Below are 144179 nucleotides of genomic sequence, written 5' to 3'. Positions count from 1 at the left end.
TTTTTCAAAATTTTGAATCTTTTTTTGTTTATAGCGCAAAACGTAAAAAACACAGAAGTGACCAAATACCACCAAAAAAAAGCTCTATTTGTGTGAAAAAAAGGCATAAATTTAAATGGGGTGCAGCACTGCACGACCGCGCAATTACCAGTTGAAATAGTGCAGTGCCGAACAGCAAAAAATGGCCTGGTCATGAATGGGGGTACATTTTAAGGAGGGCGAGGGGTTAACCACTTCCAGTCCGGACACTCCACCCCCCCCCCCCCATCCTTCCAGCCCAGGCCAATTTTCAGCTTTCAGCGCTATCACACTTTGAATGACAATTGCGCGGTCATGCAACACTGTACCCATATGAATTTTTTAGCATTTTTTTGAGACAGATAAAGCTTTATTTTGGTGGTATTTATTCACCACTGGGATTTTAATTTTTTTTTGCTATATAAATGAAAAAGTCCCAAAATTTTGAAAAAAAAGTGTTTTTCCTATAAAAATGTGCAAATAAATGATATTCCATCATAAATCTTGGCCAAAATGTATTCAGTTATCTTTTTAGTAAAAATAAAATAACCCAAATTAGTTTATAACCAAAAATTATAATTTTTAAAAAACATTTTTTACATTTTTATTTTATTTTTTATATTGTTATTTATGTGTTGTTGTTTTTTTTACATACTGTCACCCTAGCAGTACAGTCACCATGGTGACACTGTACTACTTGTGGGGGGTGATGAAGATTTTTTTTTTTTTACACTGATTGCTTTTACACCCATAAAGGCTGTAATATCAATCATTTCTCCTTCTCTCTGGCTGCATTGTTGCAGCCATTGAGAAATGCCATGAGAGCTGTGATTGGTCACGGCTTGTCACATGGTACAAGGCTGTTGTGAATGGCCCTGTACCATGTGATCTCTGTGATCATTCCTAGATTTCACACGTAGTAAGCAATGATGTCAGAAGTAACATCTTGCTTACTACTCTGCATGTGATCACTGATTGGCCAATCAGTGATCACATGATCGGAACCTCGCACAGAGGTCCCGTATGACGATCGGTGTTCCACTGTGTCCGGATCACGGTGCTGTGCGCTCCCAGGGAGCGCGCACAGCTTGAAAATGCGGGTGCCATTTATGAACGGCGACCCACCCCTGCACTGCCACCTTCCTGCCGTTTATAAACAGTGGCTGGACGGGAAGGGGTTAATAAAAGTGGGCTACCAAGCCCTGAAATATAGTTCCTGACTGATGTGAACTCACTTGTAAATGCATCTACCATGGAACTATACATCCCCCATGTCACATATATACATACATATATATATATATACACAGGGGCGTCCCTAGGCAGGTGTGGGGGGTACCGGGTGATACCTACCGCACGGGGTGACACCGGACCCGCTCCACGAAAAGGTAAGTTGTAAAGCAAGCCAATGATCCGCACAGGATGGATTAGATCTGCGGATTGAGCATAATGGATCAGAGTCCGATCCATTACCCTCCCCAATCCACAGATCTGATCCATTCTACAGGGATCATCAGATGGCTTTACAACTTACCTTTTCGTGGAGCGGATCCGGTGTCACCCCGTATAGGTTGAATGCCAATGATCCCCGCAGGATGGATTGGATCTGTGGATTGCGGAGGATAATGGACCGGACTCTGATCCTTTATGCTCAATCCGCAGATCCGATCCATTCTGCGGGGATCATTGGCTTGCTTTACAACTTACCTTTTCGTGGAGCGGGTCCGGTGTCACCCCGTATAGGTTGAATGCCAATGATCCTCACAGGATGGATGGGATCTGTGGATTGCAGAGGATAATGGATCGGACTCTGATCCATTATGCTCAATCCACAGATCCGATCCCCTCTGCGGGGATCATTGGCTTGCTTTACAACTTACCTTTTCGTGGAGCCGGTCCGGTGTCACCCCGTATAGGTTGAATGCCGATGATCCCCGCAGGATGGATGGGATCTGTGGATTGAGGAGGATAATGGATCGGACTCTGATCCATTATGATCAGTCCGCAGATCCGATCCATTCTGCGGGGATTGTCGGAGGGGGTGTCACCAAGTGTTACCACACCAACCCTAGGGAAGCCCCTGTGTGTATATATATATTTTTTCACTGAATTTAATGTAACCACCTTTGTACATGTAATTTGTATATAATGAAAATGTCCTGTATGCCTGCAATTTTATTGTCCTACTCTGGGGAGCGATGTGTCCATGTCATGGTCCTCCCAGTTATTCCAGCAGAGGGACTCCAGCAGTCCTGAGATTGGCTTTAATTCTGGAGGTCCATTGTGAGTCGGAGCGGGGCTGTGTAGATCTGGATGGTGGATTGCTGGTTGTTATCCACAAGCTCAGCTGCACAGCCCACCTGAACTACTGTATATGTGACCATCACTGCCTGTGTGGTCTGATGTTAGTAGGTGTGCATTCCTTGCATGTGGTGCCATAACATTGAACCATTGTGTTGTGGACGGGTCACATTGTGCAAGGTGTGAGACCTGTGAGGAATGGCTCAATGTGCACCATGTTGGTAAAGGGAAGGGAGCCCTGTAGGACATTCTAACAAGTCAGACCAGGTCTCTTGATGCTTTTATGGATACTATGAGGAATGTCCTTTCTATCCTGTTTTGCAGAATGGATGAATACTGTATCTAGGTTTATTGGGACAACATAACCACTTGCCATCCAGAATAGTAATGACATCACATACAGGTTGGTATCAGATTTACTTTTCCTACATTGAACCCCCAAACATCAAAGATTTTCTGAACTATTCAGAAAAAAAATGAACCTTCATGAATTTTAGTGCACACAGTCACAAAATAATACAAATGTTTTGGTAAAATGTAAAAGATAATATTGCATCTAGTAGATAGATACCAAACATGTCAAGACTTAGAACTGTGCATTCCTGTAAAATGGCGACAAACTACAGTGCTTACAATTATTCATAGGCAACATTTTAATCTTGGTGATTCTATATAGGAAGCTGGTATACATAGCACAGGAACAGTGTTACGGCTGTCTTCCTTAGAAAACATTGCAGTAAAATGACCAAACACAGCAGGAGCGCGGCCGTATGATGATGATGTCATCACTCCGGGGTCCTTACCTGAAATTAGGTTTTTACACGTGTACTGATGTCTATGTATTACTTACGGGGGCAATACAGCTTTTATGGAGGCAATATATCTGAGTTCATTGGGATACAGTGTACATTGTTTGTGAGAGCTTTTCTCTGGCTTTTAAATATTTTGGGGCATTTGAATTAATATATTCCACAATGAAAGTTATCTTTTCTCTTGAGCCAACCTTGCTGATGTAGAAAGGATCTGGTGTGTGGAGCAGCAGGAGAAGCCAACGCTTACACATGGAGAGGAGACTGTTACACCTGGGATCACAGTGGCCCAGTTAGTAGGCAAAAGGTGAACAACATCCTTTGTGAACGTTCAGACAGTGACAGGTACTCTTTATGAAGAGTGTAGGGATCTATTGTAGCCCTGATCCCTCCTCTGCCCTCCGAAGCATCTGATCAAACACAGATCAGTAACTGGAAATGACAAAATCCTCATAGCTTTCGGCATCATTCATCAGAGAGGAGAAGGATAGATGGATATTCTTCCTTCTCCTAGTTGGGAATCATGCCAAGGACGTTGGTGCTTCAGAGAAGGAATACTAACCACTGAGCCACTGTGCTGCCCACCACTAAGCCACAAGGAGCTGCTGCACAACTGCCATAGCCCTTCCCAGCAATCAGAATTGTGCCGGTACCGATAGCATGTATGTTTTTAGTAGTGGGTTAATATAAAATGATACATGTTAGTATATGTAAAGGGTTATATCAGAATAAAAGCTATACATGTTCATACAATATTACTGTGAAAATGAAGACAAACCTTTTATTTTGTTGAGTTATACAGAGAGAACAAAGATTGTAAAGAGAGACTTACAACTCACAAAAGTCAAAGCGTGGAGGTGCACCAGGCAAACCATAACTATTAAGTTTACTCGAATATAGGGTGTTATGGTGAGCAGGCATTAATCCTCCGATAATGACATCTCCCTCCTGGTAATATTCATACTCAAACAATGGCTTTAACATATCAAGTCTACAAGGAGATATTGAGCTCCGGGTCACTACAACTCCATAGAATGCGATGTGAAGGACAAGGATCAGCAGGTAACAGACACAGAGGAGTGGAGAACATCTCATGGCACACAGCAGATCCTCTCAGTCACCGGCAGATCTGCCCAGGAGGAGACACAATCACCAGAACTTTATACACATCGACTGAGACCGATTTACACTACAGAACAAAGAATGGAAGAATAGAAACATCGACTGAGACCGATTTACACTACAGAACCAAGAATGGAAAAATAGAAACATCGACTGAGACCGATTTACTCTACAGAACCAAGAATGGAAGAATAGAAACATCGACTGAGACCGATTTACACTACAGAACCAAGAATGGAAAAATAGAAACATCGACTGAGACCGATTTACACTACAGAACCAAGAACGGAAGAATAGAAACATCGACTGAGACCGATTTACACTACAGAACAAAGAACGGAAGAATAGTATCTTAATAATATCCTAATAATATCAATAGGCAACACTTTAAAAGCCTTTACAGGTCATGAATTTATATTTACACAGGAAGTCTAATGCTAGAATTACTGCCCTTGATCTAATGTTCCTGGTGATACCTCACATGAATGGTGCAATCTCTGTTTACATACCAACATGGGACCAACGCTTGCGTTCGCCTTTTAGCACGAGCATGGGAAGGGGGGAGGGGCAGGGTGATTTTTTTTTTTTTTTACACTGTCCCTTTCTTGCAGCCATTCTGGTCTCTAATCAGCTCTATGGTCAGCCAGGAGAACTGTTGGCTGCATTCTCGGATTGCCCTGTAGAACAGAAGAGCCCAAGAAAACTGTGGAAGGTGGCAGGAGGAGGGGGAGTCCCTTCCTTGTAAAAACAATCCAGCAGCTAATTGGCCACTAGAATTGCTTTTACATGAAAGCCGACCGCCAGCTGAAACAAACAATACCAGGATGATGCCTGTTGCTGCAAGCATCATTCCAATATAACCAATCAAAGTCCAGCGTTGTACCAGTACATTGCTGGTCCATGTTGGGCATATACAGTATGTGTGTGTGTATATATGTATATATGTATGTATGTATATATATATATATAGCCATGGAGCTGGTATGTCCCCCCATCCTATGGGTTTGCTGCCTGCCACCCCCCATCCCTCATCAGCCCCTCACTCTTCTGTCCTGTCCATGCTGGGACTTCTAGTCCTTATTGTCCTTAATACAGTCACCCCCCAGTGGCCCCTCACCCTTCTGTTGCTGGCAATCTGGCCCCCTGCCAAGGGAGCATCCTGCTTCCCTGGCCGAGCACCAGAAAGTCGGCCCCCCTGCTGTGGGAATCCAAATACAGGCTCCCTCCTGTCACCCCCCCCCTCCCTGTCCCCTCGTGCACATATTCCTGCACTCCAAGACCGACAGAGACAAAGGCTGCATTCCCTGTGCAGGTCTGGAGATGCGGGGGCGGGGCCCATTGCCATGGTAACCAATGCTAAGTCTCGGGTTACCACGGCAACGCGCCCGGCTCTGTACTTAAGACAGAGCATGGTGCCGGTCAGGTGTGTTCTCCTGCCTGCTGTTAGTGAGAGAGGTCTGAGCTCTGTGCCAGCCTCCTCATTGCTCCAATCCCTCTCCTCTCTTCTGACTGGCTCCCCTGCCTGCCAGTCTGCTGCTGGATCCCTCCCCTGTGTGGGGTTAACTCTCTTCTGCCTGGAGCTCCTCACTGTGGATGAACCCTCTGCTGCCTGTGAGCCTGCTGCCTGGATCTCTCCCCTGTACAGACTTAACCCTTTGTTGCCGTGAGCCTGTGTGGACTTAACCCTTTGTTGCCTGTGAGCCTGTGCAGACCTAACCCTTTGTTGCCTGTGAGCCTGGCGGACTTAACTTTTTGTTGCCTGTGAGCCTAGTGGACTTAACCCTTTGTTGCCCGTGAGCCTGGCAGACTGAACCCTTCACTGCCTGGAGCTGCCTTTGTGGACTGTAACCATCCGTGTCCTGCTCCCTGCATCCAGTTAGTGGACTAACCCCCGTGCCTCCCGAAAGACTTAGCCCAATCCTCCCCAGGAACCCCAATTCTCACAAAACCTCCACCCCACTGTCCTACTGAACCCTGTGGACTATCGACCCCCTGTTGTTCCATATTGCCTTCCAGAGAACTTTACTGTGTTGCTGTGTCTGGTGTTGATCTGTGGACTAACTGATCTATTGTCTGTATCTGGAAAACCTCCCCAATAAACGCCCGCACGCCAGGTTCTGTGCAATCTGTTTCTGTGTGCTCTCTCTCTGCGCTCCTGGTATTTGAAAACTGGTTGGCAGCAGCAGGACGAAAGCACTCGAGATGAGAGTCAGTATACGATGGAATCTGAGGCCCCAGAATATCGACACTGGACAGCAACCAGCTTACAAGAAAATGCCAGAGTTTTGGGCCTACAAGGGACTTAACAAAGATCAGCTGGTCCAGATGCTGGAGGAAGTCAGCCAACAGCGATGGGAAGAGTCTCTGCGCTCCTGGTACTTGACACACATACATATATAAACAGTGAAGGCAATAGTTATTTGATCTCATGCTGATGTTAAATGTTTTCCCACTCAAGAAGAAATGATCAGTCTAAAAATTGAATGTTCGGTGTAACACTGAGAGACAGAATAGCAACAACAAATTCAAAAGAAATGCGTCTAACAAATGATGCACTGATTTGCATGTTCATGAGGGAAATAAGTATTCAATCCTTTTCACAAAACATGACTTAGTACTTGGTGGCAAATTCCATATTGGCAATCACAGAGGTCAGACGTTTCCTGTAGTTGGCCCCCAGGTTTGCATACATCTCAGGAGGGATTTTGGCCCACTCCTCTTGACAGATCCTCTCCAAGTCATTAAGGTTTGGTGGCAACTCGAACTTTCAGCTCCCTCCACAGATTTTCAATCGGATTAAGGTCTGAAGACTGGCTAAGCCAATCCAGGACCTTAATGTGCTTCTTTTTGAGCCACTCCTTTGCTGCCTTGGCCGTGTGTTTTGGGTCATTGTCATGCTAGAACACCCATCCACAACTCATTTTCAATGCCCTGGCTGAGGGAAGAAGGTTCTCACCAAAGATTTGATGGTACATTGCCCCGTCCATCGTCCCTTTGATGCGGTGCAGTTGTCCTGTCCCCTTAGCAGAAAAACACCCCCAAAGCAGAATGTTTCCACCACCATGTTTGACAGTTGGGATGGTGTTCTTGGGGTCATAGGAAGCATTCCTCCTCCTTCAAACACGGCGAGTTGAGTTGATGTCAAAGAGCTCGATTTCGGTCTCCTCTGACCACAACACTTTCAACCAGTCCTCCTCTGTATCATTCAGATGTTCAGTGGCAGACTTCAGATGGGCCTGGACATGTGCTTTCTTGAGCAGAGGGACCTTGCGGGCACTGCAGGATTTCAGTCCTTGTCGGCGTAGTGTGTTACCAATTGTTTTCTTGGTGACTGTGGTCCCATCTGCCTGGAGATCATTGACAAGATCCTCACGTGTAGTTCTGGGATGATTCCTCACTGTTCTCATGATCATTGACACTCCACGAGGGGAGATCTTGCATGGTGCACCAGACCTAGGGAGACTGACACTTGTTTTGTGTTTCTTCCATTTGTGAATGATTGCACCAACTGTTGTCACCTTCTCACCAAGCTTCTTGGCCATAGTTTGGTAGCCCAGTCCAGCCTTGTGTAGGTCTACAATCTTGTCCCTGACATCCTTGGACAGCTCTTTGGTCTTTGCCATGGTGGAGAGTTTGGAATCTGATTGTTTGATTGCTCCTGTGGACAGGTGTCTTTTATACAGGTAACAAAATTAGATTAGCAGCACTCCCTTTTAAGAGACTGCTTCTAATCTCAGCTTGTTACCTGTATGAAAAACACCTGATTGCCAGAAATCCTGCTGAATGATAGGGGATCCAATCCTTCTTTCCCTCATGAACATGCAGATCAGTCATCATTTGTTAGACGCATTTCTGCTGAATTTGTTGTTGTATTCTGTCTCTCAGTGTTACAATACACCGAACATTCGATTTTTAGATCGATAATTTCTTTGTGAGTGGGCAAACATTCAACATCAGCAGGGGATCAAATAATTCCCTTTAGTGTGTGTATGTACGTATGTGTGTGTATATGTATGTATGTATATATTATATATATATATATACAGCAGAGAACAAGGGCATATGATGAATCGGGTCTGTGGACCAATATGACCTCAATTCATTCTTTTCTGCAATGTTGAGGGTTAGGCCCAAAAAAGTTTTAAATTCAGAAACCATGATAGGTTTCCATGCAAATTGTCTGGCAAGAACTGAATTTGGGTGGGTGGCGATGTATTGTTGTCCGTATAAATTGCTTTGGCCCACAACCAATTGGTACAAATCAGCAGAAGGAGCTAAACGCTAGTGCTTACAGCGAATGGGGCCAATGCTGCTAGCACTGCATTTTTGGGGACACTATACAAAGCATGCACTAGTATAGTTCTGCTCATGTTCATTATATTGATCCATACAAACACTCTACTAGTAATGGTGGTAATCAGTGACCTATAGCGTGAGTGCAATAGTGTGCAATACTAGCTGACACTGCCTGGGTGGGGCGCTAACTGACCCTGATGCTATCTGATGTCGCCAGTGGCAGTGATCAGTGAAAAATTCTATATACTGACACTGTAACAATGGCACTGGCTGGGTGACGGGGCGATCAAAGGGTTAATGGGGCGATCAAAGAGTTACTAGAGGTGACCAAAGGGTTAAATGTGCTAATCTATCGTGTACACGTAAAGTGTAGCACTTTTACTTGGTGCCATGTTCTCTCTTCTCTCCCTGGACCAACTAGGGGGTCAATGGGGGGGGGGGTCAGGCACGATGTAAGATTATGTCACTGCTCACCCACAAAGTGAGGGTAAGCAGTCGGCAAGTAGTTATAAAAAAAGACCCTTACATTTTTTTTTTTAATTCTCAATATAGTATTTTTTAATTTATTTTTAAAACTTTTTTTATTATTTTTTAAATACTTACCATAGTAACATTGTACTACTCTGGGGGGTGATCAAGGATATTTTTTTTTTTACACTTTGCTTTTAGGAGAAATAAATATAATTTATCCTGCAATGCAAAGCTTGCTTTCATGAACCGAACTCATTCATGAACTGTCATGACAGCTTAAGATAGTGATCTGCGATTTGGCTGGAGCTGGTCACAAGGTAGAGGGTCATGTGATTGCCCCCATGTATCATGTGACAGCTGTGGGCCAATCACAGTTCACTAGGAAGAGAAGCAGAGCTATTATGAATCAGACCATCTTTGCTAACATTGTGATCACATAGCGATCACATGATCACCGAGTCTCATTTACCGGGATCTTATGATGATTATTATTATACAGGATTTATGGCGCCAACAGTTTGCTCAGCGCTTTACAATATAACGGGAGACAATACAGCAACAATACAAGAGGGATAGGAGGGCCCTGATCCTGGGAGCTTACAATCTAGGAGGGAGGGGTTAGTGGTAAAAAAGGTAGTAACTGTGGGGGATGGACTGGTAGGAGGAGTAGAAGATTCCATTATTAGCTGAGGGCAGGATAGGCTTCCCTGGAGAGAGAGAGGTTTTCAGAGATCGCCTAAAGGTGAGCAAAGTAGGCGATAGTCTGATAAATTGGGGTAGAGAGTTCCAGAGGATGGGGAGGCTCTGGAGAAGTCCTGGAAATGAGCATGGGAGGAGGAGACAAGGGAGCTAGAGAGCAGGAGGTCGTGCAAGGAGCGAAGAGTATGGTTTGGGTGATATTTGGAGACAAGATTGGTGATGTAATTTGGGGCAGAGTTATAAATGACTTTACTGTATATGTTATTGTTAATGTTTTGAATTTTATTCATTGGGCAATGAGAAGCCAGCTGAGGGATTGGCAGAGAGGGATGGAGGACACTGAGTGGAAGCCAGTGGAGGGATTGGCAGAGAGGGGCGGAGAACACTGAGTGGAAGTCAGTGGAGGGATTGGCAGAGAGGGATAGAGGACACTGAGTGGAGGCCAGTGGAGGGATTGGCAGAGAGGGGTGGAGGACACTGAGTGGAGGTCAGTGGAGGGATTGGCAGAGAGGAATGGAGGACACTGAATGGAAGCCAGTGGAGGGATTGGCAGAGAGGGGCGGAGGACACTGAGTGGAGGTCAGGGGAGGGATTGGCAGAGAAGAGTGGAGGACACTGAATGGAAGCCAGTGGAAGGATTGGCAGAAAAGGGCAGAGGACACTGAGTGGAGGTCAGTGGAGGGATTGGCAGAGAGGGGTGGAGGACACTGAGTGGAGGCCAGTGGAGGGATTGGCAGAGAGGGGTGGAGGACACTGAGTGGAGGTCAGTGGAGGGATTGGCAGAGAGGGGTGGCAGATACAGAACAGTTAGTATGGTGGATGGGTCTGGCAGCAGCATTCATGTTAGACTGAAGAGGGGATAGCCTGTGATGAGGTCGGCCAATGAGGAGGGAGTTGCAATAGTCAAGGTAAGAGATAACCAGGGAGTGAATAAGTTGCTTAGTGGTTTCCGAGGTTAGGATCGGGCGTATCTTGGAGATGTTGTGGAGGTTAGAGATGTTGCGGAGGTGAAGTCTACAAGATTTGGACATTCATTCCGCTGTGTCCGCCGGACACAGCAGTCATGGGTGGGAAGTGCAGCGTGCCTGCTCGAGCACGCAGCGCCCCCCTGTGTTAGTACAGCCAGAGCAGTGTACCAGTTTGTGGCTTTTCTTGTGGCTGCCGCCCATCGGCAGTCCATTGCAGGCGGACGGGAAGCAGTTAATGAATATAGGAAACATTTAATTTTGGTAGACAAGGAAATAGATGAAGTTAGCACCAAGCTTCTACCTTTTAAGTCTTTTCCCCAATTTGCTTCACAAGAAAAGCTTCATCAGTTCATGAAAGACCTCGGTAGCCAAAGAGCCAAAATTCTGGTAGAACATACAAATGGAGTCTGAAAAATAGGAGTGGTCGGGGACAAAACCAAGACATTTGGCGAAATAATGCCAATAGAGGTTCTTTATCATCTTTTCCCTCTTCTGTATCTTCCTCTTCACAGGTTGCTGTTAACCCCTCCCCCTCCAGAGGATTTCCCCCCTTCCTGACCAGGCCATTTTTTTGCATTATGGCGCTGTGTTAATTTAACTGACGACAATTGCGCAGTCATGCAACGCTGCACCCAAATTAAATTTATGTCCTTTTTACCCCACTAATAGAGCTTTATTTCGGTGGTATCTGATCACCTGTGCGGTTTTTATTTTTTGCGCTATAAAAAAAAAGAGTGACAATTTTGAGAAAAAAACAATTTTTTTGACTTTTTGCTATTAAACATGTCCAGTAAAGAGAATTAAAAAATTAAATTTAGGCCAAAATGTATTCTGCTCCATGTCTTTGCTAAAAAAAATCCCAATACATGTAAATTAATTGGTTTACGTGAAAGTTATAGCGTCTACAAATGGCGGCATATACAGTCAGGTCCATAAATATCAGGACATGGACACAATTCTAACATTTTTGCCTCTATACACCACCACAATGGATTTATAATGAAACAAACAAGATGTGCTTTAACTGCAGACTGTTAGCTTTAATTTGAGGGTATTTACATCCAAATCAGGTGAACGGTGTAGGAATTACAACAGTTTGCGTATGTGCCTCCCACTTGTTAAGGGACCAAAAGTAATGGGACAGAATAATAATCATAAATCAAACTTTCACTGTTTAATACTTGGTTGCAAATCCTTTGCAGTCAGTTACAGCCTGAAGTCTGGAATGCATAGACATCACCAGACGTTGGGTTTCATCCCTGGTGATGCTCTGCCAGGCCTCTACTTCAACTGTCTTCAGTTCCTGCTTGTTCTTGGGGCATTTTCCCTTCAGTTTTGTCTTCAGCAAGTGAAATGCTCAATCAGATTCAGGTCAGGTGATTGACTTGGCCATTTCATAACATTCCACTTCTTTCCCTTAAAAAACTCTTTGGTTGCTTTTGCAGTCTGCTTTGGGTCATTGTCCATCTGCACTGTGAAGCGTCCAATGAGTTCTGAAGCATTTGGCTGAATATGAGCCGATAATATTCCCGAAACACTTCACAATTCATCCGGCTGCTTCTGTCAGCAGTCACATCATCAATAAATACAGGAGAAGCAGTTCCATTGGCAGCCATACATGCCCACGCCATGACACTACCACCACCATGCTTCACTGATGAGGTGGTATGGACGGATCATGAGCAGTTCCTTCTCCATCCTCTTCTCTTCCCATCACTCTGGTACAAGTTGATGTCGGTCTCATCTGTCCATAGGATGTTGTTCCAGAACTGTGAAGGCTTTTTTACATGTCATTTGGCAAACTCTAATCCGGCCTTCCTGTTTTTGAGGCTCACCAATGGTTTCCATCTTGTGGTGAACCCTCTGTATTCACTCTGGTGAAGTCTTCTCTTGATTGGTGACTTTGACACACATACACCTACCTCCTGGAGAGTGTTCTTGATCTGGCCAACTGTTGTGAAGGGTGTTTTCTTCACCAGGGAAAGAATTCTTCGGTCATCCACCACAGTTGTTTTCCGTGGTCTTCCGGGTCTTTTGGTGTTGCTGAGCTCACCGGTGCGTTCCTTCTTTTTAAGAATGTTCCAAACAGTTGTTTTGGCCACGCCCAATGTTTTTGCTATCTCTCTGATGGGTTTGTTTTGTTTTTTCAGCCTAATGATGGCTTCACTGATAGTGACAGCTCTTTGGATCTCATCTTGGGAGTTGAAAGCAACAGATTCCAAATGCAAATAGCACACTTGAAATGAACTCTGGACCTATTATCTGCTCATTGTAATTGGGATAATGAGGGAATAACACACACCTGGCCATGGAACAGCTGAGAAGCCAATTGTCCCATTACTTTTGGTCCCTTAACAAGTGGGAGGTACATATGCAAACTGTTGCAATTCCTACACCGTTCACCTGATTTGGATGTAAATACCCTCAAATTAAAGCTGACAGTCTGCAGTTAAAGCACATCTTGTTTGTTTCATTTCAAATCCATTGTGGTGGTGTATAGAGCCAAAAATGTTAGAATTATATCGATGTCCCAATATTTATGGACCTGACTGCTTATATATATTTTTTAATTTTTACTAGTAACTATTTACTAGATACTAGATCAGCGTCATATAGCACGACTGCGGAACTGCGGCGGGCATTCTGACACTGGGGGGAAGAACTGACTAGCTGCCACTGACATCCCCAGTGACACCAATTCAGTGATCAGTGCTAATAAAAATCCCTGGCACTGTACTAATGGCACTGGGCAGGAAGGGGTTAACATGTGGGGTGATCAAAGGGTTAACTGTGTGCTGTTTTACATCATGTTCTGTGTTTGTGCTTCACTGTAACCACACTGCTTTGCATGGCTGTCCTGTGCACAGCCATGCAAAGAAGTGTGCAGGAGCTGAAATGGAGAACTGTTTTGTTTACTAACTGTTCCAAACCCCCCCCCCCCCCCCCGTTGGAGATCCTCTGAAATCACTCGGTGCTGGCGAATAATCTTTTGCCAAGATGCAGTGATTGATGGCCATGAATTGCGGCGTTGGTATGTCATGCGCTTCCCCTATCTGGAAATGGAAAATTGCGTATATAAACCTGATTTTGTCCACAGCTGCTGCCTTGTAGCAGCATTTCTGCTATGGGGCGGAGCTAAAGCGGTTTAGCACCAGGGTTCAAGTAAACTTCACCGACATTTGCACAATAATGGGCTGGATACTCACCTTAATATAACACACTATTCATAATACTTCTTCATTTCATGCTGAGATAATCGATCTTTTGGGTCTTCTGTCACTCAGAGTACAGGTAACACTGTTCAACAGGTAAAAAGTTTTGGGCATAAAATTAGCTAATCTTACATAATTTTGGGGTGCTGAAAACGAATATGACCCTAAAAAATGTTGATTGGCTCTAGTTTCCATGATACATTCACCCATCTAATGACGTAAGCCATTCAAAATTATGATGCAACTTCAGCTGCATATTGCGCAATTGATACTGGTGACCAATAGAAAATTGCATGTATACTGAGATGATGCAATATTAGCCTTTAATTGCATCACTTCACTGCATAAAAGCTGCAGTATCTGTAGCTGATTGGAGTTCCACAGCGTCTTTACATTTCGTTTTATGCTTATATAGGCTACTCAGTAATGCCTCCAACTTGTGTGAATAAAGCAGATAATTTCTGCTATATCTGCGGTGAAATAACTTTTATCTCACAAAAAAGGAGGATAACAGGAATGATTAAGAAAGCCTACAACTTGTATTTTGGCTGCAAGATAGGAGACCAGGACAAGAGCTGGGCACCACATGTATGCTGCAATTCTTGTGGGACGGCACTGGAGCAATGGTTGAATGGAAAAAAGGCATCTATGCCTTTCGCTGTGCCAATGATTTGGAGAGAGCCAACAGATCGTGTTAGTAATTGTTACTTTTGTATGGTGCCTCCAATTGTAAAAGGGCTAAATAAGAAGAAAAAGTTATCTGTGCACTATCCAAATATTCCATCGGCAATACGTCCAGTTCCTCATGGAGAGGGGCTACCAATTCCTAAAGCACCAGAATCCTTCGTGGTTGAGTCAAGTGAGGAAGAACCTGAAGCGTGTAGTCACGTGCAGTTGTAAGAGATAGCCCTTTCCTCGAATACAAGAGAAAAGCCAAGAGAAGCAAAACCGACACAAACTGAAGACAAAACTAGTGAGAATCCTAAGTATTAAAATGATTCAACTTAGCTTATGGCTATAATTTTTCTTGGTAATCCTATGCAATATATTATGCCATTTAGGCTGTTATGTAGTCATATCACTTGCTTTATATTTGTGGAAAGACATCTATCTATATAATTATTGTGCATTATGTAGTCATTACGCCTATAGTAGAAAACTTTCCGTTTACAGAAAAACTAGAGCCAATTGACAAATTTCATTGTTATATTTGAACTCAGAATGTGAATGTGCTGACATCACACAAATATGCGGCTTCACAGACCTGGGATTTTTTCCTGCGGGGCCACATATTTGCGTACATGTCTTTTGTGCTGGGAGCGCATGGCGTAACTGAGAGCCCTGGGTCCCGTTCTAACAATCATGACTCCTGATTCCGGGTCACATGATCTCTCTGATAGACTCTGATTGGCTATCACAACGATCAGTCACTGTGCACCCTGGCCCCCCTAGTTTTTTTCTCTTCCTATGAATGGAGAAGAGAGATACATTGTATCATTATGTACATCCCATTATACATTGTATCATTATATACATTCTATTATACATTGTATCATTATATACATCCTATTATACATTGTATCATTATATACATTCCATTATACATTGTATCATTATATACATCCTATTATACATTTTATCATTATATACATTCTATTATACATTGTATCATTATATACATTCTATTATACATTGTATCATTATATACATTCCATCATACATTGTATCATTATATACATTCCAATATACATTGTATCATTAAATACATGCTATTATACATTGTATTATTATATACTTCATATTATACATTGTATCATTATATACATCCTATTATACATTGTATCATTATATACATCCTATTATACACTGTATCATTATATACACCATATTATACATTGTATCATTATATACATTCTATTATACATTGTATTATTATATACATTCCATCATACATTGTATCATTATATACATTCCAATATACATTGTATCATTATATACATGCTATTATACATTGTATTATTATATACTTCATATTATACATTGTATCATTATATACATCCTATTATACATTGTATCATTATATACATCCTATTATACACTGTATCATTATATACATCACATTATACATTGTATCGTTATATACATCCTATTATACATTGTATCATTATACACATCATATTATACATTGTATCATTATATACATTCTATTATACATTGTATCATTATATACATTCTATTATACATTGTATCATTATATACATTCCATTATACATCGTATCATTATATACATTCCATTATACATTGTATCATTATATACATCCTATTATACATTGTATCATTATATACATTATATTATACATTGGATCATTATATACATCCTATTATACATTGGATCATTATATACATCCTATTATACATTGGATCATTATATACATCCTATTATACATTGTATCATTATATACATTCTATTATACATTGTATCAGCATATACATCATATTATACATTGTATCAATATATACATTCTATTATACATTGTATCATTATATACATCCTATTATACATTGTATCATTATATACATTCCAATATACATTGTATCATTATATACTTCATATTATACATTGTATCATTATATACATCCTATTATACATTGTATCATTATATACATCCTATTATACACTGTATCATTATATACATCATATTATACATTTTATCATTATATACATTCTATTATACATTGTATTATTATATACATTCCATCATACATTGTATAATTATATACATTCCAATATACATTGTATCATTATATACATGCTATTATACATTGTATTATTATATACTTCATATTATACATTGTATCATTATATACATCCTATTATACATTGTATCATTATATACATCCTATTATACACTGTATCATTATATACATCACATTATACATTGTATCGTTATATACATCCTATTATACATTGTATCATTATACACATCATATTATACATTGTATCATTATATACATTCTATTATACATTGTATCATTATATACATTCTATTATACATTGTATCATTATATACATTCCATTATACATTGTATCATTATATACATTCCATTATACATTGTATCATTATATACATCCTATTATACAGTGTATCATTATATACATTCCATTATACATTGTATCATTATATACATTATATTATACATTGTATCATTATATACATTATATTATACATTGGATCATTATATACATCCTATTATACATTGGATCATTATATACATCCTATTATACATTGGATCATTATATACATCCTATTATACATTGTATCATTATATACATTCTATTATACATTGTATCACCATATACATCATATTATACATTGTATCATTATATACATTCTATTATACATTGTATCATTATATACATCCTATTATACATTGTATCATTATATACATTCCATCATACATTGTATCATTATATACATTATATTATACATTGTATCATTATATACATTATATTATACATTGGATCATTATATACATCCTATTATACATTGGATCATTATATACATCCTATTATACATTGGATCATTATATACATCCTATTATCCATTGTATCATTATATACATTCTATTATACATTGTATCAGCATATACATCATATTATACATTGGATCATTATATACATTCTATTATACATTGTATCATTATATACATCCTATTATACATTGTATCATTATATACATCCTATTATACATTGTATCGTTATATACATCCTATTATACACTGTATCATTATATACATCACATTATACATTGTATCGTTATATACATCCTATTATACATTGTATCATTATACACATCATATTATACATTGTATCATTATATACATACCATCATACATTGTATCATTATATACATTTTATTATACATTGTATCTCTCTAACTCCTGTCATAGAGAGAAAAAAAAGTTTGTAAAAAAAAAGATAAATATTAAAAAATTAAAGAAAAAAATAAAGAAAAAATACCAAGATCAAGGTTTGATCTAGTTCAGTGCCAGGATTGTTGTTTGGCTCAAAGGTCGAGGTCAAAGGTCAGGATTTAAAAAAAATTGGTATCAGTGTCCGTGTCAGTGTGTTTTAGGTAAAAAAAAAAAAAAAGACAAAAACAAAATGGCACTATTGTTTCTGGGCTGTACTCCGGGTACAAACAACAAATAGAATACACATATATGGTATGTAGCTGGAGAATTTTATTTTGGGTTGTTCTTTGGTGGGAGGTTATGGCAGTAAAATGATTTTTTTTTTTACTATTTTGGGCCAGATTTCCTTTGATAATAAAAAAAAATCAGGAGATATCCATTACCATTTACCACTAAATGAAAGCTCAATTTGTCCTGAAAAAAAATGCAGTATAATTCACCCGGATGTACAAAGTAGCTGTGATGATATGTACAAATTTACTAACACAGGTCAACGTTGCAAAATTGTGCTTAGGCATTTAGATTTGTTTTCCCCTTAGACGTGAAGGGGTGATAATACAAGGGCTCGCTCTTCACATGGAATGGATTCTACTCCTTCTGTACCGAACTCCACAGAAACTTTTACATCCCAGCTACAACAATTAGCCGGCAGTGGTGTGGTCGGCAGAAAGGAGTAATGACTCCATTTACAATTATGAAAACAGAGAAGGAATTGGCCAATCAGTGATCACATGATCGGGACCTCGCACAGAGATCCCGTACAACAATCTGTGTTCCTCTGTGTCTGGAGGGCACCGCGGGCACTGGATCGCGCTGCAGCGCACTCCCAGGGAGCGCGCACAATCAGGGGGCGGGGAGGCCGTTTATAAATGTACGTCTACTTATCTTTCCCACATGATCAGTCCTCTTGGTTTTATTTGATTTTTTTTATCTAAAATGTTGACTTTTTATTCTGGTTGTTTGTATTCCCCAATTGAATGCATGTTTGTGTATCACTAATTGCACTGCCTGTCGTTGTTTTCTGTAGGGGATAACCATGATCCTTGTGTGTTGTCTACTTCCTCATTTTTGTGGTTTTTTTCTTCCCCATCAGTGAGGATCTTAAGGTTTTCCTCCTTCTTGGCTCATTGGCTGTGATTGCCAGCAGTGGGGGCACTCCTGCTGCCATCTCAGCCAATGAGGGGGGCTCAGGTAAGTATTAGGAGGGCTGGGAGGACTGCTGCATACAGAATGCATGACGGTAAAACACCTTCTCCCTTTACAACCACTTTAATTCTATGAATCATTTATACTTCAATTCCTGAGAGTAGGTGTGTAAATTGTGGCAGGCTGGTAGGGGTCCCAGTACATTCCTTTTCCCAAGGGCCCATGATGCTATTATGATGGTCCTGTCTGCACATACAATACCATAATGTTGTCAGATGTCCAGATACATTCAGTTCTGACTTTATAAACGGTCTCCCTGCCCCCTGTTTGTACGCGCTCGTTGGGAGCACGCAGCACTGCGACCCGGAGCCTGGTGTGTCCTCTGGATCATTGTACGGGAGCTCTGTGTGAGATCCCGAGCATGTGATCACTGATTGGCCAATCAGTGATCACAGGAACAGTAGTAAGCAAGATGTCACTTCCTGACATAATTGCTTACTACTAGTGAAATCTGTGAATGATCACAGAGATCACATGGCACAGGGCTATTCACAACAGCCTTGTACCATGTGACAAGCTGTGATCAATCACAGCTCTCACAGTATTTCTCAATGGCTGCAGGAATGCAGCCAGAGAGAAGGAGAAATTATTGCTTTTACAGCCTTTATGGGTGTAAAAGCAATTCGTGTGTAGTAAAAAAAAAAAAAAAAAATGTTCATCACCCGCCACAAGTATTAGTGTCACTATAGTGACCCTGTACTGCTAGGGTGACAGTATGTTAAAAAAAAAAAAAAACATTAATAATATATTTAAAAAAAACAAAAATGTATCTAAAAAGATAACTGAATAAATGTTGGCCAAGATTTATGAAGAAAGAATATTTATTTGCAAAATTTTATAAGAAAAACACTTTTTTTCAAAATGTTTGGACGTTTTCATTTATATAGCAAAAAAAAAATCCCATTGGTGAATAAATACCACCAAAATAAAGCTTTTTCTGTCTCAAAAAATGTTAAAAAATTAATATGGGTACAGTGTTGCATGACCGCGCAATTGTCGTTCAAAGTGTGATAGCGCTGAAAGCTGAAAATTGGCCTGGACAGGAAGGGGGATGAAAGTGTCCGGACAGGAAGGGGGATGAAAGTGTCCGGACAGGAAGGGGGGGAAAGTATCTGGACAGGAAGGGAGGGAAAGTGTCCGGACAGGAAGGGGGTGAAAGTGTCCGGACTGGAAGGGGGATGAAAGTGTCCGGACTGGAAGGGGGATGAAAGTGTCCGGACTGGAAGGGGGGTGAAAGTGTCCGGACTGGAAGGGGGGTGAAAGTGTCCGGACTGGAAGGGGGGTGAAAGTGTCCGGACTGGAAGGGGGGTGAAAGTGTCCGGACTGGAAGGGGGATGAAAGTGTCCGGACTGGAAGGGGGATGAAAGTGTCCGGACTGGAAGGGGGATGAAAGTGTCCAGATTAAAAGCAACTACGTAAAGGAGACGTAAACAAATGCCACAACTTGTTTTCTTACAGCTCCTAAATGTTAATTTAATATTCTGGGTTTTAGATCCAAAAACCAGAAGAGAACTCTAAGAACCTACAAAGGGATGTGGTGGGATTGAGCAGCCTGGATTGCTGCCTCATCCAAGCCATTAAAACTGCAAAGTGGTGGGACCCACCCAGTGGAATTTGTGGATAACTATCATCACTGAATCATTTCCCCAAATTACAATCTTCTGCCTTCCTGAAATATTCAAATTTAAATTTTTCGGATCTGTACTTTTTCTAGAAAAGTAAAGCTACAGAAATTACACCTAGAATGTAGAATAAATTCCACCTAGAATGTAGAGAAATTCCATCTAGAATGTGCAGACATTCCACCTAGAATATACAGATATTCCACCTAGAATATACAGATATTCCACCTAGAATATACAGATATTCCACCTAGAATGGACAGAAATTCTACCTAGAATATACAGATATTCCACCTAGAATGGACAGATATTCCACCTAGAATGGACAGAAATTCCATCTAGAATCTACAGACCTTCCACCTAGAATGTACAGAAATTCCATCCAGAATGTGCAGACATTCCACCTAGAATGTACAGAAATTCCATCTAGAATCTACAGACTTTCCACCTAGAATGGACAGAAATTCCACCTAGAATGGACAGAAATTCCACCTAGAATGGACAGAAATTCCATCTAGAATGGACAGAAACTCCATCTAGAATCTACAGACCTTCCACCTAGAATGGACAGAAATTCCACCTAGAATGGACAGAAATGCCACCTAGAATGGACAGATATTCCATTTAGAATGTACAGAAATTCCACCAAGCATGTACAGACATGCCACCTAGAATGTACAGAAATTCCATCCAGAATGTGCAGACATTCCACCTAGAATGTACAGACATGCCACCTAGAATGTAGAGACGTTCCACGTAGAATGTACAGAAATGCCACCTAGAATGTAGAGACGTTCCACGTAGAATGTACAGAAATGCCACCTAGAATGTAGAGAATGAATCTACAGACTTTCCACCTAGAATGGACAGAAATTCCACCTAGAATGGACAGAAATTCCATCTAGAATGGACAGAAACTCCATCTAGAATCTACAGACCTTCCACCTAGAATGGACAGAAATTCCACCTAGAATGGACAGAAATGCCACCTAGAATGGACAGATATTCCATTTAGAATGTACAGAAATTCCACCAAGCATGTACAGACATGCCACCTAGAATGTACAGAAATTCCATCCAGAATGTGCAGACATTCCACCTAGAATGTACAGACATGCCACCTAGAATGTAGAGACGTTCCACGTAGAATGTACAGAAATGCCACCTAGAATGTAGAGACGTTCCACGTAGAATGTACAGAAATGCCACCTAGAATGTAGAGAGCCATCTATTGAACACATCATGTTACATACATAATATACTGAAGGGATCACTTACCTGTGTATACCGATACAGGCTAAGTAGCTGGGCCATCACATGACTTGTATGGAAAGCACCATCACCAATAAAACCGGCCACTTCTCCAAGTCCCTTACAGTAATAGTTGGGAGCTTCATTCTCTCCAGACAATATCTTCATGACATATCTCAAAGTTTTCATTACATCATTACAAGTACTAAATATAAGATAGCCCAGGGGGTGACATTGTGCAGAAGATCGGGGTTCTGGGTAATCCACATTACAGCCAAGTCCATTGTCACCATGCTTTTGTACTCTGCAGTAAACATTGACTTTTGTGGGAAAAAAATAGCAAATGAAAAAAAATTAATATAGCATATACAATTGCCACGTATGTCATATTGTAATCGAATGTTATATAAGATCACCTTTCCTTTTCAATGTGTAAGTCCCCCTGTGCCTGTTAGGGGTACAGGGTGATCTGTCCTAATATTGGGGTGGGGGGTTGTTGATTGTTTAATGCCATGTGGTTGTATCCCATTGTTCTAGTGTGCTTGGGAGCAAACTATTATGGGATGTATGTGTTTATGTATATTGGCTTGGTGGGGGGTGTCTCCAGCAGCCCTCCCTTCTGATGGGACTGTTTGTTGGTGTGTCTCTTGTTGCTAAGTGTATATTGCCCGGACCCCGCATTCACTATATCCGGTCTCCCAGGACCCCGCATTCACTATATCTGGTCTCCCCGAACCTCGCATTCACTATAACCGGTCTTCCTGGACCCTGCATTCACTATATCTGGTCTCCCAGGACCCCGCATTCACTATATCAGGTCTCCCCAGACCCTGCATTAACTATATCCGGTCTTCCTGGACCCTGCATTCACTATATCCGCTCCCCGGACCCTGCATTCACTATATCCGGTCTCCCCTGACCTGCATTCATTATATCGGCTCTCTACGGATCCTGCATTCACTATATCTGCTCTCCCTGCACCCTGCAATAGAATTATCTGTATACTTGGTAAGTTTCCAGTTTCTTCTTCTTCTTCCGAAAGGAACATAGAAAGTGTCATTTCTTGCACCATGAGGAATCTGAGGCCACCTTGGGTATGAATCCAAGCATCTGGCTAAGCACCAATCTATCTGGAAAGAAATAGAGGAAGGGTTCTTTAAACCCTAAGTCTGCCAGCTCTGATACCCTTCTGGCTGATTGCCAGAAACATTGCCTTAAGAGAGAGATGCCACAGCGAGGCAGGATGACTAAAGGGGTCAGGGAAAAGGAAATCTAATAACAGGGGCAAGACCCATTTTGAGAATATGAAAGATCTAGGTGGATTTAGGTGGATTCTGCTTGAAGAAACCCATTTGAAGAAACTCCAGCATGTGGCACATTCTCCGAGAGACTGGTGAAAAATTGTGCTTGCATGCAAACTTCCATATTCTATTTGTGCTGTCCATCTTGGCCTTAATCAGGTTATCTGTGACCATGTCAAAGCTTGTCATATTGATTAGCTTTTGCCTCTCAAGACCCAAGCCATCAGTTTGAGTCTCTCCATAGTCGAAATTTGGATGGGTCTTTCTGTCAGCAGGTCCGGCAGAAGGTGTGCTCAGTGAGAGCAGAAGCGGATACCAGGGTCTGCTTGGCTAATCCAGAATTACTGCCAGGACAGTCAACTTCTCCTGATGCACTTTGTGTAGAAGGTTGAGGCTTACTGGGATCGGAGGAAAGGCCCCACCACTGCTCTGACCTCCACTTCCACCCCACCCTTCATTCCTCATACTGAAGCCCCCCCAACACTTCACACCTTTGACCTTACTACCATCGAGGAAGTCTCCAAGATCCTCTCTGATGCCCGCCTCTCCACCTGCCCCCTCGACCCTATCCCCTCACAACTCCTACGATCCCCCTCCGTCCTACACTCCCTCACCCACATCTTTAATCTCTCCCTCTCTTTCGGCACTTTCCCCTCCCCTCTGAAAGATGCACACATCACCCCCATACTTAAAAAGCCCTCCCTGGACCCCAATGACCCAAACAACCTCAGACCCATCTCCCTGCTCCCATTTACATCCAAACTCCTCGAGTGCCTAGTCTACACCGGACTATGCTCTCACCTCAATGACAACAACCTCCTCGACCCCCTACAGTCTGGCTTCCGTCCCCTACACTCCACCGAAACTGCCTTACTCAAACTCTCCAACGATCTGCTAACCGCCAAAGCTAAAGGCCACTATTCAGTGCTCCTACTCCTTGACCCCTCTGCGGCCTGCGACACAGTCGACCACCCCCTCCTCCTCAAAAAACTACACTCCCTTGGCCTCAGAGATTCTGCTCTCTCCTGGCTCTCATCCTACCTGTCACAACGCTCTTTCAGCGTTACCTATAATGCTACCACCTCCCCCTCCCTCAAGGCTCCGTCCTCGGGCCCCTTCTCTTCTCCATCTACACCTCCTCCCTTGGCCAACTCATACACTCTCATGGCTTCAACTACCACCTCTATGCCGACGACACACAAATCTATCTCTCAACCCCCCACCTCACCCCCTTGGTCTCCGCCCGAATCACACACCTACTGAGCGACATATCAGACTGGATGTCGCTCCACTTCCTTAAACTGAACCTCTCCAAGACCGAGTTTCTTGTCTTCCCTCCAGCCCGGACACCACCCCCCATTGACTTCTCCATCATGTCCAACAACACCACCATCAAACCCGCCCCGCAGGCCAGAGTACTTGGTGTTATTCTGGACTCCAACCTATCCTTCCAGCCCCAAGTCCAATCTTTAACAAGCTCGTGCAGACTCCACCTTCGCAACATCGCCAAAATCCGCGCATTCCTAACCCCAGAAACCACTAAACAGCTCATCCACACCCTCATCATATCACGACTCGACTACTGCAACTCCCTCCTCACTGGCCTGCCTCGCCACTGGCTATCCCCGCTTCAGTCAATCCTGAATATGGCAGCCAGACTCATTCACCTTTCCAACCGCTCCGTCTCCGCCACCCCCCTCTGCCAATCCCTCCACTGGCCTCCAATCAGTGTCCTCCACCCCCCCTCTGCAAATCCCTCCACTGGCCTCCATTCAGTGTCCTCCACCCCCCTCTGCCAATCCCTCCACTGGCTTCCGATTGCGCAACGGATCAAATTCAAAATCCTAACACTGATGTACAAAGCCGTCCACCATACTGCCCCGAACTACATCACTGACCTAATATCCAAGTACCACCCAACACACTCCGCTCCTCATAAGACCTCCTTCTTTCTAGTTCCCTGGTCTCCTCCTCCCATGCCCGCCTCCAGGACTTCTCCAGGGTGTCACCCATCCTCTGGAACTCCCTGCCCCAACCCATCAGATTATCACCTACTCTCCTCTCCTTTAGGCGCACCCTGAAAACCCATCTCTTCAGGGAAGCCTACCCCACCCCCTGCTAACTTGCCGATCTCCTCCACTCTTCCTACCACTCCATCCCCCACAGCTATCTCCTCCTGTGCCACCATCCCCTCCCTCCTAGATTGTAAGCTCGAAAGAGCAGGGCCCTGGATCCCCTCATGTTTTGCATTGTATTATTATTCTGTCACATGTTCTGTCCCCCTTTGTAATGTACAGCGGTGAGCGAACTATCGGCGCTTTATAAATACTGTATAATAATAATAATAATGTTGTGTATCCACCCCTATCACTTATGGCTGACTGAAAGTTTGGTGTTTTCTGGGGAAGCAAGCAGTTCCACCTCTGGGAGAAAGGCCCATGCCACCATATCCTGAAAGACTTGCAGTAATAGTGCCCATTCATTATTGTCCCAGTTCACTCGGGAAAGGTAGTCCACCTTGATATTTATCTGGCCAAGCACATACACTGCTGTTAGCAGTTGTAAGTTGGATTGGGCCCATTCCATAATTGGTGCAACCTTCCTCATAAGAGAAGCACTGTGGGTGTCCTCTTGCCTGTGGATATAGGTCACCACTCTTGTGTTGTCTTGCTTTATAAGAACAGCTGCACCCTAAATCTGAATTCTGAAAGCCAGGAGGGCCTAGAAAGCTACCATCAATTCCAGTGTGTTGGAAACCATATTGGAAGCATTGAACAGCCAATGCTCCTGGGTCCAAATGTCCTTGCATAGGGCTTCCAAAGCTCCTTTTCTGGCATCCGATTGGACTACCAATACTGTGTTGTGAGTAAAGAGTGGTAACATTCCATTCTCTCAATAACCAGTCCAAACCTTTCCTCATCTGGGATGTGATCTGCATTCTTTTTTTTATATTTTATTTTATTTTTTAATTCCATAAAGTTTTATTGAAACATTAAAGGTATACATGCGCATAACAACATCATTGAATATACGGTGACAAATGCTGAATATGAGTCTAGAAAAAAGAGACGACTAGGTTATATTAAAGAGTCATCAAAGAAAGGCTAAGAAATGTTGTACCTCACAGTCATAAAGGAATAACAGTACTTATCATCCATAAATGTTTGAAAATAAAAGTTGGTTCATGGGATTACATTTCTCATAGCTTTGATTGAGGAAAAAGATATTTTCCAATCAGTAGAAGCAAGCGCTTATAGCCCTATTAACAGCCACAGCAGGAACGATGCCCCCAAGGACCAGCAGGGACCACGTCCAGCATATGGATTGCTGCTAGATGGATAGCCAGCCCATTGACCAGCTAGGAGGGAAGACACCATGGCCCTGATTTACTATTGGGCGTGGGCGCATATTCATGGGCGAACGCCCAATTTTAATGGGCGACCGTCTATTTTTACCCCGCAACGAGATTTACTATTGAGCAGCGCCCATAAGCAGATGCCCAATCGAATTCACAAAAAGACACACGCCCGGAATCAGACTCGCAAAGCAGACTTGCGAAGAAGCACGTCTAACACCATGAAAAATCACTGCAGAGACGTTCACTTAGAAATTTGCTTTGCCAAATATCAGGACTTCACTTTAAACAATATCTGCTATTTCCAAAAAAATTAAGAATGTGTTAAAAATCGTTTTTTTCAAGGAAATCGACACAGTGAAAATCTAGGCGCCCGTGCAGTGTCTTTAGCCGATATAAATGCGCATGTGCAGAACACATTTTAGGTGTCTGCCATGGGCGTTTGCTTTTTAGCCACTGCCCAATAGTAAATCTCAGTGTGGATTCCTCTGACAGCCGGCACTCGGTCACGTCTCCTGTGTGTGGAGTCCTCTGACAGCCGGCACTCGGTTGCATCTCCTGTGTGTGGAGTCCTCTGACAGCCGGCACTCGGTCACGTCTCCTGTGTGTGGAGTCCTCTGACAGCCGGCACTCGGTCACGTCTCCTGTGTGTGGATTCCTCTGACAGCCGGCACTCGGTCACATCTCCTGTATGTGGAGTCCTCTGACAGTCGGCACTCGGTCACGTCTCCTGTGTGTGGAGTCCTCTGACAGCCGGCACTCGGTCACGTCTCCTGTGTGTGGAGTCCTCTGACAGCTGGCACTCGGTTGCATCTCCTGTGTGTGGAGTCCTCTGACAGCCGGCACTCGGTCACGTCTCCTGTGTGTGGAGTCCTCTGACAGCCGGCACTCGGTCACGTCTCCTGTGTGTGGATTCCTCTGACAGCCGGAACTCGGTCACATCTCCTGTATGTGGAGTCCTCTGACAGCCGGCACTCGGTCACGTCTCCTGTGTGTGGAGTCCTCTGACAGCCGGCACTCGGTCGCGTCTCCTGTGTGTGGAGTCCTCTGACAGCCAGCACTCGGTCGCGTCTCCTGTGTGTGGAGTCCTCTGACAGCTGGCACTCGGTCGCGTCTCCTGTGTGTGGATTTCTCTGACATCCGCCACTCGGTCGCGTCTCCTGTGTGTGGATTCTTCTGACAGCCGGCACTCGGTGGCGTCTCCTGTGTGTGGATTCCTCTGACAGCCGGCACTCGGTGGCGTCTCCTGTGTGTGGAGTCCTCTGACAGCCGGCACTCGGTGGCGTCTCCTGTGTGTGGAGTCCTCTGACAGCCGGCACTCGGTGGCGTCTCCTGTGTGTGGATTCCTCTGACAGCCGGCACTCGGTCGCGTCTCCTGTGTTAAACAAACAGCACTCGGCATATCTTCATGTATTGTAATTTGATTTCCTTAGTTCTAGTGATTCTATTTTTGTTTCTTATCCTTTATAATTATTTCTGTAATGATTTTACTTATTTCGAAGGTCTAGATAATATTTATTTTGACAGCTGAATGTAAAAATAAAGGTCCGCAATAAAAAAAAACAAAAAAAAAACAGCATGGGTCCCCCCTCTCATCCTTACCAAGCCCTTCAGGTCTGGTATGGATATTAAGGGGGAACTCCACGCTGAAATTAAAAAAAAAAAACAGCGTGGATCACCCTCAATATCCATACCAGACCCTTATCCGAGCATGCAACCCGGCAGGTCAGGAAAGGGGGGGGGGACAAGCGAGCGCCCCCCCCTCCTGAACCATACCAGGCCACAAGCCCTCAATATGGGGGGGGTGCTTTGGGGCAGGGGGGCTCCCCCCCCCAAAGCACCTTGTCCCCATGTCGATGAGGACAAGGGCCTCTTCCCCACAACCCTGGCCAGTGGTTGTGGGGGTCTGCGGGCGGGGGGCTTATCAGAATCTGGAAGCCCCCTTTAACAAGGGGGCTACCTGATCCCGGCCCCCCTACGTGAATGAGTCTGCGGTACATGGTCCCGCGACTCATTCACAAAAAAACAAAGTGTGGTGTAAAAAAAACACAGTACAGGGTCTTTGACAAGTCCTTTATTAAAACAATGTCCCCCGAAGTAGATCCAACGTCAATCACGATGGCGGCGGGGACCCGAAAAAAGAAAAAAAAAAAAGTTCCGCTCCCGTCGGAGGCTTCCAGCCTTGTATAGAAAAGGCTAGCTGACATTTCTTATATAGGTTTGGGGCGGGGCCAGCCGGGGACATCATCCGAGTGACCCGCCCCATGTCACATGCTTGCTGTTCCTGGCTGGCCCCGCCCCATACCTATATAAGAAATGTCAGACTGTCTCCTGCATTCAGCTAGTTAGCCTCAGTGGAGAGACAGGGTGACATTTCTCAAATAGGTAAGGGGCGGGGATGATGTCCCCGGCTGCCCCGCCCCATACCTATATAAGAAATGTCAGCTAGCCTTTTCTTCACAAGGCTGGAACGGAACTTTTTTTTTTTTTTCTTTTTTCGGGTCCCCGCCGCCACCGTGATTGACGTTGGATCTACTTCGGGGGACATTGCTCTAATAAAGGACTTGTCAAAGACCCTGTACTGTGGTTTTTTTTTACACCACACTTTTTTTTTTGGTGAATGAGTGGCGGGACCCTGTACCGCAGACTCATTCACGTGGGGGGGGGCAGGATATGGGGGCCCCCTTGTTAAAGGGGGCTTCCAGATTCTGATAAGCCCCCCGCCTGCAGACCCCCACAACCACCGGCCAGGGTTGTGGGGAAGAGGCCCTTGTCCTCATCGACATGGGGACAAGGTGCTTTGGGGGGAGGGGGAGCCCCCCCTGCCCCAAAGCACCCCCCCATGTTGAGGGCATGTGGCCTGGTATGTTTCAGGAGGCGGGGCGCTCGCTCGTCCCCCCCCCCTTTCCTGACCTGCCAGGCTGCATGCTCGGATAAGGGTCTGGTATGGATATTGAGGGGGACCCACGCTGTTGTTTTTTTAAAAAATTTCAGCGTGGAGTTCCCCCTTAATATCCATAGCAGACCCGAAGGGCTTGGTATGGATGGGAGGGGGGACCCCACGCAGTTTTTTTTATTATTTATTTAATTCACGGAAATAATTTAAAATTCAGCTGTCAGTGGGAAACCCCGATGACAGCTGAAACATTCCTTCTGTCCCTGCAGAGAGCTCCGCTATTATATTTGACATTAAAAAGTATAGAGACTGCAACATTGTATCTGTTTGTATCCATTTCGGATACAGATGTTTTTATTCGGATACATATAGATACAATGTTGCAACCTTTATACTTTTTAATGTCAAATATAATAGCGCAGCTCTCTGCAGGGACAGAAGTAATTACTTTGCTATTATATTTGCTGGCCATAGACGGGGCGAAAATCTGACAATTTTTTTACCATTGGTGGTAACGTCGGCCCATTGAACAACCGATTTTTAGTTTTTTTTTTTTTTTTTTAAAACGATCAGTTTTCGCCCCATCTATGGCCTGCATTTTTCTTTTTCTTATTCTTTTTTTTTATTCTTCTTTTTCATTTTCTTCTTCTTTTTCTTGCAGGTCATGGCTCATGTGCAGATTTTTTTATCTGTTAAAAGATCAGCCAATTTGCCGATCATTGCAGCTAAAATCGGCCGATCTGCAAAATCGGCCGATTTTTAGCCAAATTTACCAATTAAAAAAAGTTGCAAAATCCCCAAAAATGGCTGACCAATTAACCCACTAACGGCCCGAAAATCAGCCGATTTTTTTTTCGGATGATTTTAGACCCATCTAAAGCAGGCCATAGATGGGTCTAAAATCGGCCGATTTTTCTGCCGAAAAAAAAATCGAACAATTTTCTGGCCGTTAGTGGGTTAATTGGTCAGCCGTTTTTTGGGATTTTGGCACATTTTTTTTATCAGTAAATTTGGAAAAAAAAATTTCCAACTTTACTGATAAACAAAATATGCTAAAATCCCAAAAAATGGCCGACCAATTATCCCACTAACGGAAGAGGCCCTTGTCCCCATTAACATGGGGACAAGGTGCTTTGGGGGGGAGCCCCCCTGCCCCAAAGCACCCCCCCATGTTGAGGGCATGTGGCCTGGTATGGTTCAGGAGGGGGTTGCTCGCTCGTCCCCCTCCCTTTCCTGACCTGCCGGGCTGCATGCTCGGATAAGGGTCTGGTATGGATTTTGGGGGGATCCCCAAGCTGTTTTTTATTTAATTTCGGCGTGGAGTTACCCCTTAATATCCATACCAGACCCGAAGGGCTTGGTGTGGATGGGAGAGGGGACCTCATGCCGTTTTTTATTTATTATGGTGCTGGTTTTTAAATGTAATTCTTCCTCTTTTTTTTTTCTTCACTATAGCTCTGAAATTCACCTGTCACTTCCCCCAGCTAAAAGAGAAAGTTTTCTTGGAATTTATATCCCTAAAGGAAACAATGTTTACTTTGAGTTTATTTAAAGATACAAAGTTTTCTGTAACTTCGGGGAAAGTGACTTCTAAGCTTGTGAACTATAGTGAAGAAAAAAAAAAGGCTGGCATTTGCATTTGAAAATCGGCGCCGACATACACTTTGTATTGCGAAAAAAATTATTAACAATTGTGTAAACCGAGGCGTTATTTTCAATGGATTTTCATTCGTAAACCAAAAATTACGTTAACCGAGGCGTTGGTACACCGAGGTACGCCTGTATTAGTATTGCAATCCTTTGTATTGGGATACATAGAACCAACATACATCTGAATTGGCAACATAGCACAACATTTGTGTCGCATTGGAGATATCTGGCTAGTTACACTGACCTTGCCCAGGGACCTAGGATTGATTCACACCACAGAAATACAGGCTGGGTTAGTGTTCAACAGCTCCGTGGATTAGTGGTTAGCACTACTGTCTCACAACGCTAGGGTTGTTGGTTTGAATCCCAACCACAGCAATGAATTTGCATGATCTCTGTGTGACTACCCTAACATACATGTGCTGGTGGCAGCATCTTTGCTTTCTGTTTAAATGATCGCTAGAATGTGAATTAGAATGAGGCCTTGTCTGTTCAAACACCTTTAAAGTAGCACCTTATGTGAATGTCAAACCACGGGATGAGATAAGGGCCTGGACCAATGATTGATTGGATAATGCTGGTTTGCACTCCAAATCCTTTGGGAAAGTTTGTTAAACCATGAGAAGAGTGAGCGAAAGAGATGGATTAAAAAAAAAAAAAAATAATGGCATGGAGTCCCGTCCCCCCGCCAAATCCATAACAGACCCTTATCTGAGCATGCAGATACCACATGCCTTCTAGGATTTATTTCCTTTGTTGAATTGCCTGCTTGGTTCACACTAGATGTGATTTAAAATTGTGCTTTTTGTTGGCAATTTCATCGTGTTTTCTGTAGATTTACCAATGAGCTATTGCGTTTTCAATTGTGTTTTGCATTGCGATTTCTATTGTAGTCTATATGTGAAATCGCTACAAAATGCTGAAAAAGTTAGACGAGAACTACTTTTGAAATTGTGCTGCAGCAAATCGCTTAAGACACTCACATCCACATTCATTAGATCGGATATCAGGTACAATTTCAATTCCCAAATCGCACCTGAAATCGTGCACCCTGGATGCGACTTGTCATGCTATTAGAGCAGTCACATGGGTGCGTTTCTGACACTGATTTCTAAAGTAGTACATGTACTACTTTTGTGACGATTTGCATAGATATCTGTGTCAGATGTCTTGCAAATCGCAAGGAAATCAGCATCTTCACTGTACGTCGCACAATTTCTAAATCGGCTTTGATGTGACCGCAGTGTAAGGCCTTTTTATGTTTGATTTCCTGAGTGTTTTTCCGATTTATGGGAAATGTCGCATACTAGCAAAAGTGAATTGACATTTTCAGTATTGCATGCGAGATGTGGTCATGTGACTGCCCTAAATCATGCGATAATCTGGAGTGAATTGTGCCCATAGGGCCAAGCAATATTGCCAATAGGGTTCCCTTTCACATTCCTGTTCAATGTTCTGTTGTATGCTGCACAGGTACACGTCACTGCGGCTTTCTTTCTGACTCTGATTTGTGGGGCCTGTATACCAAGGGTTAACGCAGGTGGGAAGAGGATTCATCAGGTGCAAACACTTTCTCTGACTAAATGAATGACTGTGGTGGGTGTGGCCTACCTTATATAAGGAGATGCAGTTGGGGCTGATTTTTGCCTTCTACAGGAACATTATTTCTGCAAGTCCTTGTCTGTGGTGGTTTGGGAAGGAAGAGATATTGTGGTGAATCGCCCCCAGGCCACACTCACGCTGTGTTTTGATGTGGGCTGTAAATGTTTTGCATGTTCTTCCATCTAAGGTGTGTTTGTGTGTTATTGTACAATAATTGTGTTTATTATCTTTGCATTGTAATCCTAACACATGTCCATTGCTCTGCTCTTCCAAGTTTGCTTTATTTAGACTGAAATGCAGTTTTCAGACAAACATGGTGAGAAATGTATGTGTGGGGGATTTGGGGAGGGGGAAGTGTTTTATATTTTGGCATGTATGTATTTTTATATTGATATTTCGATCTGCAGCTTCTGTGAATAAGCCCAAGTGATATTAACCGTTTGTTTCCTGCTGTAACCTGTGAAAGCACAGTTCATTATAAGTATAATCTTTTAGATTGTAAGCTCTTATGAGCAGGACCATTCTATTTTAGCAACATCAATCCTGCTTTTTTTTTTTTTTTTCCCCCACACCAAGATATTGAATGTAGCTTTTTGTTGCTGTCCAAATAAATGTGGAATGTGTATTTGATCAATAAACATTTGTACTATGTATTTTTTGGGGGGATTATTTCATGTTCTAGTTGAATGTAGCACAGTGGCTAAATGGTTAGCACTTCCACCTGGTAGTATTGGGGTTGTTGGTTCGAATCCCAGCCATGGCACCTCCTGCCTGGAGCTTGCATGTTCTCCCTGTGCCTGTTTCCTCCGGGTACTCCGGTTTCCTCCCACACTCCAAAGACATGCTGGTAGGTTAATTGGATCCTGTCAAAATTGGCCCTAGTATATGTATGAATGTAAGTTAGGGCTCTTACTACTCCCCTTGAGGGTTAGGGACTGATGTGAATTTACCACATCTATATGTAAAGTGCTGCGTAAATTGACAGCGTTATATAAGTATCTGAAATGTACTAGCAGCCCTAACACTTATTTTTGCTAACTATATAATATGCCCAAATCTTCCTTGTTAGAGCGCACATGTGCAAGTATGTCCAAAATAACAAACCAAAAGCCCCCTATTGCATGACAAGACCATGTTATGTACCAATGAATAGGTCGTGTTCAATGTGCAGCTAGCTATTCCTTTTTCTACAATCCTCTTAACAGTAATAAATTGTCCCCCAATTTATGTTGACTTTGGGCCTTTACTGGCAAATATATATTCGCCAATGTCATATACACACAGTATAGCTGCAAGCATACATTCACCAATGTCATATACACAGTATAGCTGAAAGCATACATTCACCAATGTCATATACACAGTATAGCTGAAAGCATACATTCACCAATGTCATATACACAGTATAGCTGCAAGCATACATTCACCAATGTCATATAAACAGTATAGCTGCAAACATACATTCACCAATGTCATATACACAGTATAGCTGCAAGCATACATTCACCAATGCCAAATCTACAATAGAACTGCAAACATATTTGCGAATGTCATATACACAATGACGCCGCATGTAAAATTGCTATGGTGCAAAAATAAACGCCAAGGCGGCTGTTGGAGGAGGTGCTAGAGCAGCTGTCATACCGGAAATACGTCATGACTAGAGATGAGCGAATCGAAGTAGGCGAAGTGGAATTCGAGTCGAATATTGGAAAATTTTCGATTCGCGCCGAATCCGAAAAATAGCCTACTTCGGACGCGCAAATCGAAATTTTTCCTAAAATGGCGGCGGACATGTGCGGCGACGGAGCGGGGATGTCTGGGAAGGCTCGCAGACAAGGCGCGCTGACCCATAATGCATTCCTTAATGACATGTGATCGCATTAGCCAATCAGCAGCCAGGCAGCCAGCACTGTGTAATGGTCGAGCTATAAATAGCGGCCATTTTAGAATTCTTCATTTGCCTCCAGTCATTCAAGAGAGGCAGACCGCTCTGTATTAGGGACAGAGTTAGGGCCACAGAAACGTTACTTGGGGACAGAGAAACGTTACTTAGGGACAGAGAAGCATTACTCAGGGACACAGAATTGTTAATGAGGGCCACAGAATCGTTACTTAGGGCCAAAGAAACGCTGATTAGGGCCACAGAATTGTTACTCAGGGACAGACACAGAATTGTTACTGAGTGCCAGAGAATTGTTACTTAGGGCCACAGAAACGTTAGTTAGGGCCACAGAATTGTTACTCAGGGACAGACACAGAATTGTTACTGAGGGCCACAGAACTGTTACTTAGGGCCACAGAAACATTAGTTAGGGCCACAGAATTGTTACTCAGGGACAGACAGAATTGTTACTGAGTGCTAGAGAATTGTTACTTAGGGCCACAGAAACGTTAGTTAGGGCCACAGAATTGTTACTCAGGGACAGACACAGAATTGTTACTTAGGGCCACAGAACTGTTACTTAGGGCCACAGAAACGTTTCTCAGGGACACAGAATTGTTACTGAGGGCCACAGAACTGTTACTTAGGGCCACAGAAACGTTAGGGCCACAGAATTGTTACTCGGACAGACACAGAATTGTTACTGAGGGCCACAGAATTGTTACTGAGGGCCACAGAACCGTTATTTAGGGCCACAGAATTGTTACTCAGGGACACAGAATTGTTACTGAGGGCCACAGAACCGTTGCTTAGGGCCACAGAATTGTTACTCAGGGACAGACACAGTAATTGTTACTCAGGGACACAGAATTGTTACTGAGGGCCACAGAACCGTTACTTAGGGCCACAGAATTGTTACTCAGGGACACAGAATTGTTACTGAGGGCCACAGAACCGTTACTTAGGGCCACAGAATTGTTACTCAGGGACACAGAATTGTTACTTAGGGCCACAGAAACGTTAGTTAGGGCCACAGAATTGTTACTCAGGGACAGACACAGAATTGTTACTGAGGGCCACAGAATTGTTACTTAGGGCCACAGAAACGTTACTCAGGGCCACAGAATTGTTACTCGGACAGACACAGAATTGTTACTGAGGGCCACAGAATTGCTACTGAGGGCCACAGAACCGTTACTTAGGGCCACAGAATTGTTACTCAGGGACAGACACAGAATTGTTACTGAGGGCCACAGAATTGTTACTGAGGGCCACAGAACCGTTACTTAGGGCCACAGAATTGTTACTCAGGGACACAGAATTGTTACTGAGGGCCACAGAACCGTTACTTAGGGCCACAGAATTGTTACTCAGGGACACAGAATTGTTACTTAGGGCCACAGAAACGTTACTCAGGGACACAGAATTGTTACTGAGGGCCACAGAACTGTTACTTAGGGCCACAGAAACGTTAGTTAGGGACACAGAATTGTTACTCAGGGACAGACACAGAATTGTTACTGAGGGCCACAGAATTGTTACTTAGGGCCACAGAAATGTTACTCAGGGACACAGAATTGTTACTGAGGGCCACAGAACCGTTACTTAGGGCCACAGAATTGTTACTCAGGGACAGACACAGAATTGTTACTCAGGGACACAGAATTGTTACTGAGGGCCACAGAACCGTTACTTAGGGCCACAGAAACGTTACTCAGGGACACAGAATTGTTACTGAGGGCCACAGAACCGTTACTTAGGGCCACAGAATTGTTACTTAGGGACAGACACAGAATTGTTACTGAGGGACACAGAATTGTTACTGAGGGCCACAGAACCGTTACTTAAGGCCACAGAAACGTTAATCAGGGACACAGAATTGTTACTGAGGGCCACAGAACCGTTATTTAGGTCCACATAGACGTTATTCAGGGACACAGAATTGTTACTGAGGGCCACAGAACTGTTACTTAGGGCCACAGAAACGTTAGTTAGGGCCACAGAATTGTTACTCAGGGACAGACACAGAATTGTTACTGAGGGACACAGAATTGTTACTGAGGGACACAGAACTGTTACTTAGGGCCACATAATTGTTACTCAAGGACACAGAATTGTTACTGAGGGCCACAGAACCGTTAATTAGGGCCACAGAATTGTTACTCAGGGACACAGAATTGTTACTGAAGGCAACAGAACCGTTACTTAGGGCCACAGAATTGTTACTCAGGGACAGACACAGAATTGTTACTGAGGGCCACAGAATTGTTACTGAGGGACACAGAATTGTTACTGAGGGCCACAGAACCGTTACTTAGGGCCACAGAATTGTTACTCAGGGACAGACACAGAATTGTTACTTAGGGCCACAGAATTGTTACTTAGGGCCACAGAAACGTTACTCAGGGACACAGAATTGTTACTCAGGGACAGACACAGAATTGTTACTCAGGGACAGACACAGAATTGTTACTGAGGGCCACAGAATTGTTACTTAGGGCCACAGAAACGTTACTCAGGGACACAGAATTGTTACTCAGGGACAGACACAGAATTGTTACTGAGGGACACAGAATTGTTACTGAGGGCCACAGAACCGTTACTTAGGGCCACAGAAACGTTACTCAGGGACACAGAATTGTTACTCAGGGACAGACACAGAATTGTTACTCAGGGACAGACACAGAATTGTTACTGAGGGCCACAGAATTGTTACTTAGGGCCACAGAAACGTTACTCAGGGACACAGAATTGTTACTCAGGGACAGACACAGAATTGTTACTCAGGGACAGACACAGAATTGTTACTGAGGGCCACAGAACCGTTACTTAGGGCCACAGAAACGTTACTCAGGGACAGACACAGAATTGTTACTCAGGGACAGACACAGAATTGTTACTGAGGGACACAGAATTGTTACTGAAGGACACAGAATTGTTACTCAGGAACAAAGAATTGTTACTGAGGGCCACAGAACCGTTACTCAGGGCCACAGAATTGTTACTCAGGGACAGACACAGAATTGTTACTCAGGGACACAGAATTGTTACTGAGGGCCACAGAACCTTTTCTTAGGGCCACAGAAACGTTACTCAGGGACAGACACAGAATTCTTACTCAGGGACAGACACAGAATTGTTACTCAGGGACACAGAATTGTTACTGAGGGACACAGAATTGTTACTGAGGGCCACAGAATTGTTACTCAGGGACACAGAATTGTTACTGAGGGACACAGAATTGTTACTGAGGGACACAGAATTGTTACTCAGGGACAGACACAGAATTGTTACTGAGGGCCACAGAACTGTTACTTAGGGCCACAGAACTGTTACTTAGGGCCACAGAAACGTTACTCAGGGACACAGAATTGTTACTCAGGGACACAGAATCGTTTAATTAAAGAGTATGTCAGACAACATGCAGAGGAGTGGCAGAGGAGGCAATGTTTTAGGAGCGAGCAGACGTGGCAGCAGAGGAAGGGGTCGAGGCAGCACTATTCGCAGCCAGAGGCTAGTGCTCCCGGTGTCATCCAGTACAGTGAGGAAGAGCTAACAGAGGGCGGTCAGGAACATCCGCCTCTTCAGCAGCCAGGCGAAGAAGTAGTGGCGAGGAGAGTGGCTCGGTAGCCGGTGTAGAGACAGGTCTGTCTCCTGACCCACACGCAGCCGAGGGGGCTAGTAGTGAGGCGGAGACCCTAATTGATGATGATGAGGCTGATCGCACTTGGCAGCCTCGTCGTCATCAGGCTATTGCTTCCGCATCATCAGGAGAAGAGGGTGGCAGCTTGGCAGCGAGCAAAACAGTCGGTGGGTTGTCTCCATCGCCACACTCTGCCATGTGCCACTTTCAGGTCTCCTCACACACTGCTGGTGTGTTGAATTTTTTGACATAGGGTGCTGGCAGATTACGGGCCTCCCATAGCTGCTGCCAGGCCCCTAATCTGCCATGGGCCCCTATATACCGCCTCCTCATGCTGCTGCCAAGTACAGAGTCTGTCATGGGTCCCTGTACGGCCTCCCATTGCTGCTGTCTCCATCGCCACACTCTGCCATGTGCCACTTTCAGGTCTCCTCACACACTGCTGGTGTGTTGAATTTTTTGACATAGGGTGCTGGCAGATTACGGGCCTCCCATAGCTGCTGCCAGGCCCCTAATCTGCCATGGGCCCCTATACCGCCTCCTCATGCTGCTGCCAGGTCCAGGCGAACGTAGTCACACAGGGGAGGAACTTCTCAGTGTAATGAACAGAGAAATCGACAGATGGCTGTCTCCGCGCAAACTGAAAATCGGAACCATGTTGACCGACAACGGAAAGAACATGGTGTCTGCTCTGCGTCAAGTAAGGTTGTGCCATGCGCCATGCATGGCTCACGTGTTCAATCTGGTTGTCAAGCGGTTCCTAAAATCCACCATCCCACTGCAAGACATCCTTAAAATGTCACGTAAACTTTTCTTGCATTTCAGCCATTCCTACACCGCAAAGCACACCCTCCTTGAGCTGCAGCGGCAGAAAGGAATTGCACAGCATCGCCTGATCTGCGATGTTGCAACAAGGTGGAATTCAACCCTACACATGTTAGACCACCTTTACGAAGAGCGAAAGGCCATCACCGATTTCCTGATGTTACAAGCGGATAAAGGTACTCCCCTGTGTAACTTCGATGTCAGCCATTGGCAGCTCATGCGTGACACCTGCCGCTTGCTCAGGCCCTTTGAGGAGGCCACGCTATTCGTGAGTCGGCAGGACTATGGGATGAACGACGTCATTCCTCTGTTGCACGTCCTGGAACAAATGCTATTAACAATGGCTGGTCAGGGTGCGGTAGACGTGGCGCACAGATCTCAACGCCACATGACCCCTGTGGGGGCAGGACAGGAAGAAGAGGAGGAGGTAGAGGAGGACATTTGTGCTCAGGAATTATTGAGTGAAATGGGTGGTTTATCCACTCAGCGGACAGGAGTGGAGGAGCAGGAGCATCTGGTAGAGGAGGAGACAGAGGACCCAGACGCACCGTGGCAGTATGCTGTGGAGATGGAGGCAGGGAGTTTCTCGCATTCCTTGGCACAAATGGCCCATAGCATGCTCGGTTGCTTGCGTAGCGATAGCCGAATAATAACCATCAGACAGAGGGATGACTTTTGGCTGTCCACCTTGTTGGACCCTCGCTACCGTTCAAAAATGGTGGCCTTTTTCACACCTGCTGAGAGGGAGGCCAAAATAACGTACTATAAAAACCACCTATGTAGTCAGTTGGTCTCTGCCTTTCTGCGCCAATGTCCATCCTCAGACACTGTGGGCCCTGTGCGCTCGCGTTCCGCTGCCATGGCAGCAGGGGAGGGGTGGGGTGGTAGGAGCAGTGGCAGCTCCACCAGCAGCAGCTGCCTCAGTCTGCAGTCGATGATGAGTAGCTTTCTTCACCAGCGCAGTGAGGAAACTACTAACCAGCCGCAGCAGCAGCAGCATCAGGTGGACCTGGAGCAGGAGCTCAAACAGCAGGCTTGGGCCTACTTGGACAGCACCCTGCCAACCGAGGTAGACAATCCCCTTGACTACTGGGCAACGAAACTTGACCTTTGGCCCCAACTAGCTGAATTTGCCCTTGAAAGGCTGTCATGCCCGGCCAGTAGCGTGGCATCGGAGCGCGTTTTTAGTGCGGCAGGAGGTATTGTAACTCCGCGGAGGACACGACTGTCCACCCAAAGTGTGGAGAGACTGACGTTTGTGAAAATGAATCAGGCGTGGATTAGTCTGGATTTCAAACCACCAGTTCCTGACACAACTGACTAAATCCGCCATGAATCATGCCCCAAACATGTGCCACTTTCAGGTCTCCTCACACTGCTGGTGTGTTGAATTGTTTGACATAGGGTGCTGGCAGATTACGGGCCTCCTATAGCTGCTGCCAGGCCCCTAATCTGCCATAGGCCCCTATATACCGCCTCCTCATGCTGCTGCCAGGTCCAGAGTATCTCATGGGTCCCTGTACGGCCTCCCATTGCTGCTGTCTCCATCGCCACACTCTGCCATGTGCCACTTTCAGGTCTCCTCACACACTGCTGGTGTGTTGAATTTTTTGACATAGGGTGCTGGCAGATTACGGGCCTCCCATAGCTGCTGCCAGGCCCCTAATCTGCCATAGGCCCCTATATACCGCCTCCTCATGCTGCTGCCAAGTCCAGAGTCTGTCATGGGTCCCTGTACGGCCTCCCATTGCTGCTGTCTCCATCGCCACAATCTGCCATGTGCCACTTTCAGGTCTCTTCACACTGCTGGTGTGTTGAATTTTTTGACATAGGGTGCTGGCAGATTACGGGCCTCCTATAGCTGCTGCCAGGCCCCTAATCTGCCATAGGCCCCTATATACCGCCTCCTCATGCTGCTGCCAGGTCCAGAGTCTGTCATGGGTCCCTGTACGGCCTCCCATTGCTGCTGTCTCCATCGCCACACTCTGCCATGTGCCACTTTCAGGTCTCCTCACACACTGCTGGTGTGTTGAATTTTTTGACATAGGGTGCTGGCAGATTACGGGCCTCCCATAGCTGCTGCCAGGCCCCTAATCTGCCATGGGCCCCTATATACCGCCTCCTCATGCTGCTGCCAAGTCCAGAGTCTGTCATGGGTCCCTGTACGGCCTCCCATTGCTGCTGTCTCCATCGCCACACTCTGCCATGTGCCACTTTCAGGTCTCCTCACACTGCTGGTGTGTTGAATTTTTTGACATAGGGTGCTGGCAGATTACGGGCCTCCTATAGCTGCTGCCAGGCCCCTAATCTGCCATGGGCCCCTGCACCGCCTCCTCATGCTGCTGCCAGGTCCACAGTGTCTGATGCCATGTGCCACTTTCAGGTCTCCTCACACTGCTGGTGTGTTGAATTTTTTGACATAGGGTGCTGGCAGATTACGGGCCTCCCATAGCTGCTGCCAGGCCCCTAATCTGCCATAGGCCCCTATATACCGCCTCCTCATGCTGCTGCCAGGTCCAGAGTCTGTCATGGGTCCCTATACGGCCTCCCATTGCTGCTGTCTCCATCGCCACACTCTGCCATGTGCCACTTTCAGGTCTCCTCACACTGCTGGTGTGTTGAATTTTTTGACATAGGGTGCTGGCAGATTACGGGCCTCCTATAGCTGCTGCCAGGCCCCTAATCTGCCATAGGCCCCTATATACCGCCTCCTCATGCTGCTGCCAAGTCCAGAGTCTGTCATGGGTCCCTGTACGGCCTCCCATTGCTGCTGTCTCCATCGCCACACTCTGCCATGTGCCACTTTCAGGTCTCCTCACACTGCTGGTGTGTTGAATTTTTTGACATAGGGTGCTGGCAGATTACGGGCCTCCTATAGCTGCTGCCAGGCCCCTAATCTGCCATAGGCCCCTATATACCGCCTCCTCATGCTGCTGCCAGGTCCAGAGTCTGTCATGGGTCCCTGTACGGCCTCCCATTGCTGCTGTCTCCATCGCCACACTCTGCCATGTGCCACTTTCAGGTCTCCTCACACACTGCTGGTGTTATTGAATTTTTTGACATAGGGTGCTGGCAGATTACGGGCCTCCTATAGCTGCTGCCAGGCCCCTAATCTGCCATAGGCCCCTATATACCGCCTCCTCATGCTGCTGCCAGGTCCAGAGTCTGTCATGGGTCCCTGTACGGCCTCCCATTGCTGCTGTCTCCATCGCCACACTCTGCCATGTGCCACTTTCAGGTCTCCTCACACACTGCTGGTGTGTTGAATTTTTTGACATAGGGTGCTGGCAGAATACGGGCCTCCCATAGCTGCTGCCAGGCCCCTAATCTGCCATAGGCCCCTATATACCGCCTCCTCATGCTGCTGCCAAGTCCAGAGTCTGTCATGGGTCCCTGTACGGCCTCCCATTGCTGCTGTCTCCATCGCCACACTCTGCCATGTGCCACTTTCAGGTCTCCTCACACTGCTGGTGTGTTGAATTTTTTGACATAGGGTGCTGGCAAATTACGGGCCTCCCATAGCTGCTGCCAGGCCCCTAATCTGCCATGGGCCCCTATATACCGCCTCCTCATGCTGCTGCCAAGTCCAGAGTCTGTCATGGGTCCCTGTACGGCCTCCCATTGCTGCTGTCTCCATCGCCACACTCTGCCATGTGCCACTTTCAGGTCTCCTCACACTGCTGGTGTGTTGAATTTTTTGACATAGGGTGCTGGCAGATTACGGGCCTCCTATAGCTGCTGCCAGGCCCCTAATCTGCCATAGGCCCCTATATACCGCCTCCTCATGCTGCTGCCAGGTCCAGAGTCTCTCATGGGTCCCTGTACGGCCTCCCATTGCTGCTGTCTCCATCGCCACACACTGCCATGTGCCACTTTCAGGTCTCCTCACACACTGCTGGTGTGTTGAATTTTTTGACATAGGGTGCTGGCAGATTACGGGCCTCCCATAGCTGCTGCCAGGCCCCTAATCTGCCATAGGCCCCTATATACCGCCTCCTCATGCTGCTGCCAAGTCCAGAGTCTGTCATGGGTCCCTGTACGGCCTCCCATTGCTGCTGTCTCCATCGCCACACTCTGCCATGTGCCACTTTCAGGTCTCCTCACACTGCTGGTGTGTTGAATTTTTTGACATAGGGTGCTGGCAGATTACGGGCCTCCTATAGCTGCTGCCAGGCCCCTAATCTGCCATAGGCCCCTATATACCGCCTCCTCATGCTGCTGCCAGGTCCAGAGTCTCTCATGGGTCCCTGTACGGCCTCCCATTGCTGCTGTCTCCATCGCCACACTCTGCCATGTGCCACTTTCAGGTCTCCTCACACACTGCTGGTGTGTTGAATTTTTTGACATAGGGTGCTGGCAGATTACGGGCCTCCCATTGCTGCTGCCAGGCCCGTAATCTGCCATGGGCCCTCGTACCGACTCCTCATGCTGTGACGTTGCAACAAGGTGGAATTCAACCCTACATATGTTAGACCGCCTTTACGAACAGCAAAAGGCCATCACAGATTTCCTGATGTTAAAAGCGGATAAAGGTACTCCCTGTGTAACTTAGATGTCAGCCATTGGCAGCTCATGCGTGACACCTGCGCTTGCTCAGGCCCTTTGAGGAGGCCACGCTATTCGTGAGTCGGCAGGACTATGGGATGAACGACGTCATTCCTCTGTTGCACGTCCTGGAACAAATGCTGTTAACAATGGCTGGTCAGGGTGCGGTAGACATGGCGCACAGATCTCAACGCCACATGACCCCTGTGAGGGCAGGACAGGAAGAAGAGGAGGAGGTAGAGGAGGACATTGGTGCTCAGGAATTATTGAGTGAAATGGGTGGTTTTTCCACTCAGCGGACAGGAGTGGAGGAGCAGGAGCATCTGGTAGAGGAGGAGACAGAGGACCCAGACGCACCGTGGCAGTATGCTGTGGAGATGGAGGCAGGGAGTCCCTCGCATTCCTTGGCACAAATGGCCCATAGCATGCTTGCTTGCTTGCGTACCGACAGCCGAATAATAACCATCAGACAGAGGGATGACTTTTGGCTGTCCACCTTGTTGGACCCTCGCTACCGTTCAAAAATGGTGGCCTTTTTCACACCTGCTGAGAGGGAGGCCAAAATAACGTACTATAAAAACCACCTATGTAGTCAGCTGGTCTCTGCCTGTCTGCGCCAACGTCCATCCTCAGACACTGTGGGCCCTGTGCGCTCGCGTTCCGCTGCCATGGCAGCAGGGGAGGGGTGGGGTGGTAGGAGCAGTGGCAGCTCCACCAGCAGCAGCTGCCTCAGTCTGCAGTCGATGATGAGTAGCTTTCTTCACCAGCGCAGTGAGGAAACTACTAACCAGCCGCAGCAGCAGCAGCATCAGGTGGACCTGGAGCAGGACCTCAAACAACAGGCTTAGGCCTACTTGGACAGCACCCTGCCAACCGAGGTAGACAATCCCCTTGACTACTGGGCAACGAAACTTGACCTTTGGCCCCAACTAGCTGAATTTGCCCTTGAAAGGCTGTCATGCCCGGCCAGTAGCGTGGCATCGGAGCGCGTGTTTAGTGCGGCAGGAGGTATTGCAACTCCGCGGAGGACACGACTGTCCACCCAAAGTGTGGAGAGACTGACGTTTGTGAAAATGAATCAGGCGTGGATTAGTCTGGATTTCAAACCACCAGTTCCTGACACAACTGACTAAATCCGCCATGAATCATGCCCCAAACATGTGCCACTTTCAGGTCTCCTCACACTGCTGGTGTGTTCCATTTTTTGTCATAGGGTGCTGGCAGATTACGGGCCTCCCATAGCTGCTGCCAGGCCCCTAATCTGCCATGGGCCCCTATACCGCCTCCTCATGCTGCTGCCAAGTCCAGAGTCTGTCATGGGTCCCTGTACGGCCTCCCATTGCTGCTGTCTCCATCGCCACACTCTGCCATGTGCCACTTTCAGGTCTCCTCACACTGCTGGTGTGTTCCATTTTTTGTCATAGGGTGCTGGCAGATTACGGGCCTCCCATAGCTGCTGCCAGGCCCCTAATCTGCCATGGGCCCCTATACCGCCTCCTCATGCTGCTGCCAGGTCCAGAGTCTCTCATGGGTCCCTGTACCGCCTCCCATTGCTGCTGTCTCCATCGCCACACTCTGCCATGTGCCACTTTCAGGTCTCCTCACACTGCTGGTGGGTTCCATTTTTTGTCATAGGGTGCTGGCAGATTACGGGCCTCCCATAGCTGCTGCCAGGCCCCTAATCTGCCATGGGCCCCTGTACCGACTCCTCATGCTGCTGCCAGGCCCGTAATCTGTCATGGGCCCCTGTTGTCGCTTGTTGGCATTTTCCGCTCGTTCAGATGCTCCTTCTCCTGCTACTCCTCTTCACGGATTCCGTCAGTAGTCTTTCTTGGAATCCGTTTCCAAGAGACAACAGTTTGCGAGCACGCACCCGACGGTGCAGAAGCTGAACGTCCTCCTGTCCAAGTTGCTGCTGCCAGGCTCGTAATCTGTCATGCGCCCCTGTACCGCCTCCTCATGCTGCTGTCAGGTCCAGAGTGTGTCATGGGCCCCCGTACCGACTCCTCATGCTGCTGCCAGGTCCAGAGTGTGTCATGGGTCCCTGTACGGCCTCCCATTGCTGCTGCCAGGCCCGTAATCTGCCATGGGCCCCCGTACCGACTCCTCATGCTGCTGCCAGGCCCGTAATCTGTCATGGGCCCCTGTACCGCCTCCTCATGCTGCTGCCAGGTCCAGGGTGTGTCATGGGTCCCTGTACGGCCTCCCATTGCTGCTGTCTCTATCGCCACACTCTGCCATGTGCCACTTTCAGGTCTCCTCACACTGCTGGTGGTTTCCATTTTTGTCATAGGGTGCTGTATGGCCTCCCATTGCTGCTGCCTCCACCGCCACACTGTGGCTCCACACTCTGGTTTTGGCCCCGTGACTGCCCAAATGAGTGAAGTGTGCGGTGATTCTAAGATCGACGGCACTCATCTGCATGTCATACTGACTGACAGTATTATTTCTCTTCCCCAGCAGACTCCAAGGGCATTTAAATTAAAGGTACAGTGTTCTGCACTAATATAAAGGCTCTCTGAAGCCTAGAAACACCCTTTTTTAAGTTAAATTCACAGCGAATATATTCGACTCGAATCAAAATTTTTCCACGAATTCGCCGAATCAGTCGAATCGAATTTTTGAATACTTCGCTCATCTCTAGTCATGACGTTTGCGGAAGGACGTTTGCACACACCCAGAAGTGGGGAGTGTGAGTGGATGGGAGTGTAGTTAGGAGAGTTTAGTGGTAATTTGCAAGTCTATTTTTTTAGTTTTGTGAATTGTTCTTTTGTGGAATTCCAGACCACATCTGGACATGGCGAGATCGCTGTTCTCCACCGAGGAGCTGATCCTGATTTGCTGGGGAAACATTACTAATAATTGTTGTATTTTCAGTTGAAAACATGTCCAATTCCTAGATCCATTGAGGTACATAGCAGAGGTTCAAGGTTCTTCCTAACTATACAGGTGGCACACACACCAGCATACACCCAGGGCCACTGTTAGATATCATGGGGCCCCGTACAGCATACCTGACAGCCCCCACCGCCAGAGAAAATATCCAAATTATATTTATGGTAAAAATACACTAAAAACATTATTAATGGACATAATCCCAACCATATTCCTGTGAAATCTAAATGATAAAACTGTACTGAGTTCATAAATAAAGCTGTGTGTGTAATTGAGGTTTTGGGGCTCATGGGTGCTGTGGCCTGTAGAGTGGGAATCAGTGGTTGGTTTTTGTGGCTATCGCCGTTTGCAGGCAACCTATGTTACACTATGGAATTGCTGCAGGTCATAATTTGACAAGCATATGGGTGCAGGTGTACAGCCCTGAACACAGTGACCATTCAGGGCCACTTCCCCACGCCATCACACCTGTCAGATTAAAAACTGTATTCATACAGCTGCTGTGTCCCCATAGTGTAACAGGTGGCTCTAGCCACATAAACAACCCACTCATTCATGCTGTACAGGCCAGAGGACCTGTGTGAATGGGGCATTTTTTACTTTTTTTTTTTTCTCCTCAGCTGGTTAATTTCAATGGGCTGCCTGACATGTGGGAACATACAAAAATACTGCAGGCATATTATTTTAAAAGTGTGTTGCACCTAACCGCACACATCTGCAAAGGGCATTGCATTTCTTTGCTGTGCTGCAAAATGTGTGTTCTTGCATGCGTTTCTGCACCACCAATGATGTGAACAAGTCCTAAGGGCCAGTTCACACTATAGAAACAGTCTAGATGTGTTCCTGATGTGTTTTTGCATGCCCTTTTGGCATGCATGTTTACTGTGCTCCAGTACATTTTGGATGCGTTTTGGACACGTTGCATTGCATTTTTGTATCCCTTCCAGTTAGTTTTTTCTACTTTCTTTTTATTCAATTTAATTAGGGACATGTGCATTTTAGTACATTCAAGGACATTTCAATGTGTTCCAGTACAGTTCTGTGCAGAAACAATGCAGCGTGGTCAACTTTGTTTACAGCACCTGCAATGCACTGAAAATGCAAGCGCTGATGTGAACTATGACATTGACAACCATATAACCTTCTTTCTGTGCGTTTGTGATGCCGAAAAAGCAACTGAAACACATGTAGTGTGAACTGGTCCTAAAGATTATTAGAGTTCAGGGAACGGGACTGACCAGGGATTGTGAATTCAATCAGACTAGTGGTGATATACAATCAGCAATCGTATAATAATGTGAGATCTGAGCTGTAGCTGATAGAAAATGAAACACATTCGCTTGATCAGTAAATAGTTAAAAAGAGTGGGGCGGTGATCCATAGATTTGCATATGGGACAGGTGATGATGGGGTGGGGGAGGGGGTCAAGTTGTATAAGGAGACAGATTTAAAAGAAGAGAAAAAAGTTACAATGAAATATACACAGCATGAAACTTGCACATTTCCTAATTGGCAGAAGAACAGTACGCAGGTAACATTCATCCACTTTCTAGTCATTAGGCAAAATCATGATTGATCAATATTCCTGGCACTGACACAACCCAGAAAACTGATCTCCATTTTTTGGGATGTAGCCATGACTGGGATTAGAACCCATGACCCAAGTGCTGTAAATTCTGAGCTCTAACCACTAAACCACTGTGGGAGACACAGTTTGAGCTATAATGTAAAATTGTTACATTGTTTAAAAATGATAAAGCGAGCGCTGGTCAAATGATATAGACTAGTAAAATGGTATTACGCAAGATAAATATAACCACGAACAGTAGTGCATGAACTCGTGAAAGGTCATCCACCCTTGTGACAGTGTACTACATTATTAAGCACCTTTCTGTTTCCTGTGGCTGAGCTAATTCCTCCCCAGGACCATTTGGGCACCCACCCTGATGGATGGATGGAGCTGGATGACTAACCCATAGCTGCCAGCATACCGCTGCACCCCCAGATGTGTGATGTGTATAACCCATGCGCATTAATACTTTTGTTCTGGTGAGTGTAGACCAGTCCGAAGGGTGGTTTACCATTCACGAGTTCATGCACTACTGTCCGTCACGGAGAGACCACACGTGCCATTCATAGGCACTCTCTGAGTTGGTACTCTCACACCAAGGACATTCCATTATTCAGGAATGATTATATGAACTTATTTTAGCACCATTTACCATTTTACATCATTATTGCAATTCTTTGCACTTTTTGGTTTTTACATGCGTTCATTATTGATCACATGCATTTATAGCGCTGCACTTGTCTTTAACATAGAATAGTTACGTGATTAAAGAGAATGAAGATATATAATTATATTTGGAAATTAAAAGTATATAAATTATTTGAGATATAAGTGTGAAAAAGTTTAACATTTGAAAATAAAATGTATGACATTCACTAGTAAATGCATTAGTTTCCTGATCATTTTGGAGAAACAGCAAAAAAAAAAAACAATTCTAATATAGGTGTGCTATTTATTACATTCTAAAGATTCTCTTTTGCTAATAGGAAAACGCCAATGCTAATAAAGCCCGCGCTTGTGCGCCATCTAGTGAATATATCCGGTATTGCACCTAAAAATGTGCCAGAAGGTATACCACATTTACTAATAGCAAAGTAGACCTTGGTTAATGAGATTGCTAGACGCCGCTCAGAAGACTGACGGGTCTTGATTGATTGATTTGCCTGAATGGTCAGAGTCTGCTAGTAGACTCACGTCTTAGTGAATCAGGGCCATAATCTCACCTGTCCTTGTATATTGGTTGTATAGGTGCCACACCCCTATTTAATCAGAAAGATATAAAAACCCTAACAGAGAAAAAACTAATGGGGCTTTTAAAGCACCATACCATATGAAAGTATAAAGATGCACAACATGAAAACACGAGATAAAATAGAAAATGTTTTATTGTAATTTTATAAAAAAAAAACACATAAGTGGTAGGAGAGACCAATTGGTCAGTCAAAATAGACACATGCATAATGAAGCAAAAAAAACCTAATATAAATCTATAAGTAATAAAAGAGGGGGGGGGGAGGCTCTGGCCTGGGACGCAAAGGCATCTTGGGCAAGAGTCTAAAAGCCCCAACAATACCATCAAATACACAGATCGTCAATAGGCAAATGTATTTCCATAAAGTTGAATTATTAATCCAGAAATACGACGCATTTCGTGGGATAAGACCCACTTCCTCAGGGAATTTAGGAAAACAAAATAACAGTGCCTATAGTGAAATAAAAAAAATACAGAACCAATTAACAATGAAAAATACAAATACTGTAGAGCATAAAAATAAACTCAATGAAAATGTAAAGCAAAAATAAGTAAAGACAGAAAATTACCAACCAATGATGATGCTATGTACAATAGTAACACCTGATGTAGATGAAGATCAATATTGGTAGAAAATACAAAAAAGCCTTATTCAGCGGACATCGGGGGGTTCCTATTAGGGAACCATTAGTCCAAGAGTACCTCTGGTCAGATAGACAACAGAAAGCCAAAGCAATGTTCTAAGGGTCCATAAAATAATCAATGAAAAAAGAAAAAACAATATATGAGTATCTTACTTCTCTGAAAACCAACCACACCCCTCCTCCCCAAAGTTAGTAAAAAAATTACATACAGTATATTACAGAGAAGAACCAAAATTGCAGAAAAAAGACCCATTGTTTGGCTAAAATAAAATGGATAAATTATTGTATAAATCCAAGAAGACATACCGTTCCAATTGTGTTAGGCTGCAGTAACCAATCATCAAATTTCAATGATGAAACCCAAGCTTAGCCATATTCAGATGGTAAAAGAGCAGAAGTTCCAACAATGGACAAAAAGAGGGCAAAACCTGCCCAAACAAGAGCCCCAGTGTAGTCCTCGGAGCCTGAGAAGTCTATAGACCTTAAATAGTGGTGTTTTGGTGCCAAAACTTCAAACAGGAAGTATTGTGAGCACATGGGATGACACACGGTGATGACGTCATGACGTCAGCATCATAATGTCATACGTCGGCGAGGTCGGACGTTAAAAAACGTCCAAGTTAAACAATACAGCCAGAAACACCAAAACGTCCTTGTGATACCAAAAAATGCCACAGAAGGGAGCCAAAACCTCAACCAAGGCCAAAACACAGTATAGACCACAAAACCATCATTTAACCACTTGCCCTCCTGAGGATTTACCCCCTTAATGACCACGCCTCTTTTTGCTACTCGGCGCTGCACTAATTCAACTGATAATTGCGCAGTCATGCAATGCTGCACCCAAACAAAATTTACGTCCTTTTTTTCACACAAATAGAGCTTTCTTTCGGTGGTATTTGATCACCTGTGCGATTTTTATTTTTCACGCTATAAACAAAAAAAGACCAAAAATTTTGAAGAAAAACAATATTTTTTACTTTCAGCTATAAAAAATATATAGTAAACTCAACGTTAGTTATAAATTTAGGCCAAAATGTATTCTGCTCCATGTTTTTGGTAAAAAAAATTCCAATAAGTGTATATTGATTGCTTTGTGTGAACGTTATAGCTACTACAAACTATGGTATAGATACTGCAATTTACGCCATTTTTTTGCTATACAGCGCTGCGCTAGTTTAACGGACAATTGCGCGGTCATGCAATATGGTACATAAATGAAATTTATGTCCTTTTTTTCTCACAGATAGAGCTTTCTTTTGGTGGTATTTGATCACCTGTGCACTTTTTATTTTTGGCGCTATAAACCGAAAACATTGTGAAGAAAATTTTTTTTTTTAAAAAAAACAATATTTTTTCATTTCGGTCATAAAAAATATCCAAAAAAACTAAACTTTCGTCATAACTTTAGTGAATGTATTCTGCTCCATGTTTTTGGTTAAAAAAATCCCAGTAAGTGTATATTGATTGCTTTGTGTGAAAGTTATAGCGTCTACAAACTATGGTATAGATAATGAAATTTACACAGCTTTTATTTTCTGACTGCCCATCACATTGCTTGAGGTGCTAAAATACCAGGATAGTACAAACACCCCCAAATGACCACTTTTCAGAAAATAGACACCCTAAGCTATCTGTTGAGAGCAGGGGCGGACTGACAACTCCTGGGGCCCCAGGCAATAGGGGAGCATGTGGCCCCTGTGTCCTCGCCCACACTCAAACAACACCCAAAAAAGCCTATGAAAAGGTACCAGGGGCATCTCATGGAGCCCCTTACTAATCCCGGGCCCCGGGCAGTGCCCGAGTTCCCAAATATTCAGTCCGCCCCTGGCTGAGAGGCATATTAAGTCCATGGAAGATTTATTTTTTTTCCACAAGTTTCTGGAAAATGACAAAACATTTTTTTTTTTTTTACACAAAGTTGTCATTTAAATTATTTATTCCCCACACAAGCCATGGGTATATGTGGAATTACACCCCAAAATACATTCTGCTACTTATACCAAGTATGGGGATACCATGTGTGTGAGACTTTTTGGGAGCCTAGCCACATACAGGAGCCTGAAATCCAATGACCACTTTGAAAGCCTGAATGTGCGTAACTTCCTCATTTCACTTCCTCACTACCTATCACAGTTTTGAAGGCCCCGAAATGCCTGGATAGCACCAAACCCCCCAAATGACGCATTTCTGGAAAGTAGACACACCAAGGAATTTAAAAAGGAGGCATGGTGAGTATTTTGCAGGTCTCATTTTTTTCTCACAAGGTTTTGAAATATAAAGAAAGAAAAGAAAAAATATGTTTTTGTTTTTTTTCTTCATTTTCCAAAAAATTGTGGCAACAAATGAGATCTGCAAAATACTTATAAGTAGCATGGTAAGTATTTTGCAGATCTTATTTGTTGCCACAAGTTTTTGGAAAATGAAGCAAAAAAACAAAAACACATTTTTTCTTTTCTTTTTTTATATTTCAAAACCTTGTGAGAAAAAATGATTTCTGCAAAATACTCACCATGCCTCTTTTTAAATTCCTTGGTGTGTCTACTTTCCAAAAAGGGGTCATTTGGGGGGGTTAGGTGCTATCCTGGCATTTCAGGGCCTCTGAAACTGTGATAGGTAGTCAGGAAGTGTAATGAGGAAATAAAGCTCTTTAAAAGCCTGAAGGTGCTTATTGGATTTTGGGGTCCTGTACTTGGCTAGACTGCTAAAATGTCTCTCACATGTGGTACCTCCATACTCGGGAGAAGTAGCAGAATGTATTTTGGGGAGTAATTCCACATATATCCATGGCTTGTGTGAGCAGTAAATCATTTAAGTGACAATTTTGTGTAAAAAAAAAAAATCTTTTTTTTTGTCATTTTCCAAAAACTTGTGGTAAAAAATAAATTCTATTGATTCAACATGCCTCTCAGCAAATAGTTTGTGGTGTCTACTTTCCAAAAAGGGGTCGTTTTGGGGGGTGGGGGCGTTTTATGCCCAGCATTAGAAGTTTATGCCACACATCACTCACTCTTCTAACCACCTGAAGACCAAGCCTTTTCTGACACTTTTTGTTCACATGACAAAAATCAGTATTTTTTGCTAGGAAATTAATTTAAACCCCCAAACATTATATATTATTTTAAAGCAGACACCCTAGTGAATAAAATGGTGGGTGCTGCAATTTTTTATGGTACATAGTACTCGCGCAGCAATTTTTCAAAAGCTATTTTTTTTCAAAAAATACACTTTATATATAATATATTGGCCAATTATTTGGTAACATATAAAACATGATGGTATGCCGAGTAAATAGATACCAAACATGACATGCTTTAAAACTGTGCATGCCCCGTGCAATAGCGGCAAACTGCATACATTTTTAATATCCATAGGAAGCGCTTTAAAAACCTTTAAAAGCTACCATTTTAGATTTACAGAGGTGTTAGAATTACTGCCATTGATCTGACTTTCACAGTGATACCTCACATGCATGGTGCAACCGCTGTTTACATACCAGCACATGGAGATTATATAATCATTTTTGGGTGTTGGAGTTGCTGCTATATTAATTAAGGGTGTGGCGCTTTTCTAAACAACATTCTACTGTCAAATACATTGGTCATGAAATTGCTTACAGACTCGGTTTCGTAACACTTTTTGTTCTTTTTTTAATGATCACTGGTCAATTTTTTTTAATATCATCAGTGGTCAAATTTAAGTATTTAAATTTTTTTTTTTGCTTCTTTTGCCTTTTAAATATACAGATAATTAGTTCACTCTTGCCAGACAATATCACCAAATGAAAGCATCGCTCCCCCCAAATAACTACATAAATAAATTCCTCAGATTTGTATCATAACTAATAAAATGTATTGTAGAATTATTAGGCCTGTAAATGAAATGTGAACATTTAATCAGAAGTGTAACTCTGTAATGGCATTACTATAGGTTTGATCAGAAATGTCATTTTCTATAAACCTTTTTTTTTTTTTAATCTCATAAGGATGTCTACTGCAAGTCATCTGTATATTCAGATCAGAGAAAATAATTGTATGAGCAGCTGTCAGACTGCGCTCCCCCTCCCGTCATCCTCCCCCTCCCTCCATCCTCACCTGGCTCTGTCTATCAGTATACAGTAGTTGTATCCATACACAGAGGACGTTGTCACCTGGAGACATAATTACAGAGGGGGACACATTCATAGAAAGACAGATCACAGCTGCTGAACCTCCTCACACCCCTCCCTGCCGAGACGCCCCTACCAGCTAAGTGATGATTATGGATTACAATGATGGCAATGTGATGGTTTTCATAGCTGTACTCACCTGCAGAATATAATGATTTTATTATAGTATCATCTGTACCTTCCCGGGGGACACCGACACTGAACAGACTCACAGCACATGAGAGACACATGAAAAGTATCTTAACCAAGGGAACAGTGTTACACAAGTTATGTCTGATCAAATAATGTAGTAAAATAGATTCATTTAGATAGATAGATAGATAGATAGATAATAGATAGATAGATAATAGATAGATAGATAGATAGATAGATAGATAGATAATAGATAGATAGATAATAGATAGATAGATAGATAGATAGATAGATAGATAGATAGATAATAGATAGATAGATAGATAGATAGATAGATAGATAGATAGATAGATAATAGATAGATAGATAGATAGATAGATAGATAGATAGATAGATAATAGATAGATAGATAGATAGATAGATAGATAGATAATAGATAGATAGATAATAGATAGATAGATAATAGATAGATAGATAGATAGATAGATAATAGATAGATAGATAGATAATAGATAGATAGATAGATAATAGATAGATAATAGATAGATAGATAGATAATAGATAGATAGATAATAGATAGATAGATAGATAGATAATAGATAGATAGATAGATAATAGATAGATAATAGATAGATAGATAGATAGATAGATAGATAGATAGATAGATAGATAGATAGATAGATAGATAATAGATAGATAGATAGATAATAGATAGATGATAGATAGATAGATGATAGATAGATAGATAATAGATAGATAGATAGATAGATAGATAGATAATAGATAGATAGATAGATAGATAATAGATAGATAATAGATAGATAGATAGATAATAGATAGATAATAGATAGATAGATAGATAATAGATAGATAGATAATAGATAGATAATAGATAGATAGATAGATAATAGATAGATAGATAATAGATAATAGATAGATAGATAGATAATAGATAGATAGATAGATAATAGATAGATAATAGATAGATAGATAGATAATAGATAGATAGATAGATAGATAATAGATAGATAGATGATAGATAGATAATAGATAGATAGATAGATAATAGATAGATAGATAATAGATAGATAGATAATAGATAGATAGATAGATAGATAGATAGATAGATAGATAGATAATAGATAGATTGATGGAGAGAGAGAGAGAGATAATAGAGAGAGAGATTTGGCAAGCATTTGATGATTACATTTATTTTGTGTAGCACCCTCCTAGTCAGCTAGGGGGAGCTCTTACTTTAATTTTTAGAGAGCAGCAGCCTGGGTGTAATAACTAGGTTGGTCAAATTTAGGTCAGATCTGAGAGGGTCTGCAGACCAGCTCTCTGAGACTTCCCCCCCACTCTAGAACTTTGGAGAAAGATCTAGAAGCAGTGAGTGGAGGGGAGGAGCGGCTGGTCTGTACTCTTAAATGATCTTGGCCAATCCCCCCAACAGGAGGCTTGGCAAGGGTCCCGGACAGCCTTTAAGAGTACCTGAGCCTGCTCAGCAGCAGGAGCGTTCGGGTGGAAGATGAAGATAAAGTGGGGGTGTAGCAGGAAGGAACATTATCCCACACAGCGATACCGGAAATCATTAATACAGGAGAAGGTGGTGGTGAGAGAGCCGAGAGCCAGATCCGTGTTATCCCAGTGCCTTCAGTTTATCTACATTGTAGAGAATATGCTTGTTTATTGCACATGTTTAAACAAAAGCCAATAGCGCTGTATGAAAGATTACCGTATTTTTCACTCCATAAGACACACCTGACCATAAGACTCATAAGACACAATCTGCTACTTCTCCCAAATATGAGGATACCACATGTGTGAGACCTTTTGGGAGCCCAGCCATGTACAGGGGCTGAAAACCAATGACCACCTTCAGGCTTTCAAAGAGGGTATGTCTTCATATAGCTTCCTCACTACCTATCACGGTTTTGGAGGCCATGAAATGTCAGCATAGCACAAACACTTTCCCCAAAATGATCACTTTTTGGAAAGTAGACACCTCAAGGAATTTGATAAGAAGCATGGAGAGTATTTTTCAGATTTCATTTGTTTGTTACAAGGTTTTGAAAATGAAAACAGAAAATAAAAAATACATTTTTGTTTTCTTTCTTCATTTTATATAAAATTGTGGCAACAAACTAGTGTTCAGACATTTTGGCCACTAAATTTACAGGTACCTAGTGCGACTCACAGGAAAAAGAGCACCTGTCTGTCAGGGACTGCTTGAACTGCTGCAAATAAAATGTACCTGCTAGTGCTAGCAGAGGTCAGGCCTGATCTTGCTAAATGCCTCAGTTTTGTGTGCAATGCTTCAGTGATCTCTTGACACTGCACTTGTCGGGGGGGGGAGTTAAACGCAAGCGCTGGCAGGTGTCGGGGGTGATCCTGCTAACACTGCGTGTGCGCAATCTCTGGTCATCTCCTGTACTATGTCCGCAGTCTCTGGTCATCTCCTGTACTGTGTCCGCAGTCTCTGGTCATCTCCTGTACTGTGTCCGCAGTCTCTGGTCATCTCCTGTACTGTGTCCGCAGTCTCTGGTCATCTCCTGTACTGTGTCCGCAGTCTCTGGTCATCTCCTGTACTGTGTCCGCAGTCTCTGGTCATCTCCTGTACTGTGTCCGCAGTCTCTGGTCATCTCCTGTACTGTGTAAGCAGTCTCTGGTCATCTCCTGTACTATGTCCGCAGTCTCTGGTCATCTCCTGTACTGTGTCCGCAGTCTCTGGTCATCTCTTGTACTATGTCTGCAGTCTCTGGTCATCTCCTGTACTATGTCTGCAGTCTCTGGTCATCTCCTGTAATATGTCCGCAGTCTCTGGTCATCTCCTGTACTAGGTCTGCAGTCTCTGGTCATCTCCTGTACTATGTCTGCAGTCTCTGGTCATCTCCTGTAATATGTCTCCAATTTCTGGTCATCTCCTGTACTATGTCTGCAGTCTCTGATCATCTCCTGTACTGTGTCTGCAGTCTCTGGTCATCTCCTGTACTATGTCCGCAGTCTCTGGTCATCTCCTGTACTATGTCTGCAGTCTCTGGTCATCCTCTGTACTGTGTCCGCAGTCTCCGGTCATCTCCTGTACTGTCCGCAGTCTCTGGTCATCTCCTGTACTATGTCCGCAGTCTCTGGTCATCTCCTGTAGTGTGTCCGCAGTCTCTGGTCATCTCCTGTACTATGTCTGCAGTCTCTGATCATCTCCTGTACTGTGTCTGCAGTCTCTGGTCATCTCCTGTACTATGTCCGCAGTCTCTGGTCATCTCCTGTACTATGTCTGCAGTCTCTGGTCATCCCCTGTACTGTGTCCGCAGTCTCCGGTCATCTCCTGTACTGTCCGCAGTCTCTGGTCATCTCCTGTACTGTGTCCGCAGTCTCTGGTCATCTCCTGTAGTGTGTCCGCAGTCTCTGGTCATCTCCTGTACTATGTCCGCAGTCTCTGGTCATCTCCTGTACTATGTCTGCAGTCTCTGGTCATCCCCTGTACTGTGTCCGCAGTCTCCGGTCATCTCCTGTACTGTCCGCAGTCTCTGGTCATCTCCTGTACTATGTCTGCAGTCTCTGGTCATCCCCTGTACTGTGTCCGCAGTCTCTGGTCATCTCCTGTACTATGTCCGCAGTCTCTGGTCATCTCCTGTAGTGTGTCCGCAGTCTCTGGTCATCTCCTGTACTATGTCCGCAGTCTCTGGTCATCTCCTGTAGTGTGTCCGCAGTCTCTGGTCATCTCCTGTACTGTGTCCGCAGTCTCTGGTCATCTCCTGTACTGTGTCCGCAGTCTCTGGTCATCTCCTGTACTGTGTCTGCAGTCTCTAGTCATCTCCTGTACTGTGTCCGCAGTCTCTGGTCATCTCCTGTACTATGTCCGCAGTCTCTGGTCATCTCCTGTACTGTGTCCGCAGTCTCTGGGTCATCTCCTGTACTGTGTCCGCAGTCTCCGGTCATCTTCTGTACTGTGTCTGCAGTCTCTAATCATCTGTCAGTTATGGCTGCAATCTTTGTTGGTCTACCTGACCTTGGCTTGGTATCAAGAGATCCCTGAACTTTCCACTTCTTAATAGGTGATTTAACAGTACTGATCGGCATATTCAAGGCTTTGGACAACTTTTTATGTCCTTTTCCATCTTTATAAAGTTCCATTACCTTGTTACGCAGGACTTTTGACAGTTCTTTTCTGATCCCCATGGCTCAGTATCTAGCCTAGTCAATGCTTCCATGTAAGAGCTAACAAACTAATTGACTATTTATACACTGACACTGATTGCAATTTAAAAAGCCACAGATGTGGGACATTAACCTCTAATTGGCATTTTATCCCGTGTGTCACCTTGTGTGTCTGTAAGGCCAAGGCCAAACATTCTAGGGGAGGGAAACTTGTGATCCAGGGGGTAGAGACTTCTGATCTGGGGCGGAGACTTCTGATCCAGGCCATTTGGTTGATTTCTGTTTTCATTATGATTTAAAAAGGAGCCAAACAACCATGTGATCATAAATGGCTTCATATGATCATCATCCTTCAATAAAATAACATTTTTTGGCAGATCAGTCATATTTTAAATTTCAATGCCAAAATTTTACAATTTTTGCCAGGGTATGCAAACATTTGAGCACAACTGTATAATACATTGTATTTGTCTTGATTATGGAGTTACTAACAGAGCAGACAAGAAGTAGCTCACCCCAGGACAGGAGGTGACATCATCCCGCTGAGGAATGCTGAGGCAAGAATTGCGCTGCTCATATTGGAGATTGTGTATGGCCAGTCAGTGGTGTATTTAGGTTTCGTGCTGCCCTAGGCAACACAAAAATTGGCTCCCCCCATGGAGAGACCCTGACACTGACCAACAGCTCTCTCCCCCACATAGAGACCCTGACACTGACCAACACCCCCCTCCCCCACAAAGAGAGCCTGACACTGACCAACACCCCCCTCCCCCACAAAGAGAGCCTGACATTGACCAACAACACCCCAGCCCCCCTCACTCCTACCCACTGCCACCACCCCCCATACACTGGCAACGTAACCCCCACCCCGGCAAGATAGAAGACACTCATCTTTACAGCTCTGGACATCCCCAGGAACAAGAGCCAGGCTCCGCATACACCATCAAGCAGCCCGCAGCTCCTCTCAGATCCCACCTGGTCCCCGTGCTGGGTTTGTCCCTTCTTCCATTCCTTCAATCAGGGGACAATTCTTCAATCAGAAGACAATTCTCCTACCAGCATGTCTTTGGAGTGTGGGAGGAAAACCCACACAGGCACAGGGAGAACATGCAAGTTCCAGGCAGGTGGTGCCATGGCTGGGATTTGAACCAATGACTCTAGTTCTTCCAGGTGGAAGTGCTAATCATTTAGCCTCTGTGCTGGCCGGATAGAACTCCATTTCCCTGTGTGTTATAAAGAACCAACAAAAAATGTCCATCACATCACGTAATGTGCTTCAAAACACCTTCATTATGTTCTTGAACAGAAAACACCCAAGTGCCTCCACCTTTGGCACAGAACACTCATCGGATCACCATGACCCTATTAGCGCTTTTTCCCTTTTAAGGGAAGGGGGTCCCAGGCCAGCAGTTCACTCTCCACCTCCAACAGCCTTACCTCAAGTTCAGATAGAGCCACAGAAAACCTCACATTGTGTAAAATCCTCAATTTATTTAAAATTACCTCTAAAAGCATAAATATTCTCACTCACAGCCTTGCACCAGGAAAACAGTGCGTAATCACATATAGCAACTCCTCCACTGGCCACAGAGGCATATTTACCACAAGGCAAACAAGGCATTTGCCTAGGGCAGCATTTTTTAGGGGGGCAGCACTTCTTCCTGGAGGGCCATATGTGGCATGGGGACCAGGTGGGATTGGAGAGAGGCTGTGGGCTGCTTGATGGTGTAGAGCCCAACTACTGTTCTCAGGGATGTCCAGAGCTATGAAGGTGAGTGTCTCTGTGTAAGCCGTGTACCGGGGTGGGCTCCCCAGGATACAGTGAAGTCATGAACGAGGAAAGCGACCCCAACACCAGCTTTTGCCACAACAGAATTTTACTTAGATGTGGCAAATAAACACAACCACAAATGCTGAGAACATACAATAAATTTACATACACCAAGCCCAAAGGCTGAGACCCTTGTGCTGCACAGCACGGCGCCTCCTGCTGGATGAAGGTAGAGGGTGTAGTAATTTACCAACTGGGGGGCACAACTAAGCTGCCACACCTTACCCGTTATTACCCTAAAAGAGCAGGATTCAGTGTATGGGTGTACGGTATGGGCTAGCCTGCGGTGCAGCACAACAGCTTACAATCTTACACAAATCTACAGGATTCCCCCTCCCATAACTGGTCCTGTAGCACGTGCCTGAGTATTCCTTCTGAGCAAAACGCTAGTCTGGCTTGAGTTTGTGGGATTTTATCAGTTCTCCAATGTGAAATGTCGCTTTAAGTTGTGGAGTTGTAAGGGTGTGACCCATGGATTTAATACTGGTGTGTAATGTTCAACTGCAATATGCTCTTTGGTCAGTAGATGGCAGCAAAGTACAAGAATCAATTTTGTAGTGACTTTTGCTAAGACAAGATAAATGCTTGTTTACCCTATAAAGTTTAATGAATACTAATTTAGGGGCCGAGTAGGACCCTCAGAAGGGTCATAGTGAACTGTAAATGCAGGTTTGAGGCTGCAATTAAGAAATTACTTACTGCATCACAAACTCTATGGGAAGGGGAGGAGTTCCTGTGCTGAGGAGGAAGTAAAGTCTGGGTCTGGCTGTTGGATGCTGAGGACGTCTGGAGAATCTGTGTGGGGCCTGGAAGAGGATTTACAGCTCACAGTGGAATCTGGCAATAGCACCTAGGGAAGATTCACCACAACGAGACCAGGAAACAAGTGACTGTGTGGTTCTGGAGTGGATTAGGAGAAAGCACCAAGAGCCTGCCAGGGAACTGTAAGTGCGGCTTTGCCGCAGCACATCGCACCAGACATGGTCAGTGACATTTTGGATATACCAGAAAGTTACAAGAGACACACTCCACTTTCCTTTGAATTACAAATAGTATTGCGCAATACTTAGGGTGCACCCCAACGTTATATCTTGCTCAGGAACATTCAGGCGCAGCCAAGCTGCTTTCTGGACATTGGGGAAAGTCCGCAAGTACGGGGTTAGTGTTAGACAGTATTATTCTTACTGTATGGTTATGCGCTGTTATCATTCTGTTTACGTATGCTCAGCTACATGATCACTATAACTGTTCAGTAAATGTAATTGTTTTAAAAGAACCGCTGTCTGTGTCTGTGTGGCATCGTGTACCCTCTGAATATGTGGGCCCAGCCCTCGGCCTTCCCTGTGGCCTGACACAGAGACCTAACTAACTAACTATAGGCCTGGACTCAGTCTTATAGGCGCCAACACTGAAAGGAGGTGCGTGCACATTTCTTACCGACCCGGGTCTGTATTTCAGCTGCTGATGACTCTGAACAGAACAAAAGTCTCTCCACTAATCATGTGATATTATCAGCAATGTATGTTGCTTTGCTCCTCTGTCCTCATCAGCTTCCTGGCAGCAAATCTTTCCCTCTTTGAACAGGATTAGCGTCTTGAACACCATCAGCTGCACTCAATGGGATTTCTGATTACGGAGGGCAGTCTTCACAGCTGGATGGCAACGGATTCTCCGATCACACAGCCCCCTTTCTCTCTCTCAAGCATGGCTGCTCTCTCTCCTTTTTCCTGTTCACTCTCCAAGTGTCAAACCCCACCCCTCCATGAATAAAGAAATCTCTATGCAGTCTGAGGCTGTGTTATAACAAAACAGCGACATCTTGTGGCTAAACTGCAGAATGTCAGTCAGAACATTTTTACTTTACTTCAATCAGTGTTCAAACAATGAAAGCTGTTTCCCCATCTCACATCTGTGTTGCCATTGGGGGGGGGGGGGGGTGGATGTTAGTGGAAAGCACTCTTGGGTGGGGGGGATGGGGCAGAGGTGTTGTTGGTCACTGTTGGGCTCTCTCCCCGGGGGGAGGGGGGGTTGGTGTCAGGCTCTCACTTTACTGGGGGGGGCGTCAAATTCAGTGTGTTGCCTAGGGCAGCACAAAACCTAAATACACCGCTGACTGTGTAATTGCTGTACAAGCTTTCTACAATTTCTATATGTAATCTCTACTATGTAAATACGGTCACATTACTATATTTTGTATAATATTGGATTTCCTTTGCTGTGATCTCAATAAACAGTTTTATAAAAAATAAAAAAAACCCTCCATTAATATATAGAACCTCCTTCCTTTGTATAGTCATTGTTCAATGATCATAAGCACCACAAAAAAAAAGAAAATAGCGATCTAATCTAAAATAATGCAATACTAGGCACAAATGGGAAACCAAAATAGGTGGGCTCTTCACCAAGGGCAACGTACATAGTCATCAGCACACCATGGATCTCCACTGTGGTCCAAAAAAGGTTTTTATTGCAAAAAGATTACATCACAAAACAAAGTGAAGGTGAATATGTACGTCTGCCTAGGATGTTTCCAGTCCCAGCTGGTAGTTGCTACAGCACCCACCATTGATGAGCCGTACTTCCGGGTATTCCCGGGGTTTTATCTCTGCAACATTTGACTTTCAATGTATGATTTATGCCGTATTTCACATTTTTTACATGCTGGCACTTCTATACCCCGGTGTCATTTGAAGCATATACCGACTAAGGTCTGCATATCAGTGGAAATCCACGGGGTTAATACCTGCAACATTTGACTTCCAGCGCCATTATTTCAGCTGATCTCTATTACTGATCTTCACATGTGCTGGACAGTTTGAGTTGCATTTTTGTGGACTTAGTACTTGTTCATCCAACAATTCTCCCGTTCTGGGATGATTGGTACGATCTCATACAAATGTTACTCTTTATTCCATATCAGGTCACCATATGACACAGATGACTTATTGTCAGTTTAATTCAGTCATTTAATGTGATAATACGCTCCTTCCTTACCCCAGACACCACTAAACTACTCGTACACTCCCTGATTATCTCACGTCTCGACTGCTGCAACTCCCTCCTCACCGGCCTACCCCAGTGCAAACTCTCCCCGCTTCAGACCATCCTGAACTCAGCGGCCAGACTCATCCACCTCACCAGCCGCTCCACCTCTGCCACCCCCCTCTGCCTATCCCTCCACTGGCTCTCTATTGCCCAACACATCAAATTCAAACTACTCGCTCTGACCTACAAAGCCATTCACAACACTGCCCCTAACTACCTCACCGACCTGATTCCCAAGTACCACCCTACCCGTGCCCTTCGCTCCTCACAGGACCTCCTTCTATCTTGCTCCCTGGTCTCCTCCTCCCACGCACGATTGCAAGACTTCTCCAGGTCCTCCCCCATCCTCTGGAACTCACTACCCCAATCCATCAGACTGTCACCTTCCCTCCTCACCTTCAGGCGCTCCCTGAAAACCCACCTCTTCAGGGAAGCCTTCCCCACCCTCACCTAACAGCCATTCTCCATCATTCCTCCTACCACTCCATCCCCCACAGCCACTTCCTCCTGTACCACTACCCCCTCCCTCCTAGATTGTAAGCTCGAAACAGTAGGGCCCTCTAACCCCTCGTGTGCTGCTTGTTGTTGCTGTTCTGTTTCATGTATTGTCCCCCCTCTATTGTACAGCGCTGAGCAAACCCTTTGGCACGTTCCTAACCCCAGAAACCACTAAACAGCTCATCCACTCCCTCATCATATCACGACTCGACTATTGCAACTCCCTCCTCACTGGCCTGCCTCGCCGCTGGCTATCCCCTCTTCAGTCCATCCTGAACACGGCTGCCAGACTCATTCACCTTTCCAACCGCTCTGTCTCCGCCACCCCCCTCTGCCAATCCCTCCACTGGCTTCCGATTGCGCAACGGATCAAATTCAAAATCCTAACGCTGACGTACAAAGCTGTCCACCATACTGCCCCGAACTACATCACTGACCTAATATCCAAGTACCGCCCAGCACGCACACTCCGCTCCTCACAGGACCTCCTTCTCTCTAGTTCCCTGGTCTCCTCCTCCCATGCCCGCCTCCAGGACTTCTCCAGGGTGTCACCCATCCTCTGGAACTCCCTGCCCCAACCCATCAGATTATCACCTACTCTCCTCTCCTTTAGGCGCACCCTGAAAACCCATCTCTTCAGGGAAGCCTACCCCACCCCCTGCTAACTTGCCTCCCTCCTCCACTCTTCCTACCACTCCATCCCCCACAGCTATCTCCTCCTGTGCCACCACCCCCTCCCTCCTAGATTGTAAGCTCGAAAGAGCAGGGCCCTTGATCCCCCCATGTTTTGCATTGTATTGGTATTGTTCTGTCACATGTTCTGTCCCCCTTTGTAATGTACAGCGCTGAGCGAACTATTGGCGCTTTATAAATACTGTATAATAATAATAATAATAATAATATAAACTCCATGTAATAATAATAATAATAATGAAGGCTCTGAGGAAGAGGCTGAGTCCTTGAAACACGTCAGCCAGTTGGTCATCCAGGGTTCCATTGTTGTGGACTCAGATGCTATATGGATTGAACACCTTTGTTCATTGTGATGTGCCTGTGTTTTATATGTCCATTGTGAGTATCATACCTACTTTTTTATTCTTTCAATAAATATTTTAAATGATACTGCACTAGGCCAGTATACCCTCTTTTTGTTTTTTCATTTGCATTTAGTAACTTTGGACTACCCCCGTCCGTTGAGGGCAGCAAGCAGTGCATATTCCAGAACATTGACATTGTCATTCTAGCCTCTGCTGAGCCCATCCCCAGAGCAGGAGTAAAGAATTTGCTGTGTTTGATTTAATGTGATAAGGCTACCCAAGTAATGTGATCAGTCTTACAAGGCCTAATATTTGTTATCCCATATTGATTGCTAACGGTGCCGTATTTCATCATCTTTTTTTGACGTTGTGATATGCATATATTTGCTCATGTGCAAATTTTGTTCCTCTGGGGTTTTCATGATCCCTGTCAGGGATAGCCACGGCACTGGTCCCGGCGCAGGCGCAGTGCGCTGCCCTGCATGGGATACGGGCACTAGGTCCAGGCCGGCCGCGGCGACGAACTCGCGCATGCGCACTAGGGTCCACGGGTGAGCGCCTGGCACCAATGACAGCGCAGGGCGCGATATTTAAATCCCCCTGAGCTGTCACTGGTTGCCGTTTGGTCTTTCCTGTTCCCTGATCTGTGTGTACCTGTGTTCTGATAAGTTGCTGACCCGGATTGCTCCTGACATTGCTGTACTCTCCTACCCTGACCCTTGGCTTGCCTCACCTCTCTCCTGGATGCCCCCTGTTGGTTCTGATGTACTGTTGCTGACCTGGCGTGTGAACCGACTATTCTCTGCCCGCTGTTTTGTACCTTGCAGACCCCACGGCCCCCGACTCGGCTCGTTTGACCCCACACCTGCTCAGCCATCCATCCGTCCATCCATCCCGTTGGGATCGCCCGACCTCCTCATATCAGGCTCTTACTCTGCGGGAGCCCTTGGCGGACGCCTCTACTATTTGTGAGTGTGCCCAGTAGTCGCGACCTGGTCTCGGTGCATTCCAAGTCCATCCCCACCATCAGGGGCCCTGGTGAGCAAGTGCTCCGGGACTTAGATTCCGCACTCTGGAATCACCTGACCAGTGGAGTGCTAGAGGTACCGCAGGGAGGTCCATTACAATCCCATTGCAATCCCCATAGGGTGATTGGAACACTTATCATCCTGATGCTCAACTAATATGCCATCTAACATCATTTTTGCAATTGACGATGACCTATTGCAATTCGGTTACCAAGTAAGGTGGTATTTACCACTTCTGTGAATATTGGATTGTGTTTATTTCATGGAGCCTGTCTATGATGTATGGTATATTTATTAGCCTTAGGTGTCAGCACCTGTGGTAGTGAGCCCTTGTAGATGGTCAACTTGGGGTTCCCCAGGGTGCGGAGTCTAAGCCCCAGCCTGCTTCTTCACCAGAGCCCCTGATGGTGGGGATGAACTTGCAGCAAGCTGGCACAAGGTCACAGCCCCCAGGTATGCCCAGCTGAGGACGAGGAGACCGCTCCCTGGAGCAGAGTACAATGGGAGGAGACAAACAGAAATCCAATAGACTAGCCGAGGTCATGTCAGGCGGAAAACAAGCAAGGTCAGAGAACGAAGCCGGGGTCGTTACACAAGTAGTCAATGCAGGATACAGGCAATAGCAACACACAGGAACTCCAACAATCAGGAAGTTGCTCAGGCAAAGTGGCCAAGACTGAGCATGTCTTATATAGGCAACCAAACAAGGAGGCGGGACAGGAAGTGATGGAAGGGAAGGAAATAAAGCACAGAGAACAACAGACAACGCCCATAGGTGAGCACAGATAAACACACATGTGAAAGGGATCAGGAACAGCACTGCAGCAAGGAGGTCAGAACACAAACAAGAAGCTGCAGGCTAACTTGTGACATTAGGCCTTTGCAATCCGGATTGCTCAAGTTTTTATAATTGTGATGTGTATTTTTCACCTTGCAAGGTTTCACATTTTTTATGCAAGATTTATAATAAAGTCATTTTTGTACCATTAACTACTCTGCTTGGGTTCATTTTAAACCGTTACTTTACAGCCCTTCTTCAGGGCTGTCTATTTTTTGTATGCTCTAATTTTTCGGCATTAACCCACATCTATATTGACTGAGGAGTCAGAGAGTAGTTCTATAGGGTGATCCACCTATATCGCAGCATTTTTCTATCATTTTGTATGAATATGTACGTTTGCCTAGGATGTTTCCAGTCCCAGCTGGTAGTTGCTACAGAACCCACCATTGATGAGCCGTACTTCCGGGAATGTGTGCGAGGGGAACATAGATAAAGTCCTCACCAAGGCGAGCTGGAAAGCCGCACTCTCCACTATATATAAGCTCTACTGTTTCAGTCTCCGGGAACTTGACCAAAAAACACTCCATCATTGGTATCCTACCCTTCTTCAAGTTACCTAGATTATACCTGACATGGTCCCCTAGGTGCTGGTGACTATGTGGAGAAATGGGATTTTTCCCCATATTTTATGGCACCCTTACTGGAATGCTATCTACTTCCTAGCCTCTAATATTATAGGGCACTGGGGTTTTTTTTGCCTTCCTCTGGATCAACTGTGGGTGTAGGATTATAATTTTTTTTTTCTATGGTTGAACTGGATGGACTTTTTTCAGCTAGACTAACTTTATAACTTAGATTTTACCTGACACTTTCCTTGGAATACTGCATTTAGGTACCGAAAAAATACCCCCTAATGTTAAATTTGTGGTTCTCTACCTACTTTGTGTAGCTGAACTCAACATTGTTAGAATATGGAATTCCCTTTCACAACCCACTATAGTCAACACTGTTAGAGATTTAAACTACCGATGTGAAACGGAAAAAATACCAGAATTAAAAAAAAAATTATTAGCACAAAAAATTCATTCTAATTTGGTCCATATGGCTAAATAATGCACATTGTACTTTATAAGATTGATGACATGTACTTACATTGCCTTGTATTGCTGACTGGAAATATTTGCTTGTATTGTTAGTCCACTCCCGTGTTTAATTACCCTCCTCCAATATTTCTCCTCCTTCTACCCTGCCTTAACCGTAAAGTGGAGTTCCACCTGGAAAAAAAAAAGTGAGCAGCTACAAAAACCTTTAAATTATAAAAGGTCAGAATGGGCAGGTTCCCCTTTAACCCCTTCCAGTCCGGACACTTTTACCCCCTTCCTGTCCGGACACTTTCCCCCCCTTCCAGTCCGGACACTTTTACCCCCTTCCAGTCCGGACACTTTTACTCCCTTCCAGTCCGGACACATTCCCCCCCTTCCAGTCCGGACACTTTCCCCCCTTCCAGTCCGGACACTTTCACCCCCTTTCAGTCCGGACACTTTCACCCCCTTCCAGTCCGGACACTTTCACCCCCTTCCAGTCTGGACACTTTCACCCCCTTCCAGTCCAGGCCAATTTTCAGCTTTCAGCACTGTCACACTTTGAATAACAATTGGGCGGTCATGCAACACTCTACCCATATGAATTTTTTTGCATTTTCTTTTGAGACAGATAAAGCTTTATTTTGGTGGCATTTATTCACCACTGGGATTTTTATTTTTTTTGCTATGTAAATGAAAAAGTCCAAAAATTTTGAAAAAAAGTGTTTTTCATATAAAATTTTGCAAATAAATAATATTTCATCATAAATCTTGGCCAAAATTTATTCTGTTACCTTTTTAGTAAAAAAAAAAATAACCCACATTAGTTTATAACCAAAAATTATAATTTTTAAACTTTTTAAAATTTTTTTTATATTATTATTTGTTTTTTTTTTACATATTGTCACCCTATTGACACTTTCACCCCCCTTCCAGTCCGGACACTTTCCCCCCCTTCCAGTCCGGACACTTTCACCCATCTTCCAGTCCGGACACTTTCACCCCCTTCCAGTCCGGACACTTTCACCCCCTTCCAGTCCGGACACTTTCCCCCCCTTCCAATCCGAACACTTCCCCCCCTTCCAGTCCGGACACTTCCCCCCCCTTCCAGTCCAGACACTTTCACCCCCTTCCAGTCTGGACACTTTCACCCCCTTCCAGTCCGGACACTTTCCCCCCCTTCCAGTCCGGACACTTTCCCCCCTTCCAGTCCGGACACTTTTACCCCCTTCCAGTCCGGACACTTTCCCCCCCTTCCAGTCTGGACACTTTCTCCCCCTTCCAGTCCGGACACTTTCACCCCCTTCCAGTCCGGACACTTTCACCCCCCTTCCAGTCCGGACACTTTCCCCCCCTTCCAGTCCGGACACTTTTACCCCCTTCCAGTCCGGACACTTTCCCCCCCTTCCAGTCCGGACACTTTTACCCCCTTTCAGTCCGGACACTTTCCCCCCCTTCCAGTCCAGACACTTTCCCCCCCTTCCAGTCCAGACACTTTCCCACCCTTCCAGTCTGGACACTTTCACCCCCCTTCCAGTCCGGACACTTTCCCCCCCTTCCAGTCCGGACACTTTTACCCCCTTCCAGTCCAGACACTTTCCCCCCCTTCCAGTCTGGACACTTTCACCCCCTTCCAGTCCAGACACTTTCCCCCCCTTCCAGTCCGAACACTTCCCCCCCCTTCCAGTCCGGACACTTTCCCCCTCCCTTCCAGTCCGGACACTTTCACCCCCCTTCCAGTCCGGACACTTTCCCCTCCTTCCAGTCCGGACACTTTCCCCCCCTTCCAGTCCGGACACTTTCACCCTCTTCCAGTCCGGACACTTACAGCCCCCTTCCAGTATTTTTTTGTTATGTAAATGAAAAAGTGCAAAAATTTTGAAAAAAATTTTCAGCAAATCTTGGCCAAAATTTATTCCGTTATCTTTTAGTGAAAAAAAAAATATAACTCAAATTAGTTTATAACCAAAAAATATAATTTTTAAACTTTTTTTTAATTTTTTTTATATTATTTAGGTTTTTTTTTTTTTTTTACATACGGTCACCCTAGCAGTACAGGATCACCATGGTGACACTGTACTACTTGTGGGGGGTGATGAAGATTTTTTTTTTTTTTACACTGATTGCTTTTACACCCATAAAGGCTGTAAAAGCAATCATTTCTCCTTCTCTCTGGCTGCATTCTTGCAGCCATTGAGAACTACTGAGTGAACTGTGATTGGTCACAGCTTGTCACATGGTACAAGGCTGTTGTGAATAGCCCTGTATCATGTGATCTTGGTGATCATTCACAGATTTCACACGTAGTAAGCAATGATGTCACAAGTGACATCTTGCTTACTACTCTGCATGTAATCACTGATTGGCCATTCAGTGATCACATGATCGGGCCCCCGCACAGAGGTCCCATCCGACGATCGGTGTTCCATTGTGTCTGGAGGACACAGCGGGCTCCGGATTGCGGTGCTGCATGCTCCCAGGGAGCGCGCACTAGCAGGGTGAGGGGAGGCCGTTTATAAACGGCCACCTGCCCCTGCACTGCTCCTGTCCAGCCATTTATATACAATGGCCGGATGGGAGGTGGTTAAAATACAGCCACTTACCTGTCCCTCGGTACAGCGGTGTCCTCACCACCACCACTGATTTCACCGGCCATCTTCTCTCCCCGGCGCCGGCATCTTCAGTGTGGGCACCTGGCTGTGACAGCTTGCGGCTTCACAGCCGGGTGCCCACTGCGCATGCATGAGAAGTGCTGCGCTTTGTGAATGGCCCCGTAGTCTTCTAGGACCTGTCACGTGTCCCAGAAGACTACAGGGAGGGAGGAAAACTTCCACTTCCGATAGCCCAGGTGATTGCAACGGAAGTGGGAGTGGGTGCATGTCAAATTCGGGTACCCGCCCCCCCACTCCCCAAAGGTGTCAATCCTTAATGGGGAGCAGGTGACAAATATTTAAAGCGGAACTTCCCCTTTTGGGTGGAGCTCCACTTTAACTTCCCTCTCTATACTCCCTTTTCCTTCCCTCTTACATCCCCAAGATGAAGACATTTGTTCTCCACCATTACTACTGGCTGTAAACTTCCGTTCAGTCTACTAATTCTATGTGACCTGCTGTTTGCATTACTGTTTTTCTTCATGTCATTTATGTTCCTGTAATTTGTATGACTTCATTCTTCTGTACACCTTTACTGCTTTATGAATTTATTGATATAGTCGGATACATCTACATACAATGATAAATATAATGAATGTGACACTGACAAATGACATCACAATCATCTTCTAAGAGAACGTGTTTAATATTCACCTTTATGGAAGGTGATGACAGAAATCTTCCCTCTCTTGAGTGATGGGTGTCTCTGGTATCTGACGCTTTAGGATGTTTTTGATACTTTGTCCCCCTCTGGTCACTGTGGTTCCTCCTCAATAAGAGACTACATTGTTCTGTAGGGATGTAACGGCTGATGGGAGGAACCACTACACCCAGCAGGGGACAAGGATTCCAACAAACCCAAAGTGTCTGATACTAGTGGCGTCCCACTACTGGAGAGGTAAGTATTAAATATTTAAATTCCCAAACACTAGTACAATACTAAAATAAATAATAATAGAGATAATGCTATAACTACAGGTAACCCAGTGTTGCTCCTCACATATTAGCGGATAACTGTCTTTGTATTCAGGTCAGGTCTGAACAGAATTATGTAACATTTTGGGAAGAATATACAGCCAAGAAGTCCAGAACTTGAGGCCATTATAGCAAAAACCTGCACAGCCACCATGTATTTCCCTCTGGTGCTCAGATAGGCCGGGATCATGGCAATCCAGACACTGCAGAACACCAGCATGCTGAAGGTGATGTACTTGGCCTCATTAAAACTGTCCGGTAATGTCCTGGCTATAAAAGCTATAATGAAGCTCACAGCTGCCAGAAGCCCCATATATCCCAGGACAGAGTAGAAGCCGATAACTGAACCCTCATTACACTGAATGATGATCTTCCCCTGATAAGAGTGAATGTCTCGATCCTGGAAGGGGGGAGAAATAGACAACCAAGTGACACAGATTATGACTTGAACCATTGCGAAGACACAAATGATAAAATTGGACAGTTTGGCTCCCATCCATTTCCTCCAGGGACTTCCAGGTTTGGTGGCTTTAAAAGCAATACACACCATGATACTTTTGGCAAGTAGAGAAGAGACGGCAACTGAGAAGATGACACCAAAAGAGGTGACACGCAACATGCAGGTTACATCTACTGGATGGCCGAGGAACAAGAAGACACAGAGGAAGCTCAGCATGATGGAGGCCAGGAGAAGATAGCTCAGGTTCCGGTTATTAGCTTTAACAATGGGGGTGTCCTGGTAATATATAAATATCCCCAATATTAAACCAGTCAGAAGACAACAGAGGATGGAGACGGCTGAAAATACTGCAACAATGGTGTCACCAGTGTAGGAGAGAAATTCCACCACTCTTGGAACACACCGATCCTTCTTCTCATTTGGCCATTCTTCATCAGGACATTTCATGCAGTTTTCACTGTCTGCAGGAAGAACAATACAAACACAATGAGCATCGGGGTCAGAGCTCCTGAGAAAATGAATTGTCTTGTGTTGTCTCCCAGCTAGGAATGGGATTTCCATCAGAGAATTATGGGAGTTAGATAGATCAATTGATAGATAGATAGATAGATAGATAGATAGATGATAGATAGATAGATAAATAGATAGATAGATAGATAGATAGATAGATAGATAGATAGATAGATAGATAATAGATAGATAGATAGATAGATAGATAGATAGATAGATAATAGATAATAGATAGATAGATAATAGATAGATAGATAGATAGATAGATAGATAGATAGATAGATAGATAATAGATAGATAGATAGATAGATAGATAGATAGATAGATAGATGATAGATAGATAGATAGATAGATAGATAGATAGATAGATAGATAGATAATAGATAGATAGATAGATAGATAGATAGATATCACACAGTTGAACTCCTATGTGTAGAGACTGCAAGTTATGCACAATAGCACGTGGTGAAAAAAAAAAACATGAAAAAAAAAACAAGATATGCACAATAAATAGGCAAAAAGTGATAATGGGGAGTTTCAATTTAAATTGTCTGAAAACCCTGAAAATATATTTTTCCTACCGTTTGGACTGTTAAATATACCATTATAAACATTTTGTTTTAATAATGAATGCAAATAAAAAAAAATACCTGTTGATTATATCAGAAATTCAGAGCTGTCCTGTTATTATTATACAGGATTTATATAGTGCCAAGTGTATTAAGAGGGCCTGGCTCATAAGAGCTTACAATCTAATAGGGTCTGGCAAGTGGTACAAAAGGTTATAACTGTAGGGATAGAGCTGATGGAAGTGATTAATGTGTAATTGGAGTCATATAGTCTGGCAGAAAAAAGACAAAAGTCCATCCAGTTCAACCAAAAAACAAAAACTTATAATCCTACACCCACAATAGATCCAGAGGAAGGCAAAAAAACAGCAAATATAAAATGTCAATAGAAACAGCGCCAACAATCTACATAGAAAAAGAGCAGCACTCCTAACCAAAGAAAGGTGAGTAATATAAGTAAATAAAGGAATGCGCTAAATAGTGAACAAACACCAAAAAATATTAAATTAAAATGATAAATGATAAAAATTTAACATATTGTGCGTGATTATAAGTCCATCCACCATCACAAGTGATAATTGATTCTGCAATCTTGTATAAATCAAAACAGAAAAACAAAGTGCAAAAAATCCACCACCGAATGAAATGGATAAACTCACCAGAGCTATATGCTGATCAAATTATAAATCAACAAAATAGCATTTGCTCTGGGAGCGATGATCTGCAGAAGTATCCGAAGCAGGGAGCAATATACTGCAAGTAGTCAATCAGCACAATATGGAACAGCCTTAGCAGCAGGTAGTCATCATGTCTCCATAATCAAAGGTAATGCTCGGGGAATCAAAAAGAATATAATGGTGCAGTGTGTTTAAAACAAGTATGCTTTATTTAAAACATCGGGTATGCACTCACAAATAGGGTGTCCAGCCGACACCAGCATTGACAGCTTCGAGAAAGCAGGGATGAGCCTCGCTCACCGCGATGCCACAGCCGACAGTCTCGAAGAGCGTCCTGATGTCACATCCACCAAGCCCCGCCCTACGCGTTTCGTCATCCGACATCCTCACGGGGCGGAATGGGTGACAGACGTCTATTCTCACTATATATTCCTCACTCAATCTGCATTGCAGACTGACTGCAGCCAATCGGTAAACGACATTATGGTGACGCAATCGATCTCTGCAGCTACATCCAATATAATAAAGCTACACATATACCATTCGTGAATAATTAAAATTAAATAATAAGGCAAGCAATACCAAACCAATAGGGGATATACATAGATCATAGATAACAATTAATCGCAGTTCGTATGTACCCATAAATTATAATAATCGATAATTACATGAATAATAATGACAAAATATTCATAGATGTTAAACATTAATTTATCACAATTCATATATATTTGTAAACCATAATTCATATATACCTGTAAACTATAATAAATCGATAATAATTAAATAATAATGACAAACATATATATCTCAAACTAAACAATGTAAAAAACATCTATATAGTTGAGATATATATACAGAAACATCGTAAACTCGCCACCCTAAATAAATATAGTACTTAGTAGATATTAAGGAATTCAGTTTATATATCCAGAATGTTTCCCTTTTGGAGATCTCAATCATATCAGTCCCTCTCCAATGCTTTTTAACCTTAGAAGTGTTTATTCACTAGTTAGCGCATTCCTTTATTTACTTATAAAAACCCAGCAAAGCACAATCCAATTTGCTCCTGCAGATGAAAAAAATCCTTCCTGATCTCCCGAGAGGCAATCGGATATTCCCTGGATCAACTTTCCCTATAAATTTTATATCCAGTTATATTCTGTGTATCCAAGAAAGAATCCAGGACTTTCCTACAGCAATCCACTGAGCTGGCCACAACCAACTCTTGAGGGAGTCTATTCCACATTCTCACAGCTCTTACTGTGAAGAAACCTTTCCGTGTTTGGAGATTACATTTCTTTTCCTCCAGACGTAAAGAGCGCCCCCTTGTCCTCTGTGATGACCTCAGGGGGAATAACTACACCGAGTTCACTATATGAACCACTGATGTATTTATACATGGAGATCATATCCCCCCCTTATGTATTATACATGGAGATCATATCCCCCCCTTATGTATTATACATGGAGATCATATCCCCCTTATGTATTATACATGGAGATCATATCCCCCCTTATGTATTATACATGGAGATCATATCCCCCCTTTTGTATTATACATGGAGATCATATCCCCCCCTTATGTATTATACATGGAGATCATATCCCCCCTTATGTATTATACATGGAGATCATATCCCCCCCTTATGTATTATACATGGAGATCATATCCCCCCTTATGTATTATACATGGAGATCATATCCCCCCTTATGTATTATACATGGAGATCATATCCCCCCTTATGTATTATACATGGAGATCATATCCCCCCTTATGTATTATACATGGCGATCATATCCCCCCTTATGTATTATACATGGAGATCATATCCCCCCTTATGTATTATATATGGAGATCATATCCCCCCCTTATGTATTATACATGGAGATCATATCCCCCCCTTATGTATTATACATGGAGATCATATCCCCCTTATGTATTATACATGGAGATCATATCCCCCCTTATGTATTATACATGGAGATCATATCCCCCTTATGTATTATACGTGGAGATCATATCCCCCCTTATGTATTATACATGGAGATCATATCCCCCTTATGTATTATACATGGAGATCATATCCCCTCTTATGTATTATACATGGAGATCATATCCCCCCCTTATGTATTATACATGGAGATCATATCCCCCCTTATGTATTATATATGGAGATCATATCCCCCCTTATGTATTATACATGGAGATCATATCCCCCCTTATGTATTATATATGGAGATCATATTCCCCCCTTATGTATTATACATGGAGATCATATCCCCCTTATGTATTATACATGGTGATCATATCCCCCCCTTATGTATTATACATGGTGATCATATCCCCCTTATGTATTATACATGGAGATCATATCCCCCTTATGTATTATACATGGAGATCATATCCCCCCTTATGTATTATACATGGAGATCATACCCCCCCCCTTATGTATTATACATGGAGATCATATCCCCCTTATGTATTATACATGGTGATCATAATCCACTGAGCTGGCCACAACCAACTCTTGAGGGAGTGTATTCCACATTCTCACAGCTCTTACTGTGAAGAAACCTTTCCGTGTTTGGAGATTACATTTCTTTTCCTCCAGACGTAAAGAGCGCCCCCTTGTCCTCTGTGATGACCTCAAGGGGAATAACTACACCGAGTTCACTATATGAACCACTGATGTATTATACATGGAGATCATATCCCCCCTTATGTATTATACATGGAGATCATATCCCCCCTTATGTATTATACATGGAGATCATATCCCCCCTTATGTATTATACATGGAGATCATATTCCCCCTTATGTATTATACATGGAGATCATATCCCCCTTATGTATTATACATGGAGATCATATCCCTCCTTATGTATTATACATGGAGATCATATCCCCCCTTATGTATTATACATGGATTTCATATCCCCCACTTATGTATTATACATGGAGATCATATCCCCCCTTATGTATTATACATGGAGATCATATCCCCCCTTATGTATTATACATGGAGATCATATCCCCCCTTATGTATTATACATGGAGATCATATCCCCCTTATGTATTATACATGGAGATCATATCCCCTCTTATGTATTATACATGGAGATCATATCCCCCCCCTTATGTATTATACATGGAGATCATATCCCCCCTTATGTATTATATATGGAGATCATATCCCCCCTTATGTATTATACATGGAGATCATATCCCCCCTTATGTATTATTTATAGAGATCATATCCCCCCCTTATGTATTATACATGGAGATCATATCCCCCTTATGTATTATACATGGTGATCATATCCCCCCTTATGTATTATACATGGTGATCATATCCCCCTTATGTATTATACATGGAGATCATATCCCCCCTTATGTATTATACATGGAGATCATACCACCCCTTATGTATTATACATGGAGATCATATCCCCCCCTTATGTATTATACATGGAGATCATATCCCCCTTATGTATTTTACATGGTGATCATATCCCCCTTATGTATTATACATGGAGATCATATCCCCCCTTATGTATTATACATGGAGATCATATCCCCCCTTATGTATTATACATGGAGATCATACCCCCCCCTTATGTATTATACATGGAGATCATATCCCCCCTTAAGTATTATACATGGAGATCATATCCCCCTTATGTATTATACATGGTGATCATGTCCCCCCTTATGTATTATACATGGAGATCATATCCCCCCTTATGTATTATACATGGCGATCATATCCCCCCTTATGTATTATACATGGAGATCATATCCCCCCCCCTTATGTATTATACATGGAGATCATATCCCCCCCTTATGTATTATACATGGAGATCATATCCCCCTTATGTATTATACATGGAGATCATATCCCCCTTATGTATTATAAATGGAGATCATATCCCCCTTATATATTATACATGGAGATCATATCCCCCCTTATATATTATACATGGAGATCATATCCCCCCTTATGTATTATACATGGAGATCATATCCCCCCCTTTTGAATTATACATGGAGATCATATCCCCCCTTATGTATTATACATGGAGATCATACCTCCCTTTATGTATTATACATGGAGATCATATCCCCCCTTATGTATTATACATGGTGATCATGTCCCCCCTTATGTATTATACATGGAGATCATATCCCCCTTATGTATTGTACATGGAGACCATATCCCCCCTTATGTATTATACATGGAGATCATATCCCCCCTTATGTATTACACATGGCGATCATATCCCCCCTTATGTATTATACATGGAGATCATATCCCCCCTTATGTATTTATACATGGAGATCATATCCCCCCTTATGTATTTATACATGGAGATCATATCCCCCCTTATGTATAATACATGGAGATCATATCCCCCTTATGTATTATACATGGAGATCATATCCCCCCTTATGTATTATACATGGTGATCATATCCCCCTTATGTATTATACATGGAGATCATATCCCCCCTTATGTATTATACATGGAGATCATATCCCCCCTTATGTATTATACATGGAGATCATACCCCCCTTATGTATTATACATGGAGATCATATCCCCCTTATGTATTATACATGGAGATCATATCCCCCCTTATGTATTATACATGGAGATCATATCCCCCTTATGTATTATACATGGTGATCATATCCCCCCTTATGTATTATACATGGTGATCATATCCCCCCTTATGTATTATACATGGTGATCATATCCCCCTTATGTATTATACATGGTGATCATATCCCCCTTATATATTATACATGGAGATCATATCCCCCCTTATGTATTATACATGGTGATCATATCCCCCCTTATGTATTATACATGGTGATCATATCCCCCCTTATGTATTATACATGGTGATCATATCCCCCTTATATATTATACATGGAGATCATATCCCCCCTTATGTATTATACATGGTGATCATATCCCCCCTTATGTATTATACATGGAGATCATATCCCCCTTATGTATTATACATGGAGATCATATTCCCCCCCCCTTATGTATTATACATGGAGATCACATCCCCCCCTTTTGTATTTATACATGGTTATCATATCCCCCTTATATAATATACATGGAGATCATATCCCCCCCTTATGTATTTATACATGGGGATCATATCCCCCCTTATGTATTATACATGGTGATCATATCCCCACTTATGTGTTATACATGGAGATCATATCCCCCCTTATGTATTATACATGGAGATCATATCCCCCCTTATGTATTATACATGGGGATCATATCCCCCCTTATGTATTATACATGGTGATCATATCCCCACTTATGTGTTATACATGGAGATCATATCCCCCCTTATGTATTATGCATGGAGATCATATCCCCCCCCCCCATGTATTATACATGGAGATCATATCCCCCTTATGTATTATACATGGTGATCATATCCCCACTTATGTATTATACATGGTGATCATATCCCCACTTATGTATTATACATGGAGATCATATTCCCCTTATGTATTATACATGGAGATCATATCCCCCCTTATGTATTATACATGGAGATCATATCCCCCCTTATGTATTATACATGGAGATCATATCCCCCCTTATGTATTATACATGGAGATCATATCCCCCCCTTATGTATTATACATGGAGATCATATCCCCCCTTATGTATTATACATGGAGATCATATCCCCCCTTATGTATTATACATGGAGATCATATCCCCCCTTATGTATTATACATGGAGATCATATCCCCCCTTATGTATTATACATGGAGATCATATCCCCCCTTATGTATTTATACATGGAGAACATATCCCCCCTTATGTATTTATACATGGAGATCATATCCCCCCTTATGTATTATACATGGAGATCATATCCCCCCTTATGTATTATGCATGGAGATCATATCCCCCTTATGTATTATACATGGAGATCATATCCCCCCTTATGTATTATACATGGAGATCATATCCCCCCTTATGTATTTATACATGGAGAACATATCCCCCCTTATGTATTTATACATGGAGATCATATCCCCCCTTATGTATTATACATGGAGATCATATCCCCCTTATTTATTATACATGGAGATCATATCCCCCCTTATGTATTATACATGGAGATCATATCCCCCCTTATGTATTATACATGGAGATCATATCCCCCCCTTATGTATTATACATGGAGATCATATCCCCCCTTATGTATTATACATGGAGATGATATCCCCCCTTATGTATTATACATGGAGATGATATCCCCCCTTATGTATTATACATGGAGATCATATCCCCCTTATGTATTATACATGGTGATCATATCCCCCCTTATGTATTATACATGGAGATCATATCCCCCTTATGTATTATACATGGTGATCATATCCCCCTTATGTATTATACATGGTGATCATATCCCCCCTTATGTATTATACATGGAGATCATATCCCCCTTATGTATTATACATGGAGATCATATCCCCCTTATGTATTATACATGGTGATCATATCCCCCCTTATGTATTATACATGGAGATCATATCCCCCCCTTATGTATTATGCATGGAGATCATATCCCCCCCCCCCATGTATTATACATGGAGATCATATCCCCCTTATGTATCATACATGGTGATCATATCCCCACTTATGTATTATACATGGTGATCATATCCCCATTTATGTATTATACATGGAGATCATATTCCCCTTATGTATTATACATGGAGATCATATCCCCCCTTATGTATTATACATGGAGATCATATCCCCCCTTATGTATTATACATGGAGATCATATCCCCCCTTATGTATTATACATGGAGATCATATCCCCCCTTATGTATTATACATGGAGATCATATCCCCCCTTATGTATTTATACATGGAGAACATATCCCCCCTTATGTATTTATACATGGAGATCATATCCCCCCTTATGTATTATACATGGAGATCATATCCCCCTTATGTATTATACATGGAGATCATATCCCCCCTTATGTATTATACATGGAGATCATATCCCCCCTTATGTATTATACATGGAGATCATATCCCCCCTTATGTATTATACATGGAGATCATATCCCCCCTTATGTATTATACATGGAGATGATATCCCCCCTTATGTATTATACATGGAGATGATATCCCCCCTTATGTATTATACATGGAGATCATATCCCCCTTATGTATTATACATGGTGATCATATCCCCCTTATGTATTATACATGGTGATCATATCCCCCCTTATGTATTATACATGGAGATCATATCCCCCTTATGTATTATACATGGAGATCATATCCCCCTTATGTATTATACATGGTGATCATATCCCCCCTTATGTATTATACATGGAGATCATATCCCCCCCTTATGTATTATACATGGAGACATATCCCCCCTTATGTATTATACATGGAGATCATATCCCCCTTATGTATTATACATGGAGATCATATCCCCCCTTATGTATTATACATGGAGATCATATCCCCCTTATGTATTATACATGGTGATCATATCCCCCTTATGTATTATACATGGTGATCATATCCCCCTTATATATTATACATGGAGATCATATCCCCCCTTATGTATTATACATGGTGATCATATCCCCCCTTATGTATTATACATGGTGATCATATCCCCCCTTATGTATTATACATGGTGATCATATCCCCCTTATATATTATACATGGAGATCATATCCCCCCTTATGTATTATACATGGTGATCATATCCCCCCTTATGTATTATACATGGAGATCATATCCCCCTTATGTATTATACATGGAGATCATATTCCCCCCCCCCTTATGTATTATACATGGAGATCACATCCCCCCCTTTTGTATTTATACATGGTTATCATATCCCCCTTATATAATATACATGGAGATCATATCCCCCCCTTATGTATTTATACATGGTTATCATATCCCCCCTTATGTATTATACATGGAGATCATATCCCCCCTTATGTATTATACATGGAGATCATATCCCCCCTTATGTATTATACATGGGGATCATATCCCCCCTTATGTATTATACATGGTGATCATATCCCCACTTATGTGTTATACATGGAGATCATATCCCCCCTTATGTATTATGCATGGAGATCATATCCCCCCCCCCCATGTATTATACATGGAGATCATATCCCCCTTATGTATTATACATGGTGATCATATCCCCACTTATGTATTATACATGGAGATCATATTCCCCTTATGTATTATACATGGAGATCATATCCCCCCTTATGTATTATACATGGAGATCATATCCCCCCTTATGTATTATACATGGAGATCATATCCCCCCTTATGTATTATACATGGAGATCATATCCCCCCCTTATGTATTATACATGGAGATCATATCCCCCCTTATGTATTATACATGGAGATCATATCCCCCCTTATGTATTATACATGGAGATCATATCCCCCCTTATGTATTATACATGGAGATCATATCCCCCCTTATGTATTATACATGGAGATCATATCCCCCCTTATGTATTTATACATGGAGAACATATCCCCCCTTATGTATTTATACATGGAGATCATATCCCCCCTTATGTATTATACATGGAGATCATATCCCCCCTTATGTATTATGCATGGAGATCATATCCCCCTTATGTATTATACATGGAGATCATATCCCCCCTTATGTATTATACATGGAGATCATATCCCCCCTTATGTATTTATACATGGAGAACATATCCCCCCTTATGTATTTATACATGGAGATCATATCCCCCCTTATGTATTATACATGGAGATCATATCCCCCTTATTTATTATACATGGAGATCATATCCCCCCTTATGTATTATACATGGAGATCATATCCCCCCTTATGTATTATACATGGAGATCATATCCCCCCCTTATGTATTATACATGGAGATCATATCCCCCCTTATGTATTATACATGGAGATGATATCCCCCCTTATGTATTATACATGGAGATGATATCCCCCCTTATGTATTATACATGGAGATCATATCCCCCTTATGTATTATACATGGTGATCATATCCCCCCTTATGTATTATACATGGAGATCATATCCCCCTTATGTATTATACATGGTGATCATATCCCCCTTATGTATTATACATGGTGATCATATCCCCCCTTATGTATTATACATGGAGATCATATCCCCCTTATGTATTATACATGGAGATCATATCCCCCTTATGTATTATACATGGTGATCATATCCCCCCTTATGTATTATACATGGAGATCATATCCCCCCCTTATGTATTATGCATGGAGATCATATCCCCCCCCCCCATGTATTATACATGGAGATCATATCCCCCTTATGTATCATACATGGTGATCATATCCCCACTTATGTATTATACATGGTGATCATATCCCCACTTATGTATTATACATGGAGATCATATTCCCCTTATGTATTATACATGGAGATCATATCCCCCCTTATGTATTATACATGGAGATCATATCCCCCCTTATGTATTATACATGGAGATCATATCCCCCCTTATGTATTATACATGGAGATCATATCCCCCCTTATGTATTATACATGGAGATCATATCCCCCCTTATGTATTTATACATGGAGAACATATCCCCCCTTATGTATTTATACATGGAGATCATATCCCCCCTTATGTATTATACATGGAGATCATATCCCCCTTATGTATTATACATGGAGATCATATCCCCCCTTATGTATTATACATGGAGATCATATCCCCCCTTATGTATTATACATGGAGATCATATCCCCCCTTATGTATTATACATGGAGATCATATCCCCCCTTATGTATTATACATGGAGATGATATCCCCCCTTATGTATTATACATGGAGATGATATCCCCCCTTATGTATTATACATGGAGATCATATCCCCCTTATGTATTATACATGGTGATCATATCCCCCTTATGTATTATACATGGTGATCATATCCCCCCTTATGTATTATACATGGAGATCATATCCCCCTTATGTATTATACATGGAGATCATATCCCCCTTATGTATTATACATGGTGATCATATCCCCCCTTATGTATTATACATGGAGATCATATCCCCCCCTTATGTATTATACATGGAGACATATCCCCCCTTATGTATTATACATGGAGATCATATCCCCCTTATGTATTATACATGGAGATCATATCCCCCCTTATGTATTATACATGGAGATCATATCCCCCTTATGTATTATACATGGAGATCATATCCCCCTTATGTATTATACATGGAGATCATATCCACCTTATGTATTATACATGGAGATCATATCCCCCCTTATGTATTATACATGGAGATCATATCCCCCCTTATGTATTATACATGGAGATCATATCCCCCCTTAATGTCCTATTCTCGGTAGAGAATAAATTCAGTTCCTCTAATCTCTCCTCATAGCTGATCTCCTCCATACCTCATATAGTTGCCCTTCTCTGTACTTTCTTCAGTTCCCCAATTTTTTTTGTGAATTGGTGCCCAAAATTGAATTGCATATTCCTGATGAAATCTTACTAATGATTTGTACCGGCGGGAAGGGGGGGGGGGGTGATATCTCTCTCTGGAGTCTATACCTTTCCTAGTACAAGAGAGGATTTTGCTCGCTTTAGAACCTGCAGCTTGGCATTGCTGCCATTATTAAGCTTGTGATCTACCAGAACCCCTAGATCCTTCTCCACCATTGATCCCCCCAGTTGTACCCCCCCTAGTATGTATGATGCATGAATATTCTTAGCCCCCAAGTGCAGAACCTTACATTTCTCAACATTGAACCTCATTTGCCACATAGTTGCATAATTACACAGAGCATTGAGGTCGGCTTGTAAGTTGGAGACATTCTGTAAGGACGTTATTCCATGGCACAGCTTGGTGTCATCTGCAAAGATTGAACTCCCCAACCCCATATTGTATATATATAGATTACAAAGTAAGGGTCCCAACACTGAATCTTGGGGTACACCACTAACGACACTAAACCTTGGGGTACCCCACTAATAACACTGAACCTTGGGGTACCCCACTGACACCCCTAGACCATTCAGAGTATGAATCATTAACCACTACTCCTTGAATACGATCTTTTAGCCAGTTTTCTAACCATTTATATTTGGATTTTTCCAGCCCGTAGACTTTACCTTACACATTAGCCGTGTGTGGGGAACTGTGCCAAATGCTTTTGCAAAATCCAAGTATACCACGTCCACCGTCACCCCTCTGTCCAAGTATACCACGTCCACCGCCAACCCTCTGTCCAAGTATGGCACGTTCACAGCCCTCCCTCTGTCCAAGTATACCACATCCACCACCACCCCTCTGTCCAAGTATACCATGTCCACCGCCACCCCTCTGTCCAAGTATACCATGTCCACCGCCACCCCTCTGTCCAAGTATGGCACGTCCACAGCCCCCCCTCTGTCCAGGTTTACCACGTCCACCGCCACCCCTCTGTCCAAGTATACCACATCCGCCGCCCCCCATGTCCAAGTATACCACATCTACCGCCACCCCTCTGTCCAAATATACCACATCCACCGCCACCCCTCTGTCCAAGTATGCCACATCCACCGCCACCCCTCTGTCCAAGTATGCCACATCCACCACCACCCCTCTGTCCAAGTATACCACATCCACCCCCACCTCTCTGTCCAAGTATGCCACATCCACCGCCACTCCTCTGTCCAAGTATACCACATCCACCCCCACCTCTCTGTCCAAGTATGCCACATCCACCGCCACTCCTCTGTCCAAGTATACCACATCCACCGCCACCCCTCTGTCCAAGTATACCACATCCACCCCCACCTCTCTGTCCAAGTATGCCACATCCACCGCCACTCCTCTGTCCAAGTATACCACATCCACCCCCACCTCTCTGTCCAAGAATGCCACATCCACCCCCACCTCTCTGTCCAAGTATACCACGTCCACCGCCACCTCTCTGTCCAAGTATGGCACATCCACCGCCACCCCTCTGTCCAAGTATACCACATCAACCACCACCCCTCTGTCCAAGTATGCCACGTCCACAGCCCCCCCACTGTCCAAGTTTATCACGGCCACAGCCACTCCTCGGTCTAAGTATATCCACAGTCACCCCAATATATTCAATACATATATATAGTATTTCAAATATATGGCAATATATTTGGGAAGAATATTTTTAAAATATGTTTAAAATATATTTTTCTTCCATGTGGGATGTAACTTGCTACAAAAGGTGAACATATCCTTTAGGTATATTTGAGTTCTAGATAACACTAAAGCCTCTCTTGTTAAATGCAGACATAATTTCTACAAATATGGAAACCAATGTAGTCAATCTCTTGCTGCTGTGCTTAGACAGCGGAAATCCAAAACATATCTACCGATAGTACGCCACTAGTGTAACCCACCTGTTCATGCCATCTGAGATAGCGTAAGCATTTGGGGAGTATTTTTCTTCCTTATACGTTTCACCCCAGCCCATACCAAATATATGTGCTTGGTCATATACTCAGAGAGAGGATTCTGGATTATGGTTGGAGCTCCAGAATGCCTTCTGGAAACAATCTATAGCCTTGCAAAACCAATATATTCTCTGGATTTTTCCCAGTTCATCAAAACTGGCAAAGCCACGGACTCAGATGGCTTCTCCCTGGCCTAGTAAAAGTGCTTTCAGGAAAAGACCTGCTCAATACCCTATCTCAAAAACACACTGTACACCCAGAAACATTAACAGCCAGGGGCGGACTGACCATTCGAGCACTTGGGCACTGCCCGAGGGCCCGGGGTCAGTAGGGGGCCCCATGAAATGCCCCTGATACCTTTTATAGGCTTTTTTGGGTGTGCTTTGAGTGTGGGCAAGGACATAGGGGCCCCATGATTCTCTATTGCCTGGGGGCCCCATGAGTTGTCAATCCGCTCCTGTTAACAGCCCATGTCTCAGTGATCACCAAAGAAAGGAAGGATCCCACTTGATGTACCAACTAAAGGCCTATTTCTCTGCTCAAGCTTGGTCCAAAACTATTCACTATAATCTTAACTACCCATCTGATTTCTTATCTTAATAATGTTATTTATTATGACCGAGTGGGCTTTATGCCAGACAGAGAGGCAGGTGATGGTAAGATCCGAAGACTTAGGCTCCATGCACACGGGATGTTTCTGAACGATGGAAACTGACTGCTGGAAAACATAGGTTAAAAAATGTTTTTTTAGCTGCGTTTGCATAATGCGTTTATGTGCATTTGCGTTTAGAAGCGTTTTTTAAAGATAAGCACAGGAGAACCTCCAAAATCCCCAGAATGCACTGAAAAGCGGTAAATTATTAACTATTTCATACTGTGTCAGAGAGATACAGAGAGTAGAAGCAGATACAGCAGTATGTGTTGAGATTTGCTTAGGTGTGAGTTGCTCATTAACATTTCTTTTGTTTCCAAGGGTGGGAAAGGAGTCTGGTAGAGGGAGTCATTAAGGTCACCTGGCAAGGGGTCTTTGTAACGTACATATGACATAAAGTAGATAGTAGATAAGATGTGATCAGTAGCAATATGTAATCGTAACCGTAGTTGCATTCCATTGTTATTAAAGATGTATTCAGTCATAGGTACTCAGACAGATGCTCATCAATTAGCTCATCAATTAGCTTCTCAATTAGCTCATCAATTAGCTTCTGAAAAGCATAGCTTCCTCTGGATGTGACACCTAAGTGCTAATAAGGTTTTGTCACCTTCTGGGGAAATGGTTCCAGACATTTTGGCTTCATGACAGCAGGGGGGGTCTCCGATCTGTCTGGGGAGCTAAAAGTATATCCATACATCAAAGAGGTATGTTTCACCTCTCATAAAAACTAAAATATTAGTTGCAGAGAGATGGAAATACTTCCTTCTAATAGTGCACGCTGTGCACCACACCGACGTATGAAAACCATATTTGTGGCTTAGGTAGAAGGCCAGGAAAATGCAGGAAATGGTTAGGTGGTGCTGGAGTGTGACAGTTGAACAGTGTTTGGTACTGTAGCAATCGGACTGATGCGCTGGTGTCGGAAATCCAATCCCTGACTTGGTGTTTCAAGCCGGTCTTGGCCCGATTGAACTTGGGCAGGTCAGCACCCAGAACATCCTGTGGGCAGGTACAGGAACACCCCCCCAGGGTCAATTGTCCGAGGACTAATTTACCGCCTACGTCAATATCCCCATAAATGGAGTACCCGGACATTGGGACGTTGTAATTCGTATGGAGCCGGTTGATCGACCAACAGATTGCTGATTTTTCTGACTTGCTCTAGTCGAAGGGTAAATCCTGGTAAAGTTTTACTTCTGTCTTTTATTCCCTGTTATTTTATAGTGAATAGTCATTTGTGTGTCTTCTTGTATTTTTTATATTTGTGTAACTTTTTGTATTTTGTACATATTTTAGTCACTGCCCACTTTCGGGAAATTAAATCTTAAAATTAATTAGTGACTTCTGTATACTTAAGAGATTAGATTGGAGAGATTAGATTGTATTGTATTTTAGTGCCTTTAAACACTCGGTCAAGCTCATTGCCAATCTGTATGCAATTGCACTGCGTGTGGGCAGATTGCGTGCAGATTGTAAAGGTAACAGATTGGCCAGATGGAGATCTGTGTGTGTGTGGGGTGTCTCAGCAGACCGTTCAGCGGATAAACTGCTGGGTGGTGGCAGGCTACCTTTTGTGGTGTGTCTGGTGTGGGGGTGTGTGGACAGTGGAAGGGTGATTAACACCGGGTTCAAGCTGTAGGATAGCTGGAGGGACTCTAGAAGGGTGTGTGATTACTAAGCTGCTCCTCAACTCTAATCAGTGCACCAGATTGTATATAAGATTTGTATCTGCCAGTGTGTGTGTTCGACCAGCTGGATTGGAGCGGAGTCTCCCTCTGGTGGTGGCCAAAAGGTAGTGCGGGCTGTGGAAGTATATCACGGCTGATCTTATATACGGGATTATATATTCAAAGTTAAGTCCCCTTTATTCCCTCTTACCCCAAGTCACGGCCGCATGTGCGCACCTTTGTTAGCTAGTCGCTGTGGGCGTGTGCGTGTGGGGGATCCGTGACAGTCTTCATGAGGAATTTGAGGTGTGAATAGTCATTAACATATCTTTTGTTTCCAAGGGTAGGAGAGGTCTGAGGTGTGAATTGTTCATTACAATGTGTGACAAGCTTGGTAGGAATATCCTGTGTTCAGTGTTTTGTCCATCTGAGCACCTTGAAAACACTTTGCATGCATTTTTCATGATGAAAAAAGGTTCTGGACAGCATCGTGAACTGGAAGAGTTAAAAAAGAAGGCCTTTGACAGCGTGAATTTGTCGTTCATTAGGGTCACACTGGAAGACATAGTGTCACGTACCTGATTGGAGAATGAAATGACGAGGTCGGCCTCATTTGTGTCCCTAGCCCTGACCCTGCTGGAAGTGGAACAGAGGGTGCCGAGGGACCAGGAGAACAAAAGTGCCAGCAGGTGTCTGAAGAGCTTGCAGTTGGAGTCCTGAAGAGATTGGCGAACCATCGGTTCAGGAAGGGTAGTGATGTTTCGGAATCCCACCTGGGTTAAAAGGGCACTCCGCTTGCACAACAGGATCAGGATAAGTGATGTGTCAGATCTCCCAGCTGCCTTGAAGCAAGAACAGTTTATGGTGTGCAGAGCTGGTATAATAGAAGCCAGGTGGGCACTTGAGCAGGGCAGGAAGCTGGGATTGGAGACAAGAGCAATGTCACAGGGATAGCCAAGGTCATCAATAGGCGGACAGCGAGGTACAAAATCATAAGCAAGCTGAAGTCAGGAACGAGCATCAATGCAAGAGTGGAATCCAAAGTCAGGTCAGGAACAAGCCGGGTCAGCAACAAGGCAGGAGTGGAATTTGAAGTCAGGTCAGGAACAAGCCGGGTCAGCAACAAGGCAGGAGCGGAATCCGAAGTCAGCTCAGGAACAAGCTGGGTCAGCAACAAGGAGATCATACAGGGACACAGCAGGACACAGGGAAACAGCTGAAGACCAGTCAGCACTAAGCACAGGCAGAAGCATCCTTTAAATAGTCCATCTGGTGCCAATATTCACTGGGCGTGTGCACGTGCTTGTGCGTGGTTGCGCATTTCTGTGCGGAGATTGCTGTGCACATGTGCATTTCTATTAGCCAATTGTCTCACAGGAATTCCCTTACACATAGGCCATAGTCCTACTATGAGAATGTGGACTGAGTCACAGCACAGGTGCTGATGGATTGCTCTTGTCTCCTTTCCCTCTTACACATGCTACAAGACACGGTTGTGGCTTTTCACCCCTCAATTTCCTTTTAATGTGTGAACCATTTCTACACTATGGTAGGAACAAGCAGAACATTCATAATATCTTGGCTGGGCATAAATACCATAAGGTCAGATGATCTGCTCTTTTTTAGCAGTTAACTGGATGTCACCATTCCCAACTTGATGGCTGAATTTAGATGTTATGGTGAATTATCTAATTTTCAAATAAATGATCAGAAGTCTGAGGCACTCAGCTTGAACCTGTCGGAGGTCATGCTACAGAGACTCAAATCCTTTGCTTTTACGTGACCATCTTCCAGAGGATGGGCGAGGCTCTAGAGAAGTCCTGGAGGTGAGTGTGAGAGGAGGTAACTGGAGAGCAGGAGGTCTTGGGAGGAGAGGACAATATTTGCAGGTGAGGTTGGTGATGTAGCTGAGGGCGATGTTGTGGATGGCCTTGCATGTTGTGGTTAGTATTTTAAATTTATATGTTGGGCTAGTTGAAGCCAGTGAAGAGATAGGCAGAGGGGCAGTAGTCATGGATTGGTTAGTAAGGTGCATTAGTCTGGCAGCAGCATTCATAACAGACTGAAGGATAGCCAGTATAAGGGTAGGCCAGTGAGCAGGGAGTTGTAGTCAAGTTGGGAAATAATCAAGGAGTAATTAAGCTGTTGTGTGGTGTCTTTAGTCAGGAAGGGGCGAATTCTAGAAATGTTCCCATGTTTGAGGCGGCAAAATTTAGCCAGATATTGGATGTGGGGGCTGAAGGAGAGGTTAGAGTCTAAGATTACACTTAGCACCATTAGGATTACACCTAGCATGTGTGGAGGGACCATTGGTTGTGCCATTGAACTAAATGGTAAAGTCATGGGGAGGGGATACAGAAGGAGGAACTATTACAAGCTCAGTTTTAGAAAGATTGAGTTTGAGGTAGTGGTGTGACATCCATACTGATATGTCAATTTGTAAATTTGTGATCTGTAAGGGGATTGAGGGGGTGAATTGAGAAGTTGAGAGATAGATCTGGGTGTCATCAGCATGAGGATGGCATTGGAAGCCATGGGAGGTTATCAACTTGCCTATGGAAGAGATATAGTGAGAGAAGAGGAGGAGCCCAAGGACGGAGCCTTGGGGGACCCCAACAGAAAGAGAAAGAGGAGCAGAGTAGATGGTATTGTATGTGACACTAAAAGTGCACTGAGATAGGTACCAGAATAACCAGGAAAGAGCAGAGTCATGGAGGCCAAGGGAGTGGAGTTTGTTGAGAACGAATGAGTGGTCAACTGTGTCAAAAGCAGCAGAAAGGTCTAAGAGTATGATTTGGAGTACTGGCCTTTGGTTTTAGCAGTTAGGAGGTCATTAGTGAGTTTTAATAGCGCATTTTTAATGGAACGTTGTGGGAGGAAGCAGAACTGTAGGGGATTGAGAGGGTTGTTGTCAAGGAGGTAGCAACTCATACCATTGTGGATAAAGCATTCAAGAAGCTTGGATGCAAATGGGAGCAGGTAGCTGGGTCTTAGGTTATTCAAACAGGTGGGGTCCAGTGAGGATTTTTTAAGTATGGGGGTGGCCAGTAAATGTTTGCTCATGGAGGCAAACATGCTTAAAGAGAGGGAAAGGTTGAAGATGTGGGTTTTAGAGTTTATCATGGAGCAGGAAGGTGGTCATAGTAATTGCGAGAGGCCAGGTCCAGGGGAAAGGTGGTGAGGTGGACAGAGGAAAGGAGATTGGCAACTTCCTCAGTGGTAACAGGGTTGAAGGAGGAAAGTGTTGAGTGTGGTTGGACTTGGTGTGTTGATTAGGGGAAAAAGCTGGATGTTGGCTATCTTATGGCGAATTGTGTTGATTTTGTTTTTGAAATGATTGGTAATATCCTGGGCAGTAAGCTAGTTGGTGGCTGGAGGCAGTGTGGGGTGAAGTAAGGAATTAAAGGTAGAAAAGAGTTGACAGGATTTGGATGAGAGGGTTTTGGTGAGACTCGTGTAGTAGGTTTGTTTAGCAGTATGGAGGCAGGAGCTGTATTTGAGAAGGAGGGATTTGTAGAGGGTGAAGTCTTTCAGGGATTTGGTTTTACTCCATACTCGCTCAAAAGCACGGCTGTATCTCTTGCGACTTCTAGTGTCATCTATTTGCCAGGGTTGTGACAGGTGAGGCCTATTTGAAAAAGTGCCAATTTTCAGGAGAAAACCTATATTTTTGACTTTTTGCTATAAAACATGTCCAGTAAAAAAATTTAAAAAAATCTAATTTTGTCACAAATTTAGGTCAATATGTATTCGGCTCCGTGTATTTTCTAAAAAAAAATCCCAATAAGTGTAAATTAATTGGTATACATGAAAGTTATATTGTCTACAAATGGCGGGATATATACTGGATTTTTTTTTACTAGTAATGGCAGCGATCAGTGACTTATAGTGGGACTGCGCCGGGCATTCTGACACTGGGGGGGAGACTTGGTGTCACTGACATCCCCAGTGACACCAATATAGTGATCAGTGCTAATAAAAAGCACCAACACTAAACTAATGGCACTGGGCAGGAGGGGGTAAACGTGTGGGGGGATCAAAGGGTTACCTGTGTGCTGTTTCTGTTTCACTGTAAGCATGCTGCTATGCAGAGCCATACAAAGCAATGTGCAGGAGCTGACAGGTGAGAGATCTGTGTTGTCTATACACAGGTCTCCCCCCTGTTGGAGATACTCGGCGATCACCGTCTGCCAGCAAGTAATCACCGTCTGGGACCCGGTGATTGACAGCCGAGGCTGCAAATGGCTGTGCTACCCAGAACTGCAAAATCACATATACAGTTGTGTCCAAAATATTAGCAGTCAGACATCACTAACCGGATCAATCACTGCTTTTGGTAGAAATGATATTTCTACATGGCAAATAATTTCCTAGCAGGTGTAGTAGAGTCATAGAAATCCAACAGACCCAACAGTCATGACATGCATGCTGCTGATTCTGTGTCATTGAATCACTCATTGAAAGGGGCGTGTTCAAAATAATAGCCGTGTGGAGTTCTATTAGTGAGGTCATTCATTCTTTGAGAAACAGGTGGCAATTATTGCCCTTATTTAAGGAAGGAAGGCAGCAAATGTTGGACATGCTGGTTACAGTGCTTTTCTCTCTGAAATTTGGAGGAAAATGGGTCGTTCCAGAAATTGTTCAGAAGAACAGCGTACCTTGATTAAAAAGTTGATTGGAGAGGGGAAAACATATAAAGAAGTGCAGAAAATGATCGGCTGCTCAGCTAAAATGATCACAAATGCTTTAAAATGGCAACCAAAACCTGAAAGACGCGGAAGAAAGCGAAAAACTACCATTGGAATGGATAGAAGAATAGCCAAAATGGTGCGGACTCAGCCAACAATCAGCTCCAGGAAGATGAAAGAAGGTGTGACGTTCCCTGTGAGGACTGTTACAATTAGAAGACGCCGATGTGAAGCCAAGCTATCTGCAAGAAGTCCCCGCAAAGTCCCACTGTTGGAAAAAAGACGTGTGCTGAAGAGGTTACAATCTGCCAAAGAGCACATTGACTGGCCTAAAGAGAAATGGCGCAACATTTTGTGGACGAATGAAAGTAAGATTGTTCTTTTTGGGTCTAGTGGGCGGAGACAGTTTGTCAGACGACCCCCAAACACTGAATTCAAGCCACAGTACACTGTGAAGACCGTGAAGCATGGTGGTGCAAGCATCATGATATGGGGATGTTTCTCATACTACGGTGTTGGGCCTATTTATCACATACCAGGGATCAGGGATCAGTTTGAATCCATCAGAATACTTGAAGAGGTCATGCTGCCTTATGCTGAAGAGGAAATGCCCTTGAAATGGGTGTTCCAACAAGACAACGACCCCAAACACACCAGTAAACGTGCAACATCTTGGTTCCAGACCAACAAGATGGACGTTATGGAGTGGCCAGCCCAATCCCCGGATCTTCATCTAATAGAAAACTTGTGGGGTGACATCAAAAATGCAGTTTCTGAGGCAAAACCAAGAAATAGAGAAGAACTGTGGAATGTGGTCCAATCATCCTGGGCTGGAATACCTGATCACAGGGGCCAGAAGTTGGGTGACTCCATGCAACACAGATGTACAGCAGTTCTCAGAAACAGTGCGACTACAACCAAATATTCATTAACCACCTTCCGACCACCCTATAGTATGACGGGCACAAGGTGGTTCTCTCGTTCTGATAGGACATCATATGACGTCCACCCATTCTCACTGCGAATGCGCGGTTCAGGGAGCGCACAGCGTGGCGATCGCCGGGGCACTGTGTCCCTTGAACACAGCGGATCACGATGATGTTGGCTCGGTCATGTGATCAGCTGTGTCCAATCACAGCTGATCACATGTAAACATAGAAATGCCGGTTATCGGCATTTCTCTCCTCTCGAGCTGTCACACTGACAGAGGAGAGGAGAGCCGGTAATCGGCAATCCTCGGAGGGGACATCTACACTGATCATCAAGGCACTGATGATCAGTGTGGCCCCAGAAGTGCCACCTGTCAGTGTCCATCAGTGCCAGCAGTCAGTGCTCATCAGTGTCACATGCCAGTGCCCATTAGTGCCACATCAATGCCACATATCAGTGCATACCAGTGCACACCAATGCCACATATCAGTGCCCATCTGAGCTGCCTTTCAATGTCACCCATCAGTGCCAGTCAGTGCCACCTATCAATGCCAATCAGTGCCACCTATCAGTGCCAGTCAATGTCGCCTATCAGTGCCGCCTATCAGTGCCAGTCAGTGCCGCCTATCAGTGCCAGTCAGTGCCGCCTATCAGTGCCAGTCAGTGCCGCCTAACAGTGCCAGTAAGTGCCGCCTATCAGTGCCAGTCAGTGCCGCCTAACAGTGCCAGTCAGTGCTGCCTATTAGTGCCAGTCAGTGCTGCCTATTATTGCTGCCTATCAGTGCCATATATCAGTGTCATGTATCAGTGCTGCCTTTCAGTGCCCATCAGTGATGCCTATCAATGCCCATCAGTGCAACCTACCAGTGCCTCCTCATCAGTGTCCATCAGTGCAGCCTATCAGTGCCCATCACTGCAGCCTCATTAGCTCACATCAGTGAAGGAGAAAAATCACTTATTTACAAAATTGTATAACAAAAACTAAAAAATAAAAATCCCCGAGGTGATTAAATACCACCAAAATAAAGCTCTATCTGTCTCAAAAAAATGATAAAAAGTTCATATGGGTACAGTGTTGCATGACCGCGCAATTGTCATTCAAAGTGTGACAGCGCTAAAAACTGGAAATTGGCCTGGGCAGGAAGGGGGTATAAGTGCCCTGTAGGCAGGGAGGGGGTAGAAGTGCCCTGTAGGCAGGAAGGGGGTAGAAGTGCCTGGTAGGCAGGAAGGGGGTAGAAGCGCCCGGTAGGCAGGAAGGGGGTAGAAGTGCCCGGTAGGCAGGAAGGGGGTAGAAGCGCCCGGTAGGCAGGAAGGGGGTAGAAGTGCCCTGTAGGCAGGAAGGGGGTAGAAGTGCCCTGTAGGCAGGAAGGGGGTAGAAGTGCCCGGTAGGCAGGAAGGGGGTAGAAGTGTCCTGTAGGCAGGAAGGGGGTAGAAGTGTCCTGTAGGCAGGAAGGGGGTAGAAGAGCCCGGTAGGCAGGAAGGGGGTAGAAGCGCCTTGTAGGCAGGAAGGGGGTAGAAGTGCCCTGTAGGCAGGAAGGGGGTAGAAGTGCCCTGTAGGCAGGAAGGGGGTAGAAGTGCCCTGTAGGCAGGAAGGAGGTAGAAGTGCCCTGTAGGCAGGAAGGGGGTAGAAGCGCCCTGTAGGCAGGAAGGGGGTAGAAGTGTCCTGTAGGCAGAAAGGGGGTAGAAGTGCCCGGTAGGCAGGAAGGGGGTAGAAGCGCCCGGTAGGCAGGAAGGGGGTAGAAGTGCCCGGTAGGCAGGAAGGGGGTAGAAGTGCCCGGTAGGCAGGAAGGGGGTAGAAGTGCCCTGTAGGCAGGAAGGGGGTAAAAGTGCCCGGTAGGCAGGAAGGGGGTAGAAGCGCCCGGTAGGCAGGAAGGGGGTAGAAGTGCCCTGTAGGCAGGAAGGAGGTAGAAGTGCCCGGTGCGCATGAAGGGGGTAGAAGTGCCCTGTAGGCAGGAAGGGGGTAGAAGTGTCCTGTAGGCAGGAAGGGGGTAGAAGTGCCCTGTAGGCAGGAAGGGGGTAGAAGTGACCTGTAGGCAGGAAGGGGGTAGAAGTGCCCTGTAGGCAGGAAGGGGGTAGAAGTGCCCTGTGGGCAGGAAGGGGGTAGAAGTGCCCTGTAGGCGAGGGGTTAAGTGATTCAAAGGAAAGCAAAATCTTCAAACATTTCTCAGTTTATATAGTGAATGTTTGAGTTTGTAAAGAAGAATACAAACACTGCTATTTTTTTGAACCGTCTAATATTCACTTTTCTTCCATTTTTTTAGAGGAACAACACAAATTTGATGTATTTTTCTTCATGTTGTGATTTGGAATAGAATGTGTCGTGTTCCCAATGCATTTGTGTGGATGGAAATAAAAGCTATTAGAAGGATTTTCAGCTTTATTCACTTTTTTCAACACACTGCTATTATTTTGAACACAACTGTATATACATGATTGTGCGCTCCCGTTCCGAGCTGTAGCAGTATTTCTGCTATAGGGCGGCACGGAACCGGTTAACTACATTGGTAAAGTCTGCCGAGTCCAACATTCACTTACTAACAAATACAAACCGTACCGGAAATATCGGATATCTCTCCTTCCGGACACGGGACGCACTCATAGCAGCATTTATATATGGAAGAGCCAAACGTTTTTCTGCTGCCGGGTAAACAGGGATCTGAGCATCGAGATATCGGAACCTGAAATCAGAAATTATTATTATTATTATCATTATTATTATTATTAACTACTTCCATACCGGGCACTTTTACCCCCTTCCTGTCCAGGCCAATTTTCAGGTTTCAGCGCTCTCACACTTTGAATGACAATTGCGCGGTCATACAACATTGTACCCAAACTAAAATTTTATCATTGTCTTCACACAACTAGAGCTTTCTTTTGGTGGTATTTAATCATTATTTTTTTGCTAAATTAACAATAAAAAATCGAAAAGTTTGAAAAAAAAACACTTTTTCTTTGTTTCTGTTATAAAAGTTTGCAAATAAATAATTGTTCTTCATAAATTTAGGCCGAGATGTATTCTGCTACATGTCTTTGGTGAAAATAACCCAAATCAGTATTTATTATTTAGTCTGTAGGAAAGTTATAGAGTTCACAAACTATGGTATAGATCTGAAAATCGATCAATCCTGAAGTACTGACGGCCAATCTAATTTCTTGAGGTCCAAGAATGTCCGAACAGTACAGATATCCCCCAAATGTCAGGACAGTACAGATAGTTAAAGAAAATAAATGACCCTCCAAAATTAAAAAAAAAATAAATGACTTGAGGTCTCCCCCAAATCCGTACCAGACCCTTATTTGCTTATTTCCTGACCAGACAGGGCAGGAAAGAGGGGGGGGGGGTGATTGACACCCCTCCAAACCACACCAGGGCACATGCCCTCAACATGGAGGGGTGCTTTGGTGCAGGGGGCTTCCCCCCACAAAGAGAACAGTATGATCTGGGTCTTAACTAGGACCAATCGTAATGCAAGCGGCTGTCAATAACCGTCTCCTGGCCGGTATTCCGGCGCCCAGTGATTACCGAGCATCTTCGAGGGGGAGAAAGATTGTTTTGTTTGCTAACAGTCCTCCTCCCTGTCAGCTGGGGCACACTGCACAGCACAGCCATCCAGAGAAGTGTGATTACAGTGAAGCACACACCACCACCCCCTAGTAATACACTCCCAGCACACAGTTAACCCTTTGATCATCCCAGATGTTAACCCCTTCCTGCCCAGGGCCATTAGTACAGTGTCAGTGCTTTTTATTAGCACTGATTGCTGTATTGGTATCACTGGGATGTCAGTGACACCAAGTTGGTTCCCCCCCAGTGTCAGAATGTCTGCCGCATTCCCGCTAAAAGTCACTGATTGTCGCCATTACTAGCAGAAAAAAAAAATCTCAGTATCTATACAGCTATTTGTGAACGCTATAACTTTCATGTAAACCAATTAATTTACACGTATTGGGATTTTTTTAGCAAAGACACGGAGCAGAATACATATTGACCGAAATTTATGACGAAATTTGATTTTTTTTTTTTTTTTTACTGGACATGTTTAATAACAAAAAGTCCAAAATCTTGTTTTTTTCCTCAAAATTGTTGGTCTTTTTTTGATTATAGCACAAAAAATAAAAACTGCACAGGTGATCAAATTCCACCAAAAGAAAGCTCAATTTGTGGGGAAAAAAGGATGTAAATTTAATTTGTGTGCAGCGTTGCATGACCGCGCAATTGTATGTTACAGTAATGCAGTGCCGTAACGCAAAAAATGGCCTGGTCAGGAAGGGGGGGAAGCCTCTGCAGGGGGAGGGGTTAAATAGGTTAAAACACTCACAAGATGACAACAAACATCAGACGTATCAGATTAGTAGGTCCTTAGCTCGCTCCTTTAGCAGGGTCTGCCGCTGTCATCTGGGCTGGAAGATGGGAGAACAGAGCCGGGATGCCCTGTGTATATGAGGAAGTGCACCGGAACCCCCGTGTGGAATGCACGAGCAGAAGTGACATCCCCGAAAGGAGGTGAGGATCGGGACCAGGAAGGAGGAGAGGTTTGGCACCAGTAAGGAGACGAGAATCAGGACCAGGAAGGAGGCGAGGATGGGGACCAGGAAAGAGGCGATAATGGGAACCAGGAAGGAGGCGAGGATCGGGACCAGGAAGGAGGAGAGGATCGGGAACAGGAAGGAGACGAGAATCAGGACCAGGAAGGAGGCGGGATGGGGACCAAGAAAGAGGCGAGGATCAGGACCAGGAAGGAGGTGAGGATCGGGACCAGGAAGGAGGCGATAATGGGAACCAGGAAGGAGGCGAGGATCGGGACCAGGAAGGAGGCGAGGATCGGGAACAGGAGGAGGCGAGGATCGGTACCAGGAAGGAGGCGAGGATCGGGAACAGGAAGGAGGCAAGGATCGGGACCAGGAAGGAGGAGAGGATCGGGAACAAGAAGAAGGCGAGGATCAGGACCAGGAAAGAGGTGAGGATCGGGACCAGGAAGGAGGCGATAATGGGAACCAGGAAGGAGGTGAGGATCGGGACCAGGAAGGAGGAGAGGATCGGGAACAGGAAGGAGACGAGAATCAGGACCAGGAATGAGGGGAGGATGGGGACCAGGAAAGAGGCGAGGATCAGGACCAGGAAGGAGGTGAGGATCGGGACCAGGAAGGAGGCGATAATGGGAACCAGGAAGGAGGCGAGGATCGGGACCAGGAAGGAGGCGAGGATCGGGACCAGGAAGGAGGAGAGGATCGGGAACAAGAAGGCGGCGAGGATCGGGAACAGGAAGGAGGCGAGGATCGGGACCAGGAAGGAGGAGAGGATCGGGAACAAGAAGGCGGCGAGGATCGGGAACAGGAAGGAGGCGAGGATTGAGACCAGGAAGGAGGAGAGGATCGGGAACAGGAAGGAGCCGAGGATCGGGAACAGGAAGGAGGCGAGGATCGGGACCAGGAAGGAGAAGAGGATCGGGAACAGGAAGGAGGCGAGGATCGGGACCAGGAAGGAGGCGAGGATCGGGACCAGGAAGGAGGAGAAGATCGGGAACAGGAAGGAGGCGAGGATGGGGACCAGGAAGGAGGTGAGGATTGGGACCAGGAAGGAGGTGAGGATTGGGGCCAGGAAGAAGGAGAGGATCTGGACCAGGAAAGAGGAGAGAATAGGGACCAGGAAGGAGGCGAGGACCGGGACCAGGAAGGAGGCAAGGATCGGGACCAGGAAGGAGGAGAGGATCGGGAACAGGAAGGAGACAAGAATCAGGACCAGGAAGGAGGCACGGATTGGGACCAGGAAGGAGGAGAGGATTGGGAACAGGAAGGAGGCAAGGATCGGGACCAGGAAGGAGGTGAGGATGGGGACCAGGAAGGAGGCGAGGATCGGGACCAGGAAGAAGGAGAGGATCTGGACCAGGAAAGAATAGGGACCAGGAAGGAGGTGAGGACCTATCCATTTATATTTCTTTTATACATTCCATGGATATCCTGAACTGCTTTGAGGGACCAATTGGATGTATTACTAATAATTTCCTGATTTTAATGCTGCTGTTTTCTGTAATAATTATATCCCGTGTCATACTGTATGTCAGAGATTTACAGACCTCATTTCCTTCTATGACAACTTTATGTCATAACACATACATACACAAAGTAGGAAATAGATCACTTATAGGATCACTTATAGGAAACTTTGCACAAAATGATGGCAGTTAACAACCTTCACCGACTCCAAGAATGACCCCTTTCATGAACAGACGTATCTGCTGCTATATCTTAAAACAAGGACACAAATTCCTAGAAATCCTAATTATGAACCTCCTCAGCAAATGATATGAACAGAAAACATTGAAGTCATTTCTTACGTTGCCATTTTTCCAGAAGATGTTACTCATATCAAACGTTTTGGGTACAAAATCCGGGTCTTGAAAAATGGAAATTTTGCTTTGAGGAAAAGATATATTGTTTAAATAAAGGCAGCTCTGTACAATAAGATCGGTTGGGATTTCTCTTCTCTCATTGAAGTAGATCTCGCCTCCGTCTGGGTCGGTGTAATGAAGATTTCTCACATATTTGAGCATGGAAGACAGAAATACTCACATTACTATATACAGGTATAAAGGTTCTGAAATTAAAGTCTAATTAAAAAATACAAAGTGGTTAGATCCAAGTTATTGTTATTATTATACAGGATTTATGGCGCCAACAGTTTGCTCAGCGCTGTACAATATAACGGGAGACAATACAGCAACAATACAGATCAATACAAGAGGGATAGGAGGGCCCTGATCCTGGGAGCTTACAATCTAGGAGGGAGGGGCTAGTGGTACAAAAGGTAATAACTGTGGGGGATGGGCTGGTCGGAGGAGTAGAAGATTCCATTATTAGCTGAGGGCAGGATAGGCTTCCCTGAAGAGAGAGGTTTTCAAAGATTGCCTAATCTCAGGGAGGGATTGGCAGAGAGGGGTGGAGGACACTGAGTGGAGGCCAGTGAAGGGATTGGCAGAGAGGGGTGGAGGACACTGAGTGGAGGTCATTGTCCTCCACCCCTCTCTGCCAAACCCACCACTGACCTCCACTCAGTGTCCTCCACCCCTCTCTGCCAATCCCTCCACTGGCCTCCATTCAGTGTCCTCCAGCCCTCTCTGACAATCCTTCCACTGACCTCCACTCAGTGCCCTCCACCCCTCTCTGCCAATCCCTCTGCTAACCTCTATTCAGTGTCCTCCACCCCTCTCTGCCAATCCCTCCACTGGCCTCCATTCAGTGTCCTTCTCCCCTCTCTGCCAATCCCTCCACTGACCTCCATTCAGTGTCCTCCACCCCTCTCTGTCAATCCCTCCACTGGCCTCCATTCAGTGTCCTTCTCCCCTCTCTACCAATCCCTCCACTGGCCTCCACTCGCCCATTGAATACAATTCAAAATACTAACAACAACTTACAAAGCCATCCACTACTCTGCCCCCAGCTACATCACCAACCTGGTCTCAAAATATCAACCAAACCGCTCTATTCGATCCTCCGAAGACCTTCTGCTCTCTAGTTCCTATGTCACCTCTTCCCATGCTCGCCTCCAGGACTTCTCCTGAGTTTCTCCCATCCTATGGAACTCCCTACCCCAATCTGTCCGGCTGTCTCCTAATCTATCCACCTTTAGACAATCCCTGAAAACCTCTCTCTTTAACCACTCCAAGTCCGGACATTTTCACACCTTTCCTGTCCAGGCCAATTTTCAGCTTTCAGCACTATCACACTTTGAATGACAATTGCGCGGTCATGCAACACTACCCAAATGAATTTTTTACCATTTTATTGAGACAGATAAAACTTTATTTAGGTGGTATTTATTCACCACTGGGATTTTTATTTTTTTTGCTATATAAATGAAAAAGTCCAAACATTTTGAAAAAAAAAAGTGTTTTTCTTACAAAATTTTTCAAATAAATAATCTTTCTTCATAAATCTTGGCCAAAATCTATTCAGCTATCTTTTTAGTAAAACAAAAATACCAAAATTAGTTTACAACCAAAAATTATAATTTTTCAAAACATTTTTTTACATTTTTATTTTTTTAATATTATTATTTAAGTTTTTTTTTCCAAACCGTCACCCTAGCAGTACAGTGTCACCATGGTGACACTGTACTACGTGTGGTGGGTGATGATGATTTTTTTTTAACACTCATTGCTTTTACACCTATAAAGGCTGTAAAAGCAATAATTTCTCCTTCTCTCTGGCTGCATTCTTGCAGCCATTGAGAAATACTGTGAGAGCTGTGATTGGTCACAGCTTGTCACATGGTACAAGGCTGTTGTGAATAGCCCTGTACCATGTGACCTCTATGATCATTCACAGATTTCACACGTAGTAAGCAATGATGTCAGAAGTCACATCTTACTTACTACTCTGCATGCGATCACTGATTGGCCATTCAGTGATCACATGATTGGGACCTCACACAGAGGTCCTGTACAATGATTGGTGTTCCACTATGTCCGGAGGACACAGCGGACACCGGATCGTGGTGCTGTGCACTCCCAGGGAGTGTGCACAGGCAGGGGCAGACTGAAAACTCATGGGTCCCCCAGGCAGTAGGGGATCATGGGGCCCCTGTGCCCTTGTCCACACTCAAGGCACACCCAAAAATGCCTATAAAGAGGTACCAGAGGCATTTCATGGGGCCCCCTACTGACCCCGGGCCCTCAGGCAGTGCCCAAGTGCTCAAATGGTTAGTCCGCACAGGCAGTGAATGCGGAGGTCGTTCGTAAACGGTCACCCACCCCTGCACTGCTCCCTTCTGGCCGTTTATGTACATGGGCTGGACTGGAAGTGGTTAAAGAAGAAATATTGATTTATGGACACAAATTTTGGCACTTTTTTTATTTATTTATATAAATTATTGGACTTTATGTTGGACACTTATTCACATATTTTTTTCACTGATTGAAAAATATTTTTTTTATTGAATTTGTATTGATTTATGCATCATTCATTTTTCATTATTTGGCATAAATTTTCTGTGTTCACTCGTTTAGAGATATATCACTTTGAAGAGCGCTGCCTTTTTTGTCTCTTGATAAGCAGGATGGTGACTCTGGATTTTTGCATGAAGAGTGATATCAGATTCCATTCTCCACCATCAAAGACTTCACTGTATATGTGCTAATTCCCAGGAAAATTCAGGCCGTTTTGTTCTTTTACCATACTTGTTTCCAAAATTTTGTCCAACCCATATATATACCGTATTTTTCGCTCTATAAGACGCACTTTTTTACCGCCAAAAAATGGGGGAAAATGTCTATGCATCTTATGGAGTGAATATGGAGTGTCCGGCCTGGTATTCCCCCCATCGCAGCCGTGTTAGAATACCGGGTCGGTCGCTCGACTCTTCTGTGCAGCAGATCCTGCTCCTCGGTCCAGCTGTGTCCTCCTCACCTCATCATCTTCAGTGTGGGCACCCGGCTGTTACAGCTTGCGGCTTCACAGCCGGGTGCCCACTGCGCGTGTGCGAGAGACGCTGCACTTTGTGAATGGTCCTGTACGGGGAGAGGAGTGATTGCAGCAGAATTGGGAGCAGGTACCTGTCAAATTCGGGTACCCGCTCCCCAAAGGTCTGCAGTCTCTGGTCATCTCCTGTCTCCTGTGCTGTGTCCGCAGTCTCTGGTCATCTCCTGTACTGTGTCCGCAGTCTCTGGTCATCTCCTGTACTGTGTCCGCAGTCTCTGGTCATCTCCTGTACTATGTCCGCAGTCTCTGGTCATCCCCTGTACTGTGTCCGCAGTCTCTGGTCATCTCTTGTACCGTGTCCGCAGTCTCTGGTCATCCCCTGTACCGTGTTCGCAGTCTCTGGTCATCTCCTGTACCGTGTCCGCAGTCTCTGGTCATCTCCTGTACCGTGTTCGCAGTCTCTGGTCATCTCCTGTACCGTGTCCGCAGTCTTCGGTCATCTCCTGTACTGTGTCTGCAGTCTCTGGTCATCCCCTGTACTGTGTCCGCAGTCTCTGGTCATCTCCTGTACTGTCTGCAGTCTCTGGTCATCTCCTGTACTGTGTCCGCAGTCTCTGGTCATCTCCTGTACTGTGTCTGCAGTATCTGGTCATCTCCTGTACTGTGTCCACAGTCTCTGGTCATCTGTACTGTGTCCGCAGTCTCTGGTCATCTCCTGTACTGTGTCCGCAGTCTCTGGTCATCTCCTGTACTGTGTCCGCAGTCTCTGGTCAGCTCCTGTACTGTGTCCGCAGTCTCTGGTCAGCTCCTGTACTGTGTCCGCAGTCTCTGGTCATCTCCTGTACTGTGTCCGCAGTCTCTGGTCATCTGTACTGTGTCCGCAGTCTCTGGTCATCTCCTGTACTGTGTCCGCAGTCTCTGGTCATCTCCTGTACTATGTCTGCAGTCTCTGGTCATCTCCTGTACTGTGTCCGCAGTCTCTGGTCATCCCCTGTACTGTGTCCGCAGTCTCTGGTCATCTCCTGTACTATGTCCGCAGTCTCTGGTCATCCCCTGTAGTATGTCCGCAGTCTCTGGTCATCTCCTGTACTGTGTCCGCAGTCTCTGGTCATCTCCTGTAGTATGTCCGCAGTCTCTGGTCATCTCCTGTACTGTGTCCGCAGTCTCTGGTCATCTCCTGTACTGTGTCTGCAGTCTCTGGTCATCTCCTGTACTGTCCGCAGTCTCTGGTCATCCCCTGTACTGTGTCCGCAGTCTCTGGTCATCCCCTGTACTGTGTCCGCAGTCTCTGGTCATCCCCTGTACTGTGTCCGCAGTCTCTGGTCATCTCCTGTACTGTGTCCGCAGTCTCTGGTCATCTCCTGTACTGTGTCCGCAGTCTCTGGTCATCTCCTGTACTATGTCCGCAGTTCCTTGGTTCAGAATATTTTTTTTCTTGTCTCCTTCCTCTAAAACCTAAGTGCATCTTATGGAATGAAAAATACGATATATGAAATGTATATCAATTATATATGAATCTGGACTATTTTGAATGTGTCTCTTAACATGGCATATACAATTAGTAAAAAAAATCCCCCCCTTTTTAAAAGCCAACCATTTATTTAATTATATTTAAAAACTGTATGGGAGAAACAAACATTCTATTGACTGCAACTTTCCAGACAGTGAGAGGGAGGTCGGAGATCGCTGTCCATCTCACTTTGGTCACAAAATTATTATGTAATCTGGGATAGGATCGTAGTAACAGCAGAGGTATATTTATTATTATTATACAGTATTTATAAAGCTCCAATAGTTTGCTCAGCGCTGTACATTACAAAGGGGGACAGAACATGTGACAGAACAATACCAATACAATGCAAAACATGAGGGGATCGAGGGCCCTGCTCTTTGGAGCTTACAATCTAGGAGGGAGGGGATAGTGGTACAGGAGGAGATAGCTGTGGGGGATGGAGTGGTAGGAAGAGTGGAGGAGGTCGGCTAGTTAGCAGGGGGTGGGGTATGCTTCCCTGAAGAGATGGGTTTTCAGGGTGCGCCTAAAGGAGAGAAGAGTAGGTGATAATCTGATGGGTTGGGGCAGGGAGTTCCAGAGGATGGGTGACACCCTGGAGAAGTCCTGGAGGCAGGCATGGGAGGAGGAGACCAGGGAACTAGAGAGAAGGAGGTCTTGTGAGGAGCGGAGTGTGCGTGTTGGGTGGTACTTGGATATTAGGTCGGTGATGTAGTTCGGGGCAGTATGGTGGACGGCTTTGTATGTCAGTGTTAGGATTTTGAATTTGATCCGTTGTGCAATCGGAAGCCAGTGGAGGGATTGGCAGAGGGGGGTGGAGGACACTGAGTGGAGGCCAGTGGAGGGATTGGCAGAGGGGGGTGGCGGAGATGGAGTGGTTGGAAAGGTGAATGAGTCTGGCAGCCGTATTCAGGATGGACTGAAGCGGGGATAGCCAGCGGCGAGGCAGGCCAGTGAGGAGGGAGTTTCAGTAGTCGAGTCGTGATATGATGAGGGAGTGGATGAGCTGTTTAGTGGTTTCTGGGGTTAGGAACGTGCGGATTTTGGAGATGTTGCGGAGGTGGAGTCTGCATGAGTTTGTTAAAGATTGGACTTGGGGCTGGAAGGATAGGTTGGAGTCGAGAATGACACCAAGTACTCTGGCCTGCGGGGCGGGTTTGATGGTGGGGATGTGATGGAGAAGTCAATGGGCGGTGGTGTCCGGGCTGGGGGGAAGACAAGAAACTCGGTTTTGGAGAGGTTCAGTTTGAGGAAGTGGAGTGACATCCAGTCTGATATGTCGCTCAGTAGGTGTGTGATTCGGGCGGAGACCGAGGGGGTGAGGTGGGGGGTTGAGAGATAGATTTGTGTGTCGTTGGCATAGAGTTGGTAGTTGAAGCCGTGAGAGTGTATGAGTTGGCCAAGGGAGGAGGTGTAGATGGAGAAGAGAAGGGGCCTGAGGACAGAGCCTTGAGAGACCCCAACAGAGAGGGGGAGGTGGTAGCATTATAGGTAACACTGAAAGAGCGTTGTGACAGGTAGGAAGAGAGCCAGGAGAGAACAGAATCTCTGAGGACGAGGGAGTGTAGTTTTTTGAGGAGGAGGGGGTGGTCAACTGCGTCGAAGGCCGCAGAGAGGTCAAGGAGTAGGAGCACTGAATAGTGGCCATTAGCTTTGGCGGTTAGCAGGTCGTTGGAGAGTTTGAGTAAGGCAGTTTTGGTGGAGTGTAGGGGACGGAAGCCAGACTGTAGGGGATCGAGGAGGTTGTTGTCATTGAGGTGAGAGCTTAGGTGGGTGTAGACTAGGCGCTTGAGGAGTTTAGATGTAAATGGGAGCAGGGAGATGGGTCTGAGGTTGTTCGGGTCATTGGGGTCCAGGGAGGGCTTTTTAAGTATGGGGGTGATGTGTGCATGTTTCAGAGGGGAGGGGAAAGTGCCGGAGGAGAAGGAGAGATTAAAGATGTGGGTGAGGGAGCGTAGGATGGAGGGGGAGGGAGGTCGTAGGAGTTTTGAGGGGATAGGCTCGAGGGGACAGGTGGTGAGGCGGGCATCAGAGAGGATCTTGGAGACTTCCTCGATGGTAGTAAGGTCAAAGGTGTGGAGTGTTGGGGGGCTTCAGTATGAGGAATGTAGGGTGGGGTGGAAGTGGAGGTCAGAGCAGTGGTGGGGCCATGGGAGAGGGGTGATGAGGGGGAACAGGGTTGGAGGGAGTTTGAGCAGCGACGAAGTCCCTGCGGGTTATGTCGAGGGAGAGGGGGGATGAGGGGGTAGCTGTGTGAGAGGGGACGGGTTGAGAGGGAGTGTGAGTTGCGGCGATGTCCTTGCGAATTGTGTCAATCTTGTTTTTGAAGTGATTGGCAATCTCAAGGGCAGTGAGTGAGGTGCTGGGTGGAGGTGGGGGTGGCGAGAGTAGAGAGTTGAAGGTGGAGAAGAGTCGGCGAGTATTGGAGGAGAGGGCCTTGATAAGGGTCAGGAAGTAAGCTTGTTTGGCTGCGTGGAGGGAGGAGGTGTAGGTGTGGAAGGCAGATTTGTAGCGGGTGAAGGCTTGTTGGGATTTGGTTTTGCGGCATAGTCGCTCCAGGGCATGACTGCGTCGTTTGAGGGTTTTGGTGTGATCAGTCTGCCAGGGCTGGAGCGGTCGGGGTCTGATGTTGCGTGTGTTTAAAGGCACTAGTGAGTCAAGGGCTGTTGACAGCGCGTTGTTGTAGGCAGTCATAGCCAAGTCGGGGCAGGACAGGGGGAGGATGCTGTCGTGGAGTTGATCAGCTGCAGAGTGGAGGGGGGCAGGGTTAAGGTTGCGGAGGTTACGGCTGGTAATAGTGTGACATTTGGAGGGGTAGGCGTTGAAGGACGAGGAGATAGGGAAGGTAATCAAGTTGTGGTCAGAGAGAGGGAAGGGGGTGTTAGTGAGGTTGTGGGGAGCGCAGCGGTTGGAGAAGACGAGATCAAGGATATTACCGTGGGTAGTGGATTGTATGCACTGTGCAAGTGCAAAGGAGGAGGTTAGGTGGAGGAGATAGGATGTGTCTGGGTTGTCAAGGTTGATAGGGATGTTGAAATCCCCAAGGATGATGGTGGGTAGCTCAGAGGAGAGGAAGAAGGGTAGCCAGGAGGAGAAGTCATCCAGAAAGCGGGATATGGATCCAGGAGGCCGGTATATCACAGCAATCTTCAGGGGAGTTGGGGAGAATAGTCGGATGCAGTGGGTCTCGAAGGAGGAGAAGGATAGGGAAGGGGGGTTTGGGAGGACTCGGAAGGTGCTCTGCGGTGAGAGGAGCAGACCAACCCCACCACCTTTACGACCGTCAGGTCTGGGTGAATGGGTCCAGGTGAGACCTCCATAGGAGAGTGCAGCAGGGGAGGTAGAGTCAGTGGGCTGGATCCAGGTTTCCGTGATCGCTAGGAGGTTGAGGGAGCGGGAAACAAAGAGGTCATGGATGGGGGTAAGCTTGTTGCACACCGATCGGGCGTTCAGGAGTGCACATGAAAACGGGGGGAGATTTTAGGGAGCAGGGGGACAGATACTAAGTTACGGGGGTTGCGGCGGGACGTGGAGGCGGGAGGGTGTTGTGCGGGTGAGGGAGGTGGTGGAGGGCCAGGATTTGGGGAGATGTCCCCCGCGTTTAGTAGGAGAAGGGTGAGAAAGGTGGCATGGGAGCGGGATGTGCAGGAGCGTGAGAAACTACTAGTGGAGGTGTTTGGGTCAGTGGGAGAGTGGAGTAAAAGGAGGAGGTGGTGGGTGCCGTAGAGGGGTGAAGGAAGCAGTGAGGACACAATATACAAATGTCTGGGAGGAGCAGAGGGATATAGTGAATGGATTTTGGGAACAGAGGAAAGGAAAATGAGAAGGAGGAGTGGAAGACGCATTTTGGGGAGGTGGTGAGAGCAGTAGTAGGGAGATGATAGCAATGAGGGGAAGATGTACAAGTTTTGGGGTGGAGCAGGGGGGAAAGAAATGAGATTTGGGTTTTGTACTGCCCAAGGTAACACAAAAATTGGACACCCCCTCTCCCGGAGGAGAGAGCCTGCCACCAACCAACACCAGACCCCCCCCACGGAGAGAGCCTGACAGTGACTAACAACACACCTGCCCCATCCCCAGAAAAAGACACTCACCTTCACAGCTCTGGACATCTCCTCCCATGGAGAGAGCCTGATGGTGACCAACAACACCCCTGCCCCATCCCCAGAAAAAGACACTCACCTTCACAGCTCTGGACATCCCCCCCATGGAGAGAGCCTGATGGTGACCAACAACACCCCTGCCCCACCCCCACCCGAGAAAGCCTTCCACTAACACCCCACCCCACCCACCTGACAGAAAAAAAGACACTCACCTTCACAGCTTTGGCCATCCCCAGGAATGACAATGGGACTCTGCATACACCATCAAGCAGCCCACTTGGTCCCCATGTCCCTCCTCTGAGGGCCAGTGCTGCCCCCCTAAAAAAATGCCACTCTAGGCAAATGCCTTGTTTACCTTGTGGTGAATACGCCCCCGAGTAACATAAGCACTTATTATCCAACTCACTCTGTGCTGGAATCCAGTTTGTTCAGATTGTATTTTCTTCATGTACATTCCGTGTAGAGCGTGGGCCAGAACATACACAGCCCTGTATGCATAGGAAGGTATAGATGTATAATTAAAAAATACTTCAGAAATATCATTTCCATCTGTACAATGTCTGAGAGAGACCCGAGGGTCTAACTGAAAATGGTTATTTTTGTCTGGATTTGGGGAAAGGCACCGAAGCAAAGAAATCCAAATATCTTCCAGTATTGGGTCAGTTAAGCAACTGGAGAAGCTGACATCAGCACCACGATGACTGAAGTTCACGTTTTTCATTTGTGGCCACTGAAATATGAAGCTGCAGCTGATTGGTGTATTATTACCATGGTCGGTTTCTAAGATGTTACTCCACAGCGGTGAGAAAATAAATGTGGTATTTTCTATACCAGAGGGTATAAGTTCAGCAAAAAAAGAAACGTGCGCTGTGAAAGTTCCACATATTACCACGACTTTAGCTGCTGATTTCTTCATCATCTTTAATTGCTGATCATAATCATATAAAACACTAAGTCGGAAGACATATTGTGTGCAGATCCCGTGTTGGCTCATCATCCTGCTCAGTTCTTGGGACTCATCATCACCGCTGCCATCCAAGGATGTTATTATTCCAACCCAGTTCCACCCAAAATGCTTCAAGAAATGTACAACAGCCGTATAATAGGCCCGACTGTCCGGCGTCATGCGGAATAAAGTTGGATACATTCTTCCATCACTCAGGTGAGGGTGAGAGACTCGATAACTAAGCTGGATGATACGTTGGGAGATATTTTCATGGGATGGTATTATTATTATTATTCAAAGAAAATAGGAGAAATGTAATATAGAAATGACACACAAAGATCTCTGTATTATATTTTAATGGCTGAACTGGATGGACTTTTGTCTTTTTTCAGCCAGACTAACTATGTAACGATGGAACTATATTTATTTTCTCTGTTCTAATAAAAAGAAGTACTTGCCAGAATGTATATCCTAGAGATCTAAGTAGATGACGGCACACAATGCCTACCTACTGTCAGAGCCTGGGATTGTACCTGGGCCTTCTGCAGGGAGAGGCAATGTTTCTTCTCACTGAGCCACCCGGAATGCTGGACAGCTCTCTTGACAATTCTTTGGATGATCCTGCCTTGGCCCTGTTTGCTTTGAACCCTGAACTCCTTGCTCCTCCCATGAACTTCCTATAAAAGCCATGTCCTTGCACTTCCTACTTGCCAGATTATTGTGCCTTCCCAGCCAATATCCCGCTACTGTTCCTGCTGCTGTCTACATCTTTGTTACCAACCTTTGGCTTGCTACTGACTACGATTTTGCCTCATCCTAATCTACTACCATCCGTGACCGACCCTTGGCTTGTGACTGACTCTGCTTCCGTTTGATCCCTACACTGTTTGATCCGCTATTGGCTTCCAGCTTGCTCATTCCCTGGTGGGGTGATCCTGAGATCTGCGACCTGGCATTCACACGCAGCCAAATCCATCTCCACCATTAGGAGCTCTGGTTAATACTTAGACCCTGCACCTTACAACTGCTGTAGCAACTGGTCTCTGAACCTGACCCAGATCGTGACACTTACCTTCTACACCCTCACGTTCAGCCCTTAATTCACCTAAAACAACTGCTCATTCTAGGGTTACATAGTTACATAGTTAGCCTGGCTGAAAAAAAGACAAACGTCCATCTAGTTCAACCATAGAAAAAAAAATATAATCCTACACCCACAGTTGATCCAGAGGAAGACAAAAAACCCAGCAAAGCACGATCCACTTTGCTCCTGCTGGGGAAAAAAATCCTTCCTGATCCCCCGAGAGGCAATCGGATATTCCCTGGATCAACTTTCCCTATAAATGTTATATCCAGTTGTATTCTGTGTATCCAAGAAAGAATCCAGGACTTTCCTACAGCAATCCACTGAGCTGGCCACAACCAACTCTGGAGGGAGTCTATTCCACATTCTCACAGCTCATACTGTGAAGAAACCTTTCCGTGTTTGGAGATTACATTTCTTTTCCTCCAGATGTAAAGAGCGCCCCCTTGTCCTCTGTGATGACCTCAGGGGGAATAGGCTGATGTAAAACAGTAAGTCCTCCCTGATATCTACTGTCCTTAACCCCTTCAATACCGGGCACTTTTACCCCCTTCCTGCCCAGGCACATTTTCAGCTTTCAGTGCTCTCACACTTTGAATGACAATTGTGCGGTCATACAACATTGTACCCAAACTAAAATTTTATCATTTTGTTCACACAACTAGAGCTTTCTTTTGGTGGTATTTAATCACTGCTGGGGTTTTTATTTTTTGCTAAATTAACAAAAAAAGACCAAAAATTTTGAAAAAACTTTCTGTAATAAAAGTTTGCAAATAATTGTTTTTCATAAATTTAGGCTAAGATGTACAGAGAAGGAAATGCGTATTTGCTCCCGCGCTGATGTTGAATGTTCGCCCCTCACACAGAAATGATCGGTCTAAAAATGGAATGTTTGGTGTATTCTAACAATGAGAGACAGAATACAACAACAAATTCAGCAGAAATGCGTCTAACAAATGATGACTGATCTGCATGTTCATGAGGGAAATAAGGATTTGATCCCCTTCACAAAACATGACTTAGTACTTGGTGGCAAATCCCTTGTTGGCAATCACAGAGGTCAGACATTTCCTGTAGTTGGCCACCAGGTTTGCACACATCTCAGGAGGGATATTGGCCCACTCCTCTTGGCAGATCCTCTCCGAGTCATTAAGGTTTGGTGGCTGACTTTTGGCAACTCTAACTTTCAGCTCCTCCACAGATTTTCAATCAGATTAAGGTCTGGAGACTGATTAGGCCACTCCAGGACCTTAATGTGCTTCTTCTTGAGTCACTCCTTTGTTTCCTTGGCCATGTGTTTTGGGTCATTGTCATGCTGGAACACCCATCCACCACCCATTTTCAATGCCCTGGCTGAGGGAAGAAGGTTCTCACCCAAGATTTGATGGTACATTGCCCCATCCATCGTCCCTTTGATACGGTGCAGTTGTCCTGTCCCCTTAGCAGAAAAACACCCCCAAAGCAGAATGTTTCCACCACCATGTTTGACAGTTGGGATGGTGTTCTTGGGGTCATAGGCAGCATTCCTCCTCCTCCAAACACGGCGAGTTGAGTTGATGCCAAAGAGCTCGATTTTGGTCTCCTCTGACCACAACACTTCCCACCAGTCCTCCTCTGCATCATTCAGATGTTCAGTGGCAGACTTCAGACGGGCCTGGACATGGGCTTTCTTGAGCAGAGGGACCTTGCGGGCACTGCAGGATTTCAGTCCTTGTCGGCGTAGTGTGTTACCAATTGTTTTCTTGGTGACTGTGGTCCCAGCTGCCTGGAGATCATTGACAAGATCCTCACGTGTAGTTCTGGGATGATTCCTCACTGTTCTCATGATCATTGACACTCCGCGAGGTGAGATCTTGCATGGTGCACCAGACCTAGGGAGACTGATGCTTGTTTTGTGTTTCTTCCATTTGTGAATGATTGCACCAACTGTTGTCACCTTCTCACCAAGCTGCTTGGCCATAGTTTGGTAGCCCAGTCCAGCCTTGTGTAGGTCTACAATCTTGTCTCTGACATCCTTGGACAGACCTTTGGTCTTTGCCATGGTGGAGAGTTTGGAATCTGATGGTTTGATTGCTCCTGTGGACAGGTGTCTTTTATACAGGTAACACAATGAGATTAGCAGCACTCCCTTTAAGAGACTGCTTCTAATCTCAGCTTGTTACCTGTATGAAAGACACCTGGTAGCCAGAAATCCTGCTGAATGATAGGGGATCAAATCCTTCTTTCCCTCATCAACATGCAGATCAGTCATCATTTGTTAGACGCATTTCTGCTGAATTTGTTGTTGTATTCTGTCTCTCAGTGTTACAATACACCGAACATTCGATTTTTAGACCGATCATTTCTTTGTGAGGGGCAAACATTCAAAATCAGCCGGGGAGCAAATACTTATTTCCTTCACTATATTCTGCTACATTTCTTTGATGAAAATAACCCAAATCGGTATTTATTATTTAGTCTGTAGGAAGGTTATAGAGTTCACAAACTATGGGATCTATCTGAAAATTGACAAATTCTGACGTACTGACGGCCAATCTAATTTATTGAGGCCTTTTTGCAAAGTAGACAGTCCAACATATTTCATAAGAGGCATGGCAAGTTTTTTGAAGTTATAATTTTTTTTATCATAATTTTTTGGAAAATGAAGAAATTAACCACTTGCCTACCAGGCACTTATACCCCCTTATTTACCAGGCCAATTTTCAGCTTTCAGCGCTGCCGCACTTTGACAATTGCGCGGTCATGCAACATTGTACCCATATGAAATTTTGATCATTTTTTTCTCACAAATAGAGCTTTCTTTTGATGGTATTTAATCGCCACTGGACGCTTTACTTTTTGCGCTATAAATAAAAAAATTGCAAAAAATTTGAAAAAAAAAAGTTTCTTTGTTTCTATTATAAAATTTTTCAAACAGGTAATTTTTCTCCTTCACTGATGTGCGTTGATGAGGCAGCACTGATGGGCACTGATAGGTGGCACTGATGGGCACTGATAGGCAGTACTAATGAGGTGGCACAGATAGGCGGCACTAATATGCAGCACTGATAGGCGGCACTGATAGGTGACACTGATGATGGGTACTGATAGACGGCACTGACTGGCATCACTGCTGGGCACTGACTGGCAGCACTGACTGGCACAACCACTGGGCACTGACTGGTGGCACTGACTGGCTGCACTGGTGGGTGGCACTGGTGGGCAGCACTGGTGGGTGGCACTGGTGGGCAGCACTTCTGGGCACAGGTGGGTGGCACTTCTGGGCACAGGTGGGTGGCACTTCTGGGCACAGGTGGGTGGCACTGCAGAGTGGCACTGGTGGGTGGCACTTCTGGGCACAGGTGGGTGGCACTTCTGGGCACCGGTGTGTGACACTGCAGAGTGGCACAGGTGGATGCACTGCTGGGCACAGGTGGGTGATCTGCTGGGCACAGGTGGGCGGAGTTAGTGGGCGCACAGGTGGGCGGAACTTGCGGGTGGCACTGCTGGGCACCGATCATCAGGGCACTGATCATCAGTGCCCTGATGATCGGTGCCGATCCCCGCTCTGACAACTGCCGGTTCTCGGCAGTACTTTCCTCACGATCTGACAGCGTGAGGAAAGTGCAGCCGAGAACCGGCACTTGCATTTCCCTCTGATCTGCGTGTCATTGGACACCGCTGATCATGTGGTAAAAGGCCGCTGTGATTGGCCTTTTACCACATCACGTGATCAGCTGTGTCCGTAGGACACAGCGATCACAGAGATCGCCTGGGGCGCGCAGGAGAGCGCGTTCTGGTGGGACGTCATATGACGTCCACCCAGAACTGGCCGGCCGCAGTGCAGCCGTCATTCGGCTATCTGCGGTCGGCTACTAGTTAAAAAAATAATTTTCCCAATTTGTTTTTTACAAACTGTCACCAGTGCAGTACAGCATCATCATATAACTGGTGTGACAGCGATTAGGGACACTGACTGGTGACAGTATGGAAAAAAAAGTATAATTTTTTTCAAATTTTATTTTATTTTTTATTTTTTTTATTTTTTTTAAAGATTTTTTTTTTCATATTACACTATGACCAAAGTAGTATAATGTTACCGTAGTGACATTGTACTACTTTGGGGAAGTGATCACTATTTTTTTTTTTTCTTTACACAATTTGATTGCTTATAGCAAATAATTTATTTGCTATAAGCAAGCATTTAACTGAATGAAATTGATTAATTCAGGTTTTTTTGTTGTGATTAGCTGTGATTGCCATGGCTAATAACATGACACAGATGGGCTGTGATTGGCCCAGCTTGTGCATGTGATCACTGTAACCATTCACAGCTAGACACGCTTGTATACAATGGATGGCATGAAAGGAAGCCATCCATTGAATACAACTGTCATGTGACTGGCTGTGATTGGTCACAGAAAGTCACATGGTACTGGCAAGAAGGCTGGTACACAGTTCTGTCATCGGCCGTACCCGAAGTACACAGCCAGTGACAGATCTCCACAGAGCGTGGCCCTGCGGGCACACGTAAAGCGCAATCTGGGAAGGACGTCATATGACTCCCTAATGGAGGGATGAGAGGTTCGCCCAGCCATCATTTTACTATAGACTGTGTTGGGGATACAACAGCATGTACTATATAGTATTGTGTGTTAATATCACTTGACCAGTAGATGGCACTGTACACACACTAAGGTTACCAGTTGTGCGTATGTGTAAAACTTGTTGGTTCTCTCTCTCTCTTCCAAAACCAAGATGTCTGCTGTTACACATTACTGAAGTGTTCTGTATGTTTGCAGCTTAAGCCACACAAGTAAACCAAGTTCTGCCTCATCACAAGCTACCAGTGTCTTCTCTAACATAACCAACAGGTTATGGGCCCAGCTCCAGACAATGGAAAAAGGAGAACTACAAGCAAGTGCTGCATTTACAATCCTACCAAATCCTGTGTGAGGAAACAAGAGCTGTATCCAATTCACTGAAAGATGGCAAGTGCTTCAGATATGAAGTTTACAATAGCAAAGCTCAACAATACCAACTACTAGCTATGGAAGTTCAAGCTTGAAATGCTGTTATGCAAAGATGACTTGTGGAAGGTACTAGATACACACAGACCCAATGACAACCCGGAAGAATGGGACAGAAAAAACAGGCAAGCAAAAGCAGTCACAAGCCTGTTAGTGGAGGATGATCAACCCATTCATATAAGGAAAGAACACACAGCTAAAGGTATGTGGACTGCATTACAAAGACTGCATGAACGTGCAAACCTAAACAGTAAACTATATCTGCTGCGCAAACTGTATAACATGAGGCTGGAAAAAGGGCAGGAAATGGGTGAACATGTAAATGCCATGCTAGAAATTGTGGACCAGCTGGGTGCAATAGGTGAAGAAATAAAAGGCAACCATGTTGTGGCACTAATGCTATGCAGCCTTCCAGAATCATACAGTGCCCTTATAAATGCTCTAGAAACTAGATCGGAAACTGAACTGACGCTAGAATATGTTAAGGCAAAATTAATTGATGAATACAGCAGAAAGGAAAATTTGCATAGTGAAGAGAACGAGAGACCAGAGGCAGCTCTGAAGGTGCATGAAGGCATAAGACAAAGCAAAGAAACCAGGGTATGTTTTTGCTGCAAAAAGGCCGGTCACCTGAAAAAGAACTGTTCAATCTGGAAAGCTGAGCAGCGAAAGCGGGAGCTACCCACAAGAGAAAGAGCTAAAGCGGTCTTGAAAGAAAATGAAAGTGCATCATGGAGTGGTACTTTTAAAGTGACTCCGAATAGTACCTCACATGGATGGTACATTGATTCAGGGGCAACAAGTCACATGACAAGCGACGAGACATTCTTCACAGAAATTGATTTTAGTGTAAAAGATAAAGTCTTCCTAGCAAATGGGAAAAGTATTACAGCGGAAGGTAAAGGTCAGGGATTTCTGAACTGCAAAACGCCATCAGGGGGCAAGCAGAGCATCCTTGTAAAGAATGTTCTATATGTTCCAAGCCTAGAAGGAAGCCTCCTATCAGTTAAAACCCTTGCAAGCAATGGACTCACTGTCCAGTTCAGAGGTAATGAATGCACAATTCAAAATGGAAAGCAAATCCTAGCAAGAGGAAGATTAAATGAACATCTGTACAAACTCGTCACTGAAAGTGAGAAGGCCAATGCGGCAACTCATAGCCCACATGACAAGTGCATCCACCTGTGGCATAGAAGATTGGGGCATCAAAACTCAGAAGCTATAAAGGACTTTGCAAAGAGAGGTCTATCAGAAGACATGAAAATATTGCCTTGCCACACACTCGGCAAGTGCACGTGTTGCATCAAAGCAAAGGCCACCCGAACCCCTCTTCCACAGACCAGTCAGAGTAAAACCATTAAACCCATGGAACTGATACACAGTGATGTGTGCGGACCAATGAAAACCATCACACCTGGCGGGAACAGGTATTTACTGACTTTCATCGACGATTATTCCAGGTACACAATAATGCATCTAATGAAGCACAAAAGTGAGACATTAGAAAAACTTCAAGAGTTTGTAGCTATGACAAGCAACAAGTTTCAAAGGAAACCTGGAATAATACGCACTGACAATGGAGGGGAATATATGAATAAGGAGATGGAATCATACCTAAAGAAACAAGGTATTATACACCAAACAACTGTACCATGGGTGGCTGCCAACAATTCTGGACAGATCCCTAGGCTAAAAAGCAGTAGCGATGAGCTGAACACCCCCCTGTTCGGTTTGCGGTTGAACATCTGAACCTACAGAATGTACAACCATGTACTTTGAACATGAACCGAACAACTGAGCAGTATCTTAGCACATCTGAGTATGTGGTGAGATCCCGCTCAGTTACTAAAATCTGGCCTGAGTTCTATGATGAAGTCACACGGTATTCTAGTAGAGAAACATTCATTCATGTCTCTGCTGTCAGTGGTGTTCCCGGCTGACAGCTGAATGGAAAAAGAATTGTCGGCATTGCCCAACAATTTATTTATTTTTCTTTAATGACGTGGGGTCCCCCCTCCCATTCATACCAAGCCCTACGGGTCCATACCAGAACCTTATCTGAGCATGCAGCCCAGCAGGTCAGGAACGGGGGGGGGGGAGTTGAGCACCCCACCCTCCTGAACCATACCAGGCTACATGCCCTCAACATGAGGGGGTGCTCCCCCCCCCCCCGAAGCACTCTGTTCCCATACTGATGTGGACAACGGCCTCTTCCCCACAACCGTGGCCTTTGGTTGTGGAGGTCTGCAGGTGGGGGGCTTATCAGAATCTGGAAGCCCTCTTTAACAAGGGGGCCCCCAGATCCCGCCCCCAATGTGAATGAGTATGGGGTACATGGTACCGCTATCTATTTATAAAAAAAGACAGGTGACAGATTTTGACAAGTCCTTTATTAAAAATAAAAATTAAAAAATGTCCCCTGAAGTAAAGCCAACGTCAATCATGATGCCTGCCACCGACGCTACCCAAAAAAAGGAAAAAAAAAATGCTCTGCTCTCCACGCCGGCCCCTGCCATCTGACAGCTGCACCTGTGATGACAGTCCTTATATACTGTCATGATGTCACAAGGGGGCGGGGTTCTGTGGTCAGGTACATTGCTTTGACCAATCACAATGCACTGTCAGGGCGCAGTGCATTGTGGGGCATGGCAGGCGAACTTAGGTTCGACTCGAAAATGCAGCCCATCCCTAAACAGAAGCTCTACAAATCATGGCAGCAGTGTCTCTTCCCTCCCAACTAGTCTCTTGAGGAGGTGGGGTAAGGAGAAGCTTGACCCAGGTTGAGGGGAACTAACTGCTTCAGGAGGATAGAGAGCAGCAGAGACCACTCCACAGAGCCTCCAATGTCTCCCACCAGGGTTTTTAGGCTGAGGAGCGATTCCAACTCTACAAGACTCTAGTTCCCTTCATCTCCCAGCCAGACTCTCTGAATAAAGCTTGTTATTGAAGCAGAACAGGCTGAATGGGACTCACAGCACCAAGTCACCAGTGTATCCCACCAGACTACAGACTCGGAGATCGGTGCCCACTCTGCAAATCTGTGGAGCAGGGAACAGAGGAGCAGAAACAGGCTACGGGGGACACAATGCACTGCAGGGATTAATAAGAGCTGAGATCATATCACAGAGCTTTGTGAAGGTGCACCTTCTCAGAATGCCATCTTGGACCCCCACAATTTGTGCTATATTTACTTCTTGTACTGTTTGGACATTGCTTCTCAGTACAATAAATGGGTCCCTGTGCAGCCTGAATTTCCACTGGTGCTATGCCTCAGGGAAGCTAAGATTTTTACTGCAAGCACTTCTACTTTATCTTCTTGGATCTGTGAACCCTCCTCTTGTGTCCCACCATCCCTATTTGTCACCTACAAGGGATTCACGGTGTGGGATGGGCTTTGTTTAAAGCTTCCATCCATGGATGGTAAGATTTCAAATTGGAAATATTGATGGCACCTTGTGAGGATGCTTAATGTGATCCCAGTCATTGACTACTCTACTGAGTACGATCTTGGGGGATAATTATTTCAGTGATAGTAGTAATTTTTGTGCCAAAAACTTCATTTTAGGGTTTGTTGGCCCACTTTTATTAAACCCCAAAGTAAAGGTTCAATAGTAAAATTGCCCTTGTAGGGGTACTATCATCAAAACTAGCAACATCTGGCTCCCTCTTTAGCAGTACCAACGTTCTCCTCACTGTTCCCTCAGACCATTTCACCTAGCTGTCCTTGCTCATTCAGTCTGTAGTTACAGCAACCGGCTGCACAGGCCCACTCCCTGGCCTCTTAAATCAGGATCTCCTGGCACTCCAGGCTCTCTCACTCCTCTCAGACCACCAGATTCCCTCAGTCCTCTGGACTTGTCTAGTCATCCTGGCTTTCTCAGACTTGTTTAGCTGCCTTAACCCCCTCAGCCTGATGGGCATGGAATCTCTCTTCCAGAATGGACTGATCTCTCTTGAGTGGATCACCTCTCCTAACGGGAACCCACACCTGTTCCCTGACAGGCCTACGCCTGTCTCCTGATTCACAGTTCAGGATAGACTGTGTTTAAAGCTAACATTCATGGATGGTGAGCTTCCATTTGGAAATAATGGTGGCACCCGGTGAGGATGCAAAATGACTGACTGACTACTCTATTGTATTAAAATATTTCCTGTATAAATCTTCCACACACAATGCAATAATGTCGGCAGATGTCCAGATACATACAATTTTGACTGGTGTAAAAACAACTACATAAAGGAGACTTTCACAAATGGCACAGCCAGGGGCGGACTGACAACTTACGGGGCTCCCAGGCAATAGGGGATCATGGGGCCCCTGTGTCCTTGCCCAAACTCAAAAAAGCCTATGAAAAGGTTCCGGGGCAACTCATGGGGACCCCTACTGTCCCCGGGCCCTCGGGCAGTGCCCGAGTTTCCAAATGGTCAGTCCGCCCCTGGGCACAGATTATTTTCTTACAGCTCCTTATAGCTGAGCTAATATTTTGGGCACTGGATCCAAAGGCAATTCTAAAAACCTACCAAAAGAACATGCTGAGTTCATGCCACCTGGAGTGTTCTCTCATTCAAGCAACTAAACCTGTTAAGCAAAATGGTGGGACCCAGAAGGATTTGAGGATAATAATCACTGAATAATTCCCCCAAGTTGCAATGTTCTGTGTAGACCAAATATTAAAATTTCTGGTATTCTAATCTGCACTCATTCTGGAAAAACTAAATCTAAAATACTCCACCCAGACTGTACAGAGCCATCTATTGAACAAACCATATTACATAGGTAGCCCCTTCTAGGCTAGCTAAATAGGATTTTTGTTAGAGAAGCGACCTGGGATGAGCCAGCCTAGGAATGAGGTAGTGAGTTCACCTCAGCACAAGCTGGGAGGCTCTACAGGTCAGGACTTCTGGAGCCCTCCCACCCTTCCAGAAACTTCTGACACTTTCTGGAACAGGGGCGGAGGAGGGAAGTAGGCCCAGATTTGCAAATTTAGAGGAACTTGGCCAATCCCCAGGCAAGACGCCAGGTAGTGTGGTCAAGAACAGCCCTTAAATGTGGCAGAGCCTGAGCAGCAAGGTTTGTTGTTGGAGTCTGGTGGAAGATGGACTGAGAGAAGGTGCTGGAGTGTGGAGCCCAGGAGAAGGCCCCAAGAAGGGGAGCCTACCTACTGGCTGGATGCTGGACAGAAGGATCTCCACTGTGCCACTAGTCTCCTATGGAGGACAACCTGTTGGAAGGGAAGGAGCTAGCCCAGCATAAGGCTTGAAAGCCGCTACCAACCCACTAAGCTACAGGACAGGACAGTATATGTACTCCTTCACCCCCTTGGCCACAGAAGGGAGAGGGCGGTCAGGTGCAACACCCAACTTGTTCTCATCTGGGACTACTTAATTGCAGATATTAGAATCCCTTGCCCAGGGATACCCTCAGGACAACCGGGTGAAAGAGGAAGGATTCATCTGGGGTCTGAGGAGGTATCTGGGGTCTGAGGAGGTAAAACAAAGGGTACTCAGTGCTCCTTAAATTAGCTGTTGCTGATATTTGTTCCAAATTTTGTACAGTGTGTGCTAAGAAGGTGTCCTCGTTCTACAGTTCCTTGGGCATCCCACATACCCCTAGACCCCAACAAAGTTGTTTTGATGCTACACATACATAATATATGGAAGTGATCACTTACCTGTGTATACCGATACAAACTGAGTAATTGAGCCAGCGCATTATTCGACTCGAAAGTACTGTCACCAATAAAACCGGCCACTTCTCCGTCTCCCTTACAGTAATAGTTAGGAGCTTCCTTTTCTCCAGACAATATCTTCATGGCATATCTCAAAGTTTTCATTGGATCATTACAAGTATTAAATATATGATAGCCCAGGGTGACATTGGGCAGGAGATCGGGGTTCTGGTTTATCTCATTGACAGCCGTGGTCATCGCCAAGATGCTTTTGTACTCTTCAGTGTCAACACTGCCAGATAATGAGAGGTTTTAAAAATTAAAATGGTTACTTCTGAGAGTACAGTTTGGCCACAGCCCAAAAAACTAAAGCCCCGTATACAGGGGCGGACTGATAACTCATGGGGCCCCTGGGCAATAGGGGATCATGGGGGCCCCTGTGTCCTCACACATACTCAAACCACACCCAAAAAAGCCTATGAAAGGTACTAGAGGCATCTCATGGGGCCCCCTACTGACCCTGGGCCCTCGGGAAGTGCCGCGTGCCCAAATGGTCAGTCCGTATACACAATGAGAATATTGGACGAATGATCGGCTGTTGTTTTTTTTTTTTTTTTTTTTTTTTTTGGGGGTGTGTGTTGCATGCTAGTCTCATATCGAAAGTGAAGAGGCTACCAACATTATGAACATTCTAGTATGACCGAAAGAAAATTCGGGAGTGATGTCATGTATTTGCATTGCATTTTCAGATGAAAACTGCAACAATCAAATCTTACAATCTGGTATCGTATGAGAAACATTTCGTCCCTTCATATAGCTGGGTACTAGCGATCAGATTATCGCACGATTGCTTTAAAAGCGAGGTTTTTCCGTAACATTTTCTGATCATGTGTGCTAGGATTAGCACTTCTTAGAAAACCATAAAAAAAATAAAATTTGATAGGCAACTGCAGATTGCATAAATGACAAACCGTAGACTGCTGATGATATCCGGTTCCCTGGAGGTGCAGAGTTGAAAAGTGCTGGAAGAGGGGTGCAGAGGGGGGAAGGAGAGAGCAGGGTTGCAAAAGCGAGCAATTTAGGAAGAGATTGCATGATGAGCAGTCCTGGATCAGAAGTACTTGAAGAGGATTTCGGGGGGGGGGGGGAGTGGGATAGTATTGAAGGAGCATTGCAGCAGGTGCAGAGATGAGAAGTGTTGGAAGAGGATTGCAGGGGGAGCAGTGTGGAATTAGGGTTCCAGGGGGAGCAGAGATGAGAAGTGTTGGAAGAGGATTGCAGGGGGAGCAGTGTGGAATTAGGGTTCCAGGGGGAGCAGAGGTGAGAAGTGTAGCTCCTCCTTCCAGGTAATATTTTTTTTTTTCTCCTGTTGCCATGGGAGATTGCACTCTCCAAGCAGAACTTTGCAACACGCTCTATTGGCTCCTCTTGATGCCACTTGCCATGATCCTTGTACGACATCACCCCCCGTACACAGACAGCCTGACTGACCTCCTCTGTGTTGCTATGGGCAATCACTCTCAGTCCTGGTCTCTGGTCAGCCCCTCTGCTTGCGCATAGCTTGGGCTTCTCTCTGCTGGACCCTCTCTCAAGCTGTGACACATTCACATTTTTTACAACAGCTACTGGTTTAACTGCAACAGCGCTGCCATCAGCGACAACACCCCTCTCCCAGGTATGGACATCCTGCAGCTCTCTCCTTGCACTGAAGGTTGGCTTGCTTTCCTCTGTGGGTTGGTTCAATGCTGCCAGGTGCCGCTTGCACCAGTCCACAGCAGATTCACCCACATTTAAATTTCCGGGCTTGGCTGGGGTATGCTGTATATAACCCCCTAGCCACAGGGCTCTATCTCTCATCTCAGCAAACATTGCCTCCTTTTTCTGTTTTGACCGCCCCATCTTTGCAGTCACGCACACAGCAGTGTGTTACACAGTTCAGCAACACCATGGAACACGGTCTCTTTAAGGCAAAGTCCTTTTCTCTAGCAGGTTCTCCTCACCTGCACACACAGATAGTGCAGACTTATGCACCAAACACAGTTCATATAACAAATGAACTTCATCGCAGGGATCTCCCGTTCTGCCCGCATCCTCCACCATATGTGGGACCTCACTTCCAGTGGTAGAGCTTTTCCTTTCAACAGCACACAGCAACTCACTTCTTTTAAGAGCCTTTTTGCCCAATTTTATTTAAAAGAACGTCCCGTAACATAAAACTTCCCATGCAGGGGTATCCACCATCAAACAAAAGCAACAAAGATTCAGCCTCCTGGCTTGTTTTCGGTCTGTCTCCTGCAGACTCTTCCCAAAATATGGCTCTTGCACACAGCTGGCCGCTAGCACACAATTAGTCTGGCTTCCACCTCTCCTTGGTGAAGCCCTCCTGACTCCAAGGCAGAGACCTCCTGTCTGCCAGGGTGGAGCCCTCCTGACTCCTATGTGCCGGGGTGGAGCCCAGAACCCTTGTTATGCCTCTATGAAAAGGCCTGCACACACCTGTGCAATCAGTCTCCTGGCCATTCCCAAAACCTGGTCCCAGGATTGGAGATTTCATCCCTCCCAAATCGCTTTGAAATCTCCCAGCTCCAGGTCCCAAAGTGGATCTTACAAACCAATTAGGAAAATCCACTTTCCTCTGTATCAAACACGTACCCCGGAGCCCCTCAACCTGCCTTGTTGAGAATGCTGGGTGACAGATCGCTACACTGTCACAATATAAATATAAATATATATATATATATATATATATATATGCAGTGGGGCAAAAAAGTATTAAGTCAGCCAACAAATGTGCAAGTTCTCCCACTTAAAAAGATGAGAGAGGCCTGTAATTGGCATCATAGGTAGACCTCAACTATGAGAGACAGAATGAGAAAAAAAATCCAGACAATCACATTGGCTGATTTAGAAATAATTAATTTGCAAATTATTTATTTATCGAGTTTATATAGCGCCAAAGGGTTTGCTCAGCGCTGTACAATAGAGGGGGGGACAATACATGAAACAGTACAGTAACATCAAACAGTACACAAGGGGTAAGAGGGCCCTACTCTTTCGAGCTTACAATCTAGGAGGGAGGGGGTAGAGGCACAGGAGGAAACGGCTGTGGGGGATGGAGTGGTAGGAGGAGGGAAGGGCAGCGGCTGTTAGGTGAGGGTGGGGTAGGCTTCCCTGAAGAGGTGGGTTTTCAGGGAGCGCCTGAAGGTGAGGAGGGAAGGTGACAGTCTGATGGATTGGGGTAGTGATTTCCAGAGGATGGGGGAGGACCTGGAGAAGTCTTGCAGTCGTGCGTGGGAGGAGGAGACCAGGGAGCAAGATAGAAGGAGGTCCTGTGAAGAGCGAAGGGTACGGGTAGGGTGGTACCTGGTAATCAGGTCGGTGAGGTAGTTAGGGGCAGTGTTGTGAATGGCCTTATAGGTCAGGGTGAGCAATTTGAATTTAATGCGTTGGGCAATGGGGAGCCAGTGGAGGGAGAGGCAGAGGGGGGTGGCAGAGGTGGAGCGGCTGGTGAGGTGGATGAGTCTGGCCGCTGAGTTCAGGATGGTCTGAAGCGGGGAGAGCCTGCACTGGGGTAGGCCGGTGAGGAGGGAGTTGCAGTAGTCAAGGCGTGAGATAATCAGGGAGTGTACGAGTAGTTTAGTGGTGTCTGGGGTAAGGAAGGAGCGTATCTTGGCGATGTTTCGGAGGTGGAGCCTGCATGTGTTTGTGAGAGATTTGATATGAGGTTGAAAGGAAAGGTTTGAGTCCAGAATGACGCCAAGGACCTTGGCTTGCTGGGCGGGATTGATGGTGGTGTTGTTGGTAGTGATGGAAAGGATGGGGGGGGGGCGCGGGCTGGGGGGAAGGCGAGAAGCTCGGTTTTGGAGAGGTTGAGCTTGAGGAAATGGAGCGACATCCAGTCAGATGTCGTTTAGGAGGTGAGTGATGCGGGCGGAGAATGTGGGGGTGAGGTGAGGGGTGGATAGGTAGATTTGAGTATCATCAGCGTAGAGGTGGTAATTGAAGCCGTGGGAGTGTATGAGTTTGCCAAGGGAGGAGGTGTAGATGGAGAAGAGAAGGGGTCCAAGGACAGAGCCCTGGGGGACCCCAACAGAGAGGGGGAGGGAAGAGGAGGTGGTATCGTTGTAGGAAACGCTGAAGGAGCGTTGGGATAGATAGGACGAGAACCAAGAGAGAGCGGTGTCTCTGATGCCAAGGAAGAGTAGTCTATTAAGGAGGAGGGGGTGGTCGACTGTGTCAAAGGCCGCGGAGAGGTCTAGGAGGAGGAGGACAGAGTAGTCGCCTTTGGCTTTGGCGGTTAGTAGATCGTTGGTGATTTTGAGGAGGGCAGTTTCGGTGGAGTGTAGGGGACGGAAGCCGGACTGTAGTGGGTCAAGGAGGTTGCTGTCAGTCAGGTGCGCGCTTAGGCGATCGAAGACCAAGCGCTCAAGGAGCTTGGAAGTGAGTGGCAGCAGTTATGGTGGAAAATAAGTATTTGGTCAATATCAAAAGTTCATGTCAATACTTTGTTATACAGTTGCAAGAAAAAGTATGTGAACCCCTTGGGATTACGTGGAGTTTCGCATGAATTGGGCATAAAATGTGCTCTGAACGTCATCTAAGTCACAACAATAGAAGAACACAGTCTGCTGAACATAATACTAACAAACATTAGACGTTGCTATGGTTTAATTACACATAACATGTAAACATTCAAAGTGCAGGGAGGAAAAAGTATGTGAACCTTTGGACCTAATAACTGGTTGACCCTCCTTTGGCAGCAATAACCTCAACCAAACATTTCCTGTAGTTGCAGATCAGACCTGCACAACGATCTGGAGTAATTTTGGACCACTCCTCTTCACAAAACTGTTTCAGTGTAGCAATATTCTTGGGATGTCTGGTGTGAATCGCTCTCTTAAGGTCATGCCACAGCATTTCAATCGGGTTGAGGTCAGGTCTCTGACTGGGCCACTCCAGAAGGCGTATTCTGTGCTGTTGCAGCCATTATTTTGTTGAATTACTTGTATTCTTTGGGTCATTGTCCTGTTGCATCACCCATCCTCTGCGGAGCTTCAATTGGCGGACAGATGGTCGTACATTTTCCTGCAAAATGTCTTGATAAACTCTGGAATTCATTTTCCCATCAATGACAACAATCCGTCCAGGCCCTAAAGCAGCAAAGCAGCCCCAAACCATGATGCTCCCTCCGCCATGTTTTACAGTGGGGATGAGGTTTTGATGTTGGTGTGCTGTGCCTTTTTTTCTCCACACATAGTGTTGTGTGTTCCTCCCAAAAAACTCAATCTTGGTTTCATCTGTCCACAGTATATTTTGCCAGTAGTGCTGTGGAACATCCTGGTGCTCTTTTGCAAACTTCAAACGTGCTGCAATATTCTTTTTGGACAGCAATGGCTTCCTCCGTGGTGTCCTCCCATGTACTCCATTCTTGTTTAATGTTTTCCTTATTGTAGATGTGTCAACAAAAATGTTAGCATGTGCCAGAGATTTCTGTAGGTCTTTAGCTGACACTCTGGGATTCTTCTTTACCTCATGCAGCATTCTGCGCTGTGCTCTTGCAGTCATTTTTACAGGACGACCACGCCTAGGGAGAGTAGCAACAGTGCTAAACTTTCTCCATTTGTAGACAGTCTGTCTTACCGTGGACACATGTACATCAAGGCTTTGGAGATACTTTTGTAACCCTTTCCAGCTTCATGCAAGTCAACAATTCTTGATCGTAGGTCTTCTGAGAGCTCTTTTCTGCGAGGCATGGTTCACATCAGACAGTGCATCTTGAAACCAGTAAACCCAAAACAGGTGTGTGTTTTTTAAGGGCAGGACAGCTGTCAGCAAAACATCCAATATCATCACACTGATTGGAGTCAAGGTTGGCTCACTCCTGGCTCCAATTAGCTCTGGGAGAAGTCATTAAGCTAGGGCCTCACATACTTTTTCCTCCCTGCACTGTGAATGTTTACATGTTATGTGTAATTAAACCATGGCAACATCTAATGTTTGTGTAGTATTATGTTCAGCAGACTGTGTTCTTCTATTGTTGTGACTTAGATGACGTTCAGAGCACATTTTATGCCCAATTCATGCAAAACTCTACGTAATCCCAAGGGGTTCACATACTTTTTCTTGCAACTGTATATCCTTTGTTGGCAATGACAGAGGTCAGACGTTTCCTGAAAGTCTTCACAAGGTTGGCACACACTGTTGCTGGTATGTTGGCCCATTCCTCCATGCAGATCTCCTCTAGAGCAGTGATGTTTTGGTGCTGTCGCTGGGCAACACGGACTTTCAACTCCCTCCAAAGGTTTTCTATGGGGTTGAGATCTGGAGACTGGCTAGGCCACTCCAGGACCTTGAAATGCTTCTTACGAAGCCACTCCTTTGTTGCCCGGGCGGTATGTTTGGGATCATTGTCATGTTGGAAGACCCAGCCACGTTTCATCTTCAATGCCCTTGCTGATGGAAGGAGGTTTGCACTCAAAATCTCACGATACATGGCCCCATTTATTCTGTCCTGTACATGGATCAGTCGTCCTGGTCCCTTTGCGGAGAAGCAGCCCCAAAGCATGATGTTGCCACCCACATGCTTCACAGTAGGTATGGTGTTCTTTGGATGCAACTCAGCATTCTCTCTCCTCCAAACACGACGAGTTGTGTTTCTACCAAACAGTTCTATTTTGGTTTCATCTGACCACATGACATTCTCCCAATCCTCTTCTGGATCATCCAAATGCTCTCTAGCAAACTTCAGACGGGCCCGGACATGTGCTGGCTTAAGCAGGGGGACACGTCTGGCACTGCAGGATCTGAGTCCCTGGCGGCGTAGTGTGTTACTGATGGTAGCCTTTGTTACGTTGGTCCCAGCTCTCTGCAGGTCATTCACTAGGTCCCCCACGTGTGGTCCTGGGATTTTTGCTCACCGTTCTTGTGATCATTTTGACCCCACGGGGTGAGATCTTGCGTGGAGCCCCAGATCGAGGGAGATTATCAGTGGTCTTGTATGTCTTCCATTTTCTAATTATTGCTCCCACAGTTGATTTGTTCACACCAAGCTGCTTGCCTATTGCAGATTCAGTCTTCCCAGCCTGGTGCAGGTCTACAGTTTTTTGTTTCTGGTGTCCTTCGACAGCTCTTTGGTCTTCACCATAGTGGAGTTTGGAGTGTGAGTGAGGTTGTGGCCAGGTGTCTTTTATACTGATAACAAGATCAAACAGGTGCCATTGATACAGGTAATGAGTGCAGGACAGAGGAGCCTCTTAAAGAAGAAGGTACAGGTCTGTGAGAGCCAGAAATCTTGCTTGTTTGTAGGTGACCAAATACTTATTTTCCACCATAATTTGCAAATAAATTCTTTCCAGATCAGCCAATGTGATTGTCTGGATTTGTTTTCTCATTTTGTCTCTCATAGTTGAGGTCTCCCTATGATGCCAATTACAGGCCTCTCTCATCTTTGTAAGTGGGAGAACTTGCACAATTGGTGGCTGGCTAAATACTTTTTTGCCCCACTGTATATATATATGGTGGATAAATAGGTATACATATGATAAAGTATACAAGACGTTCTGTGAAAATGGAGGGCATAAAGAATCGTAAATCCCATCATCACCATGCTCAGAATCCCACAAACCCAACTATGGACCTAAAACCACATTGAAATCAATGGGAGCCAAATCTGTGAAATTAAAAGTGACAATGTTCTCGACTAATAGGCAAGGGGATATACAAATGGCATGGGGGAGGGGGACATGTACCAATTTCCCCCAAAAAATTTCCATTAGTGCAGCAGCAGTAATTTTTTAAATGCTGAACCTTTAAAAATGCCCAATTTCATAAGATACCATGCCCGGGGGGGGGTCCTAATCCTTCCTGTGAAGTGACGCATTTCAGTGCTGGACAAAAACTGAGACCGCAGCACTTACATTTATTAAGGAAAACAGTGCTAAAGGATAAGTTCACCTTTTGTAACATGTTACAGCCATATTCAGGGGGTAACATGTTATGATCAGACTGGCCCCCACACCCCTGAGTCCCCGCTGTGACAGCCAGGAGGGGATCCTCTCCCCCGTCACTAGCTGTCAAATTTAAAAAAAAAACAAGCCCTTGCGGGGCCCTACCCACCTGGCCGCATTACTCATTTACAGTCCTCTGTGAAGGAGGGACTACAAGTCCTAAAATACTTAGTGGCTGTCGGCTTGTAGTCCTCAATGAACTCACAGCTCCATGGTAGTTCATTCATTCTTCCTGTCAGTATATCTGCTTGCTTATACATCCTGTACAACCCATAATCCCATACACCCCGTACATCCCATACACCCCGTACATCCCATACACCCCGTACATCCACATACAGCCCGTACATCCCCATACACCTTGTACATCCCCATACACCTTGTACATCCCCATACACCTCGTACATCCCATACACCTCGTACATCCCCATACACCTCGTACATCCCCATACACCTCGTACATCCCCATACAGCCCGTACATCCCCATACAGCCCGTACATTCCATAGACCTCATACATCCCCATATGTAGCTGGCCAGCTAAGACCAGTCTTAGGTTGTTAATATGGGTCACATATATGTGTATACCAAACCTGCCAATAACCTCAGTAAAGTGTATATGTGCATATGTTAAAGCCAAAAGCAGAATCATTGCTGTGATTTATGTCTTTGAATGTTATATGACATTTTTATATTAATTGTGTTAGCAGATGCAGAAAAGGAAAATATGCCTTTAAGAGTCAGTGTATAGGTGAGCCAATCACAGCCAGCCTCACACTGTACAGAGCCTTAACCAATCCCAGCCAGTTTCACATTTGTGTCTGTGTAAAACTCCCTGCTAGATTGTTCTAGAGTCACTTGCTCACCAGACAGAAGAGGAAACAGACAAAGTTCCAGTCAGAGAAGCTCTATGGAAGCAGAGAAGGCCAAATAGGTATTTAATGCACTTGTCTGTTCCTCAGTGCAGGTAGATCTGTGTGTAAAATTTGTTGTATGTGTTTACTTGTAGTTCCACCAAGATAAGCTATCGAATCAAGTCACTGTTGAGTAATCGAAATATACAGAACAAAATAAGTTATCAATATAATCCACCGAATTAAACCACTGTAATATGAAAGAAATAAGCTACTGTATGATAAATGAAACAAGCCATTGTAAGCAGTTATATGAAGAAGATTGAAGTTATTAACGAAGTTAACTAAAGTATTCGGTGTGCTCTTTAAACCTACTGCATCCATAGAGCGGCATTGGAGGAATTACAGAGTAAAGTCAGTCTAATCAAACAAAGAAACAGCAATTGCATAATTTTTCTAATGCCACAGCGCACTAGGCACCAAAGGGTGCTGCGCCTGCCACACCATACACCTTATACATCCCATACACCTCGTGCATCCTGTACACCCCGTACACCTCATATATCCCATACACCTTGTACACCCCATACATCCTGTACAGCCCATACATCCCATATATCCCCCATACGTCCCGTACATCCCCATACACCCCGTACATCCCCATACACCCCGTACATCCCCATACACCCCGTACATCCCCATACACCTCGTACATCCCCATACACCTCGTACATCCCCATACACCTTGTACAGTTGCAAGAAAAAGTATGTGAACCCCTTAGGATTACGTGGAGTTTTGCATGAATTGGGCATAAAATGTGCTCTGAACGTCATCTAAGTCACAACAATAGAAGAACACAGTCTGCTGAACATAATACTACACAAACATTAGATGTTGCCATGGTTTAATTGCACATAACATGTAAACATTCACAGTGCAGGGAGGAAAAAGTATGTGAGGCCCTAGCTTAATGACTTCTCCCAGAGCTAATTGGAGCCAGGAGTGAGCCAACCTTGACTCCAATCAGTGTGATGATATTGGATGTGTTGCTGACAGCTTTCCTGCCCTTAAAAAACACACACCTGTTTTGGGTTTACTGGTTTCAAGAAGCACTGTCTGATGTGAACCATGCCTCGCAGAAAAGAGCTCTCAGAAGACTTACGATCAAGAATTGTTGACTTGCATGAAGTTGGAAAAGGGTTACAAAAGTATCTCCAAAAGCCTTGATGTTCATGTGTCCACAGTAAGACAGACTGTCTACAAATGGAGAAAGTTTAGCACTGTTGCTACTCTCCCTAGGCGTGGTCGTCCTGTAAAAATGACTGCAAGAGCACAGCGCAGAATGCTGCATGAGGTAAAGAAGAATCCCAGAGTGTCAGCTAAAGACCTACAGAAATCTCTGGCACATGCTAACATTTTTGTTGACACATCTACAATAAGGAAAACATTAAACAAGAATGGAGTACATGGGAGGACACCACGGAGGAAGCCATTGCTGTCCAAAAAGAATATTGCAGCACGTTTGAGGTTTGCAAAAGAGCACCTGGATGTTCCACAGCACTACTGGCAAAATATACTGTGGACAGATGAAACCAAGATTGAGTTGTTTGGGAAGAACACACAACACTGTGTGGAGAAAAAAAGGCACAGCACACCAACATCAAAACCTCATCCCCACTGTAAAACATGACGGAGGGAGCATCATGGTTTGGGGCTGCTTTGCTGCCTCAGGGCCTGCATGGATTGTTGTCATTGATGGGAAAATGAATTCCAGAGTTTATCAAGACATTTTGCAGGAAAACGTACGACCATCTGTCCGCCTACTGAAGCTCCGCAGAGGATGGGTGATGCAACAGGACAATGACCCAAAGCATACAAGTAATTCAACAAAACAATGGCTGCAACAGCACAGAATACACCTTCTGGAGTGGCCCAGTCAGAGTCCTGACCTCAACCCTAATGAAATGCTGTGGCATGACCTTAAGAGAGCGATTCACACCAGACATCCCAAGAATATTGCTACACCGAAACAGTTTTGTGAAGAGGAGTGGTCCAAAATTACTCCAGATCGTTGTGCAGGTCTGATCTGCAACTACTACAGGAAACATTTGGTTGAGGTTATTGTTGCCAAAGGAGGGTCAACCAGTTATTAAGTCCAAAGGTTCACATACATTTTCCTCCCTGCACTGTGAATGTTTACATGTTATGTGCAATTAAACCATGGCAACATCTAATGTTTGTGTAGTATTATGTTCAGCAGACTGTGTTCTTCTATTGTTGTGACTTAGATGACGTTCAGAGCACATTTTATGCACAATTCATGCAAAACTCCACGTAATCCCAAGGGGTTCACATACTTTTTCTTGCAACTGTACATCCCATACATCTTGTACATCCCATACACCTCGTACATACCTGTACATCCTATACACCCCATACATCCTGTACACCTCGTACATCCCCATACATTGTGCACACCCCGTACATCCTGTAAGTCCCGTACACCTCGTAGATCCCCATACACCTCGTACATCCCAGTACACCCCCATACACCTTGTACATCCCTGTATACCTCGTACATCCCATACATCTCATACATCCCCATACATCCCGTACAGCCCATACATCCCGTATACCTTGTACATCCCTGTATACCTCGTACATCCCATACATCTCATACATCCCCATACATCCCGTACAGCCCATACATCCCGTATACCTTGTACATCCCTGTACACCTCGTACATCCCATACACCTTATACATCCCAAACTCCCCATAAATCCCTGTACACCCCTTACATCCTCATAAATCTCGTACATCCCCATACATTATGCACACCCCGTACATCCTGTACATCCCTGTACACCTCCATACACCACGTACATCCCCGTACATCCCATACATCCCCCGTACACACCGTACATCACATACATCCCCATACACCCTGTACATCCCATACATTCCCGTACATCCCATACATCGTGTACATCTTGTACAGGCAAGCAAATAATACTGACAGATCTGCATGAGACCTGCACCACCATGGTGTAATGCTTTCCAGGCTCCTGCAGACAAAAATAATAAATGCACATATTTTTTACCTGCAAAAAAATTTGCATTTATTATTTTTTACTAAAAGTTGAACTTATCCTTTAGAATTGCCAGCAAATTACATTTCATTTTCAGCTTCTTGAAAAAAAAGTCAGTATCGGAACGTCATCAACCTGCAATTTATACGTTTTTGGGTTTTTTTGCTTTGTAGTGCACCCTACACAGTTTGAGTCTGGTGTGGATTTTAAGGGGGGCCTCACACCTAAAAAAAAAAAACTTGGTGTTACCCCTAAAAATCCATTTCAGACCCTTAATCAAAGTATGCAGCCTGGTTGGCCAGGAAAGGTGGTGGGAGCCCTCCTGAACCATACAAAATAGAGTGGGCCAGAACCATACCACCCCCTGGCAAAGTATCTTGTCACCATGTTGATGAGGACAGGGCCAACGGTTCCTAGGAAGGTGGCAGGAGCCAGCACCCACTGCTTCCTTAGTGACCATTAACAGAGAGAAGCGGCCATATAGAAGCAATAGAAATACCACGTCTGTGTATGATGCTTGGCTCCAGCTGAACAGGGGGCTGACCAGTCTGAACCTAGATTTGCTCATCCATAGTGAAAGCAAATAGTGAGCATGAGGAACAAGAAGCCATACTTATAAAGCAGTAAATGTGACTTTGCCAATCTTTCACTGCTGGTGAATCGATCACTGTCATTTAACCTCCTCGGCGGTATGATTATTTCAGATTTTTGGTGCTGAAAGCGGTACCATTTTTTTGCATGGAAATATGTATTTTTTTTTATTGTAGGCTGTAATTTTTAGGAAAAACTCACTGAAATCTGTCCGAACAAGAGTCTAGTAAACATCCCGGGTATGATAAAATTTGAAACACAAAATCATAAATTATAATTTAATAAATAATCATAAAAATAATATAAAAATAATAAAAAATTTAATTCAATAATATAATCAAACCAAAAACACTGAAATGTGAAATAGAGCGCCAAGTTCGCACATCGCTGAGCTCAGTCGCAAAATCGTTTTCAGTTTCTGATGACGAATTTCCCCCACAAATCATTATCACTCAATTCTGCAAGTGGTTCTGATTTACTATCGCTGTTCTCTAGCTGATCTAAACCGCTTTTGACCTAAAGGGACACTTTTTGGACGCCATGGACGTTTCTCAGTTTCCAGGCAGAAAAAACAGACAAAATGCAGGCAGGGCACCGGACAAAGCACTCGGGACAATATGTATGTGAAATAGGTTGAAACAGCAATGTTTTACTGTGTAAAATGTAAAAAAAAAAAAATGAAATTTTTTTAAAATTTTTAAATTTCCCGCCGCTGGCGGCGCCCGTACGTCCCGACGTCACAGGGACAGGACACAGAAGCCGGATGCCGGCATCGGCCGGAGGAGATGGCCGGGGACGCTGCAGGGGACACATCGTGGGAGCGCAGGGTAAGGTAAGTGAAGAACACATGCCGGAGCAGCGCCGCATGGTATTCCCGAGTGTAGCTCGGGGTTACCGCTTTTGGTACTGAAATGTTACCCCGAGCTACACTCGGGAATACCGCCAGGGAGGTTAAAGCAAATTTAGCAGGGAGAATCACCTGCAGTGAATATTTGTTGAATGTCATATTCATTGCTTTATACGTATACCCCTAAGTTTTCACCAGGCTGACTTACTGCTGTGTTGTGAATAGGCTTGACTGTGACCATGTCAAGCAACAAAAAAGACAAATTCCCGGCTCTAACTTGCCAGCCAGCCTGCAACCAATCCGAATTAACCTGTCTAGCAGTATGCGTTAGAAACTGGGGTTTAGTTAGCACACATTTGCAAATACATGCGTAAACTACAGAACCTTGTCATGGTACCCCAGTATTCTGCAATTCCTAACTCTGCAATTTTAAGAGCCCCCATAGTAGATGCACATGTATTTAATTTATAGACCAAGGGCAGATAGACCTGAGGGAGCCCACCCCACCTTAAAAGGTACAGGAGCGCATTGGACACCCAGCATATAGCACAATGGCAGTTAAGCTGTCCAGTGCACCCCCTCACCAACAGTTCAATAGTACAAACAGTAAGCTACAGAGCCTCGTCATGACACCCCAGTATTTTGTAGTTCCTAACTCTCCAATTGTAAGAGCCCCCCATAGTAGATGCACATGTATTTAATGGATAGACCAAGGGCAGATGGACCTGAGGGAGCCCACCCCACCTTAAAAAGGTACAGGAGCACACTGGACATCCAGCATGTAGCACAATGGCAGCCAAGGTGTCCAGTGCACCCCCTCACCAACAGTTCAACAGTACAAACAGTAAGCTACAGAGCCTCGTCATGACACCCCAGTATTCTGGAATTCCTAACTCTGCAATTTTAAGAGCCCCCATAGTAGAGGCACATGTATTTAATTTATAGACCAAGCGCAGATGGACCTGAGGGAGCCCACCCCTCCTTTAAAAGGTACAGGAGCTCATTGGACACCCAGCATGTAGCACAATGGCAGTTAAGGTGTCCAGTGCACCCCCTCACCAACAGTTCAATAGTACAAACAGTAAGCTACAGAGCCTCGTCATGACACCCCAGTATTCTGTAGTTCCTAACTCTCCAATTGTAAGAGCCCCCATAGTAGATCCACATGTATTTAATGGATAGACCAAGGGCAGATGGACCTGAGGGAGCCCACCCCACCTTACAAAGGTACAGGAGCACACTGGACACCCAGCATGTAGCACAATGGCAGCGAAGGTGTCCAGTGCGCCCCCTCACCAACAGTTCAACAGTACAAACAGTAAGCTACAGAGCCTCGTCACGGCACCCCAGTCCACCTGCCCTTGGTCTATCCATTAAATACATGTGCCTCTACTATGGGGGCTCTTAAAATTGGAGAGTTAAGAATACTGGGGTGCCATGACGTGGCTCTGTAGCTTACGCATGTATTTGCAAATGTGAGCTAACTAAACCCCTGTTTTTAACGCACACTGCTAGACAGGTAATTCGGTTTGTTTGCAGGCTGGCTGGCAAGTTGGAGCCGGGAATTTGTCTTTTTTGTTGTTTTACGTGTCACCCTTCCATGTGCTCCTTGCTGTGAAGGCCAGTTATAGACTGGGGCAGTGGCCATTTTTTGTACTGTTGACTGTGACCATCCCTGAATAGTAGGAGACTATACAAATGAGCTATTAAATGACAGCACACCTCCCTCCGGGCAGAAAGAGAACCATCAAGATTTTCATTCTGCAGGAGCTGTCAATAGGCACATCACATGACTATTAGAAATCCCAGCAGGGCCTGAGGACAAAGTATTATGCAAGCCATAGTTATTAAATGTATTTTTTGGTGAAACACAGACTGGACTCAAGTAATGAGAAAATGTATAAAACATCATTAGAAACATTTGTACATTTTTCATAAAATATTACAGTGAAAATGAAGACAAACCATTATATTCTCTCTTTGTTGAGTCATACAGACAGAGCAAAGATGACAAAAAGAGACTTACTAGCAACAAAAAGAGAAGCAGAAAAATGAATTAGAAACACTGCATCCATTTAAATTGCCCCTAAAGTCACTACCAAAGTGAGCAGAAATCAGTCCTCCGATAATCACGTCTCCCTTCTGGTAATATTCATACTCAAACAATGGCTTATGCATGTTAAGTCTACAACCAGGTGATGATCTCCGGGTCAGTCCTACTCCATAGGATGTGATGGGAAGGACGAGGATCAGCAGGTAACAGACACAGAAGAGCGGAGACCATCTCATGGCACACAACAGATCCTCACAGTCATCGGCAGATCTGCCCAGGAGGAGACACAATCACCAGAACTTTATACACATCGACTGAGACCGATTTACACTACAGAACAAAGAACGGAAGAATAGAAACATCGACTGAGACCGATTTACACTACAGAACAAAGAACGGAAGAATAGAAACATGGACTGAGACGGATTTACACCACAGAACAAAGAACGGAATAAAAGAAACATCGATTGAGACCGATTTACACCACAGAACAAAGAACGGAATAAAAGAAACATCGACTGAGACCGATTTACACTACAGAACAAAGAACGGAGGAATAGAAACATCGACTGAGACCGATTTACACTACAGAACAAAGAACGGAAGAATAGAAACATCGACTGAGACCGATTTACACTACAGAACAAAGAACGGAGGAATAGAAACATCGACTGAGACCGATTTACACTACAGAACAAAGAACGGAAGAATAGAAACATCGACTGAGACCGATTTACACTACAGAACAAAGAACGGAAGAATAGAAACATCGACTGAGACCGATTTACACTACAGAACAAAGAACGAAATAAAAGAAACATCGACTGAGGCTGATTTACTCTGCAGAACAAAGAACAGTAATAGTAACATCAATCTGAAAATATGAAATCTATATCCAGCAGTGTAGCTGATCTAACAAAGTTGGTTTATTCTTATATTTCTTACTCAGTACACCTTCAGTAGTTCAAAATTATAATTATTCAATTAGAAGATATATTTCCCTAAAAATTTATATTTTTTTCTAGTAAAATATTTTACATCCAAGGGTGGAAATGTCCAATAGGGGCGAATGAGTCATATATGATTTGATTTGTTGGGTGTTTGGACACAAGACCCACTCTTCTAGGGAAACTCCACAACAAAAATTGGTCAGTAGAATGAGCTATGGTGTTTAATGAGTTGGAGGGACATGCTGATTAGGATCTGTATTGGTACAGAATTATTGAACCCCTTAGCACTCCATTGTACAGGATTGGTAGATCCTTTCTGTAGTCTTTCTAGCTGTCTCAAAATGTTCTCACCAATTTACCTTTACTCCCTATTTCATTAGCAATGCTTATCGGAACACAATATTCAGAAAACTCCCCAACAGGGGCAAAGCACTAAAACATTTCACGATTGTCTACACCAGCCTTTCTCAACCTTTTCAACATAGAAGAACTCTTGATGTAACTCTCCGGTCTCAGGGAACCCCGGCTAAAAATGACTATATCTACAACTCATGATACATTGGTGTGATGGTCAGTGGGAAGAATGCTCCTTACACCTGAGGGCATTGGGAAGAATGTCCCCTTACAGATAGCTAAAGATCCGTGGTGTCAGTGGGAACTTATCTGATAGGAAAAAATGCTCATTGCTCAGCCTTTGAAGGAACCCTGTGGTTCCATGGAACCCTGGTTGAGAAACCCTGGTCTATATTGTATGAAAAAATGGGTTTTCATTGCTGTCCATGTCCCTGTAGGAGTGATTACCTTTCCCTTTATTTGCCAACAATCATTCTTACAAAGGCAGGGAATAAAGGGAAATTTCCCCAACTAGGACTTGGACAGAATTAAAACCTGACAGAAGGGGACACCTACGGTACATGTGATGGAGCATGGCAGACATGTGACTCCATATCTCTGCTACATTCCAGCTATAAAACCTGGCAGAGACACTTCATAGGGACCTGTGGTTTTGCAGACAGAGCTATTCTTCTGCTGCCAGCAGATCATTGTATGGTGAAAGTGGTTCTAAAGGGTGAAGGTTTCTTAACTTAATGCATTCTATACATTAAGGTAAAAACACTTTCTGTATGCAGCCCCCCAGCCCCCTCCTTATACTTACCATTGGCTCCCGCTGCTGTCAATCACAGGCCATGAGATGTCTATTGACACAGAGCTAGCTTGGGAGCAGGCCCACACAAGTGCCCCCATAGCAAGTGACAGCATACAGGGCCGTTACAAGGGGTAGGAAGAAGGGGTGGCGGCCCTAGGAACAAGGGTCTTGACAAAACAACGTACCTCTGTGTGGTGGTTAAACAAGTGCCTGCATAGGGTACATCATTTTATTAAGGGGATGAGGAGAGAGAAATTAGACATGGCTCAGGCAGAATTGTTTCACTGGTAAATCTCACACTATCTACAGTAAATGGTTTATTGAAAGGCCTCAGGTCTATGTGCTATGACAGCTTTTGAAAACTAGTGTGTTACCTGGGCTCTGGGGGAACCATTTTTGCATTTTATACCCAGAAAGTTAATTCTCCCAATAGGCTATCACAAGCTTTTAGCATCAGAGCAGGAGTTTAATACCATTGTGGAACAAGAGGACTGGTCCAAGTGGATAGCTAGAATGTCTTAAAACAGTCCCTGGTGAAAGCAAAACATTTTCTCTAAATGGTAACTGGTGTAGAAATCATGCACACAGAGATGGACGCGGTTTAACAATTTTGGCTCCAACCTCCATTTTGGCAAAGGATCATCCATCTTGTACAAACATATCTCCCCTCATTCTCCCCCCTCCCTCTCTGAGAGTCACAGTGACATTTGGTGTGTGTGTGTGTGTTGGAAGTGTCACAGGCAGGCCCGGGCACAGCAGGTAGGACCGAGCTATAAAACATTTCTGAGCTGGGTGCCGGGCTGGCTGGGAAGCTGTGCAATCTGGTACCTCGTAAAAAGATAACCCAAGCCTTCCCTTGAGTTCAAAGACATTCCAGAGGAGTAAGAAACTAGGTAACACTTTTAAAATCCATTATTTCCCTATGTCTCATATCTTGGAGTATGAGAGACTTACATAAAAACCATGCATATCTTCAGATTGCTCACGATCAGACAAATCGTTTGATAGGTCACAATCTCTGGCTAGAATACATAGGAAAGCAGAAAATCATATCTCTTGAACCCTTCAAGTATGTATTTCATCTCTAACCATTCTGCAGATGCGGCTGAGTATTAATATACTAATGCCCAAGCCGGCAAATACACCTAGGAAAAGTTATGAGCCAAAATATGAGCTAGGAGAGATTTTGGCTTTAGTTTGGGTCTCCGCCCAGACAACCCCTCCCCAAAGGAGGCATTGGTCCTTGGCTTCAGAGTCACCCCCTGCTGGGTGACTACAAAATAGGCTGTCAGGCCTAAGAGTGTAAGTTGAAGAATTCTCCCGTTTAACATCAGAACCAACTTGGGAGATGTACCCTTTTGCTCTGAAACTTGATCTGCTTAACCCAAGGCTGATTGGCAAGTACTTTAACTCTTTATCCTCCTTTCTGTTACCTCTTTGCCGTGCTATTGTTCTCTGTATATTTATATATATATTGGTCACATCTTTTCTCTGTAAATATTATTATTGCACCCTTTTGACCTTTCAGTAATAAATCTTTCTTTCTGAAAGTGAACTGTTTCTATAGCTCGTTAATACAACTTATGAATTCCTGCCTCTAAAAGAGCGCTACTGTGTTTGTTTAACCCTCTGTATAACCTGTCTGCGGTGACAGTGCTATACAGACGATTATCTCAACCATCATAGTGTTATTGCTGATATTGCCGAGTTTCCTCTTTCTCTGTACAAAAAGGAGATGGTGGCCGTGTGAAGGGTTAATTGCGTAATTAACCTGACCCAATAACAATTGCATTCAGGCTGCCGGTACATCGATTTGTGGTCCATTAGCTGGAAAATCATTGTGTAGGGGGCGGCTGAGCATGGCATTGTTGCGCCCGCGACATCGTGGCTTCCGATTGGCTAGTCCTTCGGTCACGAGTTTGGTGAGAAGGTCAGGGGTCTGACGCGCGATCGTCACATATTGGCTGGCAGTGTACGTGGGATAGTTGCATTAGAGCTTCAGTTCAGTGTTAGGAATTGGCTCTGCACTGAAGGATTGCAACCTTTGTGGAAACAGTCCTTAGAAACAAGCGGTGCATATATTTTATATATATATAGAGAGAGAGAGAGAGAGAGACATATAGCAACAGCTCCTTCCTTTTTCTGCTTCTATCTTTGCTTGCAATTATGCCTGGTGATGCAGAATACAATAAAATGAGCAAAAGTGATTTGAGTGCAGAATGTACCTCGCGAGGAATGGACGTCGGTCGCAAAACTCGTGAAGATTTGATTCATGACCTACAGGAGCATGATATACGAGCAGATCAGACCTTGAGGGAACTTGATCATGCAGGGATTCCTGCTACCTATGTTCCCAGTGGCTCAGAGACGGCCCTGCAGGATGGGAATATAGAGACTGACACTGGAGGATCACCGAATGTTATCGTCACACCACCGCCTGAGCGGGCCAGCACCGGAGTGCCTGTAACCAGCAGAGACTCTCCTCCAATGCAGGAAGCCCTGAAGTGCATCATGGAGACAGATCCTGGGGCATACCTGAGGTTCCTTGAACAGCAGGCTGACAGAGATGTTGCGGAATGCCAAGCAGCGGCGGACAGAGTGGAACGTCAAGCGCAGAGGGAAGCTGATCACCGGCATGAGCTGGAGATGATGAGGCACCGGCAGCAGCAGCGACAGGTTCGGAACCTTGGGTCCTTAGAGCATAGGGACGCCTATCTGGCCGTGGGCACAGCAGCCAAGATTCCAGTGATGGAAAAAGATAGTGAGATTGACACGTATTTACTTTCATTTGAAAAAACGTGCCGTCAGTACCATCTGCCCCAAGCTCAATGGGCTCGGTACCTGACGCCAGGGCTTTGAGGCAAGGCCCTGGATGCATTTATCGAAATGCCAGAGGGGCAGGACGACGATTATGAAGCTCTAAAAGATGCCATCATCCGGAAGTGCCAGATGACCCCGGAAGTGTACCGCAAGTGGTTCAGGTCCTTGCAAAAGGGACCTGGGGGCTCTTACACGGATGTGGCGAGTCGCTTACGCACCACATTCCGGCAGTGGACTAAAGGACTGAAATCTGACTCCTACGAGTCTTTAGAGGATCTCATGATACAAGATCAGCTCTTGCATATCTGCCCGGCAGATGTCAGACAGTTTGCCTTGGAGAGAGATCCAGCATCTACTAAAGCTGCAGCCAATTTGGCAGATACCTACGTCCACACGGGGGGTGTCTGATCAGCGCAAGGCTCCTCCAAATGGCTGGAAAGGAGGGAAATCGCCCATAGCAACCCCTCCTATGCTGGTGAGTCAAGCTCCCCCTCACCCAACACCTGCAGCACTTGGAGCCAAGCCACCCCTGCCTGACAACCGCAGATGTTTCACCTGTGGGAAATCTGGACATCTCAGGACGCATTGTCCTGAGCAGAAGCAGATGATATCACCTGGATAGCCCGCGAGCAACTCTTCTTCCGTGCTGTTTGTCTGCCAACCCCCGTCAACTTGCAGCCAGTCACTGTGGGCAACTGGTCTGTAAATGGTTTCCGTGACACCGGGGCAGAAGTCACCTTGATCCAGCCAGAGATGATTGAGCAAAGGAACCTCATCCCAGGAAAGTTCTTTACCCTCACGGGAGTTGGGGAGACCCGTTCACGCATACCCTGTGCAAAGGTATTCCTAGATTGGGGTGTGGGAAGGGGGATGAGGGAGGTGGGGTCTCAGATGAAATCCCCACACCTGTTTTGTTGGGTGCCGATTTGGGCACTCTTGTGTCCTATTACGCCCCTGCCGAGAATACCCGAAAGGCCCCCTTGGAACTCTCTGGACATGCCAAGGTACTGTGTGCAGATGTTGGGGTAATGCCTGCGCAACCTGTGGAGTGACAGAGGGAGGGGGCTGGAAATGGAGTGGGGTGGCAAGATTCTCCATTAGCTGGAGAACGAGAAGAAATCCCCTTGCCTGGGGAGGTATCGAACTCATGTGTCATTGATATCATAAACGTAACTGTTGATAATGACGACGATGATGCTGATATTGATAATGTCAGTAATGTTGATGATAATGTTAATAATGCTAATGATGATGATGATGGTCATGATGATACAAATGATGCATTTTCATTGTTGGGGGTCACCCACAGTGCTGTGAAGGGGCAGAGGTACAATCTCTGGGGGCTGAGCAAAGGGAAGGTCTGGATAGGCCTGTTCCTTGCCCAGGCCCAGAGGATTCTACCTTGATAACTGCCCAGCTGTTGTCCTTGCATGGTACTGGACAGCTGGCTGGGACTTGTAGTTCCACGTATAAGGCAGCACTGAAAAGCAATCACCACATGGACTTGAGCCTCCAGCTAGCTGTGAGCAACCCTGCTGAGAAGGGTAAACAATGGCCTGACAGGGAGGATGGAATGAATGGTCTACCAGCAGGGGGCTTGGAAACTGAAAGCTTGCCATCTGATCTGGCCTGTCCTGGTGTCACCAGGCAGAAAAACATGTGTCCTAGGCAATGACAGCACACCAGGATGGGAAGTGCGAGGGGCCTCATTGGAGTTGATCATCGGATCTCAGAGAGGGGGCTGCAGCCTTCAGCTCCAATCACCTCTCCTCTCCATTCAGGTACAGAAGCTGCTGGCAATGCCTATGATAGATGGTGTCAGAGTTCAGGAAAACCCGGGGAGAGCTCACCGTGCTGTTCATGAGTTGGACGGCAGGGTGTATCTTTCCCTCATGCCTTCAGCCAACCTCATCTCACAGGAGGTGCAGACTGAATGGGCCAAAGAGACAGAGGGAATGGCG

General features: G+C 44.8%; 1 protein-coding gene across 1 annotated transcript; it reads right to left on the bottom strand.

Annotated features, from left to right (window-relative positions):
- Positions 1 to 70955: 70955 nt before the first annotated feature.
- On the bottom strand, positions 70956 to 122117 carry LOC149430767 (vomeronasal type-2 receptor 26-like). Its single transcript, XM_089666003.1, has 3 exons — positions 121863 to 122117; positions 96673 to 96796; positions 70956 to 72320 (listed from the first exon to the last, which is right to left on the bottom strand). The coding sequence occupies exons 1-3, from the start codon at positions 122115 to 122117 to the stop codon at positions 71428 to 71430; spliced, it is 1272 nt and encodes a 423-aa protein (XP_089522129.1). The 3' UTR covers positions 70956 to 71427.
- Positions 122118 to 144179: the final 22062 nt, after the last annotated feature.

This window comes from Staurois parvus, unplaced genomic scaffold, assembly GCF_062004578.1.
Source record: "Staurois parvus isolate SC_StPar_1 unplaced genomic scaffold, SC_StPar_1.0 ptg002461l, whole genome shotgun sequence".
NCBI lineage: Eukaryota > Metazoa > Chordata > Amphibia > Anura > Ranidae > Staurois > Staurois parvus.
Note: the sequence above shows the minus strand (reverse complement) of the source record. Positions and strands in the feature narration are given on the sequence as shown.

Bases quoted from the DNA above. Each gene is read 5' to 3' on its own strand.
- LOC149430767 (XM_089666003.1), bottom strand. From the start codon at position 122,117: ATGACCACGGCTGTCAATGAGATAAACCAGAACCCCGATCTCCTGCCC. The intron at 96,797-121,862 runs GTAAGTGATCAC...TTCTGATTTCAG, and splicing joins GTTTGTATCGGTATACACAG to GTTCCGATATCTCGATGCTC. The intron at 72,321-96,672 runs GTACGGTTTGTA...TTCTTCCTGCAG, and splicing joins AGAGATATCCGATATTTCCG to ACAGTGAAAACTGCATGAAA.